A 134213-nucleotide genomic window follows, 5' to 3' on the forward strand; every position below is an offset into this window, starting at 1 on the left:
CCCCACTCGCAGTGCCCAACTCTGCCAGCCGTCCAGGCTCAGCGCCCGCTACCGGCCAGTGGCTCACCGCTGCTCACAGACTAAAGTCCGGCTCTCACCCTTCCGGGCCTCTCACCCGCGGTCCCCTAAGTCCGAAATGCTCTCACAGAGCCCGCACTCCCCTCCCCGCAACAAGCTCCCTCGACATCCCCCCACGCTCTCCCAGATTTCTGGGGGGGGGGGGCAGTGGGGAGGAGGGCAGCGGGGGGCGGGGAGAGGAATGGTTTTGAGAAGCTGCCACAAGTGGTGAAGAACCGGGAGGCTTGACGGATGTTTTTCGATGTGGTCGTGGCGCCGCCTGCTGGTCGGAGGCCAAATTGCACCCCAGTTGGGACCGGCGAAGCTGCGGTCTGGCGGGCTCGGACCCAGCGGGACTCCTGGAAGGCCGGCTCTGGCGCTCGGGCTGGGCTCGGGGCTCCCTGAGCAGCCCGCACACGACCTTCCCCGCACAGATCACTCCTATCATCCGAGTAACCTCACTGCCTCCGTTCCAGGGCCTCCTGCCCGAGGGCGGGCACCTTGCATGCTGGGCCCAGCAGCTGGCACAAAGCAGAGACCCAGGTGTCCAGTGCAAAGACATTATGTATTGGGACAGGAGATGACAAGGGGCCCATGGGAGCCATGGACGGGGCAGTAGGGCGCGGGAACGGGGCGGGAAGAAGCTAGCAGAAGGAAGCTACAGACAGGTGTGCAGGTGTGCATACCTGGGAATGAGCGGGTGCACCCACCCCGGGATGTGCGCATTCCCCGCTCTCCGCGGGCATGCCATGCCCGGCTGTTCTTCTCAGTGGAAGCCAGGCCCCCTGGGTCCGACCCCAAACACTGCCGCAGCCCGCCCCAGCCAGCCCTGCTTGGGCCTCACTGGCTCCCCTGAGGTCCCAAAGATCGACAAGGATCCGTCCCGCCCTGCAGCGGGGGCTGGCAGGGAGCAGCGGGGATAGGAGGCAGTGGGGAAGAAGGGGAGGCCAGCGTGCCCAGAACTCTGCTCTGCTCAGGGCTACACAGTGGCCCTAAGGATCTTCCCCTAATGAGGGAGGAGGGAGGAAGTCCTGGCAGGGCCAGGAGAAGCTCGGGGTCCCGGAAGGCAGGACTCCGGAGCCCGGCCCAGCCGGAATGGGGTTGCCAGGGGCAGGGGCCACGCAGACCAGAGGACTGGCCGCTGCTATTCCCACCAGAAGCCATCACCAACCCAGCCTGGGTGTCCGCAGCAGTGTCCCGTCCCAGGAGCATCGTCCCAGGAGCATCGTGCCCTCCCCTCCCCCACCCTGGAGCACATGCGCTCCAAGCCACAGGGCAGGACAGGTGCCGAGCCCCCGCTGGGGCCCCCTCCAGCCACGGAGCTCCCACTCCCCCTTCTGGCGCACGGGGTGCCTTCTGCACGGAAGGTGCCAGATGGTAATGCTCTCTGTTGGGCCAGGGCCATGGAAAGGTGCGGGAAGGAAGGGAGAGTTTGGAGGAGACAGCCCAGGGCTCTGGTCACCCTCCAGGCTACACTGGGCCTCCACTTCCCTGTAAGCCCTTCCCAGCCCGTCCCTGCAGCCCATCCCCAGGGGTCCGGAGACGGCACTCCTCAGATCCCGGGTCGGCCGCCCACAAGGCTTGAGCTGCCTCCATTTTCTCCCAAGGAGCCAGAGCCACCTGGTGGGCTGACAACCAGAGTGTCTGGCCGGCCAGGCCGCCTCCTGCTGGCACTTTGGGGGGACGGGGTCAGGAAAGTCTTGAACCCCTGGGAGGTGGCATGCCATGGTGGGAGGGAACAGACGCTCAGGCAGCGCTGGGTGAGGTCCCGTGCTGGGGTCCCGTGGGCAGTGGGCCTGCCTCCTTGGCTTCCCTCCCACAGGTGCCATCATCCCCTCCCCGTGCATCCCCCATCCCTGTCCCTACCCCTCCCTCCAGCTCACTATTGGCCCATTGCTCTGTCTGTCTTTATTGATTCGGGGAAAACTGGAGAGGGGCCGGACGGCCACAACACAAAGCGGGACCACCACAGTCAGCAAAGCACAGAGCGGCGTGCGGGAAGAACTGTCCCTGGAAGCCGCCTTGGCTCCTAGAGGGGGTGTGGTGGTGACAGTGGAGGGCACCCCCGCGTGTCCCCGTGCACGCAACCCATCAGCCCCTAGGCACAGAGGGCAGAGGGGAGTCCCACTCCTGCCCCAGTGCCGTGCACCACACCCACACATCTCGAACTTTCCAGCAGAGGCCAGCCCGGAGTCCTGGGGGTGGGGAAAGAGGTCCGGAAGGGGCCACCCATGGGAAGGGGATCCAGAAGTCAACGCACTCGGCCACAGCGTCTGCCTGGGGGGAGAGGGACAGAGAAGCACAGAGAAGGAGATGGTCAGGAGGGGCCCCCAGCCTGCCCCACAGCCCCTGCTCCCAGCCAAGGCTCTTAGCAGCAGTGCCCACTGGGTCTCAGCAGCGGGCACCTTGTAGATCCTCACAGTCCCCTTGGTCCCCAGCCCCCACTGGCCTCCATCATCTGCTTCTCCTCCTTCGTCTCCTTCTTATCGGCTCCTTCCCCTCTGCCTCCACTGTCTGCCCTCGCCCCTCTGCTCTGTGGGGTCCGCCCTGCTTAGTTCTCGGGCACACGGAGCCCACCCCCTTCCAAGTTCACTCAGGAGTCAGCTCCCAGCAGGTACAGGGCCCACACTCGCACACCTGGGCATCACCACTTGGGGGGCTGGCCAGACTGGAGGCCAGGGTGGCTGTGGCGGGCCACCCTCCGCTCCGACGCCTCCTCGCCCTCGGGGCTCTGGCCCAGCTTGCGGATGTGGCGCAGGAAGGAGGTGGCGTTGAACGCTCGCTGTGGGGAGAGAGGGGTATCAGGCCACGCCCCGGCCATGGCCCCAAGACTCTGAGGACCACAGAGGCCATTGGCAGCCCAGGCTAGCCCCCTGAGGGGCGGAGATGGGGGGGCAGCCTCGAGCCGGGTCCACAGATCCGTCCCCACACTGACCTTCCAGTGGGTGCGGGCAAAATTCTTCTGGATCTGCTCACTGACTGAGCCCAGGATGTCCTTGTCAAAGGCCGCATCCCCCGAGATCCTAGGGCGAGGCCAAGGGTCAGTGGGGGGCGGGTAGGGGAGGCTCTGAGGGTGTGGTCCCTCTGGCCCCGGGACAGGTCGGCACGGGTCCCACTCACCAAAGATGCTGTAAAGCCTGCTGGCAGGTGAACCTCTTCTGGGGATCTCGCTCCAGAAGGTGCCGAATGAAGTCTTTGGCTGGAGTGGGGAGGTCGCGTCAGCCCAGCCCGTCCGCACTCCCTCCGTCACCCCCCACTCCCTGAGCTCGGGGCCAGCTTCAGGTTCACCTGATTCTGAGATGTCATCCCAAAAGGGAGAGTCAAACTCGTAGCTGGCCCTCAGGATCTGGCTGAAGAGTTCAGGGTCGCTCTCGTCGTAGAAGGGGGGGTACCCACACAGCCTGGCGCCCACACATGGATCACCCGGCTGCCCAGCCCCCCCCAACCCAGCAGAGAGCAGGCAGGCAGAAGAGGAGCCTTCCCAGGGGTCACTCACAGGATGTAGGAGATGACACCCAGAGCCCACACATCCACAGCCTTCCCGTAGGGTTTCTGCTCCAAGAGCTCCGGGGCTGGGGGTCAGAGACAGAGGGACGCGCGCCCGCACGCCCACACACCATGCCTTCAGTGCTGCCGGGCTCGACCTGCCTAACCCCAGGAATGACCCAACAACTCCCCTGCGCCCGGTATGTGGCTCCCCGCGGTGCCCCCCACTGCCCCCAGTTCCCCCCCGCGAGCCTCAGAGTGCCCCCCTCACTGACCCACATATCCCGGGGTCCCACAGGCAGTGCCCAGCATGTTGCCAGCCTGGATTTTGGAGAGGCCGAAGTCGGAGACCATGATTTTGGAGTCCTCAAAGGGCGTGGCATAGAGGAGGTTTTCAGGCTGTGACACACCAGAGAAAGTGCCAGGTCAGCCCTGGCGTGGCCCCTGGTGCAGGGCACTGTCCAGTCCCCCAGACCCTTGGTGCACAGGGAGGCTGGGCAAGGCCCCCGGCGGGCAGCCAGAGGGCAGGCACCTTGAGGTCTCGATGCACGATGCCCAGGCTGTGCAGGTAGGAGACGGCCCCGAGGACCTGGCCCACCAGGTGGCTGGCGTCCTTCTCCGTGTAGGAGCCACGCTCCATGATGCGGTCAAACAGTTCGCCCCCTGTCACACTGCGGGGAGTGCGGTCTCAACGAATCCCGACCCACAGGGCCCCCACTCCCCACCCAGCCCTGGCCGCCCCAGCCGGCCCCTGCCCTCCTCACAGCTCCATGGCCAGGTAGAGGTGGGAAGGGCTCTCGTGGACGTCCTCCAGGGCCACGATGTTGGGGTGGCTGACCCTGCAACAGCAAGAGACAGGCCCTGATGGGCCACGACGGCCCCCACTGGGCCCCTCAGGGTCCAGGAGGGCTTTGTCCTGCCCCTAGCCCCGCGCTGGGAAAGCCTTCCTCTCTCTTCTCTTCCTCCCTCCTCTGCCCCCCTTCCCTACCACAGGCGACCCCTGTCCTGTCCAGCAAGGCAGAGCCCCAGGCCAGGTGTTCCTGGGGCCCCAGAAAAGGCAGGGCGCTCTCCCCAGCCCCCCCGCCCCACCCGCACCCGCACCCCGCGGCGCTGGCCTTGAGCCACCGGCAGCCTGGCCAGGTTCTGGCTCGCACCTGCGGAGCACTGCGATCTCGTTCTCCACCAGGGCCTCCTTGCCTCGAAGGGCCTTCTTGGGGATGCACTTGAGGGCAACAAGGTGTGAGGAGCCGCGCTCCTGGGCCAGCATCACCTCAGAGAAGGCGCCCCTGAGGCGGAGAGGGGGAGGGGGGAGGCAAAGAGGAGGAAAGGAGGGGGAGGGGTGGGGAAGGTCCTCCCAGTCCCACGCCACCCATCCGGCCCCCACTCTCACACAGTCACTGACACACACACAGCACATCCATTGACACACATTCGCTGACACACACACACACTCACGAGCCGAGCTTCTCCCGGATCTCATAGACGCTGCTGATGTCTTCCGTCTGTTTCTTGAGCAGCAGCATGTCTGCGCGGGGTCGGGGAGAGATGGAGGGAGGTTCCCTGGGCGAAGCCACTCTCAGCTACCTGCTGAGAAACACGGAAACCACCCCCAGCCCGGATACATCTTTCCCCTCCCCCACCGCCCAGGTCCGCACTCCCAGGTGGGCGACTCCCAGCGAGGCCACCGCATACACTCCTCCCCTCCCAGATACGAGGCCGCCATCCGGTGCCCCCACCCTGGCACCCCGACGGCGATCAGCATCCAGACACCCCCTCTGCCTCCGCACAAGCGAGTCAGCCGCGATCGGCCTCCTTCCAGAAGGCTCCGAGCACCCCCACCCCATTCCCTCCAGGCCCACCACCATCCACAGCGCCCACAGACGCCTCCCCCCATACCCCCAGGCCTAGACCTGCCACCCACGGCCCGGCGCTCACAGGCACGCGCCACTCAGGCCACCAACCCTGCGGAGATGCACCTGCGACCCCCGTGCCCAGCCGCCTGCCACCGCCACGGCCACCCACGCGGCCGCCCAAGCGCAGCCTGGCCCTGGGCGCCTCAGGGCGGGAGGGATTCGGCAGCCTCGGCCTCCCACGCCCCGAGCTGCGTGGGCCGCGCCGGGCTTGACAGGTGTGCGCGGGGACGCGCAGGGGCTGCGGCGACCGTGGCCCGGAATCCCACGCACCCCCGCCCGCGCGCGTCCGCGCCGGGGAGCGCCGGGTGCGGACCTGGGGCGGAAACCGCAGCGTCGCCTCTCGCAGTGGCCGCGCGCCGAGCCCCCCGCCCGCGCCCCGCCGGACCCGCCCCCTCCGCGCGCGCCCCCGCCGGCCGCCGGCGACCGAGCACGCGATGGCCGAGCGCGGCCTCGGCGCTGCAGGGCGCCTTGTAAGGCAATCCGCCGGTGCGGGGCGGACACCGCCTCCCCTCTGGCTCATTCATGCCAGTTCCTGCCGGCTCCGTTCCCTAGGGGGCCTGACTGGGCCGGCCCCAGGGCCTTTGCACCACTGGTGTGCTCCACCCAGATGTCTCTGCACCCACCTGTTGACACGGCTCTCTGCCTGCCTTGAGGTCTCTTCCCTAGCTCCAGCCCTGCTGCTGGCATTTCCGTCACCCTGGCCTGAGCTCCCCCATCAGCAATCAAATGGAGGACAGCAACAGCCTCCCCACTGGGCTCCTTCTGCCTCTAACCCCATCCTTCCCCCCTCCTACCCACAGTCTCTTCCCCCTGAGCAGCTAGAGCATTTCCTATATTGAGACCACTTCCCCCGGCCTCCAGACCCTCCCACAGCTCTCCGTGTCACCGGGAGTTGAAGCATAAGTCCTTACAGCGGCCTGAGGGCTCTGCATGACCGGTCCTCCTTCGCTATCATTGCCCTGGCCCCTTTTCACCCACTTTCGCCCTTGCTCAACTAGCTCTAACCAACTCCAACCACACTGGCTTCCTAACTGGCCCTCAAACACACCACACATGCACCTGCCCCAGGGCCTTTGCACTTGCCCCCACGGCCTTTGCACTCACTGCCTCTCTGCCCGGAATGCTCTTCACTCAGCTATCTGCTTGGCTTGCTCCCTCACTCTATCAAGTCTCAGCTCCAGGTTCACCTCCTCAAATAGCCCTGCCCTGCCCACTCAGCCCCGTCTCTAGTACATCACCAGGCCTGCCCCGTCTTCAGAAGATCTGTCATTGCAACCCCACCTTCTCTGCCTTATCTTCCCCATCAGTACCTCCACTCCCGGAAATTGTCTCTGCCCACCCAGCTCAGGGAAACATGTGCGGGGTGACTGAACTCAATCCTTCATCCCGACCGTGAGTGGATTCTTCCCATCCCATCGCATCTAGGTTCTGGCCCTCCTCCTAGGGGGTCTAGGCCCGCCAGGGATGGGGGAACAGGTGTCCTGGCTGTTGACAGGAGCACATCCATACGGGCCAGTGCTGCAGGGCCTTCATGGAGTCCCAGGGCCCAGGGACAGCCTGCCGAAGCTCTCTCCGCAGGGGTCTGTGGGCCCTGGTGGGACACAAGGTCTTGTGAGAGGATCCGCAGGACAGGAAGAGGTTCTTCAAAATTATCTTTCCAGAACTCAGCCCCCACGTGTCTCTGTTCAAAACTTGGCAAGTCTGAGAGGGTCCCTCCAGTTCCTGTTCCCATCCACCTTTCCCACTCGTCCCCCCAGTTCACTCAAGAAGGTTCCAGGGGCCCTGCCTTACCTGCTTGTCTAATCATAAGAAATGGAATTTAAGGGGTGTCTGGGTGGCTCAGTCATTAAGCATCTCCCTTCCGCTCGGGTCATGATCTCAGGGTCCTGGGTTCAAGTCCTGCATCGGGCTCCCCCCTCAGTTGGGAGTCTGCTTGAGATTCTCTCTCCCCCTCTCCTTCTGCCCCTCCTTTCTCTCTCTCTCTCTCTCTCAAATAGATAAATAAATAAATAAATAAACCTTAAAAAAACCACCACCAACAACAAAACCGTGTGGCCCATCCAGACCGTGGAAGTGCTATGAAGCCAGAAGAAAAGGACGAATCTTGAATACATACTGCAAACTGCTACGGGAAAGCAGTCACTGTGAAAACAGCTACACGGTGCGGGAGGCCCTTTGTACAACATTCCAGAAAAGGCAAAACTGTAGATGGAGTAAACAGATGGACAGTTGCCGGGGGCTTGAGAGAGGGGGGTAATGTCTGACTCTGGGAAGCCCAGGAGACGTTCAGGGCCGTGAGGCTACTCTGTGCAGAGCTGTGATGGGGGAGACCCTGGATAAGTCACAACCCAGAGAAGCAAACAGCAGGAAGAGCAGAGCCTAACATCTGCAAATGTAAACATAATCCTTTAGGAAACTGCGGGATCTCAGGAAGGAAGACCGACCGGGCGCAAGCAATCTAGGTGTATGGCAAACGTATGACAGCGCTCCACTGAGGGGGGCTGGGGCAAAGGGCCGGTGATCGCGCGGGGTGGTCTCAGAATTGTTAACTCTAGTTGACGACGTTGTTTCCCGCAAGGGGAAGAGTTAACAATTCCGAAACCACTCTGCGTGCACACTGGAATTAAACAATTAAGTAAATGGAAGGCAGAGGCTGGGAGCCCGCTTTCTCACTGTTTGAGTGGGATGATGCTAGAGGAGGGAGATGCTGGAATGATCCGCGTGATGATGGGTCAGAGCTGGAGACATCCGTTGGAACTGATGATGTTTACCTTAATATACAGATGCTTGTGTATATACAAAATGTGTGTATGGAATGTGTACTGGAGACGCACAGACTGTATCTAACTATTATATTTACCAATTTGTTATATATGTAGACATAATCTATAGGTAGGTTTATAGATATGTGTTAGGATACGCATAAATTTCCTTGCTCCATCAGCAAAGAGAGCCTAGAAGCAATAACACGCCAGCAACAATGAGCACAGGAGAGCCGAGACCATGGTTTCTAGCAGCTTTCTCTTATAAAGGGCTCCTCGGAGAAATGGCTCAGTCTAGGGCTGGGACACGAAATATACAGGATGAGCCGGGAGCAGTTTATAATGCCAGAAAGTAAGGAAGGAAAGTGTGCTCCTCGTGCTCTCTCTCCCCTCCTGTCTTGCTCTCACACACAGAGTGATGGAGGCATGAGAAAGGAACACAGGAGCCCACGGGAAGAGCGCCCAGCCATCAAAGATGGGACAATTTGAGCAACGTAATAAAGTAGTACTGGGTAACAATCCAAAGTACAAAATAAATTTCGGGACGCCAGGGTGGCTGAGTGGGTTAAGCCTCTGCCTTCAGCTCAGGTCGTGATCCCAGGGTTCTGGGATCAAGCCCCGCATCGGGCTCTCTGCTCAGCGGGGAGCCTCCTTCCCCCCTCTCCGCCTGCCTCTCTGCCTACTTGTAATCTCTCTCTGTCTAATGAATAAATAAAATCTTTGAAATAAATAAATTAAATTAAATAAACTTCAGCTATTATAAATAAATGATCCAGTAAATAAATGGGAGGGAGAGAAACAAACTCCGTGCAGAAAATTCTAAATAATTTACTCTTCAAGTGTGGGCTGCACAGAGTGACTTCCTTCCAAAAAGGATAGGCTGGCAAGGCAGAGATTCAGTTGAAAGTGGAGATAACCCAAGACCAAACGTGACTCCAGCCAGGTGACCGAGGTCGACGTGGACAGTGGTGAGTCACGTTGAGAGCAGGGAGCCGGGCTAGGATGTGACGGGAAAGGACATTAGGGGTAAGCCGAGGAAACCCGACTTAAGACTATGGACTTTGGTTAATCACAAAGTGCAGTACTGGTTGATTATTGTAACAGAGTGTGCGGTCGGGGCACCGGGCGGCAGGGGCACCTGGCTCGGGAGTCCCAGAGGTCACAAACCCCAAGACAGAGAAACAGGTGTCGGTGAAACAGGAAAGCAGATTATTTTGGGGAGGCCAACACCAGGAAGAGAGCAGACTAGCATCTCAAAGACTCTTTACAATATGCCAAAAATACTTCCAGGTTTATGTAAGGAAAATGTGGGGCAAAGGTAAGTGGGTACGAGCCGGTGGGCAGTGAAGGTCAAGGGGATCATATCCTTGGAGTCAGTCCTGAGCGGAGCCTCCCCGGCTCTGGGCGGTCCCTCTGCCGGAGGGGATAGTTTCGGTGGCCGGTGGCCGTATGGGGATGACTTGCCCGCAGGGTCTTCCGCCTGAGCCAAGAGAAGGGCTGGAAAAAAGGACCTGCCACCCTGAGGTCAGAACCGAAGCAGCCAAAGCCCTCTTTCAGGTGGTAGAGTGTGGGTCGCAGGGGAAGCTACGCACGCCTGTGTGCAGGCCTGGAGGGCCAGGTTGCCCCTCCCGGGAGCTGGGGACTCTCCCAAGCCTCCAGTCCCCAGCCCTGGGGGTGGTCTCAAGCCACTCTCCTGTCCCCAGCTCTTGCAAGCACACAGCCCTTCACGGTGCAGGCAGCCTTCCCTTTGTCCCCAAGTAATTCTAATGCCAAAGCTCCTTGGGCCCCCACCCTAGCTCCAGCTGCCAAGGTCCTCCAAGGGTAACGGGGATAACAGGCCACCCCAGGGTGGCGTGTCCTCCCCTCCATGCACCCACTCAGCCGCCCCCCCAACCCAGGCCATGGAGACCCTGTGAGCCCCGCAGCCCCAGTTACTGCAGGCACTGGGTCCAATCCCCAGCTGGAACCCCCAGGCCTCCCTGGACCATGACAGCCTTCTGCTCACACTCCCTTCCTGCCCTCCCCCTGGCTCTCTCCTCCCCCCCCTCGCCCAACCCCAGCCTAACCGGGCTCTGAGGGGGTGCCCTCCATGCCTTCTGCTGGGTGGGGGAGCCGCCTTAGGGAGAGGCCCCACCCACTCCCCCCATCCCCCCGGACCTCCCGGGGCAGGGAACACCAGACCCTGGCAGGCAGCTTCCTGGCCCTCACCACCCCACTTATCCCGGGGAGGGGAGGGTGGCAAGACGGACCTCTGCAAAGCCTGGAGAACCCACGGAGGGCCAAAGATGCCTCTGCTTTTGATCTCCTCTGGTGGTCAGCATTCCGTGGGAGCGTCTTCATCAGCTCAGACGCCGCCAGAGGCTGCTTGGGTCAGCACACCAGAGGCCAGAGTTCTGGCTCCCAGCTCCCACTTTGGACACCTCCTGCCAATTCATCCCGGCCAGAGGCGAGGCTGGGTCCGTGAACTTCGGGCCTCGCGGAAGCCCAGCTCGTCTTGGCCGCCTGCGGAAGGCAGCGCGGCTCCGGTGAGGATGCGCCCCCCCACCCCCCACTCCCCACCCCCGCTGCCTCGCCTCCTGGGACAGGTGGCATCGTTACCTGCTAGAGGAAGACTGGAGGGGGGGGTGCAGCCCTGCCAAGTCTGGTCTGGGGGCCTATTGTACCCACCAGATATGGAGGCCTGTATGTGTCTAGATACACCCCGTGGAGGCCTCGGTCCTAGGAGTCCTGGAGCTCACACAGGCCGTTCTCAGCCTCCAGCCCAGCCACCCCCAGTTCCAGCAGCCTCTGACCGCACAGAGGCAGCAGTAGCCTCCCTCCGGGGGCAGCTCCTTCACAGTTCTGCCACCGGCCTTTGAACCTGCCTCCCCTCCCAGGGGAAAGAAGAGTCCCCACCCTTGGCTCCCGAAGGCCCTTTTCTCCCTCGGCGCTCCCTGCAATTAATCCACTTCCCTAAAGTGCCCCCGCCTGCCCACGTCCTTCTCCAGCCGCCGCCTTCCCTCCCCACCGCACTCCTTCGGCAAGCAAGATCTTAACGTCTCAAAAGCGTCGCCGGCGGCACCAGCCACGTCCTCACTTCCCCGCTCCCCGCTCCTCAGGGCCCCCTGTGACCTACGCCCAAACCGTCCCGCCCCGCCTCGACCGGGGACCAGACCCTCAGCCTACTTCCTGGGCTCCTCTTCCCTCGCAATGTGCAGAGGTTCCCCTCTGCGGTTCACTGCGGTTCCCCTTTGTCCTTGCTCCCCAGGTGGCCCCCCCTTCTCCAGGCCATCTAGGGGTCACGTACTTCTCTGTGGCCTCTCTGTCTCCAGACCAGCTTCACTCTGAGACTGGGCCAGAGAAAACTCTAGTTAAAGTCTGCCGAGAAACAGTGCAGTCCTGCCGCCCTGAGGGTCCCCAAGCCGCCTGCGTCCCTACCCAACTTAAGCCCCGGCCACCCTACGGGTCTCCCACAAAGGCCCCCAGAGCCTCCTCCAACAGTCCTGGGTGGAGATGCTGCCCCTCCCTCACGCAGCAGGCTCAATCTGGCTCGAGCCAGAATTGCTTTTCTTCCTAAAGCCGCCGGATGGCTGAGGGTTTAGCTTAACGGGATGAGCCATCTGGGGACGACAGCCCCGTGATCAAAGTCTGGGACTGGTTGGGGGTTGGGGGCTCACTTCACATCCACACCAGGACAGTGACCCCTTCCTTCCCTATGCCATGGCTACTCTTGGCTCTCCTGCGCTGCTGGTGGGGAGGCCGCTGAACACCCTTGCTAGGGAGGCGGGACCGGCCCTGGGGAGAGAAACTCTGCAGGTGGGGAGCTGGGGCCTCTCCGCTGAGGCCTTAGGGGGAGGGTCTGTGCCCCTGACCGGCACCAGGGGGCAGCCTTCCCCTGTTGGTACCAGTATCTCCTGCAAGTCTGGCAGGAGGCTGGAGCCGGCAAGGGTCCCTATCACCCCTCCTTGGGGACCAAGTGTAGCTTTGCCAGGCAGGCTTGTCTCTGGCCACCAAGGAGATCCACTGAGACCTGTCACCCCAAGAGCTGGGCCCCCGACCTCCAGCTTCCAGGGTTCCTTCGCGGAATGCCAGGAGGAGGCAGGGGGGTGCCTCTGGCAAAATCCCCCTCCCACCCCCCAGCCTGGAGGTTCAGCCTCTCCTTTGCCTGCCAGGTGAGCGCAGTCCCTGCCCCTTTGGTGCGGGGAGCCGGGAAGCTGTAGGCCTTGGTACCCAACACTGGCCCAGGACCTCGCTGGGAGTCGGGAGAAGGGTCAGGGAAACGGCAGCGACTGGAAGGACAGAGGAGAAGACGCTAGGGGGCCAAGGCTGGCTGGAAGGCAGCCAGGGCAGTGGCTTTGGTAGAACCATGAAGGGCGGGTCAGGAGGGGCGGTCTGGGCGGCGGCCAGGCCCAGGTGAAGCTGCGGTCAGGCGCGGCCTGGTCCCTGGGGAGGTGGTACCGGCCGGCGCCCCAGGTAGCAGCCATTCTGCTTCCCGCTGGAGTGGCGTCTCCTCCTCGGGAGGAGGGAAGGAGGAGGTGGGCGGAGTGACGGGGAGGGCGGGACGAGGGGGAGGGGGACCAGCCTGGTCGTGGGGGTGGGGCGACAGTGACATCACCCTGGAGTCGGTTCTTAAGCAGCAGCCGAGCGGACCGGGGAAGAGAGGGACGGTGGGAGCGCGGTGGCGAGTCGCAGAGCCCGCTGGGGCCCCGAGAGCGGCTAGAGCCGCCGCCGCCGGGAAGGAGGGGCGAGCGCGCCTGGGCCATCGTCGTCGTCGCCGCCGCCGCCGCCGTCACCGCCGCCGGAGCAGCGGGCGAGCCGGGCCGGGCCGGGGGGCGCGGGCCGCAGGCCCCTGCTCCGGCCGCCGCTTGCAGACCGTGGGCGCCCGATGCCGCCCGCGCCCCGCTAGATTGAATCTCGGGCCCGGCGAGCCGCCGCCGCCGCCGCCGCCGCCGCCGCCGCCCGAGCCGCGGGCAGGAGTCTCGGGAGCCGCCGCCGCCGCCCGGCCGGGCCCCGCCGCCGCCCGCGCGCCCCCGGGCCCCCGACACACATGAGATTCTTCAGGCTCACTTTCAAGTGCTTCGTGGACTGCTTCTGACCGCGCCGCCCCGCCTCCCCGACCCCCGGCCCGGCCGCCCCCCGGCCCCCGGCGGGCCCGCGCCTTCGGGGCCCCCCCCCGCGCCACCGGCGCCCCCCCCCCGCCGCCCGCCCGCCCGCCCCCGCGAGCCGCCGCGCCCCCCGGCCCGGCCGTGCGGCCCGCCGGGGCCATGGCGAAGAAGAGCGCCGAGAACGGCATCTACAGCGTGTCTGGCGACGAGAAGAAGGGCCCCCTGATCGCGCCCGGGCCCGACGGCGCCCCGGCCAAGAGCGACGGCCCCGCGGGCCTGGGGGCGCCTGGCGGTCGCCTGGCCGTGCCACCGCGTGAGACCTGGACGCGCCAGATGGACTTCATCATGTCGTGCGTGGGCTTCGCCGTGGGCCTGGGCAACGTGTGGCGCTTCCCCTACCTGTGCTACAAGAACGGCGGAGGTGAGCGCCCCCGCCCCGTCCCCGCTCTGTCCGGACCGGGACCCCCGACCACCACCACCACCACCCCCAGCCGGCGGCCAGCCCCACTGGGGCGCAGGGCCGAAGTCCGGGATACTGGGTGCTGGAGGCCGCCCCTCGCTCGACGCTGCCGCCCGGTGGCCCGGGCTGGCGGTCTCCACCCCCCTAGCCGGTCATGTGCCTGGCAGTGTGTGGGGGGAGGGGGCCAGCGAGCCTGCCGCTGAAGCCCCAGCACGGCCTCCCCCCAGACTCCGGGTGCAGGAGCCCCGGAGCGATTGGTCACTGAGGTGGGAAGGAGAGGCCTGCCCCCCGGGGTGGCTCCCAGAGGTGAGGAGCCCAGGCTGCCCCCGCTGGTCAGGCACACAAGTGGCACATTGTGTGGGGCCCCCACGTGTGCACACACGAACACACACACACACAATGGGCTACTCTGTCCCTCCCCCTGCCCTCTCCTCTCCTCCCTTCCCTTCCCCTCTTCTCTTCTCCTCACTCCCCTCCCCTCCCTCCCTTCCCTCCCCTCCCCTCCCCTCCCCTCCCCTCCTCCCCTCCCCTCCTCCCCTCCCCTCCCCTCCCCTCCCCTCCCCTCCCCTCCCCTCCCCTCCAGCCTGGGCCTGGAACACTGGGTGCCTGAGCCAGGCTTGGGTAGCCTGCGGCCTGGGCCGCCCGGCGCCGCCGCTGGACACACTGCGCGCACGCCCCATGCCCGCCGGCCCCAGCCCAGCCTAGCAACTGCGATAGGCACCCGTGTGTCCTGTGAATGCAAAGCACCACTGGGGTTGGGAGGAAGCCCTAGCGACTGGATGATGGGTGGGAAACTGAGGCCCAGAGCGAAGGCCTTGGCCCAAGGTCACACACAAGAAGGATGCTGGGACCAGGAGCCGGGCAAGCTGCAGCCAGACCCGACTTCGGAGCACTGCAAAGCTGCGCAGGGGCAACGGTAGTGGGCCTGGAGGGGCAACGGGAGGAGACAGGGGCTGCCGTTGCCCCGCTCCCCTCACCCCTCACCTCTGGCCTGCGGTCTCTTGCCCAGCCACGCCGGCCACCTCCAGGGCCAGGCTCCCCAGAGCTTGTACTGCACTTTGTCTCCCCTGTCCTTGACCACTGACATCTCCAGACACCCCCTGCGCCCCCTGGTAAAGGACTGTCCCCCACCCTCTTCTGCAGACCTTCACACTTTCAGGCAGCTGGTGGGTGCTGAGGCGCAGGGAAAGCTGGGGCTCCCTGTCCTTGCCCAAGCCAGACAGCCCCCCGGGCCTGAGTGCCCGCCACGCGCGCGCACACGCACACGAATGCACCGTTCTTCCCTGTGCTGCCTAGCAAACAGGGAACTGCGACACGAGGGGGTATGTGTCCTCCACGCCTGTTAGGTCACGCCAGGTGACTGTGGGCCCAGAACCCTTGTGGGTATAGGGCCCCCCAACCCAAGAAACGGAGCTGTAAGGACCCAGGGACCGCCACAGCCCTCCTGACACACCAGCCCCCTTCTCTCAAGGCTGTTCACCTCGCACCTCTGAGTCAGTGGCCACCCCTGCACTGATTCACCCAGTGGGAAGTTATGATGGGGCCAGGGTGGGGCCCAGAGCTGGCCCCACCCTGACCTCCCCAGGGGCCAACCAGGGGCTGCAGGGCTGCCCTGTGCGAGTGCCCACCCTGTGCTTCCTTCCCCCAGGTGTATTCCTTATCCCTTATGTCCTGATTGCTCTGGTGGGAGGAATCCCCATTTTCTTCTTGGAGATCTCGCTGGGCCAGTTCATGAAGGCCGGCAGCATCAACGTCTGGAACATCTGCCCTCTGTTCAAAGGTGAGCAGCCCCAGACTGGTCCCCTACCCCCTCCCCCTACGAGGGCAAAGTTGCCACCCACTTGAGAAATACTGTCCTATCCTGGCACCAGGCCGGGGTCCCACTGGTGTCCCCCAAGTCATGAGGGGAAAGCTGGAGGGCCTGCAGACCACTCAGTGACCTTGGGCAGATGCGGACTGGAGTCGGGGGTTGGCCTCTCCACTGAGGCCAGGACATGCAGGCCCAGCAGGTCCCCAGGGGCTGAGTGGAGGGTGTGAGAGGCGACAGCACGAGACGCCGCCCAGCGCCTGTACCCCGAAGGCCAGAGGGCCAGCCTCAGGAGGTTGGATGGGAGCCATGGAGTTCAGGGTTTGAAGGGAAGAATCATTGGCAAAGGTTACTTTAGAGCTCCTTCTGCGTGTGGGTAGTGTGCCCCCAGTCTCTCCAGGCCCTAGGAGGGACCCTGAGCAAGCCGGGGCTCAGAGAAGTGGAGTGATTGGCCAGGGTTGCCTGCTGAGAGGGGGACTGTCTCCCATATGGCCCCAGGTCACCAGAAAGTCCCCAGCTGCTGAGTACCGGAGGCCACTGGGGACCAAGGTGGAGGCTTGGCCCTCCTTCAGCCATCCATGGTGGCAGTGGGACCCAAGAGAAGGGGACAGGTGTGTGAGGCTAGGGAATATACGGGACGTTCAGGCTTGGATTGGGGCAAGAGGGGAGGGCTGGAGGGAGGGTGCAGGTGAAGCCAGGAGCGGTGGCAGATAAAGACTGGGGAGGGTCCCGGTGTTGGGACCCTCACACAAGGGAGGGGCCGGGAGGCTCTCTGCATCCTCCCACTCCCCACCTCCTCCCACCAGATCTTCTCAGATCTGCTCTGGAGCCTTCTCTGAGCCTGGGAGGGTAGATGGTAGGGAATGGCTAGAGAAGAGCCCGCGCGGAAACCCCTCTCCTTCCCAGGCCTGGGCTACGCCTCCATGGTCATCGTCTTCTACTGCAACACCTACTACATCATGGTGCTGGCCTGGGGCTTCTACTACCTGGTCAAGTCCTTCACCACCACGCTGCCCTGGGCCACCTGCGGCCATACCTGGAACACCCCCGACTGTGTGGAGATCTTCCGCCATGAAGACTGTGCCAATGCCAGCCTGGCCAACCTCACATGTGACCAGCTTGCTGACCGCCGGTCCCCTGTCATCGAGTTCTGGGAGTGAGTCAGGCGCCTCCGGGCCAGGTTCTGCCCGTCCCTGTCTCTGGGCGGCACACAGGGCCTGAGTCTGCGCGTCTTCGGGGGGGAGGGGGGGCCAGCCCCGGGGACGCAGAGCAGGGGTCACCTCAGGCCCTGCCTGTCTTCAGGGAGTGCCCAGCACGGTCTCTAGAGGCGCTGGAACGGATGGGCCTTGCTCCTCCACCATTTCTCAGTCCCGGGCGTCAGCACGCCATTGTGCCGGCCAGTCAGGGAGGGGGGACCGCCCTGGTGCAGGCTGAGGGTGCCCTGAGGCCCGGCTACCAGCCCTCGCACCTCCGGCCGGGGGCTCCTGGGCTTCAGGCTCACAAACGGCAGTAGCTCCAGGCCTCTAGGCCGCAGGCTTGGGTGGGACCCAGGAGGGCCCCGCCACCTGGGCCCCACCTGGACCCGAGGGCGGCAGGGCGGGGAGCGCCACCCCTGGGGCAGCTCCCAGTCACTTTACCCTCTGCTGACCCGGCGCTCACGGGCTCTCCCTCCCCCAGGAACAAAGTCTTGCGGCTCTCCGGGGGGCTGGAGGTGCCAGGGGCCCTCAACTGGGAGGTGACCCTGTGTCTGCTGGCCTGCTGGGTGCTGGTCTACTTCTGCGTCTGGAAGGGGGTCAAGTCCACAGGAAAGGTACGGCCGGAGGCCCGCGCAGGGCTGGGGGTGACGACCGGGCTGGGGGCAGCACGGCCATGGGGGGAGGGGGCACGGGGGAGAGAAGGGCGGGCTCTGCCGAGGATCACCGCTGCAACGGGAGGGGGCCAGGGCCTCGGGCCAGGGCCGCGGCGGAGCACGGAGCAGGTCCTTGAATCCAGACTGCTCCATTCCCGCCCATGCCTGGACCGTCTTCCTTGCCCTCCAGACTCCCCCACCCATGCCAGGATTGTCCTCCCCGCCCCTCCAAACTCCCCCGCCCAGGCCTGGATCGTGCCCCCCCCCACCTCCAAACTCCTCCACCCATGCTTGGACCGTCCTCCCCGCCCCTCCAAACTCCCCCGCCCAGGCCTGGATCTGGATCCTCCTCGCATCCCACCTCCAAACTCCTCCACCCATGCCTGGATCGTCCTCCCTGCCCTTCCAAACTCCCCCGCCCATGCCTGGAGCCTCCCCCCCCCCCACCTTCTCCCTCCTGAGGTGGGGAGAAGCCCAGGCAGCCGCTGCCCCTTGCCTGTGTCGGGTCATCGCCGACTGCCCCTGCCCCGCTTTCTCTCTATCCCTCACTCCCTTGTGCTGGCCCTGGTTGGGGGCGGGGGGCACCCAGGCTGTGGCTCTCCCTTGCCTGCCTGTCCTGCTCTGCTCAGCGTGGACGGGAGGCAGAAGTCATGGGGGCCCGTGTTGCTCTCTGGCCGGCGGGGTCTAGCCCCGACTACCAGACTCGGCCTCTCTGCAGAGTGACGTGCTGTCGGGGGCCGGGGGCCGGGGGCGGGGCGGGAGATCTGCCCCCCGGCTGCTGTCCCGCTCCCTGCCTCTCCCCTCGGTCTGCCGCTGACCTGTGCCGGCCGTGGAGCTGCTCCTGCTCCAGCCCGGGCGCGGAGCTTCCTCGGGGAGGAGCCGAGGCTTTGAGGAGCAGAAGGGGGGCTGCTGGCCGACCTCCCTCTCGGCTTCGGGGCAGCCTGCTACGGAGGGGGCAGTGTGGCCCTCTTGGCCATCCTGCCGAGCCGGGGGCCCCGGGCAGCCTGCTACGGAGGGGGCAGTGTGGCCCTCTTGGCCATCCTGCCGAGCCGGGGGCCCCGAGGGGGAGGCGGGTGCCGCGGGGCCCCCTCTGAGCCGCCTGGCCCCCCAGATCGTGTACTTCACCGCAACATTCCCCTACGTGGTCCTCGTCGTGCTCCTGGTGCGTGGGGTGCTGCTGCCCGGCGCCTTGGACGGCATCATCTACTATCTCAAGCCTGACTGGTCGAAGCTGGGGTCCCCTCAGGTGAGGGCGAGGTGTGGGGGAGTGGGGTGGGGGGGTGGGCCAGGCCGCAGGGCCCCTCACGCCCTCCCTTGGCCGGCCCTTGCGCAGGTGTGGATAGATGCCGGGACCCAGATTTTCTTCTCCTATGCCATTGGCCTGGGGGCCCTGACGGCGCTGGGCAGCTACAACCGTTTCAACAACAACTGTTACAAGTAGGTGCCCCCCCACCCCTGCCCCCCCACCCCGCCCGTGGGCAGCAGGCAGCCTGACCAGCGCGCGCCACCCCTCTGCCCCCAGGGACGCCATCATCCTGGCTCTCATCAACAGCGGGACCAGCTTCTTCGCTGGCTTCGTGGTCTTCTCCATCTTGGGCTTCATGGCCGCAGAGCAGGGCGTGCACATCTCCAAGGTGGCGGAGTCAGGTAAAGAGCCGGCCCCCCTAGCCCGGCCCCTGGGCCGCCGCGGCCCTCCGGCGCACCGTGCTCGCGGACACGCGCGCCGGGGGACGTCCCGGGAGCCGGAAGAAACGGTCCCCGAACTGGCCGCGTCCCTCTGGGCCAGAGGGAGGCCCAGCTGTTCCGGCGGGCTCACAGCTGCAGCCTCGTGGGCCAGGCCCCGCAGAGCCTCGAGCTCCTGTCCGCCCGGCCCCAGGGCCTTGGCGCAGGGCCCTCCCATCTGCGAGGCCGACGCACCACGGAAACCCACAGCCCCTCCCATCTGCCAGAGGGCGCAGGGGGAGAGGAGGGCCTTTCCGGGCTTCACGGGGGGGCCTGTGACCGCAGTAGCGGCTGGAATCAGAGGCCGGGAGTCCAAGTCAGACGACCCAGCCTTAGGGGCTCGAGGGACACCCGGCAACGCCTCGACCCGAGAGGCAGGGGCCTCGGCCACGAGATGCTCTGGCCGCCTCCGTCCCTTTGGGAAGGGGGGACGAGGAAGGCAAGCGACGAGGACCGAGGACCGCGGAACGCGGGTGGGACACACCCGTGTCTGAACCCTGCCCCTTCCCCTTCAGGGCCGGGCCTGGCCTTCATCGCCTACCCCCGGGCCGTCACGCTGATGCCTGTGGCCCCGCTCTGGGCCGCCCTGTTTTTCTTCATGCTGCTGCTGCTCGGCCTGGACAGCCAGGTTTGCCAGGGGTGACGGAACGGGGGGGCTGGGGGGGTGGGGGGCAGATGGGGGGGCACTGGGGGAGCGGAGCTGGCCGGCAGGGAGGGGGGAGGGGCGTGGCCTCAGCGCCTGGCCACAGTTTGTAGGTGTGGAAGGCTTCATCACTGGCCTGCTCGACCTCCTCCCGGCCTCCTACTACTTCCGTTTCCAAAGGGAAATCTCTGTGGCCCTCTGCTGTGCCCTCTGCTTTGTCATCGATCTCTCCATGGTGACCGATGTGAGTGGGGGCGGGGCGGGGGCTCCCCCTCTTCCCCCCCCCCCCCCCGCGGCTTCCATCCGCCTGCCGCTTCCCCTGACCCGGCTCTGTCCCCAGGGCGGGATGTATGTCTTCCAGCTGTTTGACTACTACTCGGCCAGCGGCACGACCCTGCTCTGGCAGGCCTTTTGGGAGTGCGTGGTGGTGGCCTGGGTGTACGGTAGGTCTGCGGGGCGGGGGGGGGGGGGGGGGGGGGGGCATGGCCTGCAGGGGAGGTGGGGTCTCTAGCTCCAGCCCTCACGCCCCACCCGCCCCAGGAGCAGACAGGTTCATGGATGACGTGGCCTGCATGATCGGGTACCGACCTTGCCCCTGGATGAAATGGTGCTGGTCCTTCTTCACCCCACTGGTCTGCATGGTAAGGGCCAGGGGAGGCTGGGCAGGGGGAGGGACGCCGAGGGCCCTCCGCCGGCTGAGAGCCGGGGTTCTCACCCGCAGGGCATCTTCACCTTCAACGTGGTGTACTACAAGCCGCTGGTCTACAACAACACCTACGTGTACCCGTGGTGGGGCGAGGCCATGGGCTGGGGCTTCGCGCTCTCCTCCATGCTGTGTGTGCCCCTCCACCTCCTGGGCTGCCTCCTCAGAGCCAAGGGGACCATGGCTGAGGTCAGTCGCCCGTCCCGCCTCTCCCTTACTCGCTAGGCATTCCGTCCCAAGCGCCCGTTCTCCTGGACGGACCAGTGCTGGGAGTCTCCGGGGCCAGCTCGGGGCGGGGGGGGGGGGGCCGGCGTGGAGGGCAGGCAGACCCTCCGGGGCTTGAGGTCACTGTGGGGCGAGGACGGGTCTGTCCCTTGCCTCTCACCCCTTTCCCTGGTACAGAGAGTGGGGTGTGTGGTCAGTACCCACGGGAGGAGGGCCCTTGGTCCCCAACCGGTGGCCGGTGGCGGGAAGTGGACAGAGGCCGAGGGCTAGCACGGGCACCTCCCCACCCCTCCCCTCCCCTCCCCTCCCCTCCCCGGGCCATCGCCCAGGGACTCAACGTGTCCCTCTCCCCTGCAGCGCTGGCAGCACCTGACGCAGCCTGTGTGGGGCCTCCACCACTTGGAGTTTAGAGCTCAGGACTCGGATGTCAGGGGCCTGACCACCCTGACCCCAGTGTCCGAGAGCAGCAAGGTGGTGGTGGTGGAGAGCGTCATGTGACAGGCGCCCTGGCTCCCATCACCAGCTCACCCTCTTGTAGCCATAGCAGCCCCTGCTTTAGCCCCCCCACCCCTCCGGGGGGCTTGCCTTTCCCTGACACTTTTGGGGTCTGCCGGGGGGGGGTGGGAGGAAGCACCACGAGTGCTAACTAAAATAACTTTTTCCATTTTTAATAAAACGCCAAAAATACCACAACCCACCAAAAATAGATGCCTCCCCTCCACCCCCCCCCCCGAAGGAGCTGGTACGCACGCTGCTTCCCAGGCCCTGCCGACCGCCCCCCCCCCCACTCCTGTGCCTGCTGCAGTGTCTCCCCCGGCCCCAGCACGCCTGCCCCTCCGGGCTCTGCCCGACGCTCCCTCGGGCGGCCCGTCCACCCCAGGGGCGGCGGTGGCAGCTGGGGGACCAGGGCAGGAGAGCCAAGGCGGCTACTTCAGCTGGGCTCCACCCCTCTCCCCGTCCCTATTCTAGAAGCTTAGAGAGCCAGCCAGCAACGGGACCTTCCGGTTCCTGCGCCAATTGCCACCAATATCAGTTGTGTGAGCTTGTGTATGAATGCATGTGTGCGTGAGTATGTAGGGTGAACCTAGATCTCTTAGCCAAGGTCACTACCAGGTGTAAACTGTGCCTGTGGGCAAACGAGGCTTGTATTTTGCACATTTTATAAAAACTTGAGGAAAGAGATTCCTGCTTGTATATTTCTAAAGAGAAAAGAACCCGACGTCCCGACTCTCCCTGCCACTCCCGGTCCCTCTGAGCACCCCCTTAGCCCTCTGCCCCAGCCAAGGAGTGTGAATTTATAAATCTAATTTTCATAGGCAAAAGCTTCAAGCTGTTGAGCGTGCGAGTCTGTCGTGCGGGTGTGCATGTGCGGTCCCGGGCCCCAGACCGGGGTGGACAGAGTGCACGGCGGGGGCGGGGGCCCGTCCGGGAGCATCCCCCCACCCCCTCTGCCCGTGAGCCGGCAGGGTGAGATGCGCAGTCGTGACCCCCCGGGGGACCTAGGGCCGCTCGCCTGGCGCGCTCAGGCTCACCCGTGCCCTGCCCCCCCACTGGCCCGGGCTGGGCACGACTGCAGGGATCTGAGGTGGGCAGCGGCCAGGGAAGGCCTGCGCCCAGGCACGGCTCCCACCTGCAAGCTTCAAGCAGATGCGCCTCCCGCATCTCAAGTCTTCCATTAGCAGCTTTAATTAACCCACGTGTGTGTCACGTCCGATCCCAAGACGGCCGAGCGGACCCTAGAAAGGCTTCCCCCACGCCGCCCCGACGTGGGTCGGAGGGGTGGGCCTGGGTGAGGGCGGGGGTCCAGCGGGGACATTCTTACTGTGCTAAAAAGCCACTGCAAACATAGCAATAAAAACATGTCATTTTCCAAAGCTGGCTCCCGAGACACCTCTGCTTGTCGTGAGGGGTTGCGGCGCGGGGGGAGCGGGGGGGGGAGGCATCCCCACCTCGAGCTGCTTCCTCGGGCGCTTGTTCCGAGGAACCCTGGGCCGGCGCCATTCCAGGACCTGGGAGCAGAGCAGGTCCTGGAGCCGGCAGAGCACCTCTTCCCCACGCACCCGGTACACAGGGGGAGAGGAGCGAGAGAGGTGGGTGGGAAGTCACGGGTGCTGAGACTCCTGAAGGGCGCCCAAATACAGCGGCGAACAGGTAAGCTCCGAGGCGCAAGCCATGAGTGGCAGTTGAGCAGGAGGTCGGGACGGCCAGCGCGAAGGCCGCAGCGGGACCCGGGGAGGCAGCCAGCAGTGGGACTGGGGCGCCGGCCGCGCAGGGCCCAAGTGAATCTTCAGATTAGGGACCTGTTTGCAAGGTGGAGCCCATGACCCGTGCATGGCTGGGATGTGGGTTTCAGAAAGGAGTCGGGACCCTGAGCTCCTGGGCACCAGGAAGGGCGGCACTGGCAGGCCCTGAGCCCAGGAAGATGAGGGAGAGGGTGTGAAGGGGGTGTGTGGCAGCTGACCGAGGGCCTGCTGTACCGGAGAGATCACCTCACCGGAAATGTCTAGGCACAGGGTGGACAAGGAGTCTGCAGTTCCAGAAAGAGTCTGGACTGGAGAAAACAGGTTCTCAGCCATGAACATGGCTCTGAAAGTCCAGAGCCTGCACGAGCTCACCGAGGGCGGCCAAGAGCCTGTGTAGAGGGAGAAGGGCCCGCGTGAGCCCTGGGGCTCTGGACTCTCGGGGGAGAGAGGGAGTGGCCACGGAGACCGAGGCGGGGCGGCCAGAGGGCTGAGAGGGACCCGGACAGGCCGTGCAGGGTGACCTCCTGGTTCGGGAAGGGCCGCACATACGCGTGCACTGGGGCAGGGGATGGTCAGGGAAGAGGGAGCGAGAGGCTCCGCGGGGGCTGCTGCCGATCAAGGGACAGGAGGCCCCAGAAGCCTCGCTGCACTTGGCAACGAGCTTTCTGGAGACCCACACAGGAGAGGCTCCGGTGCAGGGGTGCGTGCCAGAGCTTGACTGGGTAGCATTAAGAAAAAAGAGGTAGGCGCAACCCAAGCGTTCACTGAGAGAGGAAATGGATAACAAAACGTGGCCTATGTCGTCTTTGTTAAAAAGGAAAGAAACGGGGAACCTGGCGGGCTCAGCTGGAAGAACGTGTGACTTGATCTGGGTCTCGTGAGTTCAAGCCCCATGTTGGGTGCAGAAATTACTTAAATAAATAAAAGCTTTAAAGAAAAGGAAACTCTGAGCCCTGCTACAACGTGGCAGAGCCTCAAAGCAGTCACAGACACTGCAAAAGGCTGCTTCTGGGGGGCACACAGAGTGGCCGCATCCCGAGAGCAGGACGGTGGGTCAAGGCGTGGGAGCCTGGTGCTCACTCTGGATGCCAGCCTGGGGGGGGGGGAGTCCTGGCCCACTGCCCCCTGCCCCCTGCAGTTCCTCCCAGGCCGGTCCCTGCGCTCTAGCAAGGCACGGCCCCCTTGAGGAGGGGCATTAGCCCTCAACCGGACAGCCAAGGGTGGGCCGTGCTCTGAGGGTCACCACTCACCAGGACGGGGCAGGTCCCCACAGAACTCAGAAAGGAGCACTGTCTGAGCAGGCCCGACTGCAGTGCAAGCCGGGCCTGTGCGGGCACGTGTAGGCACCTCCCGGCGGGACACGCGGGCCAGGTCCCAGGCCCCTCGCGCCGGGCCCTGCCCTGTCGACTCCTCCAGTGAGAGTCCCTGCCTCCGCACCCACAGAATGGAGTCTGCAGCCGAGGGTCACCCCCGGAGGCCCGCTCTGCTCCCGCACCCTGGGCGCACACCAACTCCTTACCATCTCCACTCCCCCAGCTACCGCCACGGCTTGGCTCAGGTCCTCGGGACCTCTTGCCCAATAGCCTCCGAGGCACCTGCCGCAATGCCACCAGACTCAGAAAACATCAATGTCATAAAAAGAGATGTCGACAGAGGCTGGACTGCTTGGCTGGAGCCCTGAGAGCAGTGGGCAGTCACCATTTACTCTGGAATCTGCCTCTGGGGAAGAGGCTTAGGACATGGGGTCTGGCCACCTAGTAGGAGACAGGTAAGGAAAGCAGCCAGCCCAGGACTTGGTGTGCACGGGGCCGCCGCAGCCACGGGCAGGGCGCAAGGGGGGGAACAGGCTTACTCAGGGCAGAGGGCTGCTAGGAAACAGCACTTCGAACAACCCGCGTGCCGGTTTGCGTGAGCGGCCCTCTGGCCAGGGCTGACCTGTCGCCCCCTCCGCCCTAACTAGATGGGGTACACCAGAAACAGCGAGCTGCGGCTTTCTTCTCTCTGCCTGGCCTAGGGACCGGCACTACGGGGGTGCAGGGAGCGCCTGAAGCTGGCCAGGGAAGAACCCACAGTCACACTGTTTGGACTCTGGCCTCTAGAGGTTCATAGAAGGGCGAGCTCAAGGGAGGGCAAGGGAGTCAGGGAACACTTCCTGGAAAAGTGGGACTATCCCTCAGCTTAGCACAGCCCCCACAGAGCCTCACCCACAGTCCCCCGCCCCTATGCCCCATCAGACGCCAACTTGCGGCCCGTGAAAGCATGGGTGGGGGGACGCCGGAGAAGGCAGCTACTGGGCCAGGCCTGGCAGGGTTAGAAGGTGTGTGAGTACAAGCTAGCCACTGGCACTAACATCTTCGGGAGCCTCACAGTTCCAAAAGAAAACACCTCCAACCTGCTCCTTCCGCCCCGTTCTCCGAGCCAGCAAAGCACAAGCGCCGCGTCGGAGACAGGCCACAGGAGCCCCAGCCACCCGGGCTCTCGGGCTGGTCCTGAACACTACTAGCCCCGCTCGGGAGAGGCCACCTACTGAAGCTAGCGGGGGGGGGGGGCAACCACCAAAGGGGGACACCGCTGCGAAAGCAGGCGCTAAGCCAGGAGGCACGCCCCATGGTTCCCAGGGCTGCAGGCAGCAGAGAAGGCACCCTCCCCCACACCAAGCTCTACCCTGAGCCAGCCAGAGGTCACTGTCAAGGGCAGGTCTCCTCTCTTAGTAGACATGAGTCAGAGGTCATCCTGCAAACCTTCAGGAGGAAGTGAGGCAGGGAGTTGACTCGTGGCACTCTGCCACCTTCTACCTGTCCTAAAATGTGACAAACAGGACTCAGAAGAGGCAGGCAACTCTATCACCCGGAAGCCGCAGCACTTCGCAGAGTCTCCCAAGAGTCCCTGGACCCAGTGGCCAACCCAACAGATCAGACACACCCTAACCCAAGGAGCCATAAAACACGGCCTGCGTGGGGAGCAGGAGGCAAACGCACAGAGAGAGCAAGTGAGAGCGAGCCTGGGCCTAGCCTGGGACGAGGGAACCTTTAGGGGTCGGAATAAGCTAGAAGAAAATAACCTGAAGGCCTCCGGGACCAAAGCCTGGGTTCTCTATCAGAGCTCCCTGCCCCCACCTTCCTGGTCACTCCCACGATGGCAGAAAGAGGTGGCCTCCTGGTGGCCCCAATTACACACATGAACCACAGTCACATGATAACAACCTTTATTGCCCCCGGGAGAAACTCTACTAGGCCTGCTCCACCCACCCTCCAGCAGGACCAGAGACAAGGGGCCCTGGAGCCCCAAACAACACAAAAAACGGCTCAACTCAGTGGAAAGCAATGCCTGCCTCATGCCTGGCTGGCCAGGACGGTCGTGAACTCATCCTGAGTGGGCAGCAACCGGGTCCCCTGCGGTACGCCGGGACAGCGCGAACTGCGAGGTGCGCAAGGGGGCGGGAAGCGGGAGGGGGCGAACCGAAGTACCCGGGAGGCCGGGCTGCAGGCAGCAGCGGGCACAGGCCAGGTAGCAGGCGGGGAGGAGCAGCCTCACTCCTCCTTCTTGTCCGTGGGGCCGTCTACTGCTGCCTGGAAGGGACAGAAACCACAAAGCAAGGGATCGACAGGATGCACCCCTCCCCTTCAGCCCCTGGCCCCTCCACCCTAAAGGCCCAGCTTGCTGCCTTCTCCCCAAGTGACAGGTACCAGGGGAGCAAGGAGCCCCCCCTCCGCAGCAGCACCCGAAGGCCTGCCAGGGTGGGAGTGGCCCCATTCTAGCGAAGGCTGTGACCCTAACACCAACCAGGGAGACGCAGCTGGGAGCCTCCTCCGTCACTCCTCCCTTCAGGCCACAGGGCCCCACACCAACCACCATCTCGGGCCCGTGGCAGGCCCGGCAGTCCAAGTCCCCCCCAAGTCCCAGCTCAGGCCCTGCCCAGTTCTGTATGTGTATCCTCTGTGGATCCTGCCAGTGAGCCCCCCTACACTGAGGCCACCACCAGTCCTCCTCTGGGGCCGCGTCATGCCTCTTCAGCCCCTGTGGTGGCCAAACGTGGGCTGCCAAGCAACAAGGCAAACTGTCAGAACTTAGGGCTGTCTGCCAGGCTGCCGCGCCTAACTGCCAGGCCACCTGAGCTTCCACAATCAGCCAACCTGAGGACTCAGGTCCTGGGCGGGGATGAGATAGGTGGGTGGCCCCGGCCCTGCATCACCCCCACAGCCACGTACAGAAGGCCGGCTGCCCGTCACAGAGTCTCCCTGCAACACACTTGGACTAGCGCAGGGGCCCCGCACCACAGACCAGGTGCACGTGTAAGGGAAAGCGTTCTTCTCAAAGACACTGATGCCGGGACACCTGGGTGGCTCCGTGGGTTAAAGCCTCTGCCTTCGCCTCAGGTCATGATCCCGGGGTCTTGGGATCGAGCCCCGCACCGGGCTCTCTGCTCAACGGGGAGCCTGTTTCCCTCTCTCTCTGCCTGCCTCTCCGCCTACTTGTGATCTCTCTCTCCCTGTCAAATAAATAAATAAAATCTTTAAAAAAAAAAAAAAAAAAGACAGACACTGATGCCAGGGGTGAGGCCAGGCACGCCACAGCACAGAGGGCGCACCGCACTGCTGAGGCCACTTTTTAGCAAGCGGCTGCCATCTGCCAAGCCACACCCCCCTGCCCGAGGAAGGGCTCCAGCTGCTGGGCCCAGACTGGCACTGCTCGGCAGGCTCTTCTCTAGACCCAGAGTCAGCAGCAAAGGAGGAAGAAAGGGGGAGCGGGAGAGAAAGCAGCCAGCCTGCCCCTGGGGCCTCTCGAAGGCTCCGCTGAGGCAGGCTAGTCTGGGGGTGGGCCCGCTCTGGGCCTGTGCGGGTGGGAGGGTGCGGGGTACAGGGGGGCTTTGATCCTCTGCGACAGAGCCGGCGGCGCGTGCGGCTGACCTGTAATTTCGCGTGCTCCTCCAACAGGCGGTCGTACTCCTTGGTCAGGCCCTCAGACTGCTTCCGCATGGCCCGAGCCTCGTTCTCGGCCTTCTCTAATTCTGGGGATGATGCCGATGAAGAGGAAAAGGCAACAGAAAGACGGGGTTAGGGAGAGAAAAACCCAGCTGCCGGAGACACCAGATACAGGTCTGAACATGTCCCCTCTAAGGCTGTCTAGAGAGCACCCCCCCCAGAAAGCTCCCCTGCCAGCTACCGTGAGGGCCCCCGAAGTGGGGGGACACCCTGGCCCGTTTGGCGGAGGGACTCCCAAGTGACCCTAGGCGCAGGAGCCTTCAGGGAGGCTGACGGCGTGGGGCAGTGTGAGAAGGCTGAGGTGAGAGAAGGCAGCAGGCAGCAGACTCTCACCCTCAAAGTTGAGAACAAAAAGCAAGTTGGGGGGGGTCTTCAGGAAGGGAGGTGGGGTCACAGCAGGTTCTTCAGGAACACTGTGAGCAGTTCTCGGATAGTGTCCCGAGTTCTTTCTGTCCCCGCCCCAAAGACCCTGGTGACACCGCCACCTGCAGAGAGCACCGCTCCCCAGGCCTGGTGCTGGCCGAGATGCGCTGGGGTTAGTCTCGGAGCAGCTGGGGCCCCCTGGGCCCCGAGACGGACACTGCACCTCTGGGCCCAGCAGCTGTGCGAGCAGAGGGCTATTTGCTGCCACCCAGCTCCTGAGCCCAAGGGCGTGTTTGTTATTAATCCTCTGGCACAAGTGGGGCAGCCACCACTGCGGGGGCGTCCAGACTTTCAGGGGCTCGGGACAGCTGAGGACAATGCTCACTTTGCTTGTTGACGTCCAGCTCGTCCTTCAGCTTCTTCAGATCAGCCTTCAGGCTCCTGTTCTCTTCCTCCACCTTCTTCTCGGCATCCCTACCGTCCGACTTCACCCCACCACCAGCAGCTTCCTAGGCAGAACGCCAAGGGCACGGGTTACTTGGGAGGGAGGGAGGGAGGGAGGCAGGCAGGCAAACAGGCGATCCAACTCTGTCTTCCCCATGGAGTGCAATTCCTCAAGCAGCCTCGGGCACTTGACCATCGGGACCGTCAGCACAGACGCGCTCCCAGGCCGCATGCCCGGCCTCTCCTCCTCAGCAGCACTGCGGGCTTTACCGGTCCAGCCAACGACTCAGTCTGCTCTCTTCTGGAGATTTCTGCCGTCACCCCCACCTGACCAACGACCTCCGTTCCTCTCCCCCCAGACTCCACAGCTCACTCTGGCCAGGAGCCCCAAACTCATCCCTGCCCAGGCAACTCTAGCCCATCTATGAATGAATCAGGTCCGTCCACCCATCTCCTTCCCAGCTCAGCTCACACCTCCCCTCCTCACACAAGCCTTCCGAGACTGGCCGCCTCCCGTCCCCACTCTGTCCCCGGCCGATACAATCCGCAGGAGACCACAGGCCCCATCCTGCACTCTTCTGTGCTAACCGGCCCATGGCTCCCAGCACAGGGCTTGGCTCACTGGAGAGTCAGCTCTGTCAAGCAAGAGTCTGGCCCGGGTGTCGCACACAGAGACAAGGGAGCACCAACGGTACCCCGTTCCCCGTCGAGTCCCCGGATCCCTCCCGTACACACTCCCGAGAACCACCCCTTCACCTTCTCCCCAACCCCTCAGCTTGGCCAACAGCCACAGCGTCACACACTCCCGGCCCAACAGGCCAACAGTGGCCCTGAGGCGCACAGGGAATGCCGTGCAGCCGAGGCCCGCAGGCAGAACTCACCTGCTTCAGCTGGTCATTCTCTTCCATGTACTTCTTGGCCGCCTCACTGGCACTCTCCGCCTGCTTTTTAAAGGCCTCGTTGGACGCCAGCAGCGTGGCCTGCTGGGAGATGAGCGTCACCAGGCGTCTCAGCAGGCTACGATTGAGAAAGGAGGAAAACTGAGCGGAAGCGAGCGGAGAGGACGGCGCGAACGCCTCCTGACTGCCCCTGATCAACCCTGCCTCTAGCCTAGACCTGTCCTCCTACATTGCCAGGGCAGCCAAGCAAGATGCCACCAGCCTGGGTCTGGCAACAGAAAGGAAAAGGCGGAGCCTGAGAGCTGTCCTCCTGCCACCAGAATGATTAATACTGCCCCAAAACGGCCGCCCAAAGCCCTGGAGCTGTCCTTCAGTCCCAAAGGCACAGGAAGCAACACGCCGACGAGACACCCCAGACCAGGCCTAGCTATAGCCAGAGGACCCCAAACCTAGTCCTTTCCAGCTGAGGGCCTGCACCCAGGTGTTCCAAAGAAGCCACAGCACCATCTTCCTAGCTGCGACATCAGGCTTGCCCTGGTAAAGAGGAGCAGCTAGCATCTGGGGGCACTTCCGACCTCTGGGCCCAATCCTCACGCCTAGCTGATAGGGGAGGCGCGACTGCTGCCCATGTCGGAGAGGGGAAACCGGCTAAGGCGAGTGGTAGAGGTCAAGAGCCAAAAACGGCCAAGGCAAATCCCCACTGCAGTCTGTGTGACCCCAGGATCCAAGCCTGCAACCACCACCCATTCTCCACCTGGAGGGAAGCGCTCCCAAGCCCAACGAGAGACAGACAGAAATGACTCTTCTCTCCCCGCCCCCTCCCTAAACGCGGTCTACAGGCAGCTGGTAGACAACATTGCCACGGTGAGCTCTTCCGGCACTGGGGCAGCAGAAAAGGAAGAACCAGGGCCCAGGCATACATCTCAGGTGCAGACCAGCCACGAGGGGCAAGCAGGTGGCAGCCGGGGGTGGGGGGCACCTGCTGCTCCATTCCGACAGCCGGCCCTGTCCTTGAGCTGTTACCTGACAGGAGAAGAGGGGAACAGACAAAGGCACAGCTCAAACAGTAAAAACCGGTGAGGGAGGAGGGAGGGCGCTTTCCCCACACACCTGAGACAGAGGCTCAGGCTGGCCACGGATGAGGAAGGCACCCCTGGGGAACAGGGAAAGCCGCTGCTCTGTGCTGAGTGTTTCCACAACAAAGTGCCTGCTCAGAGCAGACAAAGCAGCCTTGGATGCCTGCTCCCAGGCCAGCCTTCCCAAGGCTGCCAGCTTTCCCAGAGTTCCTGTGGACACCTGCCTCTCCGACGGCCCGAGGGCACGGAGCAAGAAACACGGCGCGCACCCCCCGCCCCGCCCCACCCACCGTGTGGGCCCTGGCAGAGTCCCTGTGAGGAACAAGTCCCCGGGTGGAGGGGCAGGGGAGGCAGGCACACAGGGGCCCTCAGATGCCCATCACGCTTCCTGGTTTGCGGGGAGGCTCCAGGGGCCCCCGGCAGTATGGGGAAAGCCAGGCTGCTGGTTCCTGGCAGGAAGGGAGAGTTTCCAATGACATGTGCTCTCTAAAATTAGCAGCCAGACCTCGTGGCCCAGGGCTCAAGTTTCCCTGTCTCAGCCCCTGACTATACACCAGCCTGCCCCCCATTGGGCTGGAGCCCCGGAAGTGGAAGGAGCTCCCACGCACCCCAGGAGCCAGAGAGAAGCAACACACCTGCCTTATGTCAGCAGGGCAGAAGTCACTGGAGGGACCCAGGAAGAAAGGCAAGTCTGACTAAGCCCCAACTTCCCAAACCTCCACGCTGAGTGCTCAAGTGCTTGGGCAGCTCCGCGTAGATCCCGGTGATGTGGAAGAGGCCCCTCCTCCCAGATGGTGACAGGCTCGGGGAGGGCACGTGTGCCACCTGCTGGACCCAGCAGGCAAAGATGGGGCAAGTAAGCCCAAGGGTGACCCCAGCACAACAGGGCCAGCCGGCTGGCTGGCGTGAGCGGGACTCCAGCAGAGCCGGAAGCCACCACAGCTGTCCCCCTGGTTACCCAGGGAGGCCATCCCCAAGGAGGCGGTGGTGACAGCCACTGCCCTCCAAGCCAGCCCATCCCTAGCTATGGAGCGCCAGGGCTGCCACCACGAGCCCGGGCAGACGGAGACTAGCACCAGAGCTGTGCGGGGAGCCTCCCAAAACCGCAGCCCGCTCTGGCGCCCTGGCCCGGGCTCACAGCCCAAACTCACGATCTCTCCCTCAGTACGGGGCAGGAGCCAGCACGGCAGCCGGCGCCCCCCACCCACCCCAGCCCCGAGTCCACGCCTTCTGCCTTCCTGTTAGACCTACTCCTCCAACCCTTCCTGGGCGACTCTGGTAATTCTTCCCTCCCGGAAACTTGTTCTCAAGGAGCTCTCCCTCCTGCTGGCCCGTCCTCCCTCCCTCCATCTGACAACCAAGCTAGGGCCTGCCCCAGCCAAGTCACTAGCAGGACCACTGATGGCCTAACAGCCCACTCCAAGGAGGGCCGTGGAATCCTCGGGGCGTGCACTCGGCAGCACCTGGCACAGCCGACAGGCCGCCCTCCTCGCGTGACTCCCCGCCCGACTCAAGCCACCCTCGCCGCCTGCCCATCTCATCACCGACAGGGCCCGCCTCGGGCCAGACCCTCACATCTAACTGCCTACTAAAGGCTGGGCCCTGGGGGTCCCTGAGCCAAGTCCAGCTCAGCCTGTCAGTGGACGGACCGTCCCCGCACCGCACCGTGCTGAAGGCTGTCGCTGGTCCATCCGCACTCCGCGCACACACCACCTTGCCCCTTTCCTTCTGCCCCCAGCCCCCACCCAGTTCTGTCCACGTCACCTCCACACAGACCATCTCCCGGGCGGGTCATCCCCACTGCCAACGGGGATGGCCTCAGTACTTGTCTCCTAGCTGGTTAACAGCTCCCAGGAGCCTCCTCCTGATCCCTGACCACACAGCCTCTCGATCCACACTCTGAAAGGAAACCAGTCCGAGACAGTCTGACCACGTCACCCCTCAGCTTCAACCCTCCGGTGCCGGTCCCGTCTCGGCCTCACCCTCACCAGCCGTGCAACGCTCTGCTCCAGCAACACCGGACGGCTGGCCGTTCTTGGAACACACTGGGCTCTCGCCCGCCTGGTCTCCGTGTCACTGCACTCTGGTCTGTGATAGCTTCTCCTCTTCTAGTGACTCAGATCCAGTTCAATCAACACCTTCCCCAAAAACCCTTTCCTGACCCTCCCGGGTCCTCCCTTTCTCGGTTCTCCCATAGCACCTTGACACACCCCCACGTGGCCAGCTGCACTGCACTCACTCCGTGCTCCCCCTTACCACCTCTCTCCAAGCTGTCACTTGTTCCCTGGGGCCCTGGCTCTCCCCGAGGACACAGGCAGCAACAGGGTGACAGGAAACAGCAGCGGAGGGGCCACGTAAGACCGTGCTGATGAGCAAGTCAGGCTTGTGACCGCAGCGGCAGCCAAGAGGCAGGGGGGAAATCACTCACCACCAAAGCCAGGGGCCTGGGGCCAAGCCAAGGGCAGTGACCCCAGGAGCCGGGCTTCTGGAGCTGCCCCTCACATACGCGGCCCCGAGTTCTTGCACCTGCCCCCCAGATGTCAGCCTGGAGAAAAGGCTGAGGTACTGCCTTTCTTCTGTCTCGTGCCCTCTATCCTCCATCACGCTCTGCTCTACCGCCCGAGTACTACTACGCAGGTACCTGTTCCTAGCCATCCATTTCCAGACAACAGAGGAGAACCCAGGAGCCAAAGGGGTTTCCCAAAGGCAGCAGGCTGACGGAGGCGCCCAGGGCCTAACGGGAAAAGTCAACGCGCAAACCTTAAGAAGATCTAGATGTGTCCTTGGCAAAGGTCATCCCCAAATACCTGAATTCAACTCAGCTTTCTTGTAAGATGTTCTTGGACAGTGAGTGGAGCTCTCGTGCTTTTGTAGAAGGCTGGGTAAACATCAGAAGGAAGGAGAAACAGACTGTCTATGTGGACACTAAAGAAACAGCGCCAACCACAGCAAGCAGGGGAGACAGGTCCTGTGCGCTTCGCAGCAATTCCATCTCCCTCCTGCGGGCAAGGGGGGCAGACACTGGCTTAACAGGACGTGGGGCAAAAGCAAGGGGAGGGTCCTCCCAAGCGCCGACCTCGACTTCCTCTGGTTCTGGCAAGCCCTCACCCCAACGCTGTTGCCGATCCCGCCCACTTGGCGTTTACCAGGCACCTCCTGGGTACCACGCCCTCAGGGGAATGGGGTCACTGAGTCAGCAGGGCCCCACACAGGGACAAGCAGGCGGGCAACTCCCCTTTAACCCACTGCCCCACAAGCTAGTGCCACAGTGCCACCTGCTGACTCTCCAGGCTGGCCGCGGCCCTGCGCCAGACAAGAGGTGTGCAGGGCTGCTGGTGGCTTCTGGGTGAGCCCCGCCCACCCATCCAGGAGAAAACGTGACAGACGCGGAGAAGGCCGCCCGCCCTGACAAGGACCCAAAAGCCAGCCAATGTGCCAGGAAAGGCTTTGGGCAAAGTGGAATGATGACAACGGAAGAAGCGACACCAGGAAGCGCACACCCTTCGAGAGTCTGCAACCACAGAAAGACCCAGGGCGCGTCTCCGGAAAGGGCCGCCCTGAGAACACCCCCCCTCCCATGGCTTGGCCCTCCTCTTAGCATAAAACGGGGAGGTGGGGGACTAGCACCAGGGTAAATGCCAAGTCCCAAGCAGCTACAGCTAATGGCCAGACGCACGCGCCCACCCTGAGGCCAGCGAGGCTAGCCAGAGGGGACCCGAGCGGAAGCACACGGCCACCCGCCCCTAGCACTAAAGAGAACCAGGGCACAGGAGCGGGCCGTGTTTCCCGGGCTTTGTCTTGTTGCCTTCCTGAAACCAGCGGAGAGATCTTATGTAATTTGGGGAACAGAGAGCAACGGAATGAGGGCAGACAAGCCCGACTCCAGTATGTGCATGGCCCACCTGGTGACTGGAGCAGTTGAGGGAGCGGGAGAAAGGAGCCATCAGCCCTGGGTGTACCAGGCACAGTAGTAACTTGAGTCCAAAGGAAATAAGGCAGTGCCTCTGGCAGGCCACGTCCCATGCTCAGAGCCTGGGAAACATGCCTGGACCAGGGCATCAAAGTAAAGGACAAGAGGGGGCTTCAGCTACTGTCTGTCCGATGTGGAGGCCACCAGCCACATGCGTCCTTTTCAGTTTAAATGAATTAAAATGACATTAAATGCCAGGCCCAGCTCCTCAGTGACACCAGCGCGCTCCTTCGCAGGCTGGGAGCCCCAGAGGTCCCTTTCCATCTAGAACCCTGCTCCCCACTCCCCCACACTCGGCCTCAGAAAGGGGCCCTCCTGGAACGTCAGGCTTTCGGTGACCTTGGAGTCAGGAAGAAGGAGTCTCTGCTTGCTTGGCACCCCTGCCCCAAAGGAGGAGGTCCTTCACCATCTGCTTCTAGAGCATGACGAAGACAGTTCTTCTGTCCAAATCAAACAGCTGAACAATCCATACTCTAGATGTCGACATTTGTTCTGACGCACATCCGATGGTCCTTACTGAACAGCGTGTAAAGAACTACCCCCACCCTGCTCTGGGGCTGTCCCGTCATCAGAGCCCCTCCTGGCCCAGTACCCACAGGACCCCGTGGGCTGCGACCACTGTGGTGAGCGGACCTGGGGCAGGAATGACTTCTGTAAGGAACTTACCCAGTGCATAGATCTGCAGTGCTGCTCTAGCCCGACTCTTAGAAACTAACGACAACAGCCAACAGAGCCACAGATGGGGCAAAAAACCCAGTGGAACGAAAAGCCAAACCCACACCTGACCTCCATCCACATTGCTCTACCTTCCGCAGGCCTGAGCATCAGGAGTTTAAAAAGCCCTTAGGAGGGGCACCTGGGTGGCTTCAGTGGGTTAAAGCCTCTGCCTTCGGCTCGGGTCGTGATCCCAGAGTCCTAGGATGGAGCCCCGCAGCGGGGCTCAGCGGGGAGCCTGCTTCCCTTCCTCTCTCTCTGCCTGCCTCTCTGCCTACTTGTGATCTCTGTCAAATAAATAAATAAAATCTTAAAAAAAAAATAAAAAGCCCTTAGGTACCTTATCTCAATACCTATTTAAACAAACTATAAAACCCAAAACCTGCATGGTAATCAGGGAATGCGAGCAGTCACAAGTTTATTTTCTTAAGTTGTTACCGGAGGGCACCTGGGTGGCCCAATCCCTGAGCGTCTACCTTTGGCTCGGGTCATGATCCCAGGACTGGGATCGAGCACCGCATTGGGCTCCTTGCTCAGCAGGGAGCCTGCTTCTCCCTTTCCCACTCCCTCTGCTTGTGTTCCCTCTCTTGCTATGTTTCTGTGAAATAAATATAATCTTTAAAAAAAACCTAATCTATTACTGTAAAGTTCTTAAAGATCAGATGATAGTGCTGCTTATGATTTTTTTTAAAAGTCCCTCTCTTTTCAAAGAGATAAACTGAAATTTCCTGTTGCCTATAAACATGATATCTGGGATTTGCTTCAAAATTATCCACAACCAGGGGCGCCTGGGCGGCTCAGTCACTTAAGGGTCCGCCACGGTTTCAGCTCAGATCATGATCTCGGGGCGCTGGGACCGGCTCTCGCTGGGCTCTGCTCAGTGTGGAGTCCGCTTGAGAGCCTCTCCCTCCCTCTGCCCCCACCGCACTGGGTTCAGGCGCTCACGCATGCTCACTCTCTCTTGTACATACATACATACATAAAATCTTAAAAAGAAAAAAAAACCCCACAGCCAGGGGACAGTGGAGGTGGGGAGATAAAATGGAAGTGGCCAGTGGACTCCCACTGCCGAAGCTATGTCACGTGGGAGGAGCTGTCCTTCTGTCATGCTATTACGTCAACAAAGCCAGCAGCAGCCCCAGGTGATTCCAGGGCTTGGCCAGTGCTGAGAGCCCCCCAGCACCATCTAACTGGGTGTCCTGAGGCTGTGCGTCTCCCAACCCTGTGTCCCCGCTGCACGGCCTATCCCACTCTACTCCACCACCCCCATGCCTGGCCCGGAGCACAAGACCCCTGAGGGCCAAAACTGGGCCTTCTCTTTGACTTCCTGCCTGAGCTTGGCACAGCCTACCACACAGTGCAGAAAACCCCAGAAAACTATCGCTACTCGTGGTGATACTGAGAACGGCTACCACTTACTAAACACTCCCTACATTCCGGAAATGACATGGAGAACATCACCTGAATCGCCTCAATCTTCCCACCAAAAACACAAGGAAAGCATCCTCGCCCACACTCTACAGATCCAGGGAACTTAAGTGACTTTCCTGAGGCTACCAAACTGCCAATAACAGACCCAGGACCCAAACCCAGACCCAATTCCAAATCCCACTATGGTCACATCAGCTTGCCTCTGTGGGTCATTGGGCGGGGGGCAGCCAGGATCAGGGCATGACAACAGAGCCCAGGCTGGCGGCTGGCCCCTGCCTGGCACGCACCCCCCCCCCCAGGTAAGGACACAGGCACCAGCCATCTGCAGAGGTGGACAGCAGGGGTAAGCGGCACTGACCCGAAGGCAAAGCAGAGCCCCCTGCTTGCCTCTGAGGGTCTGGATGAATTCTACCCTGTGGGTTAGGAGGGACTCAATCACCTTCAAACAGACAACCCAGCCCCCAGGTCACTGGCCGTGAAGGAAAGGAACTTGGCAGAGCAGCACAAGGGCAGCCCCATCTGACTGCCGGGGCAGACCGCAGTGACAGCACCCAGCCCGGAGGGACAGGCAGAAAAGCAGCCCCCCTGTGGGTCAAAACTGGGTTATGAATACACACAGAGGGGTGGACCTTCCTGGGTCTGGACGGTGAGCACTATCTTGAGCTTGACTGACATTTTAGCAAAAGCAGAGAAAATAGTGTGGCCCTCTGAACATTCGAGACAGCATGGGAGGAGCTGCCATGTGGCCACACTCCCAGCGAGGACGACGGCCAGCTGCCAGTCTCCAAGCAGGGACGCAGAAACCAAGGGAACAGGTGTGTAACAGTAATCTACTGGCCGGAGCCCACAGCCGCCCGGATCTGCACTCGGCAGCAGCCTATCCCAGGCCCCATCCCAGACCAGAGTCCCCCAGTGTGCACCTGCTGGGGGTTCGGACACTGTTTCTTCCCAACGCCCCTGGGATCCCTACGGTGGGAGCTCAGGAGACCTGAAGAGCTGGGTTTCCATGATGGGCTTCTATGATGCCCAGCACGGCGGTCTGCCAAGCACAAGCTGGACGCAGGCCTGAGCTGTCTCCATCTGCCTACATCCCCCTATTTGGTCCCCAAGGTTTAGGCAGCCCTCAGTGTGTGCCCACGACCCTGGCAGAGAGCTCATCGGCCTACAGGGGAGAAGGCCAGGTTCCCAAGCCGTACCTCACAGGCTGCCCGGGGCCTCGGAGGACAGCCCTCTGGGCTGGCTAACGGCACAGCGCGGGCCTCATGGAGCAGAATCGGGAGAGAAACCGCAGGGAAGCAGGAAGAGATGAAGTCGGCTGGGCCACTGGGGGGGGGGGAGCGGGTTTCTAGGCAGAGGCCACAGAAATACTTGCGGAAGGGAACCCACGTGGCCAGTTCGTGACATGGGGAGACTGGAGCAGAGACAACAGAGGCCCGCAGGGAGGAATCACATCCCGAAGGACCTGGGCATCAAGCCTTCATGTCAACGGTGCTAGGAAAGCACTGGAAGCAGGGGTAACGGGGTCGGTTTTCCGTGTCAGGAAGGTCACTTGTCTGAGGCAAGGGGACAGGCTGGGGGAGCCAAGACAGGATCAGGAAGCCCAGCTGGGATGACGGCAGCCCCACCGTGGCAGTGGTTCCAAGGACGAGGAGGAAGGCAGGCTCAGGAGGTCAGCGCCCGAGGCTGGCAACGGGGACAGTTTCAGTTTCGTAAGGTGCAAAGAGTTCTGGAGCTTGGGTGTACGAAAGAGCCACCTGGACACCAAAAAATGCTTCAGGTGGTTAATTTGACGTTATGCATAACTTCACCGTGATTTAAAAAAACCCACAGGGGAAGACCACATGGGACAAGGAAGAAGGATAAAGCACCCCCAGGCTTCTGGGTTGGGAGAGCAGTTCTCAAACTCGGTGGCCCAGCCTAAGGAGAAAGAAACACAAGGACCCAGGAAGGGAACAAACTGTCCACATCAGGGCTGCCACGCCTACAGACAGGACAAAGGCCCAGACCCTCCTCCCACCCCCTGAAGCCAACCGGCAGAGGGAAGCGCAGGCTTGTTTCAGGACGCCAGGCTTTCTTCAAGCCCAAGGCCACCTTCTCCAACGGGGGGGGGGGGGGGGGCTGCTCAACCCCACCCCACCCAGCACGCTCCCGACGCAGGCCCCACCAGGACCCGGTACTACCACCAGCCGCTCTTCCAAGCGTCGCTCTCTTCCTCTGTGGTCCCCTCATCCACTAACCTGCTGTCTCTAGGTCTCTACCCCAGTCTCGCCTCTCCTGACACACTTCCTTTCCCCTCTAACTTAAGGGACGTGGAGCTGCCAGCACCTCCCTCTGCCCCATCCGTCAACCCTTCCACAAAGCTGCCCACGGCCTGCCATCCCGCCGACCAGCCACCCTCCGGTGAGCTCTGCTGGCTCCCGTCCCTCCTGTGCACAGTCCTTCCAGCACTGCCACTCCACAAGTGCCCCCAACAGAACCACAGCAGCACAGCCTTCGAACCCCGGCGTTTCCGCTGGCAGCCCCCCGCCGCCCTGCTCCTTGCCCCCCTGCTACCATGCCCTGGTTCGGGCCACCAGCAGCTCTCCCTCCAGCAAGCTCCGACTTGCCTCCCTCCATCGGGGCTCTCCTGCTCCACCCCAGCCTCTGGCCACTGCCAAGCATCACACGCAACTCCGAGCCAGGCGCAGCGCCCCCTGAATAAGCCAGCGCTCCGCCGCACGGAGGTCGGGCCGAACTCAGGAACCAGCATTCGAAGTGCTCCACCCCAGCTCTCCCCTCTCCTGACCCAGCCACCCTGCCCCGCCGGCCCCTCCCCGCACTCAGCTAGAAGCTCCCGGTCCTCAGGGACCATGCCAGTGCCAGCCGGTGCCACGTGTACCGGAGCGACAAAGGCAGATGCGTCAGACAGGATCGGGAGACCCAAAGCACCAGGCCCAGCCGTGGTGCACACAAAATGGCAAATGAGGGAGGTTCTCCACTGTTTGTTGCCAGAAAAACGGGAGGATGGGCTCGGTGTCCAAGAGACGGCAGCTGGCTGGACACACACGAATGCCGGAGGGGCAGACTGGTTGTCCCAGAATGACACTCACAGTAAACACCAAGAAAATGCAAGTTCCCACGTGGGAGCTACTGCTTAACCCTGTCTGTTTTGTTTTAAGTAGGCTCCATGCCCAGCGTGGAGCCCAGTGGGGGCTTTAAACTCACGACCCTGAGATCAAGATCTGAGCTGAGATCAAGAGTCGGATGCTTAACCGACTGAGCCACCCAGGCGCCCCCGACCCTGTTTCTAAGAAGCAAGCAGACCGTGGGGAAAGAATGCAGGCATGGAGCTTTCATTGCTCTAAGTTTGATTTCTCGGCTCTGCCAAGACGCAGCTCTGGGGACTCGGGAGGGGTTTCTGAGTTTCTCTGAACCCCCATTTCTTCTTCACAAAACTACTATAAAAATTATTTTGTGTCTAACATATGGAACGCCTAACAAGCGGCAGCTGCTATTAAATGTAGAAAGCTCTAGAAAGACACGCAGCAAAGGTACAGGTACAGGTCAGCAGCAGTTAGGGTAGCAATAACATTTCAAAGAACTTAACTTTCTTATTCAAGCCTCATCTTCCTCCAAAGACTGTTACCCAATGACCACCTTCAGATGTATGAAAACGGACACAGAGTCACCTAACAGATTAGTCGTGGGGCTCACGAAACCAAGATCGATGATGAGGACATGCAGGAGAATAGATTCGAGCTTACAGAGAGCACAGGAGCCTTTCTCCCAAAAGCCAGGCAGTAAATACTCAGGGAACACAAGAGCCCGGTCTCTGGTCTATGGTCGAAGGGGGCCTGAAAACTAATCACCCCGCACTGGCAGCTCCCACCAGCGCGGACCAGCTGCTGCGTGAGCCTGGGCACGGCCACTCCATCTCTCTTGAGCTGCCCTTCTCCATTCACAAGACCCCCCCCCGCAGCTACGCAGGTTATTCAAGTTCTTACTGGCTTTGAACAGAACCAGAACCCAAACAAACCATACAAACCGCTCACACACAGAGGTGAGACCACAGGGCCGCAGCCCCAGAGCTAAGCCCTTACCAGGTAAGAACACTTAGTGCCAGAGGGGAGGAGCCTACCCAAAGCCATGCCCTGACCTGGTGGAGCCAGCCGCCCCCCCAACCCCCTGGTCTCTGCTATCACCCCAACACAAGGCAGCGAAGGCTACTTGTGCGCATGTCTCCTCCATCTCCCCCGACGACTGTCGTCTTTCTGCGGCAACAACCCATGCTGAGTGGTGCTCACATGTCCCTCGAGCTAAGACTACAAGTGGGACCCCATAGAATAGCTATCAGAACATCAGCAAGCCTGACCCAGCATAGAGAGACAAACATCTCTCGCTCGTTCCTTTACAGGTCTGCACGCGGCTAACAGGAGTCATTGGCTCAGGGGTGCCTGACTGGCTCCGTCAGTAGAGCACATGACTTTTGATCTCGGTGTTGTGAGTTCAAGCCCCACAATGGGGATAGGGATCATTTCAATAAATAAATAAACTTTAAAAAACAAAAGCGAGGGGTGCCTGGGTGGCTCAGTGGGTTAAGCCTCTGCCTTCTGCTCAGGTCATGATCCCAGGGTGCTGGGATCGAGCCCCGCATAGGGCTCTGTGCTCAGCAGGGAGCCTGCTTCCCCCCACCCTCTGCCTGCCGCTCTGCCTACTTGTGATTCTCTGTCAAAGAAATAAATAAAATCCTAAAAAAAAAAAAAAGCGAGGGACGCCTGGGTGGCTCCATCGGTTAAGCAGCTGCCTTCGGCTCGGGTCATGATCCCAAGGCCCTGGGATCAAGTCCCACATCGGGCTCCCAGCTCCATGGGGAGTCGGCTTCTCCCTCTGCCGTCCCCTCTCATGCTCTCTCTCTGACTCTGTCTCTCTCTCTTCTCTCAAATAAATAAATAAATAAATAATCTTAAAAAAAAAAAAAAAAAAAACAAGAGTGGTCTGCATGAGTCATGGAAAAATCACCAAGACGCATCATTCCGTGAAGAAGGCAAGTCACAGCAGAGCAAAAAACACCCCACGGCACTTGTGAAAGAAAAGTTACACGTTACTTAAGACAGGACTGGAAGAGTTCAGAAACGTCCCAGTATTACCCATCTCTGGGGATAAGACAAAGCACTCCCTCTTGTGCCCAACACTCCTGCATTATTTGAAGTTTAGGGGCCTTTATTTATTTTACGATGAGCAGGAATAACTTTGTAATCCGAGCAACAAAAATTACAGTTCTGCTTTTATTTGAACTATTTCTGCAAGTCACGTACAGGTTGCGTAGCCATCCAGTCTGGACAAGAACTTTCCACGGCTAACATTGTGCAAAAAGAGAAATTGCTCAAGGACCACAGCCACCATGTAAGATCTGAGCCCTGGAGTAGGGAGGAGTATGTATTTCTGGAAAATTCCAGAAACGATCCAACAGATCATTTGCAGGGCAACTGGTGAATCCACACTGACCCCTGGGGTCACCATTTCCTTTTCTAAGAAGTTGCACGAGACCAGCCTCACACGTTTTTGGATCAGCGACCGGACAGAGACATGGGAGGGCGCGGCAAAGCGTCTGGCTCCAACAGAGGGAGAGCTGTGGCTACTGAAGCAAGCAGGGCCCAAAAGCTACTCCAGCCACTTGTCGTGTCTGACTCGTCTAAAACGAAATTCAACCCAGTGCTATGTGCTTGTGAAAGGCACAGGTCACAGCGAAGCGGGGAGGCAGCTAGCAGGGCAAAGGGCAGAGTGCGGCCGCAAGAACAGACTGGAAAGGCACGCCCAAATTTCACTCCCTTCTCCTCATTTCCGCGCATCCTTCAGGAACAGCATGGTGTCTGAACAAGGAACCGCCGACTGCTCTGCACCCTGACGGTGACGGGGTTACCCGACTCTGCATCTGCTGAAACACTCCTGGGACCGGACACGACTATACCGTCAGCGTTAGCAACTCACCCATGGGAACGAGGCTGGAACACCCAGGTGCACAGTGTCACAGAAGCAGGCCTAAGTCAAGCACGCACTCCCTGGCATGCCCAGCTACCTGGCACATCTGCCCCACACGCGTCCTTCTGGGAGAGACCAGGAAAGCAAAAGAGGCAGGAGAATGACTTCACAGACACACGAGCAGAAGGCGCACACCTCTGCCCACCACGGCCGCCTCGGACTCACGATCTGCCGTCCGCCGGCGTCTGCCCAGAGGCGGGGTCCCGGCGGCAGCCCTCCAGGTGGCGCGCCAACACAGAGCTCGACAGGGCGAGCTGCGCCCTCCTGGCAGCCCCAGCCTCCACGCCGGGCGCCAGCAGCTGCTCCACTACCACGGACATCGCTAGGGTACAGGAAGCCACGACTGCACGTCTGTCCCAGTCCCTGACGGCCCATCTCTGCGGCCCTCTGTGAACCTACAGGCTCGTCTGCACAGGCAGCCCCGCTCCGAACGCGAGTCCCACAAGAGCTGGTCCCCGCGGTGAGCCCACGCGGCAGCTGCACGCCCCGGCAGGAGATAACCCGCCCGCCTCCGACTCCTCCTCGGGTCTGTCTCTCCCTGCGGCCGCTGCCCAGGTTGGGCCGCAAGTGTCCTCAGCAGAGCAGCATGGGCAGGCGGAGGGTGGAGCCGCCACCCGGCCAGGGCAGCCCCCCGGCAGGCACCCACGGGAACGGGGACCCCACCCGCGCCCCCCGCGCCCCCCGGCGCCAGGCCAGCGGCCTGCCCTCGCCTCGGCGGCCGCTCCTGCAGAGCCAGTGGCAGCCGCGTGCGTGCCGCGCGGACGAGGCCGGGCTGGGACGGACAGAGCTCGTTCTCCCGGACTCCGCTGCCGCCAAGCCCTCTCTCTTCTCTGAAGCCACACAAGCTATTCGCGCTCGCTCGTTTGGGGGGGAGGCACAGCACCCCAGAGGCGGTGCTCCTGCTCGAGAACCCCTTTCCCGTCCTGTCCCCAGAGACCCCAGAGACCTGTCCGGTGCGATAGGAAACAGGCGAGGACACTATACTCAGCCAAGAAGCGGTCCAGGATATCCTTCCCAGAACACGGACTGAGATCAGGGTCACAGCCTCCTCCCACGCTAGTTCTACCTTTGCCAGCCTCCTCCCTCCTCTGGAACTGAGGGCGATGGCCGCCTGCAGCCCTCCAGCATCCCCCCTCCAGAAGATGGCCAGAGCCCCTGGCCAGGATGCGACCAGCGTGAGCGGAAACTACACCGCCTCCCGGGGGTCCCCGTTCTCTCATCCCAGGGCTTTCTCCACCCTTGACTCCCTGGCCCTTTCCCTACCTCACGGAAACGCATCAAGGAAACTCCCTGTTCTCCAGGTCTTAACCGCGTTCACGACGCAGAGCCCGTGGCAGGCCGCTGCCTTCCTGACGCGGCTTTCCTCACGGGCTCCGTGCGCTCCCCTGCAGCCCCCAGTTTCCTTTCTACCTTTCAGATGAAACATAAGCTTGCCGGGCAGTCCCCTCCCAACCCACCCCCAAGCCTCTACGGGGTCTTTCTTGTTTTTAAAGATGAGAGCGTGCACGTGCACATGCGCACACGCACGTGCACACAGAGAGAGACAGAAGGAGAGAGAGAGAACCTGAAGCAGATTCTGCAATGAGCTCGGAGCCCGATGATCCCACAATCCCAGATCACGATGTGAGCTCAAAGCAAGAGTCGGACATCCAACTAACGGCCCCACGCAGGTGCCCCTCCGTGGGCTCTGCGGATACAGCGAGTTCTTCCTGCTCCCTGGGACTCAGCTGCAATTGGGACTCAATCCTCAGGGCCTGCGCCTCCCTTTCAGTCTCAGACCACGAAATCATAGCTCATTCTGGAGCTTCCCGAAACCCTCCAACTCCGGGGCGCCCGGCCTCCCGGCCTTCTCACTGCCTGCCTCTCCAGTTTAAAGACAGCTCGCTTGCGGACCCCTTCGGTGACCCAACAGACCCCCCTGGAAAAGCTCTGCCCTTTGCAGCTCCAGCTCTGCCACACTCCAGCATGGACTGAGAGTGGTCAAGGTCGCCTGAACAGCTCATCTTTCCTTCGAAAACCTGAAACCCAGGCAGGCAGGCATCCTAATGCCTAGTGAAGAAGGACATCCCAGTGACTAGAGGCAGAAGAGCCCAGCTAGAAAATTCACATGCTACCCTGCCAACCTCTGGAAGCCCTTGGCCTGAGCACGATGCTCGCCCCTAGCCAATCGGTACGCTCAATGGCAGCCGGGTCCCTCGGACGAGAACCCCCATGAGCGGAAGCAGCAAAGCAGCCCCCAGACTCAAACGGGCTTTGTTATCACTTCAGTCTCGGCCAACTAGCCACCCCCTTGCCCCAGATGGAGGCACTCGGTCTTACCAAAGAACCCACCAGAGACAGGCTGCTCCCGCAACAGGTCTACACTGTGGACAGACACGCCCTCAGCCCCTCTGCACCACCGCTTCTGCCCACTCTTCTCCCAAAAGGCCCCTATTCAGCTGATCCCTTAAGCCGGCTCCCAGAGACGCTCTCCCGGAGCGCACGGCCTCACCACTCCCTCCAGCCTCCGCGCAGAGAGCAAGCGGGGCGCGCGCCTGCCCCCCGAAGAGCAGGCGGCAGTTTCGGCGGAGCTGGGACCCAAGTCTTCCAGGGCCCCAGTCACCCGGCTGCCGCTCGCCGCGCCACCCCTGGAGGCCGGGAGCCAGGTCAGAGGCCTCCGGGCACATCGGGGCCTCGGATTCAAGGCCACAGACCGAGGGAGTCAAAAGCGCAGGTGAGCGAGGGGGCGCCGCCCTCACTCACAAGGACAGCAGCAAGGAGAAGCCGGCAATGTAGAGGTTCCGCTGGGCGCGGAAAAGCTTCATGTGGAAGTGCTCCACGGCGCCGGGGTTGTTCTGCAGGTTCACCTTCTCCGTCACGTCGTCGTACTTCCGGATCTCGCGCACGGCGTCTGCAGCGGGAGACACGCGGGCGGGCGTTAGCTCCGGCGCCGCCCGACACCGCGCCGTCCGGGGCGGGCAGGCGGCGTGGGTCAAGCTGACCGTGCTTCCCTCAGGTCTGTCACCCCCGGTGTCTCCCCTTCTCCACATGCCTTGGGGGGACCCCTTGCCGGGAGCTCTGCCCTAAGACCTGCTCTCCTCTGGCTTTTTTCACGTCACTCCCCGGCCCCTTCTATCCCGACCACAAACTCGCTACCCGAGTCTGCGGTGCTGCTGGCAGGGGCCGCGGGGCCCCCGGCGTCTGCCGTGCACCCCCAGCCAGGCTGGCGCGGAGGCGGCGTGAGCGGCCCAGCAGTCGCGACGCCGAGGCAGCCTTCTGAAGACAAGCTTTTCCATTTCTAAGCTTCATAATGGGTTTTATTATTCAAACTGCCTTATCGGGGCGCCTGGGTGGCTCAGTGGGTTAAAGCCTCTGCCTTCGGCTCAGGTCCTGATCCCAGGGTCCTGGGATCGAGCCCCGCCTTGGGCTCTCTGCTCAGCGGGGAGCCTACTTCCCCCCTCTCTCTGTGCCTGCCTCTCTGCCTACTTGTGATCTCTCTCTCTCCGTCAAAAAAATAAAATCTTTAAAAAGTAAAAATAAAACAAACTGCCTTAGTAAGAATAAAGATCATCAAAATGTCCCTACGACCCAAAGCAGTCTACAAATGCAATGCCACCCCTATCAAAATGCCAAGAGCAGTTTTCACAGAGCTAAAACAATCCTCCGGTCTGGACGGAAGCACAGAAAACCCCAAACAGTCAGAGCAATCTTGAAAAACAAAACAGGAGAGATCATAATTACAGATTTCAAATTATATTACAAAACAGTAATAATTAAAACGGTATGGTACCAGCATAAAATCAAGCACAGAGATCAACGGAATAGAACAGAAAACCCAGAAACAAACCCACAATTACATGGCCAGATAATCTTCGACAAAGCAGAAAAGAATGTCCGATGGGAAAAAGACCGTCTCTTCAACAAATGATGTGGGGCAAACTGGACGGCCACACGCAGCAGAATGAAACTGGGCCACCTCCTTACACCACACACAAAAATAAACTCAAAATGGATGAAAGACCTCAACGTGAGACCTGAATCCATCAAAATCCTTGAAGAGAGAGCACAGGCAGTAATTTCTCTGACACCGGCCGTAGCAACGTTTTTCTAGATTTGTGTCCTGAGGCGAGGGCACCAAACTACTGGGAGTGCATCAAAACACAAAGCTTCTGCAACGAGAGAAGCAATCAACAAAGCTAAAAGGCAACCTTCGGAACAGGGAAAAGATTAACAAAAATCAAAGACAAGGCCAAAGAACGGCCTTATTCGGATTATAAAACAAATGCACGCTTGTCGAAAGTTCAAATATACTAGAAATATCTAAAGAGGAAGACTCCTATGACATAAGCACCTCCAGCAAGCGCGGGACACTCGGTCGTCTTACCTAAGGCGGCCACTTTGAGCCCTATTACCCCATTTTCTCCGTAATACGCACCCTAAGCTGAAACTGCCCTAATTACAGGTTTACTGTCCATCCTCCCTGAATCAGACTACAAACCACGAGAGCAGAAATCTCTTCTGCCACGTCCCGGGCGCAGCACAGCTCCGGGCGCAGGGGCTGTGCAGATAAGTGCCTTGCAAGCAGCCTCCGCCCCCGAGAGGCGCCAGTAGGGCACAGCTCTCTGGTTTACACATATGTTTACATCTGTCTGTCTACAGTGTGCAAACGCAACCATCTACTGCTTTCCGCACTCCCCCTTACCCGAGACAACTTTTTACGTCAGTAGATAAAGATCTACCTAGAAAGGTCTCTTAAGAGACCCTGATGAGCGAGGAGCAAGGTGTCACTACACGGACATTGTCTGGTTAATTCTTAGTCTGAGACTGCCTGGTTTTTAAGCTGACCTCACATCATAAAAAAATCTGCCTCCTGTTCCTGGCGTCCTCATGTTAATCTGTATCATGAAGCAAGCATCTCCACCACTCTCAGAAATCTAAACCAGGACTTGTTATGAACGAAGTATTCCGGCTCCCCAACCCCCAAGATTCCTATACTGATAACCTAACCCCCAGTGGAATGGTTATTATGAGGTGGGGCCTTGGGGAGGTTAGGTCGTGAAAGCAAGGCCCTCATGAATGGGGTTTGTAGCCTTATAAAAGAGACCCCACAGAGCTCTCTCACCCCTTTCACTATGTGAGGACAAAGCAAGAAGGCTTTATGAACAGTGAACAGGGCCCTCACCAAACACCAAATTTGCCAGCACCTTGATCTTGGACTTCCAGCCTCCAGAAATGTGAAAAATGAATGTCTGTTGTTAAAGCAACAGTCTATGATATTTTTGTTAGAGCAGCGCAGTATAAGACCTAAAATTTAAAACGGTCATGCCCTTGGATGCATCCATTTCACCTCTATGAACTTATCCTACATAATATTTGCATAAATGTACAATGATACCACTACGCCTATAAAGAAAATGGAATTACAGCAAAACCATGTGTTACGATATTACAAATTTTTTTAAAGATTTTATTTCTTTGGGGGGGCACACATGCATGCGCACGAGTGGGGAGAGGGGCGGAAAAAAGGGAGCAGCAGACTCCCCACTGAACTCGGAGCCCAATGGGGGCTCAAACCCAAGACCCTGAGATCATGACCTGAGCTGAAGGAGCCACCCAGGTGCCCCAGGACACCACCCAATGTTTAAAAAGGATGAGACTTCTGTAAACAGAAAACATACAATCCAAAACAGTGTGTACTATACTCTGAATCCAATCCCAAACAATACATAGTATTTTAGTAAAAATGGCAGCATAGAAAAGTGCCCGTGGACACGTACAACAAAGTATCAAGGACGGGCTTATCAAGGACATGGGATTTTGGGGGGACGTTAACTTTCTGGGGTAAATTTCTGAATTTTTAAGACCGTGTTATTTTTGTGATTAAAAACAACAACAACAACAAAAAAAAAACAAACCATGTCTGGAGCGCCTGGGAAGTGCAGTCAGTTAAGCGCCCAGCTCTTAAGTTTCAGCTCAGGTCGTGATCTCAGGGTTGTAAGATCGAGCCCCACATCGGGCTCCAAGCTCAGTGCAGTCAGCTTTAGACTCTCTCCTCGTCTCCCTCTCCCCTCCCCCCTCCACCAAGCTCAATGCTTGCTCTCACTAAAGTAAACAAATCTATAAAATATAAAATAAAAACATGTTTTTCTACACACTCACACCTGCATCCAGGAACCCCACCACCCCCTAAGGACCACCCTGGCCAATGCCGGGGGGCACACTGGGGACTGGAGGTGTTAGGCCACACTAGCCCAAGTCACACAACGTAGTGCTGCCCTCTGTATCTCCCGCCTCTGGACCAGGCCCCAGACCCTGGATGCTCAAGCCCACCCTCCCAGCACCCCTTCAGACCTGCCCCAGACTCCTCCCAGTGAAGGCTGGGGGCAAGCCAGGGCTGCAGCTCTAGCTACACCCACCATGTTTTACCTGGATCTCCTGCTAGATCACATTTATGTCTGTAGAAGTCTCGACAAACCTCTCTAGATTATGCTTCTTACTGTCATGGTAGGAAGCAGCCAGTCATCAAAGCCCGTGTCTCTCTAGAACTTCAAGAGCTTCCCTGACCTCAAAAAAGAAGAATGGCACCTTTGCCAACTCCTGGGTTCTGCAGAGGACCTCCCTGGCCCATCGGCTATGCTAGGAAATGGGGAGCTCATGGGGACTGTACAGAGGGGCAAGGCCCTGAGGCAGCACCCCAGCACAGCCCCTCCCCACCCCAATTTTTGCCCCTACCCTACACCCAAAAACAAAAGCACACATACTCCATTCCAAAACTCTAAAGCCTAGCTTTTTAATGCCCAAAGGATGACACATACATTCCCTATCCCCTCCTTGCTCAGGGACCGCTCAGAGAAGGAACCCTGATTGGAAGGAGCTACTTCCTGGGGCCCTGCCAAGTAGTTCAAGAACAGCACAGCATGCATACGTGAGCAGCCGGAACCCACCCTACACAGCTGGGAAAGGGTAGGCTGCTCCTGGCCTGTTTCGAGAAGTCCTGCTTGAACATATCCCATCAAGTGCCAAGACATGAGGAAGGAAAAACACCTAGTGCCACAGCTAGCGGATGGTGCCTTGCACATTGCCCCCGAAACACAGCCCCCCCACCCCCGCGCACTGGCACATTTCCGCTGGAGACTCAGGCAGAAAGGAGCGCTCCACACCTAAGCAGGCATCGACACCTCAGAGACAGGACCACAGCCTGCAGGAGAACCGGCCACTACTCTGGAGTCCATGCTGAGGGACACGCTGACCACTTAGCACGGCATACGTTCAACAGCCACACGAAAACTACATTGCTTCCCCTGGTCTCCAATCACACCACCACCACATCACAAAATGCTTGCCTTCCATCTTAGTGCCATGAGGGCCCAGGCATAAATCTCTGCGCATGCCCTGCGACCAGCTTATCTTTCAAGCCTGGCTGGTGTGCACCTCAACCTAGTGTTTATAGAACTTCACAGCCAGAAGGACCCAGAAAGACCTGGAGCCTGACCTAATCCAGAGAGCTCTGGGATACGCTGCCAGGCCTCTCGGTCCCCCTGTGCTACAGGACACAGCAGCTTCCTACCCAGCCCCGCTCCCTAATCATTTGGTCGCTCAGTCCCTTATGCACAGACTGTCCACGTGACTGAAGAGCAGCGCCGCTTCAACCGAGACCAACATGGACCCATCTTCTCTTGGTTTCCGTTCTGGAATGACGTGAGGAGCCAGCCCAGGAAAGGGAAGTGGTCATCACAGGGTGCATGAAGGCTGCTGGTCAAAGTAAAGGCCTGGGCCAGGAGCCAGCAGTACTCTGTTCGGGGATGAGGGACCCTCTTCCCAAAAAGACAGAAACACCGAAGGGGTCTGTCTCTAAGAAGTCCAACTCGTAAGTTACACGTGGAACACGGCACACGGCTTTGCAGCAGAGGCCGTGCTGTGGCAAAGGGTCTGGGGCACATAGCTGCCCTCAGCCACGGTTCACTCACCAATGACCAGTAGCACAAGGATGACAATGAGGACTACAAAGAAGGTGTTGCCATAAGTCACTACCAACTCCACCAGGCGGGACTTGAAAATCTTCTGCCACCTGTGAAGAAAACAAAAAGGCTGAAGAAACAAATATCCACTTCGGACCCAAGGCCCCGAGAACAGAAAGCCAGTCTTGCACTCCTCTGCAACGGCTATCTTGCACAGACTCAGGCGCAAGTGCCTGCAGTTCTCCAATTTACAACATCGGCTCAAGAGTGCGGGGAAAAAAATGCTTGTCCGTGTGCAGAAATGCCTAAAACACACACACACATACACACACACAAAAAGAAAAAACCCAAAACCCACACTCTTAAAAACGCTAATAGTTTCTGGGGAGGGAAACAAAAATGTTCCTTCATATTACCATTCAAGGGTAATTATCACACAGCGTACTACAGCTTCAGGGGCGGGGAGACGGAAAACTTTCCATTGCATTCCTCTACATAATGTTCAAAATGCTTGCCACATACACATTATTTCTTCAAACGGTTTCTCCACATGACACATGTGGGTTCATCTAGACCTCCACCGCCCTGGATTATTATGAAGCAGACCCAAGACTTTCCCTCGTTTCCTTCCGTAAATACTTCAGGACGTAACTCTGTCAGTAAAGAGCTTTTGGAAATGGTTAACGCCATCAGAATGCCATCACCAGACCTTAAGAAAATGAAAAAGGATCCCTCATTATCGGAACCAGAGTCCCAAAGTCCAACTGTTGCAATTTTTTTTTTAACACCCGGTTTGAATCGGAACTGTCAAGAGTTCTGACTGTGCATTTAGTTGGTAAGTAGCCTCAATCTCTCCTCGCCCTCTCCTGTCTCTTCTTGCCGAATCTATTTTTTGCAGAAACCAGGTTTTGTCCTACAAAGCTGCCCGGATTGCAGCTCCAAAAGGGGCTCTTCCTCTACATTTCCTCTAAACCGTGTAAGGCATGAAGAGATTCAGATCTGGCTTTTGGCAAGAGTACTTCTTAGACAATTACAAGTACTTCCTATTTTATCATTATCAGAGATCTATATTTTTATTTAAAAAGTGTTTAAAACCACTGACAAAGGTTCAGCCTTATTTATAATTTTCTAATTAACATCGCAATGTCTCCACATTTTATGTGTAATTAAAAGTTAATTTCCAATTAACTTTGACCAGATCCTCTGTTCGTTAAAAGGAATATGGCTTCACCACTCACAGGCTGAGTAATGCTCATGAGGATACTATGCAATGCCAGTGGGACTGGTTGGGAAGACAGAAGTCACCAGTTCAGCTACAACATGACCCCATGGTGCAAGCCTTCCAGAAGCCATACTGCCACCCCCTGAACCCTAGGGCCGAGGGCAGCATTCCCAGAAACATAACTAGAGATAAGTCTTCTCCCTCTTGGAGCATTCTGAAGGCCAGAAAGCAGCACGCACAGGAAAGGAATTCAAAAAGATATGACAAAGCAAAACTGTGTGGAAGGCTGGCAGTAATAAACACAACCCCTGCCACCTCAACCCCAGACAGGTTCTGCCAGTTTCCACCTGGTCCCAATTCCAGGGTCTTACCAACCCTGCATGCAGAAGCTACGGGGCTCTGCAACAGTCACCGCTCTGCTTGCCTGCTTGCTCCGCAGGCCCTACCTTTTGGGAGAAATGAAGGGAATGCAGAGAAGCAGCACAGCAAAGACCTCCGCATAGAGGAAGGTGGCGACTGCAGTCCACTGCAGACTCATGGTGTTGCTAGAAGGTTTCCAACAGTGAGATGCGAGCTTGTTTCCTGACAGGACACAAAAGGGACAGAAGCTGTTGTGAGAGCTGGGCAGCCACTTTTTACCCTCTACCCCAGCACGCTCCTCCAGTCTTTTCGAGCCACTGGCTGAAACTGAGCTCAGCTCAGCAGGGAGACTTGGCCAACCGTGCTCAAAGGCCTGACAAACTCCCATTTGCCAGCATGGAGTTACTCGCTACACTCCAGAACGGGCATTAAGAGCCACCTTTCTGGCGAATTCCTTTCCCGATGGAGTTCAGCAAACTCCCTATGCCTCAACTGGGAAAGCGTTAAGAAAGATTATAAAGACGGGAGAAAATTCTCAACATCCATCGGGCCCACTCCTTTCCCAGTCAGCCCCGGGGCGGCAGTGTTTCGGTAACGCACTTTCTCCGAGAGCCGCGGCGCCCCCACACCCCCCCTCCCGGGGAAACCAGGAGGCCCTTCCCGCCCGAGCCTTTCCCACGGAGCCGAGAGAAAACCTGCAGCCTCCCCCCGGGGCGAGAGCAGGGACTAAAAAAAGCCTTCCGACGCCGCCGCATCGGCCTCCGATGCGGTGGGAGAACTCGGGGTACCTCAGAAGGCCCACAAGAGCGACTCCTACCGGGAGGGAGTCGGGGCCAAGAGCAAATGCGGGTCTCGAGTAAGCACCTCATGGCCCCATCCAGGGAAAGTTCTAGAAAAAGCGGTCTTTCCGGAAGCCAAAGGAGCCCCTCCCGACAGCCCGGGTCTGCCACAGCCGCCCACCCGGCTCGAGTCCCCCAGCGCTCCACCCGCGCCGGCCCTCCCACACGGCCCCAGGCCGCCACGCCCTCCCCGAGCCCCACCCCGGCGGCCCCTCCCGAGGGGCTTCGCCACCGCCCGTCGCCGGCCCTCACGCCCCCGGGGCCCAACTCCAGCCACCGCCCCGACTCCCCTCAGCCCAGCCCTGCCCCCGTACTCCCGGCTCGGCCCTCAGCCCCGCGCCCCGGGCCCTCTCCGCACTACCCGCCGCTGCCCCCCGTCAAAGGCCCGGACGACCTGGGTGGCCGCAGAGCCCAGCCCGGAGCGCAAGCACGCTCACCGAGCTTCCCACAGCCAACGCACACGCCCCGCCGCCGCCGCCACCAAACGCTCCCACCGCAGCCCTGGCCCCGCCCCTTCCCCCACGGCCGGAAACCGGAAGCACCTGCCGCGCCCCGCCCCCCGCTCCCAGCTCCCAACCGCACCCAGGCCCCGGCGACTCCGCCCACGGCCGTTTTCGCCCCGCCCCCCAGCCGAGGATCCAAAGCCCAGGACTGGAGAAGAGGCTCCCGGAGGCTGGGCGGCGACGCTTCGGGCGCGCCGACAGGAGGGGCGGGGCCTTGGCGGGAAAGCCCGGGCCCGCTTCTCTGGCCCGCGCGGTCCTCCCACGTCTCAGTGGTCTGGGGAAGGGGCGGGGCCCAGCCGTGGGGCGAGAACGGGGTGGGGCTCGCCGCGCCCGGGCTCCGCCTCCCGCCCCTCCTCCGCCTCCTCCCCTTCCCCTCGACTCGCCCCTGGGAAGGGGTGGGTGGTGGAGTCACTGTCGGCTTCAGCCAGGCTGCGGAGCGGACGGACGCGCCCGGTGCCCCGGGGAGGGGCGCCACCGGGAGAGGAGGAGGAGGCGGAGGAGGAGGCGGTGGAGAGGAAGAGACTCCCTCTTTGCTGACACCCCCCCTCCCCACCCCACCCCCCGAGGCTCTGACCCCAGGAGCTAGGGGCCTGACAAGTTTCTCCACCTTGACTGCCCGGAGAGGCCGCTACCCTGGAGGGTCCTGAGCCCACCGCACTGGGGGCCCCAGCACCGCCCCAGTGGCCTAACGCGACCATCTCAGGGACCACTGCAAGGTTTCCAGTTGCCTAAACCAGGAGCCGGGGGTCAGAGCAACAACCCTTCCAGCCACCTGCCTCGACTTCTGCCTCAGGCACCAGCCCCAGCCCTGTGCGTCCATCCCAGGTGACATGCCGGTCCTCTCCACTCCCCGGTCCTCGCGGGTGAGCACGCTGAAGCGCACAGCTCTGGTACTGGCCCTCACGGCCTATGGAGCCCACAAAGTCTACCCTTTGGTGCGGCAGTACCTGGTAGCCACCAGGGGCCCTCAGGTACCAGCAGGGGAGTCCATGCAGGAGGTGTCCGGGGCCGCAGCGGCCAAGGCCAGCGTGAACCGGGTGTTCCTGCAGCGGCTCTTGGGCCTCCTGCGGCTGCTCTTTCCCAGGACCCTGTGCCGGGAGACGGGGCTGTTGGCGCTGCACTCGGCCTCCCTGGTGAGCCGGACCTTCCTGTCCGTGTACGTGGCCCGCCTGGACGGCCGGCTGGCGCGCAGCATCGTGCGCAAGGACCCCCGGGCCTTCGGCTGGCAGCTCCTGCAGTGGCTCCTCATCGCCCTCCCCGCCACCTTCATCAACAGTGCCATCCGGTTCCTAGAGGGCCAGCTGGCCCTGTCCTTCCGCAGCCGTCTAGTGGCCCATGCCTACAGCCTTTACTTCTCCCAGCAGACCTACTACAGAGTCAGCAACATGGACGGGCGGCTTCGCAACCCTGACCAGTCCCTGACGGAGGACGTGGTGGCCTTTGCCGCATCCGTGGCCCACCTCTACTCCAACCTCACCAAGCCACTCCTGGACGTTGCCGTGACCGCCTACACCCTGCTTCGAGCGGCCCGTTCCCGCGGGGCCGGCACAGCCTGGCCCTCGGCCATCGCGGGCCTCGTCGTGTTCCTCACAGCCAACGTGCTGCGAGCCTTCTCACCCAAGTTTGGCGAGCTGGTGGCCGAGGAGGCGCGGAGGAAGGGAGAGCTGCGCTACATGCACTCTCGCGTGGTGGCCAACTCCGAGGAGATCGCCTTCTATGGGGGCCACGAGGTGGGGCAGGTCGGGGTACTGGGCCCGGGGTGGGGGACAAATAGCCATGGACAGCGGGCAAAGCCCAGGCCTGGCTGGGGCTCCTGCCAGACGTGCAGGGAGGTCACAGAAGATGAAGACTGGGGATGGCAGGTCCTGGGGCTGCCCAGATTTGGGCTCAGAAATGGAGAAGCAGGAAGGCTGGGTGGGGACGGCCCTGGGCGGGCTGCCGGCTTGCGCCAGGCCACTTCTGCTTCCTCTCCATCTCGGGGTGGTTGTCTGGGCCTCGGAGCTGCGGATCCTAGCGGTTTCCCATGCCAGAGCTCCCTGCCTGCTCCACTCCTGCCGCCAGCCGGGAGGAGGCTGCTGCCACCTGGGAACAGGGACAGTGGGACCTGGCCTGCTGCCTGGCCCCGGATGGGCCCCCCAGGGCCTTTGAAGGCCGGTACCTGGCCAAGCTGGTGGGCCAGGCAGGCTGGCATTATGGGCGTGACTCAGCCCAAGCGGGGCTTAACAAGCAGCGCCCAGCGCGGCGGCCACAACAGTGGCAGCCCGAGGTACCCGGGGTCAAAGCCTCCCCTGCCTGAGCCTGCAGGCCAGCCCAGCTACCTGCTCAGCCTCCTCCACAGGCCCCTGGCCAGGGATGACTGGCCCCGGCCGCCACCGCGGCAGGACGCACTTCCTGCCGGCCCAGCAGCCACCCCCCCCCACCCCCCCCCCCCCGTGGCCGCCCTTCCGCCTGGGTTCCAGGCGCGCAGCTCCCCAGCAGGCCAGGCCTGCCGGGAGCCTGGCGCTGGAAAGGTTACTGCGGGCCACTGCTCCCTTTATCTCGCCTCAGCCCCTCCCCTTCCTCGTGCCTGGGGTTGCAGCTGCCTCCGGCCCTGCTCTCTGCGACTCTGGTTTCGGTTCCTGAGGGCTTCCCGAGGGAGGGGCATAATGGTATCCACCTCCTGAAGGCCTGTATGTCCTGTCTCAGGTGGCCTTTGTGCCCGGACCTGGTCTCACTGGCTGCTCATTAGGCAGAGGCCATGATTTTTTTTTTTTTTAAAGTCTTGTCCCTAAACTCTGCAGAGGGGGCATCCCGCGTGTAGGCCAGGCTCCAGATTAGGAGAAAATGCCCGGTGTGTAGCTACAGCCCATCTCCTCTCCCACACGTCGGACTGCAGGGCTTTGGCGGACTGCCACGGCCTTGGGTGAGGCGCCCGCAGCTACATCATCAGCCCCGGCTGGCACTCCTGCCAGCTCCCAGCACGAGCCTGGATTGCCAGGGTGCTCAGAGGAGGTGTGCTCGATTCAGGAACCAGGATTGGCTTCCGTGCAAAGCCAATCAATGGGCCAGACCTGGACAGTGGGGGAAGAGGGGCCCCGGTGTATGTCCACAGCCTGTCTCTTTTGACTTCGGCTTAAGGGCTAGAAAGTGGTGGGGGTGATGGGCCCTCGTGATTGCCTTTACTGTGTAGGCATGTGGCTCCCCCCCAGTTCCACCAGCTGATGTCTCTAGGGACACTAGCCCAGGCTCCATTCGACAGTTTAGGGCGGAGGTGACTGGCTGGAGGGCGGACATCAGTGTTCTGTTCTCATTGAGAACTCACGGAGGAGGCTCGTTCCAATTTTACTCCGATGCGCATGCGCGCACTCATAGGTACAAACTCTTGCTGGTTTGAGAACAAGTAGGTCAAAGCGTCATTTATGAGAATCTGGTTCTCTCCTAATGACTCTGCCAGCATGGTCCAAATTGCACACGTCTGGCTACCCCCAAGCGATGTGAGCTTGGGCAGGTGCCTTTGCCTCTTGGGCTTTGGTGTCCCCGGTACAGTGGACATGAGAGTACACATAACTGTTGCAGGTGATGAAGGTCAAATGGAAAGTCAGGTGTGAAAGTACTTGGCAGAGGAGATGGTACCATGCTGGGCAGCTGTGCTCAGCTGGCGATGGGAGGCAGGGCTGGGGCATGCCCCCCTGCAAGTAATGAGCCAAGAAACCCCCAACCTAATGACCACCTTGCCATGACCCAGTTCCTGGCACCTCCGGTGTGCCTTCCATTCCCTTTGGTGCCCCCTCATCCAGACCCCATGGACACCCCTTTGCCCAGCCGTGGGCAGCCTGAGGTCGCGGGTGGTGTGGCCAGTGCAGGGACGGGGAGGCAAGGGCAGGGCCGGCTTGGGAGCCTGCCCGCCAGGTTTCTGTGGGAGATCGCAGCATATGGTCCTCATCCAGGGGAACCTTGAGCAGGTTGGGGAGGCGAGGCCAAAGTAGACACTCTGGAACCGACTTCCTCAAAACCAAGTACTGCCTTTTGCTCTCCTGTGCTGCCCTTTGCTTAGCTCAAGCTAGTACCCGCCCCGCCCCCAGCGTTTGCCCGAGATGTCCCGGAGCTCCGCAGGGCAGAGAGAGGGGCATGGTAAGTGTCCCAACTAGAGAGGTGCAGTGGAAGGAAGGGACGGGAGTGGATCTCGGGAGGTGGGGGTGGTGAGTCCCTTCTGCGTCGCAACGCTCCCCTGGTACTATGATGTCAGGCAGTCCCAAACTTTGACAGCCGGCCTCCGTGAATATGGCCCGGTCGTAAGCCTCAGCCCTTGACCTTGTCCTGGCCATCCAGTAGCATGGCATGTATGAGTGGTGCTTCGAGCTTCTTGTGGCCTCCATGGGAGCTAACACGAAGCCCCGAGGTCTCTCACTGTCCCCCCCTGGGCCCCCACAGGTGGAGCTGGCCCTCCTTCAGCAGTCCTACCAGGGCCTGGCTTCGCAGATTCACCTCATCCTGCTGGAGCGCCTGTGGTACATCACGCTGGAGCAGTTCCTCATGAAGTACGTGTGGAGCGCCTCGGGCCTGCTCATGGTGGCCGTGCCTATCATCACGGCCACCGGCTACGCGGAGTCAGGTGAGAGCCGTGGCTGCCATGGGGGCGGAGCCCTCTCCTATCCCCCCCACCCCGCCCGCCCCCGGGTCGCTAACTGCTGGGCTTGGGGGGCCCAGAGCCCGGCCGACCCACCTGCCCCTTCGGCTGGGACCCTGAGGCCCAGCCAGTATCCCGAGCTCAGCAAGGGTCACACTCCCTTGCTTGTCACTTTGGCTAGTGGGTCATCGGGCTTCCCAACTCATCCTCCTGCTGGCAGTCTTCCCGTGGCCGCCCTCTGAAAGGTTAACACACGTCCTCGGGCAGAGTTGCTGTTAATATGGAGCTCCTCCCCCACCTACCCTGAGAACATTCTAGGGACCAGCCCTGCTGGTGTCTGGTGGAGCTCAGCGTCAAATTTGCTTTCCTGTTGTTTATATTGCCTGGCTGTTGCTTTTTCGGGTCCACGTGTGTCTAAATTCACCCCTCTGGTTACCAATTTCTTGGCTCACCGGTCCTTTTCCACAGCCCAGTTACCTTCTTACAGATAGAGATCTTCTGGAAGTTCTTTCTGCAAGACTTTTCGTCATGGGAACTTGGAGACTATTTTGTTGTCTGTACCATCTTTATTTTACTCTCTTCTCAGACTAAAGTGTAGTTCGGTGTGGAATTCGAGGCATGCAGTTACCTTCTCTCAGCCCCTCGACAATAATTGTCTCTGTTGGACAATCTGTCATCAGCATCTGTGTCCCTCTGGTCACTTTTGGACTTTTCTTCTCTGGCATCCTGCGGTTAACCTATGAAGTGTTTGTCCTGCTTGAGATTTGTTGCATGGCCTTCATATATTCAGATTTTCCATCATTCTGGAAAATTCTCCACTGATCTTTTATGCTCGCTCATCCATGAGTTTTCTTTTCAGCTGCATCTGATTTGTTGTTTTTATTTTAATTTTTAAATTTCAGTGACTATTTCCATAAGTTCCATTTGCTTCCCTTTCACACAGAAATGTGAAAACAGACATTTTTCTTTTCATACAGAAATTTTAAACTGTTTTCATGTCTGATTTTCTCATCGTTTGGACTGTTCCTTTTTACACTCCGTGGTCTCTCTGTCCAACTATTCGATTATCAGAATTCTTGGGAATCTAGGCTTTATCTTCCGTCTGCTGCTCTTCGATCACGGTGAGCTGGTTCCCTGTGGGTTTTGCAACCAGACTCCCATGGGAACCCTGAGTGGCCTAACCCGAGGGGTCATTCCCCAGCGCGGTCTGTATTTGCTTTTGTTGCGGGCCACACATGCCCGCGCAGGTAATTAACCACTTGGAGGCCATTTTACCTTAGCTTCTCAGCTTGGGGAGGAGGGGTTCCTGAACTTGGAGGCGGTATTAATTTGAACTCCAGACACATAATTACAGATTCTTAGAGAAGACCTTTTGTTTCGAGCACCTAGAGGCCCTGGCAGCACAAGAGAAACTTCCCTGTCTTCTCCCATCTCTGGTGATTTCACGGGAGTACCTAATGGCTGCCTTCTCTCTGTGTTCCTGAAATTTCCCTTACTTTCCTTGGAGCACAGCTCTGCTTGAAAAGGTGTTCCACTTCCGGGTACCTGTTTGGCTCAGTTCGTGGAGCGTGCGACTCTTGATCTCCAGGTTGTGAGTTGGGAGCCCTATGTTGGGTATAAAGCTTACTTTAAAAAAATATTTTAAAAATAAAAAAACCAAAGGTGTTATATTCTATGCAATTTGGTAGTAAGAGGGTTTTCTATTTTTTAAAACTTATTTGAGAGAGAGAGAGAGAGAGAGCGCGCACACGTGCACACAAGTGGGGAGCAGCAGAGGGAGAGGGGGAAGCAGGCTCCCCACTGAGCAAGGAGCCCAGTGTGGGACTTGATCCCAGGCCCCCAGGATCATGACCCGAGCCAAAAGCAGACGCTTAACTGACTGAGCCACCCAGGTGCTCAGCAAGAGGGTTTTCGACTGCATATGAGAGAGAGCCTGACTTGTTTCAGAGCCGAAGTCTTTGATTCTCTCCCTATTTGTGTCTCTGCCTTGGGGCTTCTGTACCATCGGCTGTGCTTCTCTGGGTGACCCCAAGGAGAAGGATCTAATTGGAGGGGGCTTATTACTTTCTATCGCAAAGGCCTTTCGTAGAGGGTGGCCTTGACTTAGGCCCAGGTACCAGACCCAGTCGGCACCCCTGGCCTGGAGCGTGCACATCCACCCACAACAAAACTGACCTGCCGCTACTTTCCTCCATAGCTGGCCTTGGAGCCCGTCTAGTCCCCAAAGGCCTCTCCCTCCTGTGAAAGCCTAGGACTTCCTGGACCCTCTGCTGCACCAGACATTGTGGGCAATTCAAAGAAGCATGAGTTCTTGTCCCTGGCCTCGTGGCCCTTTATAGTTAGTTCCTGTGACAACGTGAAACTCTCCTGCCTGCCTCGCCCACTCTACTCTTTGCCTGAAGCCAGGCTTCTGTCCCCGGGCCTTAGCAAGTGCTGCTCGCTTTGCCGGGAGTGCTCTTTCCTCTGATGAGACCCCCCCCATCCTCTTCCCCGTCCCCGCCTCGCTGCTCTCCCAACGCCCAACACCCCGTCTGGTCCACTTCCCCATTTTGTCTCTTGTCGCTCTGCCACTTTAGGCTGCTGTGCTCCATGGAGGCAGAGATTTTTGTCTGTTTTGTCCTTGCTATATCCCCAGTTACCTGGAGGCTAGTGAGGGTTCTGGGTGCTTCGGGGAAGCTGAGAGCCCTGGGGACCTATGGGAGGAGGCAGACACTTACCAACGGGGGAAAATTTAGTTCCCTTTGCCCTTCTGGCCTGCTGGAGCTGCGACCAGCTGCTTGGTGTCCTGCCTCCGGGTGCTGGTCTTGGCCGCCTGAGCCTCGGAGGGAACCTACAGAGGGTAATCAGTTCTGTCTCCAGGGGGTGCCAGCTGGTGCCAGCATGCCCCCAGCAACTGCAAACCCTTTCCCTTTGTGTGTATTCGCTGTCAGGCTTTTAGGACATCCAGGCAGGATAGCTTACGCCCGCCCTGCCTGTTGGGGGCTATGTCCCTGGGGGCACGGTGGAAGGGCAGGCCCGAGACCATAGACTGCCAGGATTTGTCCCCACCCCCGCCCCTGCCCCCCCCCCCCCCCGTCCTGTTCCGGGGATTCCTGGGCCAGGCCCAAGCAAAGGCAACGCAAGGCAGTCAGGCCGTCCATGCCACGCCTTTTGCACCGGGTACTGCCCTGGAAGCCATCTGCCCCGAGCCGGCTTCGTGCGCCTTCCCACCCCACCCCCGCCGTCATATCCCTAAGGCTTCCACCTCAAAGTGACCAAGGCCCCTGGAGAGAGTCCTTGGGCCTTTCACGGGAGCTTCCTTCCCACCGCTCTGGCCCCAGGAGGCTCAGCTTCCCCCGAGGACCCCAGTGGGCACCACTCACTCTCCCACACCTCAGGACCCTCAGAGCCCACCACCCCCTTGCTCCCCATCACCTTTTCCAGAACATTCCTTGTGTAAAAGCCCTGCCTTCCTGGGAACTCTAAGGGTCATGGGAGTTAAAACCACTGACAGAAGATGGCTGAAGTGAGCAGCCACAGGGTCTAGACTGAAACAGAAAAGGAGGTCGGGAGAGAGAAAAAGGCTCCCAGGGAGAATCAGGGGCATCAGGGATGGCCGATCTCAGAGAGGCCACAGAGCACAGTGTCGAGGGATGAGATGAGGGAGAAATGGGGGTAACCCTGGAGGTCCAAAAGGGACATTCATGTTGGAAAGCGTCAGGGGTCCGACAGTTCTGGGTGTTGCACGGTGAGGTGCAGGTGTGGCCCGAGAGGCGCTGCCGTCGTCAGTAGAGGACACCGAGCGAGGGCAGTTTAGGGGAAAGGAGCTGGTCGTGCCAAAAAAGAAAGCCCGCTGCCTCGTGGGTCATTTTCTCATCCAGATTATTGAGATGTAATTAACATCCCATATAACTGAGACTTTTAAAGTGTATAATTAAGTGGTTTTTGACATATCAGTGAGATTGTACAACCATCACCACTAAGTCCAAAACATCATCATCACCCCAGAAAGAAACCCTGGACTCAACAGCGGTCACTCCCTCCCCAGCGCGCCCCGGCCCCCAGCCCCGACTCTTCTTTCTGTTGCTGCGGATCAGCCCCCTGTGGGCCCTTCCTGTGAATGGAATCGCGCAATCTGCAGCCTTCGGTGCCGGCCCTCTCTCACTCAGCATCACGTTTTCAAGGGTCATTCACGTTGTAGGTTGAATCGGCCCTTCACTGCCTTTCTCAACCAAATTATCCACACGCACCAGTTTCCTGAGCCGTCCATCCACGGATGGACACTTGGGCCGATCATGCATTTGGATGGTGACAAATCGTGCTGCCGTGATCATTTGTGTACAGGTTTTCGTGTCAACGTGCATTTTTTGTTTCTCGTGGATGCGTACCCAGGAACAGAATGGCTGGGGCCCATGGTAACTCTTTGTGGAACTTTCTGAGGAACCGGCAGACTGGTGTCCACATGGGCTGCGCCATCCTGCAACACCCCACCAGCCATCCTCGTGGGCGGGAAGAAGTAGTAGCTCATTGTGGTTTGGATTTATGTTTCCCTGATGACCAAAAATGTTGAGCGCCTTTTCATGTGCTTGCTGGCCACTTGGAGATCTAGGAAATACCGTAGAATTTTCTCTCCAGATCCTTTGCCCATGGTTTCCTTGCGTTTTCTTTGTTGTTAAATGGGAAAAGTTTTTTTTTTTAAGATTTTATTTATTTATTTGACAGACAGAGATCACAAGTAGGCAGAGAGGGAGAGGGAGAAGCAAGCTCCCTGCTGAGCAGAGAGCCCGATGCGGGACTCGATCCCAGGACCCCAGGATCACGACCCGAGCCGAAGGCAGCGGCCTAACCCACTGAGCCACCCAGGCGCCCGGGAAAAGCTTTTTTACATATTCTGGACATGAAACCCTTATTGGACATGTGATTTGCAGGTGTTTTCTCCCAATCTGTAGGTTGTCTTTTTGCTTTTTGCATGGTTCCCTTGGGTGCCTGAAAAGTTGTAATTTTGGTGAAGCTCATTAACTGTTTTTCTTTTGTTGCCTGTGCCTTCGGTGTCCCATCTAAGGAGCCATACATAATCCCAGCTCAGAAAGACTTAGGGCTGCTCTTTTCCCAGAGTTTTCTAGTCTAAGCTCTCACGAGAGTTAGTTTTCGTAGGTGGTGTGAGGCAGGGTATCTTCTGCAAGCGGATGCCCAGCTGTCCCAGCACCGTCTGCGGGAGAGACTCTCCCTTCCCCTCGAGAGGCCCTTTTGATCTTCCAGGGCCCCCTCCTTCCCACTGTGCTCCGCAGACCCCGAGGCAGTGAAGAGGGCGGCCTTGCAGATGAAGGAGGAGGAGCTCGTGAGCGAGCGCGCAGAAGCCTTCACCATCGCCCGCAACCTCCTCACAGCCGCTGCAGATGCCATCGAGCGGATCATGTCATCCTACAAGGAGGTAACCGCCCCCAGCTCAGCGCCGCCGCCTCCCGCCGCGCGCGCCTGCCTCCTGTCCCCCGGCCGGCGGCATCTGAGCCCGGGTCACCCTGCCCGCAGGTGACAGAGCTGGCCGGCTACACAGCCCGAGTACACGAGATGTTCCAGGTGTTTGAAGATGTCCAGCATTGCCGTTTCAAGAGGCCCGGGGAGCTGGAGGACGCTCAGGCGGGGCCCGGGGCTGTGGCGAGGCCCGGAGTCCGCCTGGAGGGGCCCCTGCAGATCCGAGGTAAGGGCACAAAAGAAAGAGATGCAGTCCCTGAGTAGAGGGGCTCACTCTCCGGTGTGGGCAGCAACGGAAACTTCCAGACCACAGCAGGGGCCAGGGTGCCGGGAGCGGAGGGTTTGACGGAGCAAGGGCGGACATTGACATTGCCCCCCCCCACCCGAGCGCGGCACCAGACGCCGTTTGGGGATAGTCTCGTGGAAGCCCCACCATATTCCCGGGGAGCCCCAGCCCCGCGCGCGGGCGGGGTGGGGGCGCGTGGAACCCACCAGAAGGCAGGGGGCGCTGCTGCTCCCTCCATTGGTCCATTGCATTCTCTCTCCAGGCCAAGTGGTAGACGTGGAACAGGGAATTATTTGTGAAAACATCCCCATCATCACACCCACGGGAGAGGTGGTGGTGGCCAGCCTCAACATCAGGGTAGGTCAAGGGGGCGGGGTGGGGCGGGGGGGGCGTGGTTTGCCGCCCCCAGGAGTGCCGGCAGTCCCAGGCTGAACTCCAGGGCCCGGGGCTTGGCCTTCTGCATCTGCGAGCCCACGCCTTTGGTGTCCGGCCTACTGGGCCTGCGTATGTTGTCATTCCCAAGATCCCCTTGGCAGGTAGGCTAAGGTCCAGGTGAAACACCTACAAGGCTCTGACTGTGGGTTCTGTCGCGGTGCAGTCATGAAAGTGGCAATTACCAGGAGTGGCCAAAGGTCACCCGAGGGCTCCTGGCCCTGGTCCCATCATTGCCACCCCCACCCCGATCCCCGAGAAGCCCAGGCCTTGGGGACTCGGTTGCAACTCCAGTGACCTGTGCTTACGGTCCCACCCATCTGCTTCAAGAAGCCCCCAGTGTAGGTGTGTGCTGGGTACGCCTGGCCCCTGGGAGGGCCCTCAGCCTCTACAGAGGCCGTCTGTGAAAAGCAAGTCCTAGTGGCCAACCCCACCGGTCACCTGGGGGCCTAGCCAGAGCTTCAGACACGGTCAGGGAGTGATGGAATGAAGGCGAGACCTGCCGGGGTGCGGTCAGTGCTGGAAACGAGATGGAGTCATGCATTCATCCCCAGGCCGGGCCCTGGGAACCAGAGATAAGCCGGAGGGGCACTGCCCTCAGGAAGGCCCCACGCTGGGTCGCCCCAAGTATTGCAGATGTCCCCGGTTAGCTGCCCAGGATCCTGTGGGGGCCACGGGAAGGGTGGTCCTGTGTCTGAGGTGAGTAGAGGTCACCTGAAGCTTACCCCAGGAGCCTCAGGGTGGATGGGCAGCCGGAGGAAGAGGGCCTCCCCCAGCGGACAGGCAGACGACAGGCACTTGAGGGGCAGGAGCGCGGAGCCAGGGGACCTTGGCGCATCACGTTCCTGGCTGCAGAGCCGGGTCACTCGGAGTCTCGGCTGTGCAGGGAGTTACTGGGAAGAGGCAGGTGGGGGGTCTGGGCCTGGTAGTGCTAGTGGGGGCTCCTTTCCTTGATCTGCTGAGAGGGGCCCTGAGAGCCAGTTGGAAGCCGGGCACGTTTCGTTACCCCAGGCAGCACGGGACAGTGGTGTCATCCCTGTTGTCCCTGGCCGTGGTCACTCTTGGGGTGTGGCAGGGAGCCACAAATGGCTGGTTTTCCCAAGGCAAACGACTGCCCCGGCAGGCCCAGTGGCAGCCAAGTAGGCAAAGGGCAGGGGCCCTGGCTCCGCGCAGCTTGCAAGAGAGCAAAGCCGGGTGAGGAGGAGTGACTGGGGCAAGGGCAGGGGTGGGAGGCGAAGTGGAAGCCAGGCTCTGGGGCAAGAAGGATGGCGGAAGAGGGAGAGGCCCAGGGAGGGAGCCCAGGGAGGCTGCCAGGGTGCTGACTGCGGGAGAGCCAGGCCCGACACACTGGCCCTTGCACATGGATCATGGAGGAGGGAGGCCCAGCCTCCCCCCCCCCGACCCGTGAGGGCATTTACGGTCTAACAGGACCACGAAGGGAGGGGCTGGGGCAGCAGGAGTGGCTTCTCTCCGGGTTCTGGAGGCCAGAGGCCAGATTGGGGCACTGCCGAAGGGTCTGCTCCAGGCCACCCCCAGTTTGAGTGCTTTACTGGCCATCAGTGGAGTTCTGGGCTTCCAGAAGCCTCGTGTCGAGCTCTGCCCTCCTCTTCACATGGCCTTCCCCCTGTGTGCATGTCTCTGGGTCCAAATGATCCCTTTTACTAAGGATGCCAGTCACACTGGATTACAGGCCCCCCCACTCCAGGCTGACCTCATCTAAATTTAACTAATTATATTTGCAAAGTCTCTTTTTCTAAATAAGATCACATTCTCAGGTGTTGGGGGTTAGGACTCCAACGTGCATCCCGGGGGGCACCGCTCCATCCATAACACGGTCTCACTCAGACCTCTTGGGGACTGCACGGCAGTGTCCCTGCTAGGTCACACTGTGAGTAGAGCAGAGCTCAACATGGCGATGGGGGGGCAGGGATTGTGCCCCAGGGGTCCTGCCATCTGACCCGCTCCTTTCTGCACACTCCCCCCCCCCCAGCTCAGCTGGCCTCTTTCCCCCAGCAGGCATTTCCATAAGACCAGCAGGCACCACGTAATGGGCTGACTGGGGAGCCTGAGCCGCTGAACCCCGGAGTCCCAGAGGCATCTGCCCAGTGCCCTAGCATCCGCAGGGACAGTGAGGCCTACAGGGGCAGCAGGATTGGCCGGGCATTAGGGACAGAGTTAGAGGTTTCTTCTGTCCCCCTAGAACTCGAAAGAAAGCACCTTTCCCGGGGCAGTTCCTCAAGGGAGAGCAGCTCTGCCAGGGAAGCAAAGACACGGGAACTGTCCCGGTTAGTCCGAGACAGGCAGGACGGCAGGGAAAGAGGGTGACAGTGGCTCTCTGGGGCCTTCCTCGTGCTGGCCCCGTGCTCTGTGGTGCATGTCAGGGTCTGGGGGGCCAGGCCAGGACCCAGAACAGGTGTGTGGTTAGGGCCCTGGCTCCTGGACCTCGTCCTTCAGGCCCCGCTGTCCCTCACTGAGGGGCTGAGAGCAGCCCACCTGGCGGCCTGGGCGTGGACCCCAGCGTGGGCCGCAGCGGAGAGGAGGGAGGTGGGCGTGGCCCCCCAGGTACCAGCGCGGCTGCCGCTGCCCCGCAGGTGGAAGAGGGCATGCACCTGCTCATCACCGGCCCCAACGGCTGCGGCAAGAGCTCTCTCTTCCGGATCCTCGGCGGCCTCTGGCCCACGTACGGCGGCGTGCTCTACAAGCCCCCGCCGCAGCGCATGTTCTACATCCCCCAGAGGTGAGGGGAGGAGGGGAGCCCGGCCTCTACCTCTTCCCACCTGGGGCACCTGCCCCCACCAGAGCCCACGGGGCCACGCCGCCTCCCCCTGCCCCCCAGCCGTGGCCCTACTCGCCTGTGTGATGTGTCGTGTGCGCACAGAAAGGCTGTGTGGTGCGCATGCGCCCTCGGTGGAGTGGTGTGGGTGTGTGTTGGTGCACGTGCGTGAGCGTGGCTGAGGTGTGCACACGCCCATATGCGCGGGGAGTGGGGGGCGTAGCGTGTGCACAGTGCGCGGCGTGTGTGCAGGGGGGCCGGTGGCGGGGATCGGCGGGCCTTGAGCGCACCCCACGCCCGGCTCCCGGCCCGTAACCGAGCCCGCCCGGGCGCAAGGGGTCGGGAGGCAGGGCCAGGCCTGCCCTGTCCTGACAGGCGGCGCGCCCGCAGGCCCTACATGCCCGTGGGCTCCTTGCGGGACCAGGTCATCTACCCAGACTCTGTGGAGGACATGCGAAGGAAAGGCTATTCGGAGCGGCACCTGGAAGCCATCCTGGACATCGTGCACCTGAACCACATCCTGCAGCGGGAAGGAGGTAGGGGAGGACGTGGCCCATGTCACTGGTCAGTGCCAGGGAGGGAGCTGTCCATCGCTTGCCTTCTGTTCCGAGACTCAGCTGGGGAGCCTGCTGCCACCCCCGCCCCCGCCTCCCTCTTGGTCCCCGAGGGATGAAGAGAACTCCGACATCCGGGAGTCCAGAGAGCTAGGCACCCTGGAAAGCGCCCCCGGTCAGGGTGCCCCAGAGCTCACTGGGCAAGGCAGCCCCGGCACAGCAGGAGGCATCCAGCGGGGGACGGGGTGGGCGCTCGCTTTCGGCTCTGGACGCCCTCTCCGGGCTCTGGGGCTCAGTGGCCGGGAGGGCCCTGTGGGCCAGGCGGGGAGCCCTGGCTTTCCCTGACCGTGAAGGAAACCTTTGGAAGGCTCTAGGCAGGGAAGTGACGGGTTGGTGTCACATTTTAGCCAGAGGACAGACCCTGGCGTGAGCCGGTCAGCTGCGGAGAAGGTGAGCCCAGGGTGTGTGTGCAGAGGGCCTCTAACACAGGAGGCAGGAGAGAGCCGGAGGGGACGCTTGGGTTTCTGGCTTGAGCCTGGGAGGTGCCATCCCCTGGGAAGGAGACTGCAGGACTGGAGGGACAGGCTGGTAGCAAGAGAAGGCATTGATCAGGGCTTGTCAGCTGTGTCCGCAAATGCTCGCTGCGCCCAAGATGGTGGAGGAGGGGAGGGCAGCCCGGGCTCAGGGGAGAAACCAAGGCGGGGCTGCACTCAATTTTTTTAGTGAGATCTGAAAAGCAGGGTTCAGCTTCCCGCCTCCATCACTAGGGGAAGCTTGACGAGGCACCCTGCGCCCAGGAGTGCACCGCCCACCAGACGCCTGTCTTCATGGGCACCCTGAGTGCCTATTAGCATTGAGTTCAGCTGGGAGTAACAGAACCCCTTCCCCCCAGCACTGGCTCAAATCATTCACGAGTTTATCTTCCTGTGACAACGAAGTCGTGAGGAAAGCAGGCGACGATCGACAGAGGCAGCCCAGCTCTGCGAAGGCCCCTCAGGTTGCTCGGCTCTCTGTGGCCTCCTTTCCCGAAGTCACCTCATGATCCAAGACGGCTGCTCGGGCTGTCACATCGCATCCCAGGCCATGGGATGGAGAAAGGGGGAAAGGCCAAGGGTACCTGCCATATGTCTTTTAAAGAAAGTTCCAGGAGCTGGTGCGTGTGTAACACACTTAAACCGTATTGGCCAGAATTGGGTTCCATGGTGACACCTCACCTCAAGACAAGCTACAGAGTAGAGCCTTTATTTGTGGGGAACTTCCAGTCCTGTGGGAAGACAGAGTGGAGGTGGGACACAAGGAGTCATCTCTGCTCCGACCAGGCAGTGACACAAACATCTGGTCCCTGCGGGCGAGAAGCCTTCTGGGGAGACCCCATCAGCCATCCCTGGGGCTCTGCCACACCCGTCGCTGCCCGTGGACGGACGCGCTGGCTGGCTCTCAGGTCTGGCAAGCATCTGTGGGGCCGCCGCAGCGGGGTAGGGAGCAGCTCAGCCACCTGAAGCGAGCCGCGTCCCCGTGCGAGGAGTCAGCAGGGTCGGTCCGCTCCGAGGGCCGTGGGGGATGGCGCCGTCCCAGGCCTGGCTGTCTTCTCCCCGTGCCTTCCCGTGGCCTTCCCTCTGTGCGTGTCTGTTTCCAGTTTTCCCCTTTACGTGGGGACGTGGTCCTGGGGGACGGGGGCCCCCTAATGACCTCGTGACAAGCGTCCCTTCTGTAAAGCCCGAGTCTGCAAGTAAGGCCATGTTCTGCGGTCCCAGGGCTCAGGATGCCCATGTGTCCTTTTTTGGAGGGGCCACAATTCTGCTCGCAAGTCAAGTTCAAGATCACCTCCAGATAGATAAGCATCCAGGGCGCGTGGACCCAGCCTTCTCCAGGGTCCCGTGGGCCCCCGTGTCCCGCTCTCACTGGTCTCTTTGGGCCCTCCTGCTGGCCCTGGGTCTGGGCCCCGTGCAGGTGCAGCCCCACCCTTGCTGAAGCCCACCGAAGCCCCTTGCCCCTGCCTAGGTTGGGAGGCCGTGTGCGACTGGAAGGACGTGCTGTCAGGAGGAGAGAAGCAGAGAATCGGCATGGCCCGCATGTTCTACCACAGGTGAGCTGGGGGCCCCCAGGAGGCCGAGTGGGACAGCCAGGTGCCCTATGGCCCTTAGGGGGCCTCACCCTGGCTTGGGCCCAGCCAGCTCTGCGCAGATCGGGGTTCCCACAGTGGACTGGGAGGGGGGGTAGCCCAAGGCTTCTGTGAAGGAGGGTCGCCTTTGCCCCCCACGTGCGCCCAGGCCCAAGTACGCCCTCCTGGATGAGTGCACCAGCGCTGTGAGCATTGATGTAGAAGGCAAGATCTTCCAGGCGGCCAAGGACGCCGGCATTGCCCTGCTCTCCATCACCCACCGGCCCTCCCTATGGTAGGTGCCTTCCCTTCCCACCTGGAGTTGAGAGGAGGGAGCACCCCACGTGCTGGGCGGCTGGGGCGCGGCAGGAGTAGGGGGAGGCCGGGCTGTGTCTCCAGGTCTCCATCCGAGCAGCCTCCGCTCCTCCACCCCCGGCCCAGGAAGTACCACACGCACTTGCTGCAGTTTGACGGGGAGGGCGGCTGGAAGTTCGAGAAGCTGGACTCTGCTGCCCGCCTGAGCCTGACCGAGGAGAAGCAGCGGCTTGAGCAGCAGCTGGCGGGCGTTCCCAAGATGCAGCGGCGCCTCCAGGAGCTCTGCCAGATCCTGGGCCAAGGCCCCGGGGTCCTCCAGGGTGCTCCTCCCCCCTGAGCCCTGGCATCACATGAAGGAAACGGCCTCACTCGCCCACCCACCCCTGCGCCCGGCACGGCACTGCCGCAGGCCTACCCTGCATGCCTTTCCCTTGCGGGCCTCCTGGCGGTGGGCCTGCCCTGTCTAGAGGACCGCCAGCAAAACCACGTGCCTCTCGGGGAGCTGGGGGCCTTCCCTGGGATGGGCAGGTGGTCCTTTCTTCTCTTCCAGGAGGGGCGAGGGGTGGAGGGGAGCCCCCCAGCTCGCACCACCAGCCCAGTCTGTGCGGAGCCTTGCACGGGGGGCTCTGCCGTCCTGACACCGCAGTCCCCCTTATTCCCTTCAGTCCCTGGAGACCCCACGTGGCTACCACCCAAACGGCCCACCAAGGCTCCCACCCTGTGGGACCCCCTTCCCACTGTAGAAACGGCCAGGCCGGACCCACAGGCAGGCCACTTGCGTGCACCCCTGCTTCCCGCCGGTTGTCTCCAGGAGCCCGCGGGAGAAAGGGCGGCACAGCATTTCTTAGCGAGCCGTGGTAAGAATGTAGCCCGTGCCCGTCTCGGCCCCTAGCCTTGTCTCCTTCCCCAAGCTAATTTATTGGGTTCCTGTTTGGAGCCATCTCGATTGCCAATAGGAGCACCCTGCCAGCAAGGGAGAGGCGGCCTGGGCCCTGGTCCTCCCACAGGCGGCCTCGCCCTCGAGCCAATCCCTGGCAGCCTGTGGCCCCGCCAGCCGACACTGCCGGCCACCTCCGTGGGGCGGGGCGGGGGGGTACAGGTCCAGCAAGGGGGGAAACGGGCGCTGGGGCTGCCGGGCGTGAGGGCACCCGTGTGCCCAGCTCAGTGCCAAAGAGGGGTCAGCCAGGGGAGCTGTTTCTGCAAAGCCAGCCCCCACCCACGAGGGAGACCCCACCACAGCCACCGCATGTGCCTTTCCAGGTCCTCAGCCCTCTGGCCGGGGAGCACCCCTCCATCCCTCAGTAAAAGCCTCCTGTGCAAAGTGCAGTGCTGCCTCCCAGCCTCTTTGTCTGGCAGGGCTGGGGGGAGAGATGGGGACGGGCAGCAGGTGCCCTGGGGTGGAAGGAGTAACCTCAGCCCCTGCCCGCACCCAAAGACAACCCAGCATATTCTCCAGCCCACGGTGGGGAGGCAGATTTAACAACATCTCAAGAAAACCTTGGCTGAGCGCAGTTAGGACTTGGGACCAATCCCGGGCCCAGTCCCTGCCCGCGGAGAGCCACCGTGGGGCGAGCAGCAGAGTGGGCTGGGGGACAGGCCCAGAGGAGCAGGAGTCCCAACCCCATGGGGCAAAGGGAAGAAGGAATTCTAGACCTTCTCGGAAGAGGGACCGCTGGCACAAAAGCCCAGGGGCCCATCAGGAGCAAGACACAAGTCATCAGTGTGGTGCAGAAGGCAGAGGATGGGAAGGGCTGCGGCCGTGCCAGGGAGCGGGGACTGACTGCAGAGCCAAAGAGATGCCGCCGAAGGGTGTCGGGCAGGATGGAAACAGCACGCAGTCACGCCTGTGGCCGCCGGTGTGGAGGAGGGTTTGGGGGGAGGCAAGAGCGCACAGCTCGGTCCTCAGTCGCCTGCTGGTGGGAAAGGAGATGGACCAGCCCCTGCGAAAGCTGAGCGCGCGGTCCCCACAGGACCCGGCACTGCACTCCTAGGCTTAAACCCAAGAAAACTGAAAACAGGTGTTCAATCAAAAACTTAGATGTGAATGTTCGTAGCGGGGCTATTGGTGGTAATCAAAAAGCAAAAACAACCCAGAAGTCCGTCAACATGAATGGAGAAACCAGATGTGGTCTCTATACAACGGAATGCCATTCGGCTAAAAAAAGAGTGAGGTTCTGACCCCTGCTACAAAGCTGGAGGAACTGTAAGAATGCGACACTGAGCGAAAGAAGCCAGACAGGGAAGGCCACACACACCGACTTCCCTGGGAGGAAACATCCAGAATAGGCAAATCTATACAGACACAAAGCAGAGCACTTGTTGCCACAGGCTGGAACTGTAGAGGTGATGGTCACGCAACATTGGGACTGTAGTAAATGTCACCGAATTGTGCCCTTTAAAAGGGTTAATTTCATGTTACGTGAATTTCACTTCAAAAAAAAAAATAGAGCTATAGATAATCGATGACCAGTACATTGATTGAGTGATTGATTGATGATAGGTAGATGACACATGATTGCTAGATAATAGAGAGATGATACACACAGAGAGAGGATAGGCGATAGAGGGGCAGACGAGAGAACAGCCACTTAAGGCAGCCCAGGCAAGGTGTGCTGAGGCTTGAAATCCCAGGTATATTAGAGACAAAAAGAAAGGAGGTGTGGGAAGGGGATCAGACTCGGGGGGGAGTGGAGAGGGATAGTCAAGGTGACCCTTGGGCTCTGGCTTAGGTGGCCAGGTGGGCAGTGGCAGCGTTAGCTGGAGGAGGGACAGGTGGTGGTTGAGGTCACAGGGAGACAGCCTGGGGAGGACGTGCCTGGTGTTCCATCCGGGGGGAAGGACAGTAGCCTACATTTTACTTGAATTCGGGGGTTAGGATTTGTTTTTGATTCCAGGAGAGGTGGCGAATTCAGAGAGCTAAGAGCTGTTCCTTCTTTTCTTCCCAAGATTGTTGACGTTGTTCTTACCTGATAATAAATCCTTTTTTTTTTTTAACTTACATAGTTAGAAGAGTTCTGTGGTCTGCCACCAAACTGTAAGTGATACAGATGGAAAGACACAGCGGCAGATACTGTCCCCAAGGAAGTTAGTGGAGAGAAATTAACCTCGGATGACTCAGGGCACAAATCATTATCAGGAATAAAAGAGGTCACTGCATAATGATTAAAGAAATAATTCGTTCGAAAGCATTAACTGTTAACATGTGTGCACCTGCCTAATGGTAGAACCTTAAATGTGTGTCAAACAAAAAAGTAACAGTAAAAAGAAAAATTAATTAATTAGTACATTTGCCGCAATGAGTGACACCGCTTCTCACTACAGAAAAAACTGAACAAGCTTGATCACCGGACATCCCCACACTAGAGCCCACACCTTCTTCTCAAGTTCACCTTGAGCATTTAGTAAAACTCTCCGTGTCCCAGGCCATGGAACAAATCTCAACAAATACTAAAAGAATGGGTATTGTACAAAACATGTTCTCAAACTGTGATAGAGAAAAATCCTGGGGCACCTGGGTGGCTCAGTGGGTTAAAGCCTCTGTCTTCGGCTCAGGTCATGATCCCAGGGTCCTGGGATCGAGCCCCGCATCGGGCTCTCTGCTCTGCAGGGAGCCTCCTTCCTCCTCTCTCTCTCTCTGCGTGCCTCTCCGCCTACTTGTGGTCTCTCTCTGTCAAATAAATAAATAAAATCCTTAAAAAAAAAGAAAAAGAAAAACATCCTAATTTTAACTAAAATTAAGTCCTCTCGTATGTTTGGAAGTTTTAACGTACAAATGTAAATTTTAAAATGCACTTCCAAATAAGTGACTGGTGCAAGAGGAATTATAATGAAAATCTAACAACAGAGCTGAACAGTAATGAAAACACCCCATACAAAAATGAATAGGGGTACCTAGGGGACTCAGTCAGTGAAGCGTCTGCCTTCGGCTCAGGTCATGATCCCAGGGTCTTGGGATCGAGCCCCGCATCAGACTCCTTGCTCAGCGGCGAGCCTACTTTTCCCTCTCTCTCTGCCCCTGCCCCCCCACTTGTGCTGTCCCCCTTGTTGTTCTCTCTCTCTCTCAAATAAATAAAATCTTGTTTAAAAAAAACCACGTAGGATGTAGCTCAAGCAGTGCTTAGGAGGAAATGTATAGCCTTAAAAAGAATAAGACAAGCACCAACTCAGGAAGTTTGAACACCCACAGCAGAATAAACAGAGAAAGTAGAAAGAAAGGAAATCACAGAGCAGGAAATTAATGAAATGGAAAAAAAAATCAATAAAGCCAAATGTTTGCTGTATGAAATTAACAAAATAAACCAGGTTCTGGCAGGAATGAAAGGAGAGAATGTGCGACTAAGCGATGCTGGGAAGAAGACGGGGTAGCCACGGGGGCAGCCGCCGAGTCTAGTACAACGGGAGGCTCTGTGCGCAGCGGGGGAGCTCGAACACCCGTGTAGTCCTTGCTTCTAAGAGAATGTTTGAGAAGCTGGAAAACGGGTGGGAGAGTAGCAAGTGATGTAAGAGACCCGAGCCGGGAAGAAGAAAATATGTATGTCTGGCTGTGGCGGGCGGACAGGAGAATTAACTGAAAATCTGAACAAGAAGCTGCTAGATCACACACACACACACACACACACACACACACACACACACACACAGAAGCTGCTAGATGTTCACATCTTGCCCCACCTCTTGCGAAGACCAGACTGTACTCTCCATCAAGTTAGAACAGAAAGGCTTGTGGAAACACAGGGATGCATGGGCGGCGCAGTCGGTCAACCGTCCGACTCTTGATTCTGGCTCAGGTTGTGATCTCAGGGTCGTGGGATCGAGCCCTGTGTCGGGTTCCACGCCCGGTGCAGAGTCTGCTTAAGCTGCTCCCTCTCCCTCTGCCCCTTTCTCTCTGTCTCTCTCTATATGTAAGAAAGAAATCTTCAAAAAAAAAAAAAAAAGGTCTGAGGAAATGCAAATCCAGTCACGGCGAAATGTCCTTTTATTCCCACTGATTGGCAGAAATGAAAATGTCTGACAATCCCGAGTATTGGCAGCGATACGGAGTCGCAGGAACCAGTACATTGTGGGGGAGGGGGGCAGTGCTCTGGAAACTGGTATCACCACTTTGGAAAACAATTTGGCATTATCTAGTAGAGTCGAAGATGTACATGTTTACGACCTAACAGTGTCACTCCTGGGCACATCCTAGAGAAGGTCTTCTACAAGTAAACCAGATCACGAGCACAGATAGTTCACGGCAGCATTATTTACAATACACCAAACCTAGAAACAGGCCATCTCCTCTGTATCATTCCGATTTTCGTACCCGGGCTGCCGAAGCGAGCTCTCCGCAATAAGAGTGGGTCAAGTACGTAACGTGGAATGAAAGCAGCAAGTTAGAGAAACACACATCTAGTATGACTCTATTTATACAAAGTTCAAAAGATGCAAAACTAATGTTGTTTAGGGACAGTGCCTATTTGGTAAAAGTATAAAGAAAAACAAGGAAAGGGTAGAGTGGCGGGGGAGGAGGGAACACAGAGGCCCCGGAGGCTCTGGAGTGCGGCCGCCCCACCTGTGGTGGTGACACAGGTGCAGTGCACCCAACCCTAAACAATTTGTGGGACTGTCGTGTGCTCTCGTGGATGCGTGTAGTTGAATTAAATGAATCTGCCATTTTTCAAGCTCAAAATAGCTGACTATTAAGCAGTTTCACCTGCCTTTTGACCTACCAAATCTCGTAATAATCAAATAAGACCTAAAGACTGTAGGTTAATAAATATAAATTGTGATGAAATGCGCATGCTCCTAAGAAAATACTGTTTATCAAAACTAACTCAACGGACGTCCGGAGGGCTCAGTGGGTTAAGCCTCTGCCTTCGGCTCAGGTCATGATCCCAGGGTCCTGGAATCGAATCCTGCATCGGGCTCTCTGCTCAATGGGGAGCCTGCTTCCCCTCTCCCTCTTCCTGCCGCTCCCCCTGCTGTGCTCCCTCCCTCTCACTCTAACAAATAAATGAAATCTTAAAAAAAAAAACTACTCAAAATAGAAAAACTCATCCAAAAATTCATATGGACTCTCAAGGGACCCCAAATAGCCAAAACAATTCTGAAAAGGAAGCACAAAGTTGGAGGAGTCACACTTCCGATTTCAAAACATGTTCCAAAGCTGCAGGAACCAAGACAGTGCAGTAGTGGCATCATGAAGACAGAAAAACAGGCCTATAGAACAGAGTAGAGACCCAGAAATAAATCCCCATGTATACAGTCAAATGACATTTGGCCAGGATGCCAAGACCATTCAATGGTCACATACACAAGTCAATTCAACACCATTTATTTTATTTTTTTTAAAGATTTTATTTATTTATTCGACAGACAAAGATCACAAGTAGACAGAGAGGCAGACAGAGAGAGGAGGAAGCAGGCTCCCTGCGGAGCAGAGAGCCCAACGCGGGGCTCGATCCCAGGATCCTGGGATCATGACCTGAGCCAAAAGCAGAGGCTTTAACCCACTGAGCCACCCAGGCGCCCCAATTCAACACCATTTAAAGGCCTAAACATAAGACTTAAAACTATAGGGGCGCCTGGGTGGCTCAGTCTTGTGCATCTGCCTTCAGCTCCAGTCATGGTTCCAGAGTCCTGGGATCGAGCCCCATACCAGGCTCCCTGCTCAGCGGGAAGCCTGCTTCTCCCTCTCCCACTCCCCCTGTTGTGTTCTCTCTCTCACTCTCTCTCTCTCTCTTTCTCTGTCAAATAAATAAATAACTTTTTTTAAAAAGACTTAAAACTATTAAACTCCTAGAAGAAAACATGGGGGAAAGCATCATGACATTGAACTTGGCAATGACTTCCAGGAAAAGGCACCAAAAGCACAGGCAACAGCAGCGAAAAGTAGACAAATGGGACCACACCAAACTGAGAAACTTTAGTGCAACCAAGAACTGTGTAACCGACAGAGTGCAAGGCCCCCGTGGAATGGGAGAAGACATCTGTGACTCATACACCTGAGAAGGGCTTAATATCCATAATACGTAAAGGACTCCTACAACTCAACAACTAAAAAAATGAAATTACCCAATTAAAAAAGGGGCAAAGGACTTGAATGGACATTATTACTCAGAGATGACTTACAAATGGCCAACAAGTATATGAAAAGATGCTCAGTATCACTAATCATCAAGAAATGTACATCAAAACCACAATAAAATACCACTTCACACCCATTAGGATGATTACTATTAAAAACAAAACAAAACAAAACAAAACAAAACAGGGGCACCTGGGTGGCTCAGTGGGTTGAGCTTCTGCCTTCGGCTCAGGTCATGGTCCCAGGGTCCTGGGATCGAGTCCCGCATCGGGCTCTCTGCTCAGCAAGGAGCCTGCTTCCCCCACCCCTCTGCCTGCCTCTCTGCCTACTTGTGATCTCTCTCTGTCAAATAAATAAATAAAAATCTTAAAAAACAAAACAAAACAAAACAAAAAAACAGAACGGGGCAGGGAGGCGCCTAGGGGGCACCGTCGATTAAGCATCCGACTCTTGGTTTCAGCTCAGGTCATGGTGTCAGGGTCGTAAGGGAGTCTGCTTGAGGATTCTCTCTCTCCCTGCCCCATGCATGCTCACTTGCTCTCAAATAAATAAATCTTTTTTTTAAGATTTTTATTTATGTGACAGACAGAAATGACAAGTAGGCAGAGAGGCAGGCAGAGAGAGAGGAAGGGAAGCAGGCTCCCCGCTGAGCCCCGATGTGGAGCTCGATCCCAGGACTCTGGGATCACGACCCGAGCCGAAGGCAGAGGCTTTAACCCACTGAGCCACCCAGGTGCCCCTCAAATAAATAAATCTTAAAAAAAAAAAAAAACAACGCAGAAAATATCAGGTGTTGGCAGGGGTGTAAAGAAGCTGGAGACTTGGGCCGTGTCGGGAATGATAAAAAATGGTATGAGTGCCACAGAAACAGTGCGGAGGTTCCTGAAAAGATTTAAAATAGAACTACCATCTGATCCAGCAATCCTACTTATGGAGATATATTTATCCTAAAGAATTGAAAGCAGAGAGATTTGTGGGGTTTTTGGTTTTTTAGATTTTTATTTAAATTCAATTAATTAACATATGGTGTATTATTAGCTTCAGGGATAGAATTTAGTGATTCATTCATTGCATATAGCACCAGTGCTCATTTCATCAACTGCCCTCCTTAATGCCCATCACCCAGTTGTCGCTCCTCCCACCCACCGCGCCTCCAGCACCCCTCGGTTTGCTTCCTAGAGTTCAGAGTCTCTTATGGGGGACGCCTGGGTGGTTCCCTCAGTTAAGTGTCTGCCTTCAGCTCAAGCCATGATCCCAGGGTCCTGGGAGGCAGCACGCGTTGAAGTCCTTGCTCAGCGGGGAGCCTGCTTCCCCCTCTCCCTCTGCTCGCCTTTCCCCCTGCTTGTGTTCTCTCTCTGACAAGCAAAATCTTACCCAAAGAAAGTTATCTTATGGTTTGTCTCTGTCTCTGATTTCATCTTGTTTTATTTCCCCCTCCCTTCCCTTATGAGCCTCTGTCATGTTTCTTGAATGCCACATATGAGTGAGAGCATATGATAATTGTCCTTCTCCGATTAACTTATTTCCCTTAGTGTAACACCTTCTAGTTCCAACCACATTGTTGCAAATGGAAAGATTTCTTTTTTCGATGGTTGAGTATCATATCCTCTTTATCCATTCATCTGTTGAAGGGCATCTGGGCTCTTTCCATGGTTTGGCTGTTGTGGACATTGCTGCTATGAACATTGGGGTGCACGTGCCCCTTCACATCACTACATTTGAATGCTTTGGGGTAAATACCCAGTAGTGCGATTGCTGGGTCGTAGGGTGGCTCTATTTTCAACTTTTTCAGGAACCTTCATGCTGTTTTCCAGAGTGGCTTCACCAGCTTGCATTCCCACCAACAGTGTAAGAGGGTCCCCTTTCTCCGCACCCTCCCCAACATCTGTCGTTTCCTGGCTTGTTAATTTTAGCCATTCTGACTGGTGTGAGGTGGTAGCTCGTTGTGGTTTTGATCTGTATTTCCCTGATGCCGAGTGATGTGGAGCATTTTTTCCTGTGTCTGTTGGCCGTCTGGATGTCTTCTTTAGAGAAGTGTCTGTTCCTGTCTTCTGCCCATTTCTTGATTGGCTTATTTGTTCTTTGGGTGTTGAGTTTGTTAAGTTCTTTATAGATTTTGGATACTAGCTCTTTAACTGATAAGACATTTGCAAATATCTTCTCCTATTCTGTCAGTTGTCTTTTTGGTTTTATCAACTGCTTTCTTTGTTGTGCAAAAGTTTTTATCTTGAAGTCCCAGTAGTTCCTTTTTGCCTTTGTTTCCCTTGCCTTTGAAGACTAGGCGAGCCAGAAGTTGCTGGGGCCAAGGTCAAAGACATCGCTGTCTGTGTTTTCCTCTAGGATTTTGATGGATTCCTGTCTGACATTGAGATCTTTCACGTAGTTGGGTTTGCTTCTGTGTGTGGTATAAGAAAATGATCCAGTTTCATTTTTCTGCATGTGGCTGTCCAATTTTCCCAACACCATTAGTTGAAGAGACTGTCTTTTTTCTATTCCCTATTCTTTCCTGCTTTGTCGAAGATGAGTTGACCATAGAGTTGAGGATCCATTTCTAGGCTCTCTATTCTGTTGCATTGATCTATGTGTCTGTTTTTGTGTCGGTACCATACTGTCTTGATGATTTACAGCTTTGTAATAGAGCTTGAAATCTGGCATGCGATGCCTCCAGCTTCTGTTTCTTGTTTTGTTTTGTTTTGTTTTGTTTTGTTTTGTTTTGTTTCAACATTCCTTTGGCTATTCGGGGTCTTTTCTAATACCATACAAATTTTAGGATTGTTTCAGCTCTGTGAAACATGTTGATGGTATTTCGATTGGGATGCCATTGAATGTGTAGTTTGAAAGCAGAAACACTTATATATCCAAGTTCACAGCAGCAATATTCACAAGAGCCTACCTGAGCAGCCATCAGTTGATGAATGGTGGAACAAAATGTGGTCTATCCACACAAGGGGATGTTATTCTTTCTGAAAAAGGAAGGAAATCCTGCCATATGCCCCTATGACATGCAAGAACCCCGAGAACATCATGCCAAGTGAAAAAAGCCAGTCACAAATGACAAATACTGTATGATTCCACTTCTCTGAGGTATCTAAAGTAGTCAAATTCATAAAAATGGAAAAAAAATGATAGGTGCCAAGAGATGGAGGGAAGGTGCAAAGGAGAGTTGTTTGATGGGTATAGAGCTTCAGGTTTGCAAAATGAAAGTTCTGGAGATCTGTTTCATAACGGTATAGGCATACTTAACACTACTGAACTGTACACTGAAAATGGTCAGGATGGGAAATTTTATGTGACGAATTTCTTACCACAAAAAAAAAAATTGACTCAAGAAAAAATTTTTAAAACCGTGCACAGTCCTATAATTATTAAAGAAATTGGATCAGTAGCTTAAAATGTATGGATAGAGGGGCAAGAGACTGCAAAACCAAAGTCTGTAGATGAACTCTATCAGATCTTCAAGAAATAACCCTCTGTCAGATAAATTGTTCCAGGAACAGAAAGGGAAAAAACACTCTCCCAACACGTTTTATGATGTCTCTATACCAAAACTCAGCAAGCGTAATACAAGGTAGAAAGAAAAGGGGCTGGGGGGAGAAAGAAAGGAGGGAAGGAAGGAAGGAAAGGAAAGGAAGGATGGAAAGGAGAGAGGAGGGAGAAAGCAAGCAAGCAAGCCAGCCAAGCCAGAACTATGTATGAAAAAGACACACCATGACAAGGTTAAGTTTAGCCCAGAAAATGCAAAGGTGGTTTAACATTAGAAAATCAATTAATGTAATTGGCCATATTAATGGATGAAAGGAAGAAATTCCTGTCACCATCTCAATGCACTGGGAAAATGCATTTGATAAAATTCCACACATAGCAAACTGGGACTGACAGGGAAAGTCCTTACTCTCATAAAGGTATCTACCAAACACCGCCGCCCCACAAACACTGTACTTAAAGGTTAAACATTGAGAAGATTCCCTTTCCTTTTTTTTTAAGATTTTATTTATTTATTTGACACAGAGAGAGAGATCACAAGTAGGCAGAGAGGCAGGCAGAGAGAGGGGGAAGCAGGCTCCCCGCTGAGCAGAGAGCCTGACGCGGGGCTCGATCCCAGGACTCTGGGATCATGACCTGAGCCGAAGACACAAGCTTAACCACTGAGCCACCCAGGTGCCCCACCTTTGCTTCTTTTTGAAGATTATTTCTGTATTTATTTGATAGAGAGGAGAGAGAGCACACATAAGATGGGGGGAAGGGGCAGGGGGAGAGGAAGAAGCAGACTCGCCACTGAGCAGGCCTCCATCCAACGCAGGACTCTAGCTCAGGACCCTGGGATCATGACCTGAGCTGAAAGCAGACACTTAACCCCCCGAGCCGCCCAGTCTCCCCTCCCTTTGTTTTAATTCAGTGTTGCACTATCCAGGAAAGCAAAGTGAAAAAAAGAAACTCTAGCTAAGTTCATCACGGATATTGGTCTGTAATTCTCCTTTTTTGTGGGGTCTTTATCTGGTTTTGGGATCAGGGTAACGCTGGCCTCATAGAATGCGTTTGGAAGCTTTCCTTCCATTTCTATTTTTTTGGAATAGCTTCAGTAGAATAAGTTTGATTTCTTCTTTAAATGTTTGGTAGAATTCCCCTGGGAAGCCGTCTGGTCCTGGATTCCTGTTTTTTGGGAGGTTTTTGAACACTGCTTCAATTTCCTTGCTGGCTATTGGTCTGTTCAGATTGTCTGTTTCTTCCTGTTTCAGTCTTGGTAGTTTATAAGTTTCCAGGAATGCGTCCATTTCTTCCAGATTGCCTGGTTTGTTGGCATATAGCTGTTGATAATAAGTTCTAATAATTGCTGCTATTTCCTTGATATTGGTCATGATTTCTCCCCTTTCATTCATGATTTTATTGATTTGGGTCATTTCTCTTTTCTTTTGGATAAGTCTGGCCAGAGGTTTATTGTTCTTATTAATTGTTTCAAAGAACCAGCTTCTAGTTTCATTGATCTGTTCTACTGTTCTTCTAGTTTCTATTTCATTGATCTCTGCTCTAACCCTTATTATTTCTCTTCTCCTTCTTGGTTTAGGCTTTATTTGCTGTTCTTTCTCCAGATACTTTAGGTGTAAGGTTAGCTTGTGCATTTGGGATTTTTCTAATTTTTTGAGAGAGGCTCGAATGGCTATGTACTTCCCTCTAAGGGACCAACTTTGCAGTATCCTATAAGTTCTGAACGGCTGTGTTTTCATTGTCATAGGTTTGTATGAAGTCTTTAAGTTCCTCTTTAATTTCCTGGTTGACCCATTCATTCTTCAGCAGGATGCTTTTTTTTTTTTTTTAAGATTTTCTTTATTTATTTGACAGACAGAGATCACAAGTAGGCAGAGAGGCAGGCAGCGAGAGAGGAGGAAGCAGGCTCCCCGCCGAGCAGAGAGCCCGATACGGGGTTCGATCCCAGGATCCCGAGATCATGACCAGAGCTGAAGGCAGAGGCCCAACCCACTGAGCACCCAGGTGCCCCTAGCAGGATGCTTTTTAACCTCCAAGTGTTTGCATTCCTTCCAAATTTTTCCTTGTTGTTGAGTTCCAGTTTCAATGCATTGTGGTCTGAAAATATGCAGGGAATAATCTCAGTTTTTTCATATCAGTTGAGCCCTGATTTGTGACCCGGTATATGGTCTATTCTGGAGAATGTTCTATGTACACTCAAGAGGAATGAGTATTCTGTTGTCTCAGGATGGAATGTTTTGTTTTTATCTACAAAGTCCATCTGGTCCCATGTGTCCTTCAAAGCTCTTGTTTCTTTGTTGATCGTCTGCTTAGATGATCTGTCTGTTGCTGTGAGTGGAGTGTTGAAGTCTCCTACTATTAGTGTTCTTTATCAATATGATTCTTTATTTTGGTTAATCGTTGGTTTATGTAGTTGGCTGCTCCCTTGTTGGGAGCATAGACATTTACAAGTGTTAGATTTTTCTTGTTGGATAGACTCTTTAAGTATGATATAGTGTCCCTCTGCATCTCTTACTACAATCTTTGGTTTAAAATCTAATTTGTCAGGGCACCTTGGCAACTCAGTGGGTTAAAGCCTCTGCCTTCGGCTCAGGTCACGATCCCAGGGTCCTGGGATCGAGCCCCACATCGGGCTCCCTGCTCAGCGGGGAGCCTGCTTCCCTTCCTCTCTCTCTGCCTGCCTCTCTGCCTGCTTGTGATCTCTCTCAAACAAATAATAAAATAAAAATCTTAAAAAAATAAAATCTAATTTGTCTGATATGAGAGGTGCCACCCCAGCTTTCTTTTGAGGTCCATTGGTATGATGAATGGTTCTCCATCCCCTCACTTTCAATCTCGAAGTGACTTTAGGTTCAAAATGAGTCCCTTGTAGACAGCATCTGGACGGGTCCTGCTTTTTTATCCAATCAGCGACCCTCTGCCTTTTGATGGAAGCATTTGGCCTATCCACATTGAGAGTAACTATACACGAAGATAAACTCAAAATGGAGGAAAGACCTCAATGTGAGGCAGGAATCCATCAGAATCCCAGAGGAGAACATAGGCAGTAACCTCTTCAACATCGGCCACAGCGACTTCTTTCAAGATATGTCTCTAAAGGCAAAGGAAACAAAAGCAAAACGAACTTCTGAGACTTCATCAAGATCAAAAGCTTCTGCACAGCAAAGGAAACAGTCAACAAAACACTGAGGCAACCCACGGAATGGGAGAAGATGTTTGCAAATGATACTATGGATAAAAAGCTAGTATCCAAGATCTCTAAAGAACTTCTCAAACTCAACACCCAAAAAACAAATAATCCAGTCAAGAAACGGGCAGAGGACATGAACAGACACTTCTCCAAAGAAGACATCCAAATGGCCAACAGACACGTGAAAAAATGTTCAACATCACTGAGCATCAGGGAAATACAAATGAAAGCCACAGTGAGATACCACCTCACACCAGTTAGAATGGCCAAAATGAACAAGACAGAAAGTAACAAGTGTTCCAGGGGCAGGCAAAGACACCAAAGGGACAGAGGAAAGAGCCACCTGGCCGCCTAGGCCCGGGACGGGGCACGGGACCAAAGGCTCAGCGCACCTCAGTGGCTGGATGGGTTGAACACTGGGGCTAGGACGACAGCCCCCCACGTGGAAAAGGAGAAAATGTGAGCCCTACCTCACACCACCTGCACCAAACCCACTCCAGATGGATTGAAGAATACGTGAATATGGAAATTTTTTGAAAAAATATTTAGAAAAGAGACCCAGGAGACAATTTCTATGATCTTGGGTAGGGGAGGATTTCTTAAGCAAGTCAGAAAGGACAAAGCATAAAAGAGAAGATTGATCAACGCCGTTCCGTCTCGACTAAGACTTGTTTACCAAACGGCTCCAGAAGCAAAGCGAGAAGACACGGCAGACTGAACCCTGGTGCCCAGAACATATAAAGAGTCCCTGCAAACAGTGGGGAAAAGACAACCTACATCAAAAAATGGGCCAAGACGTGCTCAGGCCATTTTGCCGAAAAGGGAACGTAAAGAAGCCCCACCTGCGGGTAGCCCCGGGGACGCCCGGGAAACGCCCAGCGGGACGTCACCTTCCCACACCCACAGAACTGACGGGAAGGACTAAGGAAAAGCCCGGAGCACACGCGGTGGCCAAGATGGGGCGAACAGAAGTGTCTGTGCGCTGGCTGCTGTGGGACACCAGCTCGGAAAACGAGCCCCCTCCAGGCCCAGCAGACTCCAAGTGCTCACGGCCCGAGACCCCCTGAGCCTCCTTGCAGCGTCTAGGACCCTTGTGCTCGGCGAGCGGTCAGCGTGAGCACAGCACCCCGGGGGCTCAGACCAGCAGAGGCCGCCTCCCCGCCTTTCCCAGGGACCCTGACAAATGCGAGATCTGTGGGGATCGGCGCAAATACATCTTCACAGGGCCACGGGGAGGAGAAGGATTTCTTTTCTTCAAGGTAGGAAAAATGTCCTCACTGCTGAGCTTGAAGACGTCTGTCTTTCCTAAGGTCGCCAGGGACACACGTGTGTTAGGTGTAGAGGTGTACGGACGGATGGCGTTGGGGAGGGAGGCCCAGCTGCCTATGGGGCTGCTGAGGGACAGTCCTTCCGGTCCTGTTGTCCAGACTCCCTCCCCCCAGCTCCCCCACGGCGGCCCTCCTCAACAGTCTGTCCCTCCAGGAGCTTCTAGATCCCTCCCGCGCCCCTTCTTGCCCCCTTGGAGGGTGCATGGATGGAGGCGGTCACATCTATGTCCACATCTCCTGAGTCTTCAGGATCCGGGTCATTCACCTCCCTGGACACCCCTGGTCTCCCTTCCAGGTCCCCTCTAGCAACCCACACTCGTCCCAGTGCTCCAGTCACCGCGGGCTGTGCTTTTTATGCTAAGAACCGAACAACTCCGTTGGCCATCTCCTCTTGCCTTATGGACCCCTCGGTCCTCCTGTCCTTCCCTGCGCCACCCACCTCCGCCCCCACCTGCAGCCCTGCCCCCACTGCCTCCACCCCACCCAGCACTCGGTGTCCAGGATTCGGCCGCCTCCACCCAGGGCCACCAGCTTACACTTGTCCAAATCCAAAGCTATTTACAAGGTCATGGTGACATAAGGCCAGGTTCTCCCTCATTTGCTCACCTCCACACCCACCTCGACCAAGCCTGTGCTCCAGGCGGGGGAACACACCCGTGGGCCCATCACCTGCAAGCCCTGTCCTCTCCTGCCCGGCGCCTGCCTTGGTCCATGGTTCAGGGCCACACCACCTGATGGTTAAGTGCAGGGGCCCCGCAGTCGATTCTTAGCCTGGCCACTAATAGGCCGTGCAACTTTGCGCAGGTTTCCCCCAACCTCCCGTGCCTCCGTTTCCCCACCTGTGAACTGGAGGAAATAACTGTACCCCGTCCGGAGTCATCAGAAGAAGTGAATGAGCTCATGTGCACAGAACACTTAGACCAGCCCTGGTTGTGAGGACATCAGTAGGAGCAGAACTGTGTGGTTCAAGGTCCGCTTAAATCTCACTTCCTCTGTGAAGCTCTCCCCGAGACTTGGCTCCCCTCCTTGGGGGCCCCCTGCGTCCTCCCTCCACAGGTGGGCTCTTCTGGCCATGGAGCCTCATCCGTTGGCAAGCAGTTCTGCCCCTGAGGCTCCGGAGACTCTTGGATCAGGTGGCGGTGGGCTGCATCTCTTTGCCACCGCATGGCGCTTAGTGGAAGGCTCCGGAGCGCCCTGCTACCCTACCCGCCCAGCTGGGGGTGCGGCCCCGCTCTCACCTGCCCCAGCCAGGTGCGCATGGCCGGCCCTGCGTCGTGCCCACCATGGCCGGCAGAGGGCAGCAGCGCCCTGCCCGGCACCGTCAGGCAAATGGGCGGGCAGGGAGGGGCTGGGCAGCCCGGCCTGCCCCGCCAGGATAAGTCGGGTTGGGCGCGATTGCATTGTGGGGACGGAGGCCGGGGCTCTGCGGGGACGCACTTCTGGCACTGCCAGCTGCTCTTCAGCCCCTGCCAGCGGCCCACCCAGGTAGGCAGGAGCTGGGGCCGGCGAGGGTGCGGGGTGCGAGGGCCGCTGGGTCGTGGGCACCGCCTCGGGGCGTGCTGGGACCCGGGAGAAGCCCAGGGTCTGCAGAGCCCACTTGCCCGACAGGGCAAAGGCCCTCGGGCACCAGTCCAAGCCCTGAGACCCCAGCTCCTGATGACTTAGGGACATGCTCCCCCCTGAGGCTGTGGCCCTGGAGGTGGGAGGGAGGACCCCCAGGCTTTTAACCCCAAATGGGAAAGCTGGCAGGGCTGGGGGCCAGGGGCCGGGCCCAGGGTAGGGAGGAGGCCCGCCTGGCTCCCCACCCCCACAGCCACCCAACCGGCCCAGCCAGGTGGCAGTGAGCCCCACGGCTGCCACCACCTCACCCTGGAGCCCAGAGCCTGCTGCTGGAGCCCGCTACTGCCATGCACCATGGAGAAAGCGGGGACCCCAACCCGAGTGCACCTGTCCCAGCACCCCAGGCCAGGGCCCCCAGCTCTGCCTGCATCATGTGCAGATGGTGCCCTGGGGGGTGGGCAGGACAGCCAGCTGCCACTTGCCACTCCCTTCCCCACCCCCTTCAGCACCCCAGGCAGGGAGGGGAGCCTGAGGCCCATCCTGGGATGGTGTTTCCCCGGGGGGAGGGGGAAGGGAACAGCTGGCAGCCAGTTGCCATGCCTGAGCCAAGCACAGGGTTCCTGGGGGCCACGCCCCCCACCCCGTCCAGTGCCTCGTCCGGCAGCATCCTCCGCAGCAGGGCCGTACCTGGCACGACTTTCCAAGTCCCCTGAGGCGGGACTGGATGGAAACAGGTCGCTTGCTCTCTGGCCAGTCATATTCCGGGCCAAGGATGTGGGATGGGGGGAAGACGGTCTCCTGGACGGGCTGCCTTTGTCAGCACCTCCCCGCCCCCAGCCTGGACAAAGGCAGGCATTGAGGACCAGGACTGGCACTTCAACCAGGCACCAAGGCTACCGAGGCTGAGGCTGGCGTTGCAGGGGCTCAGCATCTTGACCTTCCCGGGGAGGGGGGAGGCTCAGTGGCCTACCCTGTGCCCTTCACAGGGACGGGGGGCGGGGAGGGAGGGACACAGAGAGGAGCCCGCTGGCTGGCACGGGTTGGGAGTGGGGTGGGGCTGGCTGTGTGGGTCTCATTTTTCTGGCTGGAAGAAACCGTGTCCTTTGTCCCCAGGTCCCAGGGGGTGTCTCTCTGGGGGTGGGGAGAGGCAAATAGCCCCCTGGCCAGAAGAGCCCGGGTGGGGGTAAGAGCACCAGACAGTGAGTCCTGGCCCGGGCCTGCGGACAGAGAGGACATTGTCGGGGTGGAGGCAGGGCTGCCTTGGCTCAGCCACCACGGACAAAGCTGCCAGCTGTGGGGGAGCCCAGCCACCCGGCCCTTGGCCCCCCTGGCCTCCCTCCTCCCCCAGGGCCAAGCCTCAGCAGTCTCCCTCCCACTCTGGACAATGCCCCCCACAGCCGTCCTGTGCCCGTCACCAGTGCCCTGAGCCCGCTGAACGGAGAAGCGCCTCCCTTGGTGCCACACCGCCCAGGAGACCCCTCCGTTGCTCCCCTCCGAGGCGGTAAGTGCCCGGGGCCCCTATCTGCAGAGACGCCCCTGGGAGGGGCCAGGCCACGCAGGCCAGGCAGTCCCAGGGAGCCTGGGGCCCCTGGTGCTGTGTACCTCTACCCCCTCAGCCACAACCCCCAGACACTGCCGCCGATATCCCGGGTTGAGAGGAAATGCCCCCGTCCCCAAGCTGGGCCTGACCTTCCTGTCTGTGTCCCCAAGATAAGGGGCCTTGGGGCCTCCGTCTGGGCCTCCGTCAGGGCTCTGCCTCCAGCTGGCACGCCTGCCAAGCTGCGGGGCACTGAGTGACAGCGGGCCTGCTCCTGGCTGGCACGTGCCCACGTGCCCAGCTGGGCAGGACCCTAGCTCTACTGAGGGCCTGGCTTCTGTCCCCTTTTCTGTGGTCCTGTACCCAGGGGCCCTGCCCGGTGCGGGGTGTGTTTCTGTGCTGGTCACCTTGGCAGCCAACTGGGGCCCAAGGGTGCCCAGCAGGGGCCGCGGCTAATGGCTCCCGGCTGGGAGGTGGTCCGCAGGGGCCCCACGCAAGCCTTCTCAGGAGGTTTGGGGCCCCCACGTGGCCCTCAGCAGATACCTTTAGTCTGAGCTCTGAATGGCTCCACGTGGGGAGGCGGGGGTGCCCATGCCTTGCTCCCTCCCCCTGACCGTCCTCTCCTCAGGCAGGCTTCCCCTTCTCTTTTCTCTCCTGCCACCCCATCAACACCCTCAGGGGCTGGGGCCCAGGCCTGCCCCTCGCCCTGCACCTTGTGTTGCCTTTCCGTGGCCCCCCCCATTGCCTCCCCCAGCCCTCACTCCGCCTGGCCCTCAGGTCTCCCGCAGCCCCTGCTCTGACCGCCTCCCAGCCCTCTAGCCTACCGTTCTCTGGCTGCCTCAGTTTCTCCCTGTGGCACTCATTCTCCCCTGTGGCAGCGGTCCCTCCTTACAGCTGGCCCTGCCTGCCCAGGGCGAGTTTTCTCTCCCTGCCCTTCACGTCCCTTGTGCTGTGGCTGTCCCCCTCCCCTTGCACGGTGGCCTTGCGCCCTTCATGGTTGTCCTCGTCCTTGTCTCTGCCCCCACCCCGTCCCCCTCGCCTGGGGGCTGCCCACCCCTCTGTCTCGCCCGTCTCCCCCCATCAGAGCCTCCTGCTTCTCCTCTGTGCTGTCTTCCTCTCCTGCCCTTTCCCGTCTCCGGCACTGCCCTTCTGTCCCTCGGAGTCCTTCCGTTCGTGTCCCCACGGCTCTTCAGGATGTGTCCCCTCCAACAATCTAGACGCATAAAAAGGAGACGGAAGCAATTCTTTCCCCGGGCAACCGTGTGCCCCCCAGCCCCCACCCCCATCCCTTGGACTCTCTTTCTCTCTCTGCTCCTTTTCTGTCTCCCTCGGTCTCTCTCTCCGTCCTCTCCCTTCCCTTCGGCTCCGTTGCTCTTCCGGACCTTTCCCTCCCTCCCGCGCGCTGTCTCCAGCTCCTCTTCCCTTGGCTCCGCTCTCCCCGCAGGTGCCCGAGCGCGATGACTCCCTGGTGTCCCCTGGGGCCCCGCCTCCTGCGGGTGCTTCTGCTGTGCCTGCCGCTGCCGCCCCCGCCGCGGGCGCACCGCTTCTCGGCCCCCAACACCACGTTCAACCACCTGGCGCTGGCGCCGGGCCGCGGCACGCTCTACGTGGGCGCCGTGAACCGCCTCTTCCAGCTCAGCCCCGAGCTGCGGCTCCAGGCGGTGGCGGTCACCGGGCCGGTCTTCGACAGCCCCGACTGCGTGCCGTTCCGCGACCCGGCCGACTGCCCGCAGGCGCGCCTCACGGACAACACGAACCAGCTGCTGCTGGTGAGCGGCCGCGCGCAGGAGCTGGTGGCCTGCGGCCAGGCGCGCCAGGGCGTGTGCGAGAAGCGCGGCCTGGAGGACGTGGCGCGGGTGCTGTACCGGGCCGAGGACCCCGGCGACGGGCAGTTCGTGGCCGCCAACGCCCCGGGCGTCGCCACGGTGGGCCTGGTGGTGGCCGCGCCGGGCCGGGACCTCCTGCTGGTGGCCAGGGGCCTGGCGGGCAAGCTGTCGGGCGGGGTGCCGCCCCTGACCGTGCGCCAGCTGGCCGGGCCGCAGCCCTTCTCCAGCGAGGGCCTGGGCCGCCTCGTGGTGGGCGACTTCTCCGACTACAACAACAGCTACGTGGCGGCCTTCGCCGACGCCCGCTCCGCCTACTTCGTCTTCCGCCGCCGCGGGGCCCGGGCGCAGGCCGAGTACCGCTCGTACGTGGCCCGCGTCTGCCTGGGGGACGCCAACCTCTACTCCTACGTGGAGGTGCCCCTCGCCTGCCGGGGCCAGGGCCTCATCCAGGCCGCCTCCCTCACGCCCGGCTCGCTGCTGGCGGCCTTCGCCGCGGGGCCCGCCGGGGCCCGGCCCGCGCTGTGCGCCTTCCCGCTGGCCGAGCTGGACCGCAGCATGGAGCGCGCGCGGCGCCTGTGCTACACGGCCGGCGGCCGGGGCCCCAGCGGCCTGGAGGAGGCCACCGTGGAGTACGGGGTCACGTCCCGCTGTGTCGCCCTGCCCGCCGTGAGTGGCCCCGCTCACCCTCGGCTCGGCTCCTGCTGTCTCTCTCGGCCTCGTCCGGCCTGGCCTGCCTCTCTGTCCCCATCCCTCTGCACCGTGTCTCGGCCCCGAGGCAGGGACTGCTACCTGTTAGTCCGGGCTGTGGGGGGCTGGGCACTGTCGGGTGACAATCCTGGTCAGAGGATGTCAAGGAGGAGCGGGCCCTTAGCGGCTCTTGGCCCGCCTCTTTTAGTCTTTCTGCCTCTGGAGCGTCCGCCGGTCCTGCCGTGAGCCTGGGACCCTGACCAATCTGCCCTGCTCCCCGCAAGGCTCCCCGGCCCTACCCTCCGGCCTGGGCTTGCTCTGTGCCCCGGGGAAGGTACATCCTGCCTCCTGCCTCTTGCCGGGACTGATCCTCCCCTCCCTGCCCATCCAGGACTCCCCGGAGTCATACCCCTGCGGCGATGAGCACACCCCCAGCCCCATCGCTGGCCGCCAGCCCCTGGAGGCCAAGCCCGTGCTGCAGCTCGAGCAGCCCATCAGCGCCGTGGCAGGCCTCCAGACAGACGGGCACACGATTGCTTTCCTGGGGGACACCCAGGGTCAGCTGCATAAGGTAAGGTGAGGGACCTACCCTGGTCCCAGACCCCAACACCAAGGCCTCTAGGCTGCCGAGCAGGGCCCACCCTTGCTGCTTTGACCGGGTGTGGCCCGGCCCTGCGGCAGCTCGGGGAAGCCCCAGGTACATTGACCTCTCAGGCTGTGTCTCGCCAGCCGGTCGAAAGGCCATGCCGCACATGGGTGGCTGGCTGGGTGCCACCTCCTGGGGCTCCTAGTTGCAGAACTTAGGAGGGCTGCCCGGGCTCCAGCCGATGGTGGGAGCCGACGGTTAAGGTGGGCGGGGATGCCACAGGGTGGGGGTGGACAGTGCCTGGTCCCAGAGCCAGTCTGGCCCCAGAAGTCTCTCCGAAGCCAAGCCTTGCCCCCTCCTGCTTGGCTCCCTGCAGCTGCCCTCCTGCCCCAGCACTGAGGTCCTTACCCAGAGTGGCTGGGTGATGGCGAATGAGGGAGGGGAGGGGAGCCATGCAGGAGGCGTAGGGGCCTGACCCACCCTCCGTGGCCCAGCCTGGCCTCCCTGGTATAGCAGGAAGGAGAGCTGGCCCTGTGGCACAGGAGGCTCCCCAGGAGCCCCAACCAAGAGCAGGGCACATACCCCAAATCTTGAGAGCAGACCTTGTCATCCCTCCAGGTCTTTCTCAATGGCTCCCAAGGCCAAGTGTACCACTCCCAGCAAGTGGGGCCTCCGGGCTCAGCCATCAGCCCAGACCTGCTGGTGGACAGCAGTGGCCACCACCTCTATGTCCTGACTGCCCAGCAGGTGAGGCTTGTCCCTGGGGGGGGGGGTGGGCACAGGAGGCCCGAGGCCCAGCGCCTACTACCTCTGCCCCTCGCTGCCCATCCAGGTGGCCCGGGTGCCTGTGGCTGCCTGCCCCCAGTTCCCCGACTGCGCCAGCTGCCTGCGGGCTCGAGACCCACTGTGCGGCTGGTGTGTCCTCCAAGGCAGGTGAGCACAGGGCCTGGGTCCGGACTTGGGCCAGCAGGTGGTGTGTGCGGGGAGGGCGCCCCGGAAGCAGCCTCAGGCCTGCCAGGAGGCCAGCTCGGCTTCCAGAGGTGGAGGTACGGGGCCACCGCGGAGTCCCTCCATCCTGCCCCACACGGCCCAGGCTGCTGTCTTCTCATTACCCAGCCCCGCTCCCTGGTCAGGGCCCTGCCGCCTCTCCCAGCTGTTCCCGTCCCACTTCCGCTCCAGGAACCCCTTATGGCAACCCTCCCCTCCACAGCAACGGCCCCCCTCTTACTCACAGTCAAGGCCAAAGCCCGCACTTTGGCCGCAAGGCCCTATCTGCTTGGCCCATCCCTCATGAGCACTGTCCCTTTCTGTCCCCCATACCCGGGTAACGTGCTCCAGCTGGGCCATCCTCCCAGCCCTCTCCCCACCCATTGCCTGGGCACCCTGAGACCCACATGCCGACCCAATGGCCCCTGGCCCTACAGGTGTACCCCCAAGGGCCAGTGTGGGCGGGCAGCCCAGGCCAACCAGTGGCTGTGGAGCTACGAGGACGGCCACTGCCCGCACATCCAGAGCTTGCTGCCGGCCCACCGCCCCCGCCAGGAGCAGGGCCAGGTGAGCTGCCCGCCGCTGCCCACCTACTGCCCCCGTCATCTTCCTCCTCTCCCGCTGCCTCTGCTCCTACCCCGCCGCGCCCGAGCTCCCTCTCCTTTGCTGACACCCACCACATGCCCCTACCGAGGAGCCCCTGCCTGCTGTTTTCCTTGACGTGTGTCCCAGGTCACCTTGTCTGTCCCCCGGCTGCCCACCCTGGCCATGGATGAATACTTCCATTGTGCCTTTGGGGACTACGACAGCTTGGCTCATGTGGAAGGGCCCCACGTAGCCTGCGTCACCCCTCCCGAAGACCAGCTGCCGCTGAACCCTCCAGGCACAGGTGAGGAGCCCCTGGGGTGGGGGGCCGGGGGCCGGGGCAGGAGCCGGAGGGGCAGGAGCCCCGTGACCCGCCCTGCCACCACCGTCCCCTCCCAGACCACGTCACCTTGCCCCTGGCTCTGATGTTTGAGGATGTGGCCGTGGCCACCACCAACTTCTCCTTCTACGACTGCAGCGCCGTCCAGGCCTTGGAGGCGGCAGCCCCGTGAGTGCTGGGCCTGGCGGCTGGGGGGGGCGGCGAGCCCCGAGGGCGCCCGGCCTGAGCAGCCCCCCCCCCGCCCCCCGCCCCTCCAGGTGCCGCGCTTGTGTGAGCAGCCTCTGGCGCTGCCGCTGGTGCTCCCAGAGCAGCCGCTGTGTGTACGGGGAGCACTGCCCCGAGGGCGAGGACACCATCTACAGTGTCCAGGAGGTGGGTGGGCCCCGCCCTGCCGCCCTGCCGCCGCCGCGCACCCACCCCACGCGTGCCCTGCCCAGCCCCCTCTCCTGCCAAAGGGCTAAAGTGTCTCCTTTCCGCAGGTGGATGTCCAGGTGCGTGGCCCAGGGGCTTGTCCCCGAGTGGAGGGCCTGGCCGGTCCACTCCTCGTGCCCGTGGGTTGGGAGAGCCATTTGGCCCTGCGTGTGCGGAACCTTCAGCATTTCGGAGTGAGCGGGGCATGCAGATGGGGAGGGCTGGTTGGGGGGGGGCGCTGACCGCGTCCGGAGTCCTGACAGTGTCCACTCCCAGAGCCTGCCTGCCTCCTACCACTGCTGGCTGGAGCTGCCCGGGGAACTTCGAAGGCTGCCGGCCTCTCTGGAGGAGATGGCGGGGGACGTGGGCCTCATCCACTGCCAGGCCCAGCAGGTGTGTGGCCACCCGGCGGCCTCTCCCGCCCCCGGCTGCTCTCTGCGGCCCTCCCGCCCCCGGCTGCTCTCTGCGGCCCTCACACCTCTCTCCTGCCCCCACACCTGTTGCCTCCCAGATTGTTCCTTGCCCTCCGCATCTTGTCGTCCCTCACAAGGCGGGCTCTGTGCAGGCCCTGGGTTTGCAGCAGGACGCTGGCGCCCCAGCCTCTGCCGTAGGCTTGCAGTCCGGTGGGAGACGTGGGCACTGAACAAGGGCAACGCTTCTGGGAGGAGTGTCCTGGAGGAGACAGGGGTCAGGGTTGTCCAGAGTTGGGCCCGGCCCGACCCCACCCTCTGCCCACAGTTCCGCCCCTCCATGGCGCAGCGGGAGCTCCCAGTGCCCATCTATGTCACCCGGGGCAAGGGCCAACGGCTGGACAACGCCCGCACTCTCCATGGTGAGCTTGGGGGCGGCAGGGGCAGGTAGGACTTGGTGGGGGGCAGGGGGCAGTGCCTCAGCGCCCTGCCTGACCTTCCTCAGTGACCCTGTACGACTGCGCCGTGGACCACCCTGACTGCAGCCGCTGCCAGGCGGCCAATGGGAGTCTGGGCTGCGTGTGGTGCAGCCACGGCCAGCCTGCCTGTCGCTATGGCCCTCTGTGCCCCCCTGGGGCCGTGGAGCTGCTGTGTCCCACTCCCAGCATTGACACAGTGAGCCCCCAGCCTCCTACCTCCTCCCCATCGGCCCCGCCCCTCCCCCTCCCACTGTACTAACCTCACCTGGGTCAGACCCACCCTGCTCAGGCCCCTAAGCCCCGGCAGCTCAGTCCCACCCCAGGCTGGCTAGTGGGGTACCCCTACTGCAGAGCAGATGTGGGTTCGGGCCACCCTTCCCTGCTGCAGGTCGAGCCCCTAACCGGGCCCCCCGAGGGTGGCTTGGCCCTCACCATCCAGGGCTCCAACCTGGGCCGGGACTTTGCTGAGGTACAAGATGCCGTGAAGGTGGCTGGCCGCCCCTGCAGCCCGGAGCCCTCTCTCTACCGCACCTCTGCCCGGTGAGCCATCCGAGCTGCCAGGGGCTGAGGGACGCCCTCCCGGAGAAGCCCTCAGGCAGCGGCTACCCGGAGAGAAGGGGAGCTTGCAGCCAAGAAATGTGGGCCTGGGTCAGAAGCGCCAAAGGAAGACGAGCCGGGGGAAGGAAGCGGGGGCTGCCAGTGAGAGGGGTGGCAGCGGGGTGGAGGTGGGAGCTCCGGGTGGCGGCTGGCGCGTGGCCCACGGCTCCTGCTGAAGACGGGCCTGGTCCCTGGGAGCCCTGAGCAGCTCCCAGGCCTCCGTTCCCCAGGATTGTGTGTGTGACAGCTCCCGCCCCCAGTGGCACCACAGGGCCCATCCAAGTGGCCATTAAGAACCGGCCACCAGGCATCTCAACCCAGCATTTCACCTACCAGGTCAGCACCCACCCCGGGGTGGTTCCCACGCAGGAAGGACATAGTAGGAGGAAGGGGGAGGAGGGAAATCTAAGTGAGGATTTCAAAGTTGGCCCCGGGGTAGCAGGACGAGCTGGCATGTGTCCAGAAGGAAAACCAGCTGATCTGTCTGAGTGATCATCCCGGCCACCAAGTGGAGGACGGGGCCAGGGACACCAGTGGGACAGCGGAGGCAGCCAGTGTGGCAGGCGGGTGGGACCGAGGGAGAACGGGGACACCTTGAGGCACTAGCCGAAGCCGGGAAGTGCAGGGGGAGCGGCGGGAGGCAGGGCAGAGCAGTATCAGGAGTCCGGCAGCACCCCAAGTTGGCGATTGGATCTCAGGATTTAGAGTTCGGGAGGTCCTGGGAGGAGTAAGTTGTGGCAGAGGAAGAGGCCATCCTGAGGGGCAGAGACGCAGTGAGGAGAGACAAGCCCCTCAGGGCAGAGGAGAGCTGCGAGGCTTCTGGGAGGAGGGTGTGGTCAGCTATGGCCCACCGGATAAAGCCCCCGCGCCTTGGGGACCAGAGCCTAAGGGAGCAAGTGTCCGGCACCCCAGCCTGCTCTGTCCCTCAGGACCCCATCCTGCTGAGCCTGAGTCCCCAGTGGGGCCCCCAGGCGGGGGGTACCCGGCTCACTATCCACGGGCAGCACCTCCAGACAGGGGGCGACATCAGCGCCTTCGTGGGTGAACAGCCCTGTCCCATGTGAGTATCTCTCCTCCCGGTCCCAAGCTGGGGGCTGTCAGCTGGGGGTATCCCTGGGGGCCTCGTTACCCCCTTGTGTACATGGGGGCGGTGGGTTCAGGGCTCCCTGAGGCCCCCGTCAAAGTCCAAGAGAAACGGCCACTGTGCCCTAATGGTCTCTGCCCTCACTGAGGGAGGCAACATGGGTCTCTGGTGGGGTAGCCAGGCCCGGGCTAGAGCTCAAGATGCCACAGCCGTTCCCCCTCCCCCGCCCCCGCAGCCAGGAGCCGGTGTGTCCTGAGGCCATCGTGTGCCACACCATGTCCCAGGCCAGCCCAGGAGAAGCTGTGGTCCGCGTGGTCTTCGGCCACGCCCAGCGCACGCTGCTCGCCAGCCCCTTCCAGTACACGGCCAACCCCCAGCTCGTGGCCGCCGAGCCGAGCGTCAGCTTCCGGGGGTGAGGACCGGGTTGGCGCTCCAGGCGGCCTCTGCTCCTTCCCCGGGGAGGTGGGGCCGGGCCGGGCTGCCTGCCACCCGTGTGGCTGCTGACTGCGACCCGACGCAGGGGCGGGCGGCTGATCCGCGTCAGGGGCACCGGCCTGGACGTGGTGCAGCAGCCCCTGCTGTCCGTGTGGCTGGAGGCGACGGCAGAGGTGCAGGCGCGGGGAGCCCGGCCCCCGGATCCGAGCCCGAGCAGGAGCTGTGGGGCCCCTGCCGCGGCCCCCCAGGCTTGTATCCCGCTCGAGGGGGGCTTGCTGCAGGTGAGCACCCCACGGGCAGGCAGCAGGGCCGGTCGCGCCTGGGCGGCGGGGCGGGGGGCGGGGTGCGGATGGGGGGCCGTTTTGCCCCTGGGAGCGAGCGAGGAAGCCCCAGCTCACCCCTCCTCCTCCTCGTCCCGGGCCCCGCTGCCTCGCAGTGCTCCACGGTCTGTTCCGTCAACTCGTCCAGCCTCCTGGTGTGCCATAGCCCCGCTGTGCCAGACGGGGCGCACCCCCGGCGGGTCTTCTTCGCCCTGGACAATGTGCACATAGACTTTGCCAGCGCCAGCGGGGGCCAGGACTTCCTGTACCAGCCCAACCCCCGTCTGGCCCCCCTCAGCCGCGAGGAGCCCACCCGCCCCTACCGTGTCAAGCCGGGCAACGTCCTGGATGTGGAGGTGAGCGCTTCTGCGGGCCACCTCTGCGTGGGGACCACGGGCAGGGGCTGGGCGCCCCGGCTCAGGCCCCTGCTCTCTGTCCCAGGGCCAGGGCCTCAACCTGGGCATCAGCAAGGAGGAAGTGCGCGTGCACATCGGCGACGGCGAGTGCCTGGTGAAGACGCTCACACTCACCCACCTGTACTGCGAGCCGCCGCCCCGGGCCCCGCAGCCCACTAATGGCTCGGGGACCCTGCCACAGTTCGTGGTGAGGGGGGGGCTCTGGGTGCAGAGCTGGCTGGGCACTAGGGCCCCAGAGGCCCCCCACTCAGGAGCCCTGCCCGCCCCCCGCCCCAGGTTCAGATGGGCAATGTGCGCCTGGCCCTGGGCCCCGTCCAGTACGAGACCGAGCCCGCCCTGTCTGCCTTCCCTGTAGAGGCCCAGGTGGGCCTGGGCATGGGCGCCGCCGTGCTCATCGCCGCCGTTCTGCTGCTCAGCCTCATGTACAGGTGAGAGGCTCCTCCCTGTCATGCCTGTGCCCACTGCCCTCCTCACTTTCAGAAAGGTGCACCATGGCAGGCCTCCAGGCCGCCAGCCACCCTGGCTTGGTGGCCTCGGGCTCCCGGCCGGCTCGGGCCTGTGGCTAACACCTGGTTCCCGGGCCGCAGGCACAAGAGCAAGCAGGCCCTGCGGGACTATCAGAAGGTTCTGGTGCAGCTGGAGAACCTAGAGATCGGTGTGGGCGACCAGTGCCGCAAGGAGTTCACAGGTGGGGAGGGGGCGACAGGGAGGGGGACAGAGGACCCACCTGGGCCTGAGCCCACACATCAGTGCCTCCTGGCCCGCAGACCTGATGACCGAGATGACCGACCTCAGCAGCGACCTGGAGGCCAGTGGGATCCCCTTCCTGGACTACCACACCTATGCCGAGCGCGTCTTCTTCCCAGGGCATGGCAGCTGCCCGCTGCAGCCCGCCCTCGAGGGGCCCGGGGAAGAAGCCCGCCGTGTCCCCGTGCGCCAGGGCCTCACGCAGCTCTCCAACCTGCTCAACAGCAAGCTCTTCCTCCTCACAGTGAGGGCTGTGCGGGCGGGCGGGGGGCCTGGAGGGGCGCGGGCCGGGCGGTGGGGCTGGGCAGGCACAAAGGCAGGGCGCTGCGTGGGGCGCCCCTGAGTGCCAGCGCCCTGCCCCCCAGCTCATCCGCACCCTGGAAGGGCAGCCCGGCTTCTCCCAGCGGGACCGCTGCCACGTGGCCTCCCTGCTGTCCCTGGCGCTGCACGGAAAGCTGGAGTACCTGACCGACATCCTGCGGACACTGCTCAGTGACCTGGCTGCCCACTACGTACACAGGAACCCCAAGCTCATGCTGCGCAGGTCAGCGCACCCGGCCATGCGCTCCGCAAGCGGGGGGAGGGGCTCCCCACGGAGGAGGGGTGGGCGGGGCAGGTGGGAGGGAGGTAGATGGGCCTCCTTACCAGGGACAGGGGGCACGAAGGGCTGACAGGTGGAAAAGCTCAGCCCAGGGCCTGGGGCGGGGGCAGGCGCCCTGCAGCACCCCCTCTCTGACCTGGGGCCCACTCCCTCCAGGACGGAGACCATGGTGGAAAAGCTGCTGACCAACTGGCTGTCCATCTGCCTCTACGCCTTCCTGAAAGTGAGGGTCAGCCCGGCTGACACCTTCTCCCCTAGCCGCCTTTCACAGCCGCCACCTGTGGCCCCGCTGACCTGGGCCCCCCGTTCCCCCAGGGGCCCTGGGGTGTGAGCCCTTGGGGAGGGCTGGGTGTGAGGCCGGGGCCAGCCATCCTCGTCCTCCCTGCGAGCAGCCGACCGCCCCTCCCTGCCCCGTCGTGCCCGCTGCAGGAGGTGGCTGGGGAGCCGCTGTACCTGCTCCTGCGGGCCATACAGTACCAGGTGGACAAGGGCCCCGTGGACGCTGTGACGGGCAAGGCCAAACGGACCCTGAACGACAGCCGCCTGCTTCGGGAGGATGTGGACTTCCGGCCCCTGACGCTGATGGTGTTGGTGGGCCCTGGGGCCGGCGGGGCAGCAGGGAGCAGCGCCACGCAGCGTGTGCCCGCGCGGGTGCTCGACACAGACACCATCACCCAGGTCAAAGAGAAGGTGCTGGACCAAGTCTACAAGGGCACCCCCTTCTCCCAGAGGCCCTCAGTGCATGTCCTAGATCTCGGTGAGAGAATCTACCCGCCCATCCCTGCCTGGGGCTGTCCCCACCCACAGGTGCTCAGCCCCGCACTGCCCCAGCCAGGAGGGGGAGGGGGGCCGGTGGAGTGGTGGGGGTGAGGGGGAAGCGTGGGCCCTGTCACCCTGAATGCACCACCAGTGCAGGCTCGGGGCACAGGCTGCAGGCTCACTGGCTTCCCCGGGCGCCCCCAGAGTGGCGCTCGGGCCTTGCCGGCCACCTAACTCTGTCTGACGAGGACCTGACCTCGGTGACCCAGAACCACTGGAAGAGACTTAACACCCTGCAGCACTACAAGGTGCCGGGCGGCCGGGGGCTGGGGGGCTGCCCCGGCCTCCGCATCAGCCAGGGAAGGAGCCCAGCCTCCGCTCGCCTTCCCGCCAGGTCCCGGACGGAGCCACCGTGGGGCTCATCCCCCAGCTGCACAACGGACGTGCTGTCTCCCAGAGCCTGGCCCAGAGCTGCCCCTTGGGGGAGAGTGAGTCTTATGGCCCCAGAGCTTGAAGCAGGCAGGCGGGAGTCCCAGTCCTGCCGTCCGCCTTGCCTGGGTGTCCCCCACACCTTGCCAGGGGGCGAGCACAACCTCTAGGCTGGGCCAGGAACTTGAGGCAGACGAGGCCAGCAGCTTGTCCTGGTTGGAGAGCCCTGGGAGCCCCGGGGTGTTGAGCTGAGCTCTTTCGCCCCTGCTTTCCCAGACTCCCGCCGCCCTGCCTCACCCGGCTAGGTGAGCGGGTTGGGCATCCCCAGCCAGTGGTGTGGGACAGGGGACAGGGGCCGAGGACTGAGGCCAGACTTCTGGGCCCTCAGACGTTCCCATGCTGGAGGATGGTGAGGAGGGTGGGGTCCGCCTCTGGCACCTGGTGAAAGCCACCGAGGAGCCAGAAGGAGCTAAGGCGCGGCGCGGCAGCCTGCGGGAGCGGGACCGGGAGCGGGCGCGGGCCAAGGCGATCCCAGAGATCTACCTCACCCGCCTGCTGTCCATGAAGGTTGGTGTGGACGGGGAGCTGCGCCCCAGGGGAGCCCCTGGCTGGGAAGGCCCGTGGGGGCGGGGGCCAGGACTGAGCTGGGGGGAGGGCGTGGTCCTGAGAGCTAGCTGGGTGGCCTGAGTCCCCCGTGGAGCGTGGCCCTGGCCCGTACTGGCCTCCCACACCGCGCCCCCTGCCTTCCAGGGCACGCTGCAGAAGTTCGTGGATGACACCTTCCAGGCCATCCTCAGCGTGAACAGGCCCGTGCCCATCGCCATCAAGTACCTGTTCGACCTCCTGGACGAGCTGGCGGGCAAGCACGGCATCGAGGACCCGGAGACCCTGCACATCTGGAAGACCAACAGGTACCAGCGCGGGCGGAGGACAGGCGGAGCCCGGGAGGGGAAGGGCCGGCCGCGCTGGGGGCGGGGCCACAGGGCCAGGACCGGAGCCCAAGCTTGGCGGCATCCGCCCTGCGTTTCTGACATGGACTTGCCAGATAGTCCCCCGCGGGACACGGGTCCGGCCCGGCCGATGACGCGTGCGGCGGGCCTGTGTCCCCAGTCTGCTGCTGCGGTTCTGGGTGAACGCCCTGAAGAAGCCACAGCTCATCTTTGACGTGCGTGTGTCGGACAACGTGGACGCCGTCCTCGCCGTCATCGCCCAGACCTTCATCGACTCGTGCACCGTCTCCGAGCATAAAGTGGGCAGGGTAAGCACAGAGCTGGCATCGGCAGCCCGAGGCCCAAGGAGGAGGGGCTCAGGGAGGAAGCCACAGAACTCCGCGCACAGCTCCGAGCCGGGCTGGGGAGGCGGGCGGGCCGCGGGGCACTGGCGGTGCGTTGAGGGGGACAGGGCCGGAGCTCCCCCCGCCTCCCCGCTCAGGCCCACTCCTACCCGGAGCAGGATTCCCCGGTGAACAAACTGCTGTATGCCCGCGAGATCCCTCGCTACAAGCAGATGGTGGAGAGGTACGTGTTGGGGCGGCGGGGCTGGGGGGCGGGCCTTGCCCGCCCCTAACCGGGTCTCCGCCGCCAGATACTACTCCGACATCCGCCAGAGCTCGGCCGCGAGCTATCAGGAGATGAACTCGGCGCTGGCTGAGCTCTCCGGGGTAAGGCATGCATGGCCCAGGGGGCACAGCCCTCTGCCTTGCGGCGCGCGCTGGGGTGGGGGTGGGCTTTAAGGTCCGGGCTGAGCCTCACCCCTCCATGTACGGTCCCCAGAACTACGCCTCTGCTCCCCACTGCCTGGAGGCTCTGCAGGAGCTGTACAAGCACATCCACAGGTATTATGACCAGGTGAGGCCCGGCGGCCGGGAGGGGGAGGGGCATGCCCCCTGAGCCCGAGGGAGGCCCCGGAATCTCCCTGGGGCTGGAAGGAGGTGTCTACGCCCACGTGGGCAGAGGAGAGGAAGGGCGCAGGTGGGGGAAGAGGCGTGGCCTCGGTCCAGGTGCCTGGGGAGGCCTGGGGCGGCCCCAGCCGATCCCCAAGCCACCGCTGAGACGGTGGTCCGGGGCTGCCCAGCCCTGGGCTACAGGCTGAGGGCAGAGGCTCAGGCAGGGCGCCCTTCTGTGCCCTGGGCAGATCATCGGTGCCCTGGAGGAGGACCCCGTGGCTCAGAAGATGCAGCTGGCCTGCCGCCTGCAGCAGGTCGCTGCCCTGGTGGAGAACAAGGTGACTGACCTGTGAGCGCCAAACCCCAGGGACACCTGAGGCCCAGCAGCCGCGGCAAGAGCAAGCAGGAACCCCCACCGCAGTACCTGAGGACCCCCAGACGGAGCCAGCAGCTGAGGAGGGGCCGCGGAGAGCGGCCAGGGTGCCGCCCGCCACGGGTCTCCCTGCCGCCTCCCCGCCCACCTGCGCCTCGCCCTGCATTCCCCCACCCGGCTATTTTCTAATTTATAGTAATCCTCACCTCTTCCCCCCCACCTCCCCACTGTATTTATTTGCTTGCTGGAGAATCACATCTGGAAATAAAATAGAAATACATCTTTTTAGAAGAAGCCCAGTCCCCGGCCCCTGCCTTTCCCTGCGCAGCGCTCCCAGGCCTTGCTCCCCGCTCTCCCCTCTCCTCCCCCGGCCCACCCCCCTCCATGTATGCCCACCCCACCCTACCAATTCTTTCCTGGCCCAGGGCTCACAGAACCAAGCATCCCCTACCTTGGGCTAACCACAGTCACTGCCAAGCCCCCTCTGCTTCTGACTCCCTGACAGTCCCCAGCTGACCTCCTATCTCCATACTGTGCCTTCCGTTCCCTCCTGGTCACAGCCAGAGTGCTCTTTCTAAAGAGAAAAGTGCCCCTTAGCCTTCACGGGACCCTCACACCAGTGCCGATGGGCGCTGGGTAGGACCCTCAGCTGCCCAAGGCCTCCGCACCTCTCCCCCAACCCCAGCCACTCTGTGGCCCAAGAGGTCTCCGGTCCATCAGGCTATAGGCCTTGCACCAGCCACGCCCTGCACCACCCCAGAAGCTCACCCACCCCTTTCTGGGGAGCCGAGGCTTCCTGGCCCCATGTTAGAGCTGTGGGCTTGTTGGGTCCCCGAGGACAGGGCTAGAGTGCGTGGTTCCCTGTGCCTCCCACAAGGAGGTGGAAGGGAGGCCGCACGGTGTCAGCACTAGGGTCCTGAGCGGGCAGGTTGCCAGGCTTTGACACTGTCCAGGCACCTCTGCTGGGAGGGACCAGCTGCCTTCAGCTCATGTCCCTGACTCATTCATCCAGAATCCCCAGTGACAGCATGTTGAGGGAGAAGAGGGCTCCTGCCTAAGAGGTCAATGAGCCACGGGAGACGTGGGAACCCCACGGAGAGGGGGCAGGGAATGGGGTACCCATGGGAATGGGAAGAGTCACCTCTGGAAAGGGTACCACAAGGGCCAAGCAAGAAGCCAGATACTGTTCCAAAAGTGTCACTGGTGCTGTAGGGCATATGCAGGGCGGGCCAGGGAGGGCTCCCCCTGAGGACCAGGTTTTCCACTGTCCCCCTCAGCCGACTCCAGCTCTGGAGTGTGGGGACTCGGCCTGGGAAGCAGGTTGCTGACACGTCCCCACTCAGTGGGCCCCCTCTGCCACCCCTGGGCCACAGGGGCTTAGCCTAGGGACTGGGTTGCTACATCCTCGAGTGGGTGTCCCCCTAGGGACCATACGGGGTCCCCCTTGGTGCGAGGGCTGAGCGTGGAGGCTGGGTTGTACCCGTCCCCGCCATGGCCCCCTAAGCCAGCCCCGGGGCGGGAGCGGCTGGGGGGCGGCTGGGAGGCGGCTGGTCCTGGGGGCCAGGTTCTCCCGGGCCACGGTGGCCGCACCGCCTCCTCCCCACCGCATACCTTGCCCACAGCCGAGCAGCTGGGAGGCTATTTATAAAGGCGGGTGAGATCAGCGGCCGAGGCTATAAATGCGCGGGCCGCAGCCGGGCCCCACAGGAGCAGCCGCCTGGGGCGCGGGAGCTGCGGGCCGCGCGGCCGGGATGAGCGCCAGCGCGGGTGGCGGCGGCAGCGGCGGCGGCGGCGGCGGCGGCGGGGACAGCGGCAGCAGCAGCAGGTAGGGCTCGGCCCGGGCGCCCGGGGCGGAGGGTGGTAGGGGGGCTCGGCGCCTTGGCTGCTCGCCGCCCGCTCACCCCATCCGCAGCTCGCAGGCCTCCTGCGGGCCTGAGTCCTCAGGCTCCGAACTCGCCCCCGCCGCGCCGGCGCCGCGGATGTTGCAGGGGCTGCTGGGCTCCGATGACGAGGAGCAGGAGGACCCCAAGGACTACTGCAAGGGTGAGGCCTGGCCTCGGGCAGCAGGCCGCCGGACACTGGGCAGCCCGGGAGGAGGAGGGTGCTGAGGCCGGCCCACGTGGGCCAGGGAGCCGGCGGGGCTGGGCTCTTCCAGGCCACCCCCCTCAACCAGGCAGGCGCCACCGCCCACCCTGCCGTCCGGACTCCCTTCCCCAGGCGGCTACTACCCCGTGAAGATCGGGGACCTGTTCAATGGGCGGTACCACGTGGTGCGCAAGCTGGGCTGGGGCCACTTCTCCACAGTCTGGCTCTGCTGGGACATCCAGTAAGTGGCCCCTCCGCCCCCCCTCAGGGCCCAGGGCCCGCTGGGAGCCTGCCCCTGGGCTTGGTTGGGGCCACCACGATGCCCCACGGATCCCGCCGGGGCGACAGCCGACACGGGGCTTGGTGTCGCAGGCGCAAGCGCTTCGTGGCCCTGAAAGTGGTGAAGAGCGCGGGGCACTACACGGAGACGGCGGTGGATGAGATCAAGCTCCTGAAATGTGTGAGGCGCCGCCCTCCGGCTCCCGGCTCCCGGGCAGGGCGGGGCTCCGGCGGGGCCGGCTCCAGCTGGCGCTGCCCGGGGAGGACCTGCAGCAGGCCAGGGAGGGGGAGAGGCGGGCGGGAGCGCCCGGGGGTGCCGAAGGGAGCAGCCGCTGACCGGCAGCTTGGAGCCATTCAGGGACCCTTTGCTCCAGGTCCGAGACAGTGACCCCAGTGACCCCAAGAGAGAGACCATTGTCCAGCTCATCGATGACTTCCGGATCTCAGGGGTGAACGGAGTCCGTATCCTTCGTACGATGGACAGGTCGTGCGGCAGCAAGAGCACCGGCTCCTGCCGTCCCTGCCGCTAGGGACTCCGTCCCCCGACCTGCACGAGGGGGGCCCGCGCCTCCCAGGGACACTAGTCTACAAAAGCCCGCCGCTTTGGGGGCTTGTGTTTATGTAGATGGGGGGAGCGGGGGCTGGATGACCAGGATGACACTGGTTACCCGGGGGGCCGCCGCCGCGGCGGCGGTGTCCTCTCTCAGAGACGAGCACAGGAGGCACCATCCCAACAGGCACACCTGAGAGGGACAGGGACACTGTGCTGACACCAGAGCCTCGGGTGGGTGGGGCCCGCACCGCAGCAGTGGACCCGCCGGCCACCCTTCACTCCTGGCCCCAGATGTGTGCATGGTGCTGGAGGTCCTGGGCCACCAGCTCCTCAAGTGGATCGTCAAGTCCAACTACCAGGGCCTGCCCGTGCCGTGCGTGAAGAGCATCGTGAGGCAGGTGAGTGCCGCGGGCGCCGCAGGGGCAGGGTGGGACGCCACCCGCCCGGCCGCTGAGGTGCGGGAGGGGCTCTCCCCAGGTGCTGCACGGCCTGGACTACCTGCACACCAAGTGCAAGATCATCCACACGGACATCAAGCCCGAGAACATCCTGCTGTGCGTGGGCGACGCCTACATCAGGCGCCTGGCCACGGAGGCCACGGAGTGGCAGCAGGCGGGGGCCCCACCCCCATCCCGCTCCACAGGTAGCAGCAGCCTGCGTGGGTGAGGGGGGAGCTGTGGGCCTCCGCCCCTGCCTGAGTCTCTGTTCCTTTCTCTCCCCCAACACCCCACCTGCCCCCCCAGTCAGCACTGCCCCCCAGGAGGTCTTGGTAAGTTGGGGTGCCCCTCTTTCCCTGGGCCTCATCTCCCCATCTCCTCAGAGCTCCCTCCTCGGCCTCTCTGGTCCTGCCGCCTCCCTACCTCCCTGCCCCCTCAGGGATGCAGGTGATGCGCGGGGTGGGTCACAGGCCCTGAACTGCCGCTGGGGGCTGCTGGGCTTGTCACTGCCTCGGTACAAAGACACAGTGTCTCAACCAGGAAGGGCCCAGGCTGCCCCCAGGAGAGGCCAGCGCCCAGCCAGAGGGAGGTCCCTCGGCTCCTCCCCAAACTTGAGCTCTGGGGAGCAGAGTGGGGGCAGGGAGACAGGAGGCAGATGAAGGGCTAGTGCCAAGGGGTGGGCTGGAGTTGGGTGGCACCACGTGTGGTCACCCCAAGTAGTCCTGGGGGGCGGGACCTGGGGGGCTCAGTCGTTGGGCGTCCGCCTTCCGCTCGGGTCATGACCCCGGGGGCCTGGGATGGAGCCCCGCACCGCGAAGCGTGCTTCTCCCTCTCCCTCTCCCTGCTCGTGTTCCTGCTCTGTCTCTGTCAAATAAATAAATATTAAAAATAAACAAAGTAGCTCTGGGGCCCAGAAGCCTGGGCCCCCGTGAGGCAGGCAGGCCACAGGCAGAGGCTTGGGCTCAGGGGACCCGCGGGGGGGGCGGGGTGACCCTGGCTCTGCTGGCAGACCGGTAAGCTGTCGAAAAACAAGAGGAAGAAGATGCGGCGCAAACGGAGGCAGCAGAAGCGGTTGCTGGAGGAGCGGCTGCGGGACCTGCAGAGGCTGGAGGCCCTGGAGACGGCAGGCCAGTCGGAGGGTGAGCCGGCGGGGAGGGGTGGGGGCGGGAATCGCGCGTCGGGCCAGCGCGGTGCCCCCACCCGGGGCAGGCAGGCCGCGGCCGGCCGTCAGCTCACGCGGTGCCTCTGGCCCTCTCTGCAGATGCAGGCTCGAGGCTAGAGGGGGGCAGCGGCTCCACCTCCTCTTCCGGCTGCCACCCCGGAGGGGCCAGGGCCAGCCCTTCCCCTGCCTCCTCCTCCCCTGCCGCGGGGGGAGAGCGCAGCCTCAGCCCAGGCTCCCAGACCTCGGGCTTCTCGGGCTCGCTCTTCTCGCCTGCCTCGTGCTCCACCCTCTCAGGCTCCTCCAACCAGCGGGAGACCGGGGGCCTCCTGTCCCCCAGCAGTAAGTTGGGTAGGGCCTGCGGTGGGCTCGGTGTGTGGGGGCAGGCAGCTGGCAGGCAGGGTGGTGGTGCCTGGCCAGCTCAGTCTCTCCCCACTTCTCTTCCTTCTCCAGCACCGTTTGGTGCCTCTAACCTCCTGGTGAACCCTCTAGAGCCCCAAAATGCAGACAAGATCAAGATCAAGATCGCAGACCTGGGCAACGCCTGCTGGGTGGTATGAGCTGGCCTGGAGAGCAGAGCTGGGCACCCTGCTGTGAGGGCGGGGGGGGGGCAGCTCCCCAGGAGCCCGTCGCGGCCTGCAGTGCCACTCGACCGACCCCAGGGTCTGCCTCGTGACGCAGACCCAGGACTGAGCCCAGACCGGCATCCGTCCCATCCAGTCGGCAGAACTGGACCCGTGGCAAGGGGCGGGACCACTGGGGAGAGGCCGGTCCCTCTCAGGACCTCTGCGGACCCTGAGGCTCAGAGCAAACCTCACTGAGCTCCCTGGGTACACGGCCCAGAGGCGGTGGGAGATGGCGGGGGCCGGCCGGGGACAGGCCAGCCGTGGCTCCAGCTCCTCCCCAGGGCTGCCCTTGCCTCCAGCACAAGCACTTCACTGAGGACATCCAGACTCGCCAGTACCGGGCGGTGGAGGTGCTGATCGGAGCGGAGTACGGGCCCCCGGCCGACATCTGGAGCACAGCGTGCATGGTACGCCCCCGCTGCTCCAGCCTCGGGCCGGCCCGGGGGCCGGCAGCCTCACCTTCTCCCCCCTTTCAGGCCTTCGAGCTTGCCACCGGCGACTACCTATTCGAGCCTCACTCTGGAGAGGACTACAGTCGTGACGAGGGTAGGCGGAGGCCAACCCTGGGCTCATCCTCGGGGCCTCCCGGCTGCCCAGCCGCCTCCCAGCTGCCTCTCTGTCCACAGACCACATCGCCCACATTGTGGAGCTTCTGGGAGACATCCCCCCAGCCTTTGCCCTCTCGGGCCGCTACTCCCGGGAGTTCTTCAACCGGAGAGGTAGGGCCGAGCAGGCTCAGTCCACCTGGCTATAGGGGGCAGGTCAGGGAGCACAGGCCCCCGAGCGGAGGGAGGACTGCATCCCAGGGCCGGAGGCCTTCCTGGCAGAGCCTAACCTGCGGCCCGTGGACCCGCCCCCAGGACAGCTGCGGCACATCCACAACCTCAAGCACTGGGGCCTGTACGAGGTGCTCATGGAGAAGTACGAGTGGCCCCTGGAGCAGGCCACACAGTTCAGCGCCTTCCTGCTGCCCATGATGGAGTACATCCCCGAGAAGCGGGCCAGCGCCGCCGACTGCCTCCAGCACCCTTGGCTCAACCCCTAGGCCCCACGGGCACCAGGTGCGGCTTGAGGCAGGCCGGGCTCACCCTCAAGCCCCTCCCAGTGCCTTCAGGGAAAGCGGGACACCTCCTGCCCCCCCCCAGCTGCCCTCCTCCCCTCCACTGGGCGTCAGCTTCCTCCCGGCCCCATGGCAGGGCAGAGAGATGCTGGAGCCAGACCCACGGTTCAGAACTCGTTCTGCCCCAACCCTCACCAAGGGCCCCCAGTGGGAAGCGTGCGCATTTCTTTTCTTAATAAAGTGTGAACAGAAACGTCGGCATCCTGGAGTGACAGGAGCACACCAGCCGAGGCCGAGAACGGGGACGGAAGCGGGTTTATTCCGGGGCTGCCCACCAAACCGGCGAAAGGGCTGGGAGGGGGAAGAGGGATGCGTGGAGGCGGTCCCGGGGGACGGCCTAGGCGTCCACGGCGCGGCCATTGATGATGCGGATGTGGCGGATGATGTCCTGGATGGCCTCCGATGTGGTGCCCTGCCCCCCAATGTCTGGGGTGTGCATCTGCGGGGCACACGCAAGCTGGCGCACATGTCAGGGGCCCGCCGACACCCGAGCCCTAACCTGCAGGCGGCCCGGGGCCGCCCATGGTCTCCCATAGCTTGCGGGGGCTAAACTGCCGGCGGGAGGGCAGCAGCGGTACCAGCTCCGGCCCATAAAGCCCGACCAGCCCTGGTCCCACCCTCCTCTTGGGAGCAGCGGGAAGCGCCAGGCCCCCGCCTCCAGCCCCTCTGGGGGCACAGCGGCCCAACCCCCACTGGGCCAGGGCTCGGGCGGAAGGCAGGGGAGGAGAGAAGAAGAGTCTCACGTTTTCGTTGTCCATGGACGCCAACACGGCCTTACGGATGGATGTGGCATAGGAATGGAGCCTAGAGAAGGAGAGCAGCTCTCAGGCCCTGCTTCCGAGGGCCTGGCCGGGCGCCGGCGGCCGGGCATCCAGAAGCTGCTTACTTGAGGTGGTCGAGCATCATGCAACTCGCCAGCAGCGTGGCCGTGGGGTTGGCGATGTTCTTGTTGGCAATGCTCTTGCCCGTGTTCCTCGTGGCCTAGAAGGGGCAAGACAAAGGCGGGGGGGGGAGGCAAGAATGGAGGGTCTGTGAGGCCACTGGTATAACCCAGAGAGACAGAGAGCAGAGCAGTGGGGGCCAGCGGCTGGGGCTGGGGCCGGGAGTGCTTGCTAATGTGGCCAGGGTCCCCTCTCGGGCGCCAGAAATGCTCTGGAACTAGACAGAAGCGCTGGTCCCACAGCACTGTGTGTGCGCCTAATACCCCTAAATCGCTCATTTTAAGTGGTTTCATGGTTATGTAAATTTTGCCTCACTTTTTAAAGAAAAGACCTAAAAACAGAAACTAACCGATAGGTAACAAAATGTGGTCTCTCCATACGACGAAATACTATTCAGACATAAAAGGAACGAAGCTCTGAGCTGTGCTACACTGTGGGTGAGCCTTAAAAATACCACGCTGGGGTCAAAAAACAAAGAAAGAAGAAACAGAGACAAAAACAAAACCCAACTCCGCCAAGCTAAAGCAGCTCATCATAAAAGCCCACATGGGGAGGGGCGCCTGGGGGGCTCAGTAGGTGAAGCCTCCGCCTCCAGCCCCGCTCATGATCTCAGGGTCCTGGGATGGAGTCCCTCATCGTGCTAAAGGGGGGACAGAAGGAGGGAGAAGCAGAGTCCGTGCTGAGCGTGGAGCACTCGCTCTCTAAAATCAATCAATCAGTCTATAAGATCTATCCAAAACACCCAACAACCTCCATTTATAAAAGATGGCCATAAGACGCCAATCCACAGCGACAGAAAGCAGGTGAGTGGTGGCCAGGGAGGGACAACGAACAAGTAGAGGGTTTTCTTTTGGGGGGGATGACAACACTCGGGAGTGAGATAGCGGTGACGGCTGCACAACTCTGACTGACCTAAACCACGGAACTCTCCCACCTTCGGGGAACCTCATGACACGCGCGCTACACAGCACGGAGGGGCTGGGAGCCCTGGCCCACCAGGGCCACTCACCGTCTCAAACACAGCATACACGTGGCCATAGTTGGCCCCGGCCACAAGGCCAGGGCCCCCAACCAGTCCTGCGCAGACGTTGTTGACAATGTTCCCATAGAGATTGGGCATCACCATGACATCGAATTGCTGGGGTCGGGACACCAGCTACGGGACAAGGACACAAGTAGGAGCCTGAGCACCAGAAGCCCACAGCGCCCGAGGCAGGCGGCCGGGGAGCCCAGCAGGCTGGCTACCTGCATGGTGGTGTTGTCCACGATCATATTTTCGAAGGTGATCTGCGGATAGCGGGCTGCCACCTCCTTGCAGCACTGGAGGAAGAGCCCATCGCCCAGTTTCCTAGGGGGGGGGGATGCATAAGACACCAGTTTGGCCATCTTCATAGTTAGCTGGAGGAATGGGGCATGCAGATGGCTACGGAAGCCGGGTTGTAGCCTCTAACCGGCCCCCGTCTATAAGACAGGCACAATCCCCCTCTCCCCCGCCCCCAGAGTGTGCACTGTGGTAAACCCGCATCTGGGAAACAGGCAAGGGGGCACAGCCCTGAGCATGGCCCCTTGGTGGGCAGCCGGGGTTGTGGGCCCCAAGTCCCTGAGAGCAGGCCCAAGGAGGGTGTTCCGTTCGGCTGTTTCATGACTGCTTGCGGCACGGCCAGGAGCACAGCAGGGCTGGGGCATACATGATGTTGGCCTTGTGCACGGCTGTCACTTTCTTGCGCCCGCTTTCCTGGGCCAGTTTGAAGGCGTATTCAGCGATGCGCAGGGACTTAGCCTTGGTGATGATCTTCAGGCTCTCCACCACTCCAGCCACACTCTGGGACAGGGACAGGGAGAAGAGACCCTCGGGCACAGGTTTTCCTTTGGGTCTGGCCTTCTTTACTGTAGACCCCGGCCAGGCTCGTCATGGCCCCATGACCCAAGGGGATAAGGGGACAGTCTGGATCTCACCCACCTCATGTTCTAGGCTGCTGTACTCGCCCTCTGTGTTTTCCCGGACAATAAGGATATCTATGTCCCTGTGACGGGTCACCACTCCTGGCAGGCTCTTACAGTGGATGACATTGGCATAGAGGTCCAGGCTGGTGCTGGGGACACAGAGAGAAGAGGAGCCGGCCAATGCCGCCACTGCTGCCAGCGCGCCCCGCCTGCACGGAGCCCCGACGCCGTGCCCTGGCTGCTCACCGAAGGATGTTGTTTCGGGATTTGTGAGACGGAGGCAGGTTGTGATTGGTTTCGATGTTGCCTGCAAGACAGAAAGAAGACAGGCTGGAGAGGGGGCCCCAGGCTCAGCCATGCCACCGTGTTCCCCTTCTTAGGCAAGGAAACGCTCAAGAAGGCGTTTGAGCCGGCTCCGACCCGGGGAGAAGACGGCTTCCGGCAGCCGAAAGGCCTCACGGAGTGGCTGAGCGTAGCTTCTACCGTAAGCCCCGTGGGGCGGGGGGGGGGGGGTGTGTGTGTGCGCGCACGTGCGTTTGGTTCCCTGATGGCTTCCGAGGACCTGGAACAGCACCTGGGACGTAGCGGGCACTTGACAGACACTGACCGATGGACTGACTGAATGAACGAACAAATGAATGAACAAGGGCTGGCAGCCAGCCAGGAGAGCTTGCCAGCCCCCGGGCAGGAAACAATAAGATCAGGGTCTGGCTGGACAGAAAGTGACGACTCCTGCTTGCTAACGGGCAGGCCGGCCAGGCTGGCGCCAGCAATGTGACCTTGGCCAGCGTCACCGTTAGGCCTCGCGTCGAGGTGCCACATGAGCCCTGGCTCGGAGGCAGGTGTGGGCTGCCTGGAAAAGACTATAGCTTGGCCTGGGCTGGACCCAGGGCCAAAAGAACAGGAACAGCGGGGGCCAGCAGTCACCGCGACCGTCGCCCCTCCGAGCCACACCCTGCCCACACCGCCTTCGCCCAGCGCCTCAAGCATCTTGCAGCTGCCACGGCTGCTCCTCCTCGTGCCTGCCAGGGCCTGGGGCTCTAGCCAGGGTCAGCTCTGCTCACAGAGAGTGGGTAATACAAAGAGTTTAAGAACGTGTACAAAACCAAGGCAAACTCGGGAAGGGCTAGAATTCCTTCGGTGACACCCACAGCGGTGCTGGCTGGAGCCAAGGCAGCAGGCAGAGGGCTAAAACCGTGACATCTCTGTCACGTCTGGCTCGTGAAAAAGGTTCTGAGGGTCAAAGCTGACCCCAGCAGAGAGGGCTGCCCCAGGAGAGAAGGCGGTGGGAGGAAGCCATTTACTGAACAGGCTCCCACACATCCTACTACCACCAAGATCTCAGAGTCGCAGCACGCACAGGACCCCAGAAGCTTCTGTTCACTCTCTAAGCACAAGGGTCCTCCCCACCCAGAAAAGGCCTGAAGTCAGAGTTGGGCGGCCCCAGGGACAAGTGCCCGTTGGAAGGGAAAGGAATCGTGTACAGTGTCCCATTCCGGGCCCCCGAACGCACCCTTCAGGGCCACGCGGTTCCGCCGGATGGCCATGATGGCGTTGCGGACGTCCTCCTCATCAGCAGTGGAGCTCACGTGTACCTCTTCAAAGTCCACTGGCACACACGCATGCCTGCGGCAGAACTGGGTCAAGGTGGCTGGCCCCAGGCATCCCCCATGCCTCCTCTAGGAAGCCCGCCTGGACCACTGGGTACAGAGGCCCCCCCACTGCTGCTGCCCACCCTGACTTGGGTCTGGCTGACAGGAGACTGGGACCACCTGCGCCAACTAATGGGGCGGTACCTGAACTCTAGAACAGTTAGCAGGACTGGCGGCACCTTCCCCATGCCCAGGCCAGTCTGGCAGGATCCCAGGCACAGGGATGCAAAGCCTGGGCTTACAACCCTCCTGCCGCTGGCGCGCTGGGTGCTCAGGCGAAGCCCCAGCCAGCGGGCTTCTGGGCTTACTGCCCCTCTTGGCACAGTTCTCAAGCCGCCCCCCCAGGGTGGGCCTGGGGTACAACCTCCCCTAGGGGTACAGGAGGTGGGCCGAGGGGCTGTGTACCTGAACACAGACTTGACATGCAACATGAGCTCTGGCCCGATGCCATCCCCCGGGATCATGGTGACTGTGTGCCGCCCACCATACTTAGCCGACGGAGGCTGGAAGGAGGGGAGAGTGCAAGTGGGCTCGGCAGGCTGGCCAATCGTGAGAGGCCAGCTCGGGGTAGCTTACCGCATCACCCCACCCCACCCCCGACAGGGCTGCTCCTGGGGGCTCCTGGTTCAGGAGCACAGCAGCCGTCCCCACCCTTGCCTGCACTTGGGTCAATCCCAAAGCAACTAAAAGCCCCAAAACCCAATAGGCAGATGAGAAGAATACTCACGATTGTTTGTTGCTAGAGGGGGAACAGGAAGGAAGAAGACACCCATCAGCCAAGGTTGGAGGAACAAGGTTGTGCCCAGGGGATGGGGCCTTGTCCCTGGGGATGGCGTGCAGTACAGCTCGGGTAAGGAGCAGGGGAGGGCCATCCCTGGAGACCGTGCCTCAGAGGGCAGGACTCGGGGGGCCAGGGAACAAAGGCACAGCACACACGCATCCACGTATGCACAAACATACGCGCCTCTACACACACGCATGCTCACACACACATACACACGCTCCTACAGGCTACACGTGCAGACAGGGGCATACACGCGCCGACAGAGCTGACACACGTGCAAGCACTCGCAGACATGCGCACACGACGCTCGGGCAGGGACTTACTGAGATGCTCCTCCGGGAGGCCTCATGGGCACCGAGAACCTGGCAAAGAGAACCCAGATGCCAACGGTTGCTGTCCAGCCAATCCGGCAAAGGCCAGCTGAAGTCCTGGCAGGGGAGAGGGACCATCCCCACCATACCCAGACCGGTCCCACGTGTCATCCCCTCATGGCCACCGTACACCACCACATGGGGAGGAGCACACAGTGTGCGCCTCCACTCCCCGAGGACCAGCCAGTCAGAGCACCATGGGGGGCAGCCGTAAGCGCCACAGTCAGCGGCTGAAGAAACGGTCGTCTCCCTCCCCCTTCTTTGTTGTTTGATTCTTTTTTTTCTTTTATTTATTTATTTGACAGACAGAGATCACAAGTCGGCAGAGAGGCAGGCAGAGAGAGAGGAGGAAGCAGGCTCCCCTGCTGAGCAGAGAGCCCGATGTGGGGCTTGATCCCAGGACCCCGAGATCGTGACCTGAGCTGAAGGCAGGGGCTTAATCCACTGAGCCCCCCAGGCACCCCTGTTGTCTGATTCTTTTTCAGCCAATTATTCCTGCTCTGAGGTGTAACTTTTATAACTAACTTGCGATTATGTAAAAGTTTTTAACAGTGGGGGCGCCTGGGTGGCTCAGTGGGTTAAGCCGCTGCCTTCAGCTCAGGTCATGATCTCAGGGTCCTGGGATCGAGTCCCGCATCGGGCTCTCTGCTCAGCGGGAAGCCTGCTTCCCTCCCTCTCTCTCTTTGCCTGCCTCTCTGCCTCCTTGTGATCTCTCTCTGTCAAATAAATAAATAAATAAATAAATCTTAAAAAAGAAAGTTTTTAACAGTGAACACGGCACAACAGAGAAGTCACCATAACAAACCACAGGGCCATCACGACAATGGTTACGAGGGTTCTGCCTCACACCTAGGCCGCCCTGTGAAGCCACCCATCAAAGCACAGTTTAATAAAGCAGGGTGGGATACACGCACAGGCCTACTGCTTATTCCTTAAGCAGGAGGGCAGACTGTCAGTCATCCTTTGATAGTACCACAGAAAGAAAGGAGTCCACTGCGGTATGTGTTCCTGCCAAAGGATTCCCGCACTCCAAACCTTGGTGAGGCTTTTTTCATCAGCGTGTTATGTTAGGTCAAGTGGTGGCTGCATGTTTTCCCACAGGGACCAAAGATCTGGGGTTCGTCTCTAAAGCTTCCCATACCCAGGACAACCAGTCTCAGGGCAAAGCACTGCCCAGCTACCAAATGTCCCCTGCGCCCATCCCCACCCCGACATGGACACGAGCACACACGGAAGAGGTTAGGGAGGAGATAAGGGTCTTCACCGAGACCCCACGGGAGCCTAGCTGCCAGAGCTGCCTGGCCTCTGGAAAGCCCCTGATCAGCAAGCTCGGAGAAATGAAAATTTCATAAAGCGTAAGCTGTCACAGGGTAGACTTCCTGAGGAGTTAGAGGGCAGAAGCATATCAGATGCATCTACAAGTAGTGTCAGCAAAGTCACAGGTTTCTGGAAGGTCAGGGTTGGCTAGATCCTTTGAGACAGAGGGGAAACTGGAGCTCAGAACAGGCGGGTGGCCATACTGTGGGTCAGTGGGGGAAGCCAGGCCTGGAGGTCATACCTCTTGACTCCTAGAGCAAGTCCCAGCTCTCTAATGCTTCCAGATGGCTTCCCATCCACCCAGGGACTAAATTATCCTCACTTAAGTGTGTAAACAAAGAGGAATGAGACCTGAATAACCAAGATCCTGAATGGAGACCTGAGAAAGCAAGGCCCCCACGGCCTCCCACCTCACCAGTCTCAGGAAATCAAGCACTGTCCCATTCCAGAAGGCTGCAAGGAAAAGGCATCTGGAGCTATAAAAACCTCTGGGGCTGGGGTGTGGTATCGGGGGTACTGGCGAACTGGCTCTCCAACTCCACTGGGATAAGTGACAATGCGGTCCGCCATAGAAAAACCCGAGGACGAATGGGGGCTGGGAACCAGAGTCCTAAGACGGCAAGAACGAGGCGGGCCGGGACACGTGACCGCCTCAGGAGGGCTCCCACAATGACACTAGGGAGGTGACACTCGGCCCGCTGCCGCCCACTCACCCCGCCTGTCCAGAGCTCCCCGCCCCCGGCCCGGTCAAGATGCAGACCCCTGGGGAAGTCGGACGAGGGTCAACTTTAGCCAAGCCCTTCACTGACAGCGGAGGGAGCCAATCAACTCCGGCGCGTAGCCCACTCCCCGCCCCTCGCGGGGCCCACAGCCAATCGAGCTCCAAGACGCTCCGCAAGCCCGCTGTCTCCGGACCGGCCCAGCGAGCGCTGCGGCTGTCCCGCTGTCCACTGCCCCTTCTCACCTCCCAAGGACGGCAGAGAAGGGCCGGTCTGAGTACCGCCTTTGCAGCGCCACCGACGACCGCTGCCACCTTCAGCGCCATGACGGAAAGTGAGAGCAGCCGCACGTCCAGAAACGCAGACACCGCTCTCGCGAGAGTTAGGCAGGGTGCGAAGTGCCGGAAGCGGGCACGGACCCGGCAGTGCGCACGCGCACGGCCGCGCCGGTTCCCGCGCCCTTTTCCGGCGCGGAGAGCGCCGCCGCCGCCGCCGCCATCTTGATGGGGCGGCCACCTGGGCCACTGGTCTGGGGAGGGGACACGTCAGTGCCGCCAGCGACGTCACAGGCCCGCCCGGCCCGCCGGCGCCTGATTGGCTGCCACTGCTGCTTACGCGTCGCGCTTCCTCCTCTGCCCCTCGTGTTCAGGAGAGTCGCTCTCTTTTTCCCTCGGCAGAGAAGAGGCGATGGCGGCGCTGGCATCTTTCGGCGCCCTGGCGCTACTCCTGCTGTCCAGCCTCTCCTGCTGCTCAGGTAGCGGCCTGGCCGGAGCTCCTTTCTGGCGAGCCTCTCTCCCACGACTGGTGGTGCGTGGGGGGAGGAGGGGTGCGGGCGAAGCAGGGTTCTGGGCCTTCTTCCTCCGAGAGGCAGGTGGCCTCGGGGCGCGGCGGCCGAGGCCACCACGCTCTGCTGCACCACACACGTTTACCCAGCAGCCAGGCTGCTGGAAGAAACAGCCGAAGCTTTTCTCTCCACTCCCGCGAGGAAGAGCCCCAGAGTCTGTCCTGTGCGCCCGCTTCCCAGCTCCAGCAGGGAGAGTGACACCCGTCTCTGCTCCCCCTCCGAAGCTCCCAGTCCCGGAGGGCGGGGAGGGGGGTCGGACAAGAGCAAAACTGTGCAGCTCGGGGCGATAGGAGTGAGAAACTAGGCTGGTGGGAGAGCAGGCACCTGACCCGCTGAGGTGGGACCGGGCCTCCCCAGGCAGGGAGCTGTAAATGAACAGGGGAAGCAGGCTTGTGCCAGGCAGAAGGACCATGAGCTCTGGCAAGTTAGACAGGAGCAGAAGAAAGCGGGGAGGGGGGGGTGTGAAAGGGGTTGGGAGAAGGGGAGGGCTTGGGTGCCAGGCCGGACTGTTCACCTTTTCCCTGAGGCCCTGGGGTATTCTTAAGGGGCTTTTCAGGAGAGCTGAACCACAGTCAGATCGTGAACATTCTTGCGAGATTCTTAACACCTGGTGGCAGGGTTGAGCTCAAACTGGAGTCCAGAAGTGTGTTTAGGAGGAGGTCCTTGCCAGAACCAGCGCTAGGCTTGGGGGTCTGGAGTGGGTCCGGGATCCCTTCTATACATTCACTTTACCTGTCTTGCTCAGATCAGAGCCCCTGGTGCCTGGAGTGTTGCATCAGCCTAACTGGGTTTCTTGCCTGCACCCTTTTCACCTGCCCTTTGGGAATTAGCCACAGTGTAGCCAGTGAGGTCTGGAAAGGACAAACCTGGCAGTAAAATCCTTTGGTGCTCCACAGGGTCCATAGGACAATGGCCAAGCTTAGTGGGGCACAGATGTGGCTTCTGAGGACCAGCCCCCACTGATGTTCCCAGGCTGCTGCTTCCTGCTGCCCAGACCCAAAGCTTCTCTGTCTCAGTCTAACACATGACTGTGCCAGGACACATTCGGAGAGCACTTGCCAGAGAACTTTCCCACTGGTAGCATCTGCTTGGCACCCTGTGATTTAGGCAGCGCGCTTCCTATAACCTGTAGGAGTTAGGTCTTCCGCAGTGTGGAGGTGGCTGAGGCAGCATCCTTTCTGTCCAGGCAGCCCTGTTAAAGGGGACAAGATGTGCCGATTTCCTTCCCTTGGGCAACACTGGGTCCAGTCTTGGCCTTCTGTCAGCTGTGGCTGGAGGCAGAGACCCCTTCATCTCAAGGCCTCATGCGTTGCAAGCAGCACTATGCTTGGTGTCTGCAGAGGGTCCCTTCTGTCAACTGTCCAGGGCAGCCTGCAGCCCCACATCATTGCATGGCTTCCCTGTCGCAGGTCCGGGCACAGGTAGCAGTTGTGCACTGAACTCATCCCGCTGCTGCTGTCCCTCCGCCCAATAAACGCGCACGAGCGCGCATGCGCGTGCGCACACACACGCTCTTTTTGTGTCTGTCTCTCCCTCCCTCTCCCCTGCTCTTCTTTTGCCCTCACATTTAGGTTCCACCTATACAAAGCCTTTCTATCCACCCCACCTCCCCAGACTTCCTTCACGGCCATCTCACCCTGCCCCACCTGACAGGTTGCAAAGGGCCCTGTGTGTCAACTGACAAGGTCTGGGAAGTGGGTCTCGGTGGCCTCTTCCGCCCCCTAGCCCAGCACACACAAGTTAGGCTTTACGTAGACCTATCTACCTCCTCCCCACAGCAGAGGCCTGCGTGGAGCCCCAGATCACCCCTTCCTACTACACCACTTCGGATGCTGTCATTTCCACTGAGACTGTTTTCATCGTGGAGATCTCCCTGACGTGCAAGAACAGGGTCCAGGTGAGGCAGCGGGGGTTCAGCCAGGAAGTGCTGCGGCAGGAAGTAGGCAGCGAGCCTGGGGCCTAGGGCAGCCGTTCCTCACTGGCAGTCGATGGGGTCAGACCCATGTACCCACGCAGGTGGAAGGAGAGTGAGGATTCGGACTTAGGGGTGTAGGAGAGAGAGGTCAGGGTACAGCCAGGCCAGACTGTTTAAAGCAGGTGTTACACAAACATTTTCTTAGTCTGCTCTGCCTAGGTGCGAAACCACGAGCAGACGTCTTGCTGTGCCTGGTAAGAGCGCATACCGAAGTGAGAGACAGCAGGGCTGTAGCTCCTGGGCTCCTGTGTCCCTTCTCTGGTTGTCTGCCACGGTGTGGCCTTTCTGGTCTGAGCGCAACACTCCTTGGGCGGCTCATTGGATCCCAGTGCCCGCTTCTGAGCTCAGAGGCATAATGACTACACTTGACCCAGCCTGCCTCCGTCCACAGTTAACAGGCTTGCTGTGGGTTAGGGAGGCTAGGCCACAGGGGGGATGTGCCTCCCCCGACACAGGGAGACACACAGAGAGGCAGTGACCGCATTGATGGGTGTTGGCTTCATGGCATGGCCCTGGTTCTCCCGTCGTGCCCCCTGCAGACACACCACAGTCCCTGTGGGCAGCACAGTGAGGCTTCTGCTGACCACCAGAGAGCAGGGAAGGTGACTGTCTTTGTCCCCTCTCCCAGAACATGGCTCTTTACGCTGATGTCAGTGGAAAGCAGTTTCCTGTCACCCGGGGCCAGGACGTGGGGCGCTACCAGGTAAGGGACGCTGCGGTTGCCTTTTGAGTGGAGGTCACCTGCTCACTAGGACTCCGAAGCCCTGGGGGTGGCCCAGTGGAGGAGCACTGAGGTGCTGTGGCGTGGCCGGCTGGTGGTGGCACTGTCAGCTCCAGCCAGGGCCGAACGTCCCCAACCCAGGTGTCCTGGAGTGTAGACCACAAGAGCGCCCGCGCAGGCACCTACGAGGTCAGATTCTTCGATGAGGAGTCCTACAGCCTCCTGAGGAAGGTGAGGGTCCGTCTCCTGCAGCCCTGCCCGGGCCTCCGGGAGGGAGGGCGCGGCCCACTTCACAGTCGCCTCCACCCTGCAGCCCCCCTCACCGCGGCTCCAGGCCAGTAGGGGCCTTGAGTTCGGGGAGCAAAACGGCCGGGGGGGGGCACCTCCCGTGTTCCTCTCTCGCCTGGTTCTCCTCTTCCACGACCCAGGCCAATGTTCCTGCCTACCCAACCCCCTCCCCGCCCTACCTGGCAGCACCCGTCACCCCAGCCTCCCCTTTGCAGGCTCAGAGAAATAATGAGGATATTTCCATCATCCCGCCCCTGTTCACAGTCAGCGTGGACCACCGGGTGAGTGCGCTGAAGGCACCGCCCCGGCTCAGGGGACACAGGGAGTGCACGGCAGGCCTCACTCTTTTTGAGGGTTGGGATTAAGCCATAGTTGGCCAGTACCTTCGCGCCCCGGAGGGAGAGTGACTAGGGCTGGCTGGCTCCCCGCCGGCTCTCCCCTAACCTGACTTTGGTCTCCTTTCTTGCAGGGCACCTGGAACGGGCCCTGGGTCTCTACCGAGGTGTTGGCTGCTGCCATCGGCCTGGTGATCTACTACCTGGCCTTCAGTGCCAAGAGTCACATCCAGGCCTGAAGGCGGCACCCCGGGGCTGTGGCTACTTTCAATAAACAGCTGCTGGCTCTGACCGGCATTCAGGATGGGGGCTCCTGACTCACACTGTCATGCCTTCTGCGCACGGGCAGAGCCGGGCAGCCAGCGCCCATACCCACGCGGACAGTGTAGGGTTAGTGTTTGCTCCACGCTCTGCCATCGAAGGTTCTCCTTCCTTGGCCCCCAGTTCAGCCTTCCCTGCCTGCTGCCCGCACCCCCCTCTCCCCCCCAGTGTCTGCCTTCTGTTCCTCCCAGCTGTATGATCTTCTCCGGGTGACTGCCCCGGGCACAGACAAGGCAAGATGACACCCCCCCCGCCACCTCTGAGGAGCCAGCTGCCATCGTCTTCCAGTTTCGGCCTCACACCTTCTCTGTCGCCTTGCCCTGAGCACCAAGAGGGGCCGGGCATGTGCAGGGTGGCTAGTGATCTGGCCCTGCCTGGGAACCTCCTCCAGACTGGGGAACACCAGCCTCTCCCTGTGCCTCGTCCCTCACTCCTCTGGACGTGGGTGGGGATGTAAAGACTGGTGAGCCCGGGGAGGCCCTGGGGAAGAGCTGGCTCCTGACTGCCAAGGGCGGGGCTCCAGCCAGAGACTTGGGGCCCAGTCCCCTGAGGATCAGACCAGGCTGGGACTGGTCTGAAAGCGTGGGCTTTCTGCGTTTCAGAGAAAGACCCATGGTGGGAGTTCAAGGGCTGCCTGCTGCTCCCCCTTACTTCCAAGGAGTGAAGGGAGATGGGTTCCCGCGTCCTGCCAACAGTCTGCAGGGCAGGCAGGGTGGACGGTGGCAGCTGGTTGGCCGAGTGGCTCTTGGTTCTGCTCCAAGGCAGTGGCAGCTAAGGGTCGCCGGCCTTCCTGGTACCACCTCTCCCAGTGTTGGCTTCTGCGGGGCAAGGGACACCAGTTGATGGGCTGGTCTTGGCCCACATCCAAAGAGCAGTGGGCCTCCAGCACTCCCTTCTCCCCCAGGGCAAGGTTGGAGTGCCTCCAGTGCCCACAAAGTGAGCTCCGGCCCCCAGCGACTAGAGGGTCGCCCAGCGACAGTTAGCCTCGGTCTCCAACTGATCTCCAGCCAGTTTCCTGCACTAGGGACTGGGTCCTTGGATCCCCATCCTTCCCCACAGGGCCCGCTTGGGGCCCAGGTGTCCCCTCCAGAGGAAGAGATGTGCCCAGTGCTGGACTCCAGGGTCCCCGGAGGGCAGAGGCAGCCGATGGCTCCAGAACGAGCCCCAACCCCTTGAGCTCCCATGTGCTCCTCACCACCAAGCGCTTTCCGGCCCTCCCGCTTGCTGGTGTTCCAGGGCTGCCTTGCGATGTGCTGGGCCTTCCCTCCCGGCTGCTTAGACAACAGTTCACAGATGGGCCCAGCCCTCAGGGCCCAGCCTTCCCTGCAGAGCAGCTGGCTTCTGGAACACTCGCTCTGATTTCTCGCTCATGCCCATCACTGCAAATTAGGGAGATCGGTGACAGGACTATGCTGATGTTTCTTGGTAGAATCTTCACGCATCCTTGCTCGCTCCAGCTGCCTGTCAGGAGACCGCTCCTTCGCTGCTGTACTGCCCACCCCAGGGGGTAACGCACGCACACACCCCAGGGCCCCACCCAGCACTTATCGTGCTTCCTGGCACTTAGCAGATGCCCCACGGTTTGCAGCCAAATGCTCGAGGTTCCATTCAGTGCAGCAAACCACAGGGCATCTGCTAAGTGGCGGAGGAGGGCAGGACCCGCTTCTCAAGGGTTCCACTAGACCAGCGTTGTCCTCCTCCACATGGCAGAGGCCTGGTTGAGCACTGATGGCAGGGCCTACCTCTGGGCATCACTCTGTGACCTCACACTTGTGAAACGATTCCGGTGACGGTCAACGCCTCCTCTCAGAGCGTAAGATGGACTTGAGAAGACCTGGCTGCTCCCCAGTGATAGAGAAAGCACAGACGCAAAGCTTTCAACTGACCCAAGCCTGCCCACCCAAGTCCTCCCACCCCACCACAACCGACATCTCCTCTCCAGCCCCATGAGAATGAACACAGAGAGACCAGAGTCACCTCAGAAAGGCAGCTTTATTCTCTCAATGCCGATGCCGGGCGGGGGAGGGCGGCCTGTTTGCCTCCAGCTGAGGCTCTCTGAGTTACAGGGGCCCTGGGCGGGGCCTGGTCCACACTTGGCAGCGGGGTACAGAGCATCTCCCCAGTCAGCCCAGCTGGCAGGGCCTGGCTCTCTCGGGTCCAGGCCTCTTCCTCGGTTCGGCATGGGTCTTGTCACCCAAACCGTCCCCTGCTGCTTATGCCTTAGCTCTCCCTCGGTCAACGGGGAAGTAAGTGGCCCCCAGGGCGGGCCACACAAGCCACATCGGAGGCTCCCCATCCCCACACCTCAAGAGTGGAGACCCCCAAGAAAGCTGCTTCCCATTCTCCCTGTCCTCCCCCACCCTCCCCCTCCCCCTGCCCCAGCCCTCCCTCTCCTCCTCCCCCCCCACCCACCTCCTTCCCAGCCATCACTGGGGGTTCCACTTTCGTCAGGCTGCCTGAAGGAGCTGCCAGCCCCCCCACCCCAGCAGGTCCACAAAACAGACAACAATTGGCAAGCACAGAAAAGGGGGAAAAAAAACAAACCCACAAAACTCAGGGGTGCCTTTGTCTACAAATAACCAAGGCCTCCGGCAGGGGCGAGGCTGTGCTCAGCTTCAAAGCCAGGCGTTCTCTTGTGCTTAGGACAGTCCTCTTGACCTCTGCTTTCCAGCTGGACTTTTCCTGTCCCCAAGCACCCACGCTGAGAGCTCCGGGGGGGGGGGGTGCGCGTGTGCGTGCGTACATGTGCCTGGGCCTGTGTTGCGCACACATGGCCCACACGAAGCTGAAGGGGGGCCTACGACAGGCCTGCCCCCCGCACCATGCCTGCTGTCGACACGGTCGCCAAACTCGGAGAGCGGGAAGTAGCCGGCGGAGAGAAGCGTCCCTTCTCCTGGGGGTTTCTCTCTGGTCACAGAGTCCTGTGCGCACGCACGGACACACACTAGATTCTAAGGGAGAGTAGGGAAAGGGGCGTCTTGGGAGGCTCACTGGACCTGGGCCGGGGCGGGGGGCCCGCCCCGGAGCGCGGCGGGGCTCAGACGGTGGTGACGGAGAGCAGAGGGTTGTAGACCCGCTTGCCGTCGGCAGAGCGCGTGCCGTGGGCCAGCATCTCCTGGATGGTGATCCAGTTATCCAGGATCTTCTTGTTCCGCTTCTTCATGGTTTTGCGGTGGCTCAAGGCGATGATGTTGAGCTCAGCCTTGCTGTCGCCATTCTGCTGCTCCCTCAGGCACTCCAGGCGGCTCTGCATCATGAACTCGCGCCGCTTCCGCTGCTCCCGGGCGCGGATCAGGTGCTGCTTCCGCTCCTCTTTGCTCCAGTAGCGGCCCATCTTCATCTCGCTCACCGCGTCGTCGTCCGTGGTCATGCCGCTGCGCTCCTCGCGGATCTTCAGGGCCCGGGCTTTGAGGAGGCGATCGCGCACGGGCCGCTTGGCCACATAGCGGGTCCCGTCGCTGCGCACCTTGACCTTCCACTCCATGCGGGGGGCCTCGGGGGCCGCCGCGGCCCCGCCCACGCGAGGGCCCGGGGCCAGACCCAGGGGGCCGTGGCCCAGCTCCTCCAGGCCGCGCGGCGGGGCCAGCTGCACGCAGCTGTGGTAGTGCTCGCCCTCCTGGCCCTGGCCGCGGTGGCGCCGAGACAGGTACGGGCTGCCTTCGGGACCCACGCGCTCCAGGGTCGCGCCCGTCTTGGGGCTTCGGCGGACACGCTCCTCCGCGTGCGGTCTCCTGCCCACCTCGGGATCCCGGGAAAGAGAGCGGAACTTGGCGGGGCTCCCCTGCAGGGGAGCTGCCTTGGGGTGGGCGCTGACCGCGGGGCCGGCAGGGGTCCGGTTCAAGTTGGAGTTGCCGGCAGCAGCCCGCCTCAGGGGGCTCTCCGGCGAGGGCTCGGCGAGCAGCGGGGTGCTGCGGCAGCTCTCCCCGGTGTTGTAGGCGCTGGTGCTGTCCTTGTCCGACTTCTCGGGCAGCTCGGAGATGTCGGACAGCTCGTGCTTCTTGGGCTCCCCGGCACCCAGGTCGTAGAGACTCTCCTCCTCCAGCAACCAGGCCTTCATGCAGCGCTCCCGCAGCTGCTGCATCTTCTGCGCCCGCAGGATGTTCCGGCACTTGAACTCCAGGTGCCGCAGCTCCTCCTCCAGCATGGCCATCTCGTGGCCCAGGCTCTCGTTGCGGTTCACGTCCAGGGCGCTATTGCCGCCCGCGGCCCGGGGGAAGAGCAGGCCCGGCTGGTTGCCGTTCTCCAGGTGGCCCTTGATCTCCAGCAGCTCCCGGTAGCGCTCGTACTCCTCGTCGGTGAGGCCAGGGACGTCGCCTCCGCCCAGCCCCGCCCCCTCTGCCAGCAGCGAGTCCATGCTGAAGTGCAGGTCCCGGCTCTTGCGCAGGGCCCCAGGGGTGTTGGCGGCACTGGCGGGCTCGTCCCCCAGAAGGTCGTGCTCGGAGCTCTCCTCGGTGCGGGTGCTCTCATCAGTGCGGCCCACACCGCTGTCCAGCTCCTGGCTGTTGCTCAGACCCGTGCCCGCATCGGGGACCCCTTTCTCCTCTTCGTGGCCAGGCTGGGGCAGAAAGATGAGTCCCACTCGGTGTGGGTCCCGCAGGCCAGGCTTGGGGTCAGAAGGGCCTTCGGGTCCAGCCCATCTGCCACATGCCCCAGCCCCGTGGCCTCCCGCCCGCCCTGCCTCCTTCCTCACCTGCTGGGCAGGGGGGGATCTCAGCTTCCGTGCACGCAGGTCCCCCTCGTGCTCAGAGCCAAATTCATCCAGAAAGTCATCCCGGTCACTGTCCTTCCACCGCTTTGCCAGCTGCAGAGACAGAACTGTGCTGTCCCCACTGCTTTAAGGACCGCCCCGGACACAACCCCACCGGTTGCCTTTAAGTACCATACCCGGTCTCCTGGTCTCAGTGGAGTTGAACGAACCCAGGTGGGAGGGCGGCCGCAGCACACTCAGTCATCAGAGGCCAGAAGGGGAAATGGGCCCCAAAGACACGCCCCACCCTCCAACAGCAGCCCCCACAGAAAGCCCGATGCCAGGGGTCCCGGAGGGCCCTGCCGGGTGCACACACACCTGGCTCTCGGGCCGGGCCACCAGCAGGGAGATGTTGGTGTTCTCCTCCTGGCTCAGAATGGCCACCGCCTCCTCCCGGTTCTGGACGTCCACGCCATTGATCTGCGACAAGCCAAGGGACCATCACAGAATGCCAGGGCCGGCTCTGGGGCGGGCCCTGCCCTGGTGGAGCGTCCTGGGCTAGGCAAGCCTCTTGAGCTCTGACAGGATGGAAATGAAGTAGAAGGTGCCCAGGGAGAGGAAGGGGTCCGTGTGCCAGAGCAGCACAGACCCTCGATGCCAGCAGATCCCCCGGGGCAGCTGGACCGGAGAGAGAGAAGACCCAGCCCCGGTTTCAGGCACGGCAGGATGTCTAGCCATCGGGCGAGGCTCTTGGCATGAGAGAGCTGGGACTGGCTAGGGAGAGGTCAGTGGGCGGCCAGGGCAGCGGGGCCACGGTCAGGCCCGCACGCACCCACTCACCTGGATGATTCGGTCTCCCTCGCGGATCCGGCCATCTTTGGCTGCAATGCTATTGGGGTTCACCTGCAAGGCAGATGCATCATGGGGACCTGGCATCCTTCACTCGGGTTCCCTTTCGGGAGCAAGGGGCAGCCTCACCTTGGGGAGGGGGGTCTGAAACCAAACTACAGTCTCCTTGCTTGCTCCCTCTTCAGCTCAGACTGGAAGCTTCCGAGCTCCAGGAGGCAGGGACAAAACAGTGGGTCTTGGGCTAGTCACCTCTCCCCAGCACGGGCCAGCTAAAAGCTCCCCAGGCCCAGGCCCCCAGCTGTCACTCGTATACTCTCGTGCATGGAAACCTGTTCTTTTCCACGTCAGAGGCTGGGCAAATGCAGGAAGCCGAACACTTCCCCACACTTTGCCCCCCCCCCCAGCTCTGGGGCTCGATGGGCAGTAAGGTATCCATACAAAGGTTGACTTGACAAGAATGCGGGCGGCTCGACGCACCACGTCCACCACGGACAGGTGGGGAAGAACAACCCTGTGAGTACCAGGGGGCGCTGGCTGCGGGCCATGGGAGAAAGAGCAAAGCTGGGCCCAGACCAAGGCCTCGCTCCCGGTCCCAGCCCGGGCTCGAGTCTCCTGGGGAGGACGGCGGGGGCCGAACACACGCCCGGTGATACTGAGTAGGCGCCGCCCCTGGCAGTCGGGGCTTTCCGGGCGGCCTCAGAGCCCCGTGCCGCGTGGAGAGACCACAGGGATCGGGCGGTGCGGGCACTCTCTGTGTGGCTGCCGTGTCACCCGCCACCACGACACCCCGCCCTCCCCACTGCCAGCACCACGTGCAGCCCGGGGGTCCGGCGCCCGAGGAGGAGGCCTGGAGCCCCACCACCTCCTAGAGGGCCCGCCCCCACGCCCTGCCGTCGTACCTCTCCAACGTAGATGCCCAGGTCCTCCTCCTCGTCCGTGCGGTAGCACACCATCAGGCCGAGCTTGTCCCGGTGGCTGGTCTTATACAGCTCCACCTCCTGCCACAGCGGGCGTGGGGGAAGCAAAGGAAGAAAGCCCCCAAAACCGGTGAGCGCGGAGGCAGGCTAGCGGGCGGCAGCCGCGGCCCACACCCAACCGAGCAGCACGCCGCCGGAAGCAAGTTTCCAGCCTCCAGCTTGGAGGGCCTCTCTTACCATCCCAAGTGGCGCACGTGTGCCGCGGTCTCCCCTGCCAGGAAATGCCCGAGACACACGCGAGACGCACGGGACACACAGGACACAGACATGCGTGGGACACAGACTCGCTGACACAGACTGACTAAGGGACCTCGCCCACGCCCCTCCCCGACTCAGCCCTACTTGACCCGCCTTGGCCCGTGAGCCTGAGTAGGCAGCCGTGCATCTCGGCCGCTGGGGACAAGGGGAGCCAGGCCTGAGCCGGGCTGCGGACAGCCATCCCGGGGCCGGCTCCTGAAGCTGGCTCACCTCATACTCCAGCTCGTCCATGCGGTCTGCCTCCTGCGGGCCGCCCTCCATGAACTCCGCCGGGTCATAATACTCATGGCTGATGGGGGGGCTGCCCAGGAGAAGTGAGGTCAGGCCGGCCATGTGCTCCTCTATGCCCCAGCTCCTGGGCTGGCCGCTCCCACTGAGCTCAGCATGGAGCCCCTTGTTCTGAGCTACATGCATCCATGCAAAGACCAGGAGTGCTTCTTGAACGGGAGTGTGCGGGGCTCTGCACTGAGGACACGGGCATGCCTCACTCTCCCCACGCCATCCCGCCCCGTCGCCCAGCCCAGCCGGCAGGGTACCCACTTCTCCAAACTGCAGGTGCCACCCGCCCCACCCCGGCACCGGCCCCGCCCATGCAGCGCCCCCAGGAGTTATCCAGGCCCCAGAGGACTGCTGGGGAGTAGAGGAGGACCCACTCTACCTCCAGGGACAGCCCTCCTTGCCCCAAGGCTAAGCGCGGCTGCCGGCGGCCAGGGGCCTCACTCTCTGCGGAGGAGGGCATCCCGGGACCCCCCGCCCTGCAGCACGGGTTTAGATTAGCGGAATGAGCCACCCGGCCTGGATGAGACGCCCTTCTTCCGAAGGGGCCAGAAAGAAGCCGAAGAGATGGAGGAAGTTCAGAGCAGGGGAAGGATGGGACAGATAAGGATGTGAGAAGATTCAAGGAAGGATGCTTGAGAGGCAGAAGACGATGGACGGCAGAGAAGACAGGATGGAGGAGGAGGAGCGGAGGCCCTCCACCTTCCAGGAGCGAGGTCCCGGGATGCTCCTCCCTCCGCCCCGGGAGGGGGACGGGAGATACCAAAGGGAGCCTGTGCGTGAAGCCTCCCCCGTCCCTTCACCGGCTGCTGTCCAGCCCGAGGCCGCAGACGCCCACCGACTGCTGAGCCCTCGGAGGTCCCAGTCGGCTCTGGAGGCCGAGCAGCCTGCTTCCTGCCCAGGAGGCAGGCCAGGCAGGGTCTCCCTGCCGCGCCCAGAGCTGCGGCCACGGCCACGTAGCCCCTGGGTGGCGTGCCCTCTCTGGAGGCAGGGCCCGGGGCCCTCCTGAGGGCGACTCACAGCTCAGATAGGACGTACGGCTCCAGGATGACCATGGGCGGCGTGGGCGGGCGCAGCTTGCCCAGCGCCATGATCTGCTCAAAGGTGATGTCGGTCTGAGTGCCACTGTCCACCAGCTGCAGGTCATGGCACGAGCTGTCCCCCCGGAGGCGGGGGCTGCGTCTCAGCACCTGGATCACTAGAGGCTCCTTGGAGGCGCGGAGGGCCTCCAGGGTTTGCTCCTGAGACAGCTTGGAGAGCTCCTTCCCGTTCACCTGCGGCAGAGACACGCCCCGGTGAGAACCCGCCCGCCCCTCCGGCGCTCCGGGGCCAAGTGCGGCCTCCACCCTCGTGCCCGAGGGAGCCCCCGGGACTCCGCCCCCACCCTAGAACGTCATCCAGCAGGAGCCCCCCAGGCTTCGGTCCTCCGTGCTCCCGAGGACCGGCTTCTCCTCCCGGCGGCGCAGAGGCCGGAGCTAGCGCCCGGAAGACCCGCAGCGAGGCCCCCTTGGCAACGACGGCACTTCCGTCACATCAGGGCTGGAGTCGGTCCATAACTGGGTTCGGGCAGGAGAGTCGGAAAGAGCACGCAGACGTCAAGGACGGGATCTGTCCTCAAGCCAATGACAGAATCACTGAAGACAAAGGGTGACCCCCACAGAACGCCCTGACATGGCAAGACAACGCAAGGGACCCTCGGAAGACAACCGCCATTTCTTGGGCACCTGATGTGTGTCTCCCCCGGATCCTGATCCCAACACCCCATTGTGCCCATGAGGAAACCGAAGTCTAGCAAAATGAAGGGAGTGAGTGAGTCAAGGTCACGAGCCGGGCTGCAGAGTGGCAGGAGCTGGGGAGAAGGCGGGTCTGCTGAAGCCTCCACGGAAGGCTCCCTGGGGGGGGGGGGGGCGCGCACACCTGGCCACACCTGGCCGCACCTGGCCGGCCTCAGGGGAAGGGAGAAAGGGAGGCGTGTTTGCAGGAGGAAGCAGAGTCCCCACCAGTCCGCACGAAGGGTGCAGGATGAGGGGGCAGGGGCCGCACTTGGGCACCGTGGCCAGGTTGTCCCAGTCTCCGAATTCCTACAGTGCCATCTGTGTCTCTGGGGGTCTCGGGGATGGGAGCTCTCCAGAGACATGCCCAGTCCAACTGCGAAATAGCATCTCCCGGCTGCTACGGAACAGACCAATGCCTGGATGTCATTCCAGGGTCACGGCCGTGTCAGAAAAGCAACCAATTACCTATCCGCTACTTCATTCTGTCCTTGTAGATAAGAAGCTCAGTATTGATGTTTCCCGGCTCCACAAACTTTCCCTGGTCAGAAGACATTTTTTTTTTAACCAATCTGGTCTACTTGTGCAAGAAACACAGGTTCATTGTAGAACATTTGAAAAATACAGAAAACCATAAGGAAGAACACAGAAATCTGCCAAGAAGTTGCTAGTTGCCAACCAAAGGTAACTGTGAGAATGTGGTCAGCACCGCCAGAGAGACCACAGCGCGGGGGGCAGGGGGCACGGGAGAAATTCGGGACGCTGCAGGCAGGGCAGCGCGGGAAAGGCTGTGAACAGAGGAAACGTCAGGAATGTCCTCAAAGACCCTAGCAGGGCTGGGTGTGAAGCTGTCGGGAAATCTGCGAGCCAGCTGTTAAACACAGCCATTATCAACGTTCTGATGGATAATCTTACAACGGAACGAATTATATGAAAAACAAAGGCAGGCGCAGCTGGGTGGCTCCGTGGGTTAAGCCTCTGTCTTTGCCTCAGGTCATGATCCCAGGGTCCTGGGATCGAATCCTGCATCCGGCTCACCGCTCGGCGGGGAGCCTACTCCTACCTGCCCTACCTGCCTCTCTGCCTACTTGTGATCTCTCTCTGTCAAATAAATAAATAAAATCTTTAAAAAAAATACAAAAACAAAGGCAGTAAGTACTCCAAGCTCATGACTTTCTAGTTCTACTACACTGTCCTGTTAGTACTGTTAGCGTGACTGGTGCCTAGCGTGACTGGTGCCTAGTGTGTCTGGCGTGTGCCTGTGTGTCTCTTCCCGGGCTGAGTGACACCACAAAAATCAGCCACAGCTCCGAACGAGGGCTTTTGGTCCTGGACATATGCCAGCTCCCCACTGCCCTTAAGTCAAGGGCTTCCCTAAAATGCTTAAGGGCTGGGCTGTCAAAGGCTAGGTGTGCCCCTGAAACTCCCCGAGCAGGGCCACAAGGGACATTGAGAAATGCAGGAATGTCTTTCTCCCTGGAATCTGTTAGTTCACCTGCCACCCCGTTGCTATGGAAACTGGGCCCAGACCGTGGGGAGAATGCAGGGTGGGCTGGGACGGCAGGAGGAGGAGGATGACCAGGAGGAGGAGGATGACGGCAGGAGGAGGAGGATGACAGCAGGAGGAGGAGGATGACGGGTGCCCACAGAGGTGGGGTCATCACAGTGAGGCCCGGGGCACCTTGATCCACACGCTCCTTCAGCTTCCTCTCTCCTCTTCCTCAGCCGGTGGGTGCTCCCGAGCTAACGAAGAGGAGTGGGGCAGAGACGGGTCCTGACAAGTTAGAAACAGGCCCCTCCCAGACTGGGTGTGGGCTCCGGACAAGGTGGGGGGCGGGGGGCGGGGGTGTCGGGGATGAGCAAAGCAACCTGCGGCCAGGCTCACAGTACAGACCCAGTGCTCTGCAAACACCCGTGCTCGTCCTGCCCTGAGCCCGGCCCTCGTCCTGCCACCATGAGTTACAGAAAGACCACGGGGGCGTGCTCCAGTCTCAACCTGTCTGAACCCAGGACGGCTTGCCCTTCGACTCACACTGCGACTCCCTGCGACTCCCCGCGACTTCCCGCGACTCCCCACCGGAAGTCACATGCAAATGTCTCGAGGGAGGAAGACATCCAAGACCAATTCCCTTCCTGCTCCCCACCTCCCTCCCCTAATGCCACCACTCCAAGACCCCGTCAGCCACAATCCAAAATGGACCAAAGTCCTAAAAGGACAAAGCGAAACTGCCTACCTTGGACGTGAGGGACAATGTCCGCGATGCTGCGACAGAGAATCCTTAAGATCAACACAGGCCAGCAAGAATGGAAGACACACATCTGACTATGCTAAACGGTAAAACTTCCAAACAAAGCACAGAAACACAGTGAAAAGCCAGGCTAAGAGAGGATCCTTACAATGCATAGAACTGATAAAGGATTATCCAAAATATTCCACTACGTAGACAGTAGGAAAGCCCGCGCTCACAGAGGAGGGAACCCCACCGCCTCACTAGCCCTCAGGCGAGGGAAGGACAGGCTTGGGGACAGGGACTGGGGCACAGGCGGCTTCCAATCTGCCTTCTTAAGGGATAAATGTTGAGGCCACAAGGCTGAGACCCAGGCGGGAGGCAGCACGTGCCGATGCCAGAAGGACGCGCGATACTTTTCTGTACTTGAGACATGTTTCAGGACGGTCGCACGGCGGCAGGTGGGGGGGCGGGGGGGACGGGGACGGCCAGGGGCAGAGGAGGCCAGTCCCCGACAGAGGGGGACGGAGTACCCTGGCGGGCCGGATGGCCGGAGCGGCGGGAGAAAGTGACCTGCCAGCACCAAGAACCGCGTCCGGCACGGGACAGGAGGGGCCGCACCTGCGGGGCGGTGGCCTGTGTGGGTGGGCGGGAGCCCCCGCGGTAACAGCAGCGGCCCGCGACCCTGTGTGCAAGCCCGTTCTCCTTCTGGACGGTCCTCTCTTCCCCTCCCTCCCCCGGCCGCCCCGCGCGTCCGCCTGGATCCCTCCCTCTCCTCCGCCCCACCCCTGCACCCTTCTTTCCTCCCTCAGCAGCCGCTCGTCCCTTCCTGCCCCCTCCTGCCACCTACAAGGTGCCCACGTGTGTCCGCCGGTGCAGACACCCGCCGAGGGGCCCGAGCCCGCCGACCCCCGGGGACAAAGTGCGGTGCGTGCGTGCGGCGAGCAGCCTGGCCCGGGCCCCAGAGGGCCCAGCGGAGCTCAAAGGCTCATCCCCAGCTCAGAGCGGAAGCCAGGCCCCAAGGGACCCCACCCAAGCTTCCGAGGGGGCCTCCACTCTGCTTCTGGGTCTGTCTCTCCCACCAGGCCAGGGCGCCTTCTTCTTTTTTTTTTTTTTCTTTTTAATTTTTTTGTATCAAAAAATTTTTAGACTCTCCAGGCAGACTCCCCACTGAGAGCACAGCCCCGGTGAGACAGGGTGCTCGATCGTGAGACCCGTGAGGTCATGCATGACCCACACAGCCAGAAGGAATCCAGAATCAGGGTCACAGTGGGAACTGTCATTTCCACTTCAGGGACGGCAATACCTGCTGGCCACGCCCATTGTCAGAAACTCTCATTATTAGAAGATGTTGCCTTCTCAAGTGCAAACCTCTCTTCTTTGGAACATTCCAGAAGACATCCACTGTGTCTTCCAACACTCCACATATGCCTGAAGCCCACCTGAAACGTCCCCCCGCCACGCCATCATCTCTGGCTGGGCCGGCCTTGCCACACGCCAGGCATTACCCTGCCTTGGCTGGGAACCATCTTTCGGCGGCCGATCCTGCCGGCTTCATAGCAAGCAAACCCTCAAGCACGGCCTCGCCTGAGGCAGACGTGACGCTCGCTACTCAGAAGTTCCCCACGGACGGATCCATGGATTGATCCATTTCCTGCTGCCCGGAAGGGCCCGAGTGGGTTGACCTGAAACCCACAGCTCTAATCCAATCCCAGCTGAGCGGGAAGTCACTTCACTTCCACTGTGGGGAGAGGGGACCCAAGCCTCAAGGCACCCCTTTGCTCAAAGTGGCCCGGGTGGCCCTCACACGGCCCTGGCAGGTGTGGCCTGGTTCCCGTCTACGCACCGGCAGAGCACCCAGGGCCCTAGATCCGCAGGCACCGGAGCACCTTGCCAGCCCGGCCGCCCCGGGCCCCAAGCGCAGCGGCCACCTCCGAACCCTGATCCTGGCTGGCCCCGTCACCCGGCCACGCACTCTCCGTCTGGACCTCACACATTGTAACCTGATAAGCTGTCGGGAAGAATTTGTCATTATCTGAAGAATGTTGAAAACATTCATCATACCCCCTTTGATCCAATAAATTTGCTCTAAGTAATAGATGTTCCTTAACACATTTTCTAGGCTAATCCGTACTGCAGTAAGCATTAGTACTTCATTCCTTTTATGGCCGAATAGCATTCCATTATATGCCAGACTATTCCTTCATATGGAAGGACCACATTTTGTTTACCCATTCATCTGTCAATAGACACTGGATCGTTCCCACTTCGTGGCACCGTGAATAACGCCGCTATGAGTATTCGTGTGCAAGTGTTTGAGACCCTGCTTTCTAATCTCTGGGCT

The 134213-nt window shown here is 60.8% G+C and overlaps 9 protein-coding genes across 19 annotated transcripts in view; 5 read left to right on the forward strand and 4 right to left on the reverse strand.

Moving 5' to 3' along the window:
* Window positions 1-1952: 1952 nt before the first annotated feature.
* On the reverse strand, window positions 1953-5068 carry PNCK (pregnancy up-regulated nonubiquitous CaM kinase). The gene is made up of 11 exons (XM_080795911.1): window positions 4999-5068; window positions 4698-4829; window positions 4308-4382; window positions 4076-4214; window positions 3819-3942; window positions 3554-3629; window positions 3346-3458; window positions 3178-3256; window positions 2993-3080; window positions 2695-2839; window positions 1953-2334 (listed from the first exon to the last, which is right to left on the reverse strand). Exons 1-10 carry the CDS (start codon window positions 5064-5066, stop codon window positions 2702-2704), a joined length of 1032 nt encoding a protein of 343 aa, XP_080652037.1. The 5' UTR covers window positions 5067-5068; the 3' UTR covers window positions 1953-2334; window positions 2695-2701.
* Window positions 5069-13461: 8393 nt separating this feature from the next.
* Window positions 13462-22588, forward strand: SLC6A8 (solute carrier family 6 member 8; the record flags this gene model as incomplete). Its single annotated transcript, XM_080794708.1, has 13 exons — window positions 13462-13723; window positions 15411-15542; window positions 16476-16725; window positions 17247-17379; window positions 18530-18664; window positions 18752-18855; window positions 18941-19065; window positions 19656-19768; window positions 19890-20027; window positions 20124-20226; window positions 20324-20424; window positions 20505-20675; window positions 21069-22588. The coding sequence occupies 13 exons, from the start codon at window positions 13462-13464 to the stop codon at window positions 21207-21209; spliced, it is 1908 nt and encodes a 635-aa protein (XP_080650834.1). The 3' UTR covers window positions 21210-22588.
* Window positions 22589-26142: 3554 nt separating this feature from the next.
* BCAP31 (B cell receptor associated protein 31) lies at window positions 26143-56112 on the reverse strand. Of its 4 annotated transcripts, XM_080795467.1 has the most exons (9): window positions 56031-56112; window positions 54660-54800; window positions 52457-52592; window positions 50798-50898; window positions 45594-45741; window positions 29625-29760; window positions 28685-28808; window positions 27862-27962; window positions 26143-26523 (listed from the first exon to the last, which is right to left on the reverse strand). In XM_080795467.1, exons 3-9 carry the CDS (start codon window positions 52546-52548, stop codon window positions 26485-26487), a joined length of 741 nt encoding a protein of 246 aa, XP_080651593.1. In that variant the 5' UTR covers window positions 52549-52592; window positions 54660-54800; window positions 56031-56112; the 3' UTR covers window positions 26143-26484. The 4 variants fall into 4 exon arrangements, with proteins under 4 accessions (XP_080651593.1, XP_080651592.1, XP_080651591.1 ...); XM_080795466.1 differs by lacking the exon at window positions 54660-54800 and having other exon boundaries at window positions 56031-56103; XM_080795465.1 differs by lacking the exons at window positions 54660-54800; window positions 56031-56112 and adding an exon at window positions 53647-53726.
* ABCD1 (ATP binding cassette subfamily D member 1) lies at window positions 54094-71555 on the forward strand. The gene is made up of 10 exons (XM_080795464.1): window positions 54094-55442; window positions 58123-58303; window positions 63586-63728; window positions 63827-63995; window positions 64318-64412; window positions 67079-67224; window positions 67651-67796; window positions 69816-69900; window positions 70085-70210; window positions 70357-71555. The coding sequence occupies exons 1-10, from the start codon at window positions 54543-54545 to the stop codon at window positions 70565-70567; spliced, it is 2202 nt and encodes a 733-aa protein (XP_080651590.1). The 5' UTR covers window positions 54094-54542; the 3' UTR covers window positions 70568-71555.
* An 18296-nt stretch (window positions 71556-89851) lies between these two features.
* Window positions 89852-102649, forward strand: PLXNB3 (plexin B3; the record flags this gene model as incomplete). Its single annotated transcript, XM_080795150.1, is given in 35 exon segments — window positions 89852-90886; window positions 91299-91478; window positions 92112-92240; window positions 92326-92426; window positions 92918-93047; window positions 93213-93369; window positions 93465-93573; window positions 93663-93777; window positions 93885-94010; window positions 94093-94209; window positions 94555-94648; window positions 94732-94901; window positions 95094-95245; window positions 95533-95638; window positions 96232-96362; window positions 96622-96798; window positions 96907-97102; window positions 97258-97497; window positions 97583-97750; window positions 97752-97796; window positions 97798-97985; window positions 98145-98245; window positions 98325-98548; window positions 98670-98848; window positions 99062-99128; window positions 99335-99662; window positions 99869-99972; window positions 100059-100175; window positions 100466-100660; window positions 100844-101004; window positions 101204-101351; window positions 101546-101610; window positions 101678-101753; window positions 101866-101940; window positions 102227-102649. Coding segments are annotated over 35 exon segments (5811 nt in total). The 3' UTR covers window positions 102332-102649.
* A 1412-nt stretch (window positions 102650-104061) lies between these two features.
* On the forward strand, window positions 104062-108853 carry SRPK3 (SRSF protein kinase 3). Of its 2 annotated transcripts, XM_080795847.1 has the most exons (15): window positions 104062-104176; window positions 104264-104394; window positions 104569-104677; window positions 104809-104896; window positions 105090-105177; window positions 105560-105666; window positions 105746-105911; window positions 106012-106037; window positions 106715-106844; window positions 106967-107206; window positions 107318-107418; window positions 107790-107897; window positions 107967-108036; window positions 108117-108209; window positions 108351-108853. In XM_080795847.1, exons 1-15 carry the CDS (start codon window positions 104103-104105, stop codon window positions 108533-108535), a joined length of 1716 nt encoding a protein of 571 aa, XP_080651973.1. In that variant the 5' UTR covers window positions 104062-104102; the 3' UTR covers window positions 108536-108853. The 2 variants fall into 2 exon arrangements, with proteins under 2 accessions (XP_080651973.1, XP_080651972.1); XM_080795846.1 differs by having other exon boundaries at window positions 107967-108209; window positions 108351-108810.
* IDH3G (isocitrate dehydrogenase (NAD(+)) 3 non-catalytic subunit gamma) lies at window positions 108848-116855 on the reverse strand. Its single transcript, XM_080795848.1, has 12 exons — window positions 116584-116855; window positions 114255-114293; window positions 113553-113650; window positions 113009-113121; window positions 111742-111802; window positions 111512-111644; window positions 111240-111373; window positions 110797-110899; window positions 110561-110707; window positions 109497-109591; window positions 109354-109414; window positions 108848-109049 (listed from the first exon to the last, which is right to left on the reverse strand). Exons 1-12 carry the CDS (start codon window positions 116662-116664, stop codon window positions 108948-108950), a joined length of 1167 nt encoding a protein of 388 aa, XP_080651974.1. The 5' UTR covers window positions 116665-116855; the 3' UTR covers window positions 108848-108947.
* On the forward strand, window positions 116804-120805 carry SSR4 (signal sequence receptor subunit 4). 2 transcript variants are annotated; one of them, XM_080795849.1, is made up of 6 exons: window positions 116804-117092; window positions 118961-119079; window positions 119786-119860; window positions 120020-120109; window positions 120382-120447; window positions 120636-120805. In XM_080795849.1, exons 1-6 carry the CDS (start codon window positions 117026-117028, stop codon window positions 120738-120740), a joined length of 522 nt encoding a protein of 173 aa, XP_080651975.1. In that variant the 5' UTR covers window positions 116804-117025; the 3' UTR covers window positions 120741-120805. The 2 variants fall into 2 exon arrangements, with proteins under 2 accessions (XP_080651975.1, XP_080651976.1); XM_080795850.1 differs by having other exon boundaries at window positions 116941-117092; window positions 118964-119079.
* Window positions 120806-123859: 3054 nt separating this feature from the next.
* The window catches only part of PDZD4 (PDZ domain containing 4), a gene marked incomplete at both ends in the record, with an annotated part of 26201 nt that continues 15847 nt past the window's right edge, over window positions 123860-134213 (reverse strand). For 2 of the 6 annotated variants that reach the window (XM_080795319.1, XM_080795318.1), the window contains 7 exons: window positions 123860-125377; window positions 125513-125623; window positions 125888-125989; window positions 126350-126412; window positions 127258-127356; window positions 127804-127894; window positions 128890-129143. In XM_080795319.1, the coding sequence (XP_080651445.1) occupies window positions 123860-125377; window positions 125513-125623; window positions 125888-125989; window positions 126350-126412; window positions 127258-127356; window positions 127804-127894; window positions 128890-129143 (2238 nt within the window). Of the gene's footprint in view, window positions 125378-125512; window positions 125624-125887; window positions 125990-126349; window positions 126413-127257; window positions 127357-127803; window positions 127993-128889; window positions 129144-134213 lie in introns of all 6 variants that reach the window. The other 4 variants (XM_080795320.1, XM_080795316.1, XM_080795317.1 and 1 more) reach the window with 4 other exon arrangements.

Source organism: Martes martes, assembly GCF_963455335.1.
Source record: "Martes martes genome assembly, chromosome: X".
Lineage (NCBI taxonomy): Eukaryota > Metazoa > Chordata > Mammalia > Carnivora > Mustelidae > Martes > Martes martes.

Excerpts from the sequence above, each read along its gene's own strand:
- ABCD1 (XM_080795464.1), top strand. The coding sequence starts at position 54,543 with ATGCCGGTCCTCTCCACTCCCCGGTCCTCGCGGGTGAGCACGCTGAAG. Across the intron at positions 58,304-63,585 it reads CACCGGCTACGCGGAGTCAG|ACCCCGAGGCAGTGAAGAGG; the intron begins GTGAGAGCCGTG and ends TGTGCTCCGCAG. Across the intron at positions 64,413-67,078 it reads TGGCCAGCCTCAACATCAGG|GTGGAAGAGGGCATGCACCT; the intron begins GTAGGTCAAGGG and ends GCTGCCCCGCAG.
- SRPK3 (XM_080795846.1), top strand. The coding sequence starts at position 104,103 with ATGAGCGCCAGCGCGGGTGGCGGCGGCAGCGGCGGCGGCGGCGGCGGC. Across the intron at positions 106,845-106,966 it reads GACGGCAGGCCAGTCGGAGG|ATGCAGGCTCGAGGCTAGAG; the intron begins GTGAGCCGGCGG and ends CCCTCTCTGCAG. Across the intron at positions 107,898-107,966 it reads TCTGGAGCACAGCGTGCATG|GCCTTCGAGCTTGCCACCGG; the intron begins GTACGCCCCCGC and ends CCCCCCTTTCAG.
- SSR4 (XM_080795849.1), top strand. The coding sequence starts at position 117,026 with ATGGCGGCGCTGGCATCTTTCGGCGCCCTGGCGCTACTCCTGCTGTCC. Across the intron at positions 119,861-120,019 it reads AGGACGTGGGGCGCTACCAG|GTGTCCTGGAGTGTAGACCA; the intron begins GTAAGGGACGCT and ends TCCCCAACCCAG. Across the intron at positions 120,448-120,635 it reads CAGTCAGCGTGGACCACCGG|GGCACCTGGAACGGGCCCTG; the intron begins GTGAGTGCGCTG and ends CCTTTCTTGCAG.
- BCAP31 (XM_080795467.1), bottom strand. The coding sequence starts at position 52,548 with ATGAGTCTGCAGTGGACTGCAGTCGCCACCTTCCTCTATGCGGAGGTC. Across the intron at positions 45,742-50,797 it reads CCTTGTGCTACTGGTCATTG|ACGCCGTGCGCGAGATCCGG; the intron begins GTGAGTGAACCG and ends CTCCCGCTGCAG. Across the intron at positions 28,809-29,624 it reads AGAATGACCAGCTGAAGCAG|GAAGCTGCTGGTGGTGGGGT; the intron begins GTGAGTTCTGCC and ends CGTTCTGCCTAG.
- PNCK (XM_080795911.1), bottom strand. The coding sequence starts at position 5,066 with ATGCTGCTGCTCAAGAAACAGACGGAAGACATCAGCAGCGTCTATGAG. Across the intron at positions 4,830-4,998 it reads ATCCGGGAGAAGCTCGGCTC|GGGCGCCTTCTCTGAGGTGA; the intron begins GTGAGTGTGTGT and ends TCTCCGCCTCAG. Across the intron at positions 4,383-4,697 it reads GAGATCGCAGTGCTCCGCAG|GGTCAGCCACCCCAACATCG; the intron begins GTGCGAGCCAGA and ends TTGCTGTTGCAG.
- IDH3G (XM_080795848.1), bottom strand. The coding sequence starts at position 116,664 with ATGGCGCTGAAGGTGGCAGCGGTCGTCGGTGGCGCTGCAAAGGCGGTA. Across the intron at positions 114,294-116,583 it reads TTCTCTGCCGTCCTTGGGAG|GTTCTCGGTGCCCATGAGGC; the intron begins GTGAGAAGGGGC and ends TCTCTTTGCCAG. Across the intron at positions 113,122-113,552 it reads CATGTCAAGTCTGTGTTCAG|GCATGCGTGTGTGCCAGTGG; the intron begins GTACACAGCCCC and ends GTTCTGCCGCAG.